A 130,669-nucleotide genomic window follows, 5' to 3' on the forward strand; every position below is an offset into this window, starting at 1 on the left:
TCACTTCCCTCCTGAAAGCGATGCTCAATAAACCTTGATGCACCCCTCTCCTGAGCAAAGTGACAAGAATGTCAGTGCTCATCATGAGATCCTACAGGATCTGACAGCATGGCTGCTCTGGGGTCTTAAAGGGATAATTCACTTTTCAAGGAAATATCAAATGAAATCAAAGATTCCCTTTTGGTATGTTGTATCTCCTGATGCACTACTGCTCTCAAAGCTGGGGGATAATATGGCACTTGTAAGAAGACCACTCACATTTGAGCATTCAGTACAATATAGCATTGTCGTCCCACTGTTCATCTATTTGCTCGAGCGGGCACCAGTAACGTCTCCATTGTGAGACTTGTTACTGTTTTTGGCATCTCAAATATGCCACGGGTAGCTTGCCAGGCTCTACCGTGCGGGCCGGATACTCTCAGTAGCTTGCTAGACTCTCCGAGAGGAATGGAAGAAGCGAAGCGAACCTGGATCAGCCTTGTGCAGTACAATATATAAATTAAACTTAAATTACTGTAATTATTAAAGAAATTTTCAAAAAACTAAACCTCAAAAAGGTTACATCGTTTTCTCAAAGCAACCCTTCTACATGTTTCTAAAATTCCTTACACCACTTCACTGCAAAGCAGTTTTATCAGTGGGGTTCACGATAATCATTGATATGTGTTAGTTTATAAAAATTGAGATCCTAGGCACATGACATCCTGGCGGTATGGAAAAAAGTAGGAAATATGAATCAAAACTCTTCTCTACTTCAAATGTCAATACCGGTTTGTGGTTTGCTTTGTTTTATTTTAGAGCCACGCCCAGCAGTGCTTAGGGATCAGCTGGAGGATTCAGAGAGCCAAAGAGGATGCTGGGGATAGATAGAACCCTGGTTGGCTGCATGCAAAGCAAGTGCCCTATCCACTGTACTATAACTCTGGACCCTTTTTTATTTATTTACTTTTTGCTTTTTGGATCACACCCAGCGATGCTCAGGGGTTAATCCTGACTCTGCACTCAGGAATTACTCCTGGCAGTGCCTGGGGTATCATACCATATGGGGTGCCGGGGATAGAACTCGGGTCAGTCGCGTGCAAGGCAAATACCCTGTCTGCTGTGCTATCGATCTGGCCCCTCTGGACCCTTTTTTATGTGGAAACAATCATGACAAATATAATGTCCCTCTCACTAGAGGTTTACCTAGAGACCTGTTCTTAGGTCTATTATGTCCTTGGCCCATATGGGAAAACCCACATCCCATACACTGACAAGAAAATCTGGTCAGTGTGTTGATAGGCGGCTACAGTGTCTAGACTTTGCTCCCCCTCCTTAGCATCTTGCAGTCCTAGTAATAGGCAGGGTATTCATATCTAAAATTTCTTATAATGCACTGAGTTCTTAAATATCTTTTAAAATACTTTTAGAATATCCCACCCACACGCCAGTACCCATGGTGTATTCGATATGCCAAAAACAGTAATAACAAGTCTCACAATGGAGATGTTACTGGTGCCCGCTCGAGCAAATCGGTGAACACTGGGAGGAAAGTGCTACAGTGCTGAATTCAGAAATTACTCCTGGTGGGGTGGGGGGTGGGGACCGGGTCGTCCTATGGGGGTCAAACCCAGATCGGCCACATACAAACTTGCTGTACTATTGCTCAGGCCCTCAAGAGTCCGTATCCTCTCATCCAGAGATTAATGTGGTACAACCTCAGAACAAACCAGTCATACTCAGGAATCTCACCAGTGCCACTGCCAGCAGCAGTTCGCACAAGGGCTTTTTCATCATCTTAGTCTTCAAAGTTTTCTATACTTTCTAAAGATCTAATTATCCATATGAAAAGATTAAGAAAGATGGAAAATTTTTGTGACTACATAAAAAGCTATTCAATTAGCTCCAGAGATTTATTCTTGTGCTTTGTATGTAACCAAATTAACCATATTAAAACAAAGCATAGGTACTGGTCAGAATGCAGAATCACAAAAACAGCAGTCGTGTTGGGTTCAATGTTTTTTTTTTTTTTCTGGCTGATTGATTCATTCAGCAATAACTGCCCAGCTAGCAATTGCTATATTGGTAGCTGCAGAATAATAATACTGGGGAATAACTATGGTTACTACCACTACATAGGCAGAGGTGCTCCAACCCTGGGCATCACAGTCCATAGAAGAACCAAGAATGCCATCCAGAAAATGGACAATCAGTGATAATACTGTGAGCAGATGGGAAAGCTTGGCAGAGAAAGTAGCCTTGGATCTTCTGGTCACAGGGATTGACTACTTTTCAGAGCATAAAATACAAAATAACAACGCATGTCCAGAAGCACGAAGGCCTAACCGAGCACCATCTAAAGGCGGTTTAAAGTGGTCAAATTAATGAATTCATAAAGAGGAAGAGCGAGATGAGCTGTTGCTTCCTTCCTTGTTTCTCTTTTACTCAGTTCCCTCTCCCTGAAGGCACCCTGATTTGCTCCCCACAGGTGACCCCACTATTAGAGCTCCTGAAGTCATTTAGTTTTGACCTCTTGCAAATAGGCAAGTACAGTTTTTATCGGGTCTCAGAAAAAATGCCAGATTTTCCAACAGTAACCAAACAACAGGCCACAATTTTGTTGTGTTCTGGGCTTACTGTTGTCTGTTTTTGTTTGGAGGCCACAAACAAAAAGAAGGCTTACTTCTGGCTCTGCAATCCAGGATGCTCAGGGGATCATTACATTCTTCTTGGGACAGGATCAAGGCTGCATCGTGCAAGGCAAGCACCCTACCCCCTATACTATCATTCTAGACTGGGAGACCACAACTCTGAAAAGGAGAAAACCAGAGGTCAGCAATGGGGAGGCAGCTGCAAATGTCTGATGTCCTTGAGGATAAATCAGACCAAGACAACAGAGATGTCAGATCACAGCCCTAAAGTGGGAACAATCCCTACTGTTTACAGAAGTGGGTCTAGACCAACCTTTTACCATAAGGCCACCCTGCAGAGAAACCCTGTGCCTGGAGCCTCGCAAGGAGCAGCACCCAGTCCACCTCACTGCCCAGACTCTATTCGCTCATCTTCCCAACTCCACTCCTGCACCCCAATTCTCTCTCCACAGAGCCACAAGAAGGTTTCCTTTAAAAGCTAAAGAGGGCCTGGAGCTAACCCATGAGGTGGCTTGCGAGTCTAGCATGCAAGAGGCCCCAGTTCTGTTTTGGCACCACTGGGTGTGGCACTCCAGGCCCCAGTGGCACTCAGGCACTGCACTGCTGGCCTGAACATGAGCCTGGGGCCATGAGCATGAACCATGGGCCATGGACCACAGGCCACAAGCATGAACCATGGGCCACGGGTCACAGACCACAAGCATGAACCACCGCCCACAACTCATAGGCCACAAGCATGAACCATGGGCACGGGACACGGAGCACAGGCCATGAGCATGAACCTTGGGCCACAGGCCAAGAACAAGAAGTACGGTGAGGGCCACAAGCCACAAGCATGAACTGGGGTCACGAGACAATCGAGGATCAGAGAGTGACCCCACAACCTCAGCACAATGCCTGGGAGCGCCCCCAAAGCCGGCCCGTCACTGCCCTTCCAGGTTTGCAGGCTTGGCCCTCAGGCCTGATGGAAACTCCTCAATCCTAAAATTCAGGACCCAAAGTCACTTGGCCGTGGTCTCAGGTTCTCACGGCTGCACGTGCCCCACGGGGCCAAGGTTTGCCCTTGGTGCTCGGCCTCCCCCGCGCCCCCTCTCCCGGGCAGGCTTCCTGCGCTGGCCCCACTCCCCAGGCCAATGACGCCCTAGTCGCCACCCTGTGACATGACTTCTCCGCCTCGCGCTTCTCGGCTACTGGGCGATTCTTGCGCCCGGCCCGGCCCAGGGAATTCGGCATCTGTGTTTCCCGCTGCTCCACGACGCGCCGGCCTCCCTGAGTGTCCCCTCAAAGGGCGCCTCCACAGCGCCCCTTCCCGACGCGGCACAACATGGCGACTCCAGGCCCGTCCGCAGTTCCCGCCACACTTACCTCCTCCCTGAGGCACCCAGCCCCGGCCCGCAGGCAGCGGTTTTCTCTGTGGGGTCGGCCTCGACCCACAAGTTCTCAAAGCACAGGGCTGGGAAGAGAAAAGCAACCCACGTTCCCTCAGTCGTCGAGGTCCTCCATGGCACGCCTCAGGTCTCACCCACGAAGGGAGCGGGAAGCGCAGGCCACGCCCACTCCGGGAGCCACGCCTCCTCGGGAGCCAAGCCCACCTCGCCCCCAGCCACGCCCACCTCCCTCCCTGGGAGCCGTGCCCTCTGGTGGAACCACGCCCTCTTTCCTGGAAGCAGGCCTTCCCTCGGAGCCACGCCTGCCCTACCTGGAGTCATACCCACCCAGCTTGAAGTGGGCCATCTGGACCCATAGCAGAAGGCTAAGGTAGAAGAGAGTAGCATCCTTTTTTTTTTCTTTTTTTTTTTTACAGACTTACAGGTTTTTAATGTTTATGTTTCAGTCATACAATGGTCGAGTACCCATCCCTGCACCAGTGCCCATTTTCTACCACCAATGGTCCCAGCATCCCTCCCACCACCCCCACCCTGTCCTCTTCACCCCACCCAGACTCTGTGACAGGGCATTTCCATTTGCTCGCTCTCTCTTTTTGGGTGTTGTAGTTTGCTACAGAGGTATTAAATAGGCATCATGTTCAGTCTAGAGTCTTTTTTCAGCCCACATCTCCCATCCCAAGAGGGCCCTCCTACCATGCTTTGCTTGGTGGTCCCTTCTCTACCTGAGCTGCTTCTTCACCTAGCATGTGAGGTCAGCTTCCAAGCTGTGGAGTACTCCTCTTGGTACTTATCTCTACTATTCTTGGGTGTTAGTCTCCCCTTCTGTTACTTTATATTCCACAATTGAGTGCAATCTTTCTATGTCTGTCCCTCTCTTTCTGACTCATTTCACTTAACATGATACTTTCCATGTTGATCCATCTATATGCAAATTTCATGACTTCATCTTTTCTAACAGCTGCATAGTATTCCATGGTGTAGATGTACCAAAGTTTCTTTAACCAGTCGTCTGTTCTCGCCACTGACCAGGCAAGTAGAAACAAAGATAAACAAATGGTACTATCTTAAACTGAGAAGCTTCTGCACCTCAAAAGATACAGCCACCAGAATACAAAGACAGTCTACAGAATGGGAAATTCTGTAGAATATTCACCCAATACCCATTGGATAAGGGGTTGATATCAAGGATTTACAAGGCACTGGTTGAACTCCACAAGAAGAAAACATCCAACTCCATCAGAAAATGGGGTGATGAAATGAACAGAAACTTTCTCAAGGAAGAAATCCGAATGGCCAAAAGACACATGAAAAAATGCTCCTCATCACTAATCATCAGGGAGATGCAGATCAAAACAACAATGAGATACCATCTCACACCACAGAGACTGGCCCACATCCAAAAGATCAAAAGCAACCAGTGTTGGCACAGATGAGGGGAGAAAGGGACTCTCCTTCCTTCACTGCTGGTGGGAATGCCAACTGGTTCAGCCCTTTTGGAAACAGTATGTACACTTCTCAAAAAATTAGAAATTGAGCTCCCATTTGACCCAGCAATATCACTTCTGGGAATATATCCCAGAGATGCAAAAAAGTATAGTAAAAGTGACATCTGCACCTATATGTTCATTGCAGCACTGTTCACAATAGCCAGGGTCTGGATGAAACCCGAGTGCCAGAGAGTAGCATCCTTGGGGCTGACGACGTGCAAAAGGAAGGAGCATATGCAGCTAATGATAGATGAGGAGAATCCATAAGGTGCAGGGAGGACCTGCAGTTCATAGCAGATGGGGTGTGGCAGGAAAGGTCGAATGCAAGCGGCCTTTTAAGAACTGCCAAGTGTTTGACAAATATATCTAAGCAAAAATTGTGATACATATAAGTAATTTAAAATGAAAATGTGGAGTATGTCTCCATTATACAGCTTTTGTGTCTTTTGGAAAAAAATTAAATTCTGTACAATCAAAAAAAAAAAAAAGAAATGCCAAGTGTTGGGGCTGGATCGTTACTACACAGGGTATGGCACTTGCCCTGCATGTGACTGACCTGGAGTTCAATCCTCAGAATCCCAAATAATTCCCTGAGACCTCTCTCTCTCTCTCTCTCTCTCTCTCTCTCTCTCTCTCTCTCTCTCTCTCTCTCTCTCTTTCTCTCTCCCCCCCTCTTCTCCCTCCTTTGTTCCCTCCCTCCTCTCTGTCTTTCTCTCTTTCTTTCTCTCTCTCAACCCAGAAGTAACTCTGGAGTACAGAATCAGGAACAAGCTCTGAGCATTGCAGAGTGTGATACACACCCCCCACAAAAAAGGAATTGTTCAATGTATTGAGGTATTTAGTATACAAAGCCAGAACTAAGAAACTGCGCAATTCCATTCAAAAAAAGGAGCAAACCTATAAAACCTATCTCCTCATTAAGATTCCTGGTGTTGCTCAACCTTGAGGAAACATTGGGTTTTAGTCTTAAGCAGATGACATTGGTGCATGCTGGTTTGTAAGAGTACATCATGCCATGCTCTGATCTTTAAATGTATTTCATTTCACTAAAAAAAAATTCATTCCAATCTACTGGATTTACCTTTATTTAAAAGTCCTGATTAGATATCCACTTGTGCAAAAGACAAAACTTCTACCCACAGCAAACTGAACCTCTTGAATTCTGTTTTTAAATCCAGCCCTTTGGGGGCTGATTTATGGCTGGCATTGATTCATCTTGTGTTCTACTTAGAATAGAAATGAGTATCATCCATAACCCTTTGTTTCCCCCCAAGGCTGTGGGCTTGAAGAAGATATTGATTTATAAGAATTACTCATACTGACCAACCCCAGTTTAGCAAAGGACATCTAGCTGACTCATACAGCCTTGAGAACATTCAGTGCTGAGATTGAAGGAAGCAATAAATAGAACTTCTCTCAGCCAAGCACTCCCTGGGTTTGTATTGGTGGTCCCCTGGCCATCAGCCACAGGCTCACCTGAGAACTTGGTGGAAATACAGATTCTTGAGCCTTACTCCTGACATGAATTTCTGCTTGGAGAACAGCATCCCATCCTGTGTTTTGTTTGCTAAATTATTTTGAGTTGTTACTGTTTTGTGTGTGTATGTATGTGTGTCTGTCTCAGAGTCACATCCTATGATGCTCAGGAGCCCCTAGGGCTACTTCCAGCATAGAGCTTTATCACTTGAGCCCCACCCTCCAGGCCTTTATTTTGGATTTTATTTGGGGGGGGGAGATAAAGTGCAGCATACTCTGCAGTGCTCAGAGGTAATTTTATGGACCTGGTTTTTGTTTGTTTGTTTTGGAGGTGGGGGCAGGCAATACCCAGCATTGCTCAGGGGTTACTCCTGGCTCTGCACTCAGGGATCATTCCTGGAGGTGCTCAGGGACACATATAGGGTGCTGAGGATTGAACCCAGGTCGGCCACATACAAGGCAAATTCCCTACCTGCTGTACTATCACTCCAGCCCCTATTCTTGGTTCTATACTCAGAAATAAGTGGCCCCCGGCAGCACTTGTGCAGTAACCAAGAATTCAAATCAGGCTGGCCACATGTAAGGCAAGCCCATACTTCCTATACCCTCTCACCAGCCCTGTTTGTGGGTATTTTATTGAAGCTACATTAGTTTGAAAGATTTTATAATTATTCAGTATATAGCATTTTGACTTAACATCCCAATATCTGATTTCACAAATCCCCCAGTGCTCATTACAGTGTGAACCACTATACTGAATCAGTTGAGAATTAAAGCAAAAGAATAGTTAATAACAGCCATAACATCCCATGTATTGCCAATAAATCCAGTACTAGAAAATATGGCTTTATACATCTGGCAGCTGGGCTTTTAATTCTGAACCCTCTTCTCATGAGGAAGTCTTGACACCAGAGCGTGGAGGTACAGACCATAGCATGTCCTTCCTGTGAACAGCCAGGCCCCTAAGGAGAAGAGGATAGAACTGTGAACAGAGACTCCTCTCCAAACTCACCAGTCAAGCAGCTCCCTGCCACCCCCACCCTGGGGTAAACAGGGGTCAAGTGCTGCAACCCCCGATACATTTCTCAAGCTCCGATGTGGATTCTTAGGGATTCTAAATTATTTACTTTTCTTTTTTTTATTTGTTTTTGTTTAGGGGCCACATCTGGCAGTTTTCAGGGTTTATTTCTAGCTCGGCATTCAGAAATCACTCCAATGATGCTCAGAGGACCATATGGATCCAAGGGCTCAAATCCAGATCAGCCATTCAGCCACGTGCAAAGTAAGTGCCCTGACCACTGTACTTTCAGCCCCACTTCCACTTTCTCCCTTTTGTTATGTTTCTGTCAACTTTGTTTCATGAGAGCTGAGTTTTAGGGGAACTGGGGAATTCTTCTTCATGGCCCTGCCTGACCTGGTGGGAATGAGCTCTTGTGGAAAATGGCTTCTTGTTCCTAAGAACAAGTTCTTCCTTAAGCCATCTGTCCTAGTGACAGTGTAGGCTATGTTTTCTGCCCTGCACAGAAGCCCAAGAAGAAACCCAGCCTACAGGATATAAAACTTGAGATCTGATGTATTATGTCCTCAGAAGGTCTTTGACTTATCTTTGTCCTAATGTCTTAGTAACTGAAAAGGGCACTTTATAACTCTTCTGCCATTTGGCCATCCATGACCCTGCTCTTTTGCATTAAAAATATGCTTCTTCTTTTCAGATAGATGAATCAGCGGTCCAAGGAATTAAAGTGACTCATCCTGGGTCTAACTGATAACTAGTAAGAAAGCCTGCTCAGGTTTGACCCACAGTCATCTACAGCTCTATTAACAAGCCTGTGAACTTCTGGCTATACGACATGATCTATATTTGGGGCAATCCCTTTTCAGTATAACTGGAGGCAACTGATAAGTTGTCACATCTTTTTACGTAATTTTCTCTGAGTCATAAATCCTGGCCAGACAAATCAATGTGTCGGGAAGGTTTGTCTGGTGGTTGGTAGTGTCACCTAGGAATGTGCTGCAGGAGGTGGCAGCCTACACAGAGACTTCCTAATTGCAGAGAGACCTTAAGTTGGGGCCTTCTCAATGGATCTATTAGAAGGGGAAAGTAAGAAGAGGCCTGACACAATCATTCAGATGGTTATCTGATCGGGGTACAAAGGGCTCCTCAGGACAACTTCTTTCATTACTTCCAGTAATGGTGTTTTTAGATATAAATATTATCTGTCAAGGGCTGACACCCATGTCGTGAACCCCTCCAACATCCAATTCTGCTGTTCTCCTTGGGATTGAAAGGTTTTAGAACCACTTTCAATTACAATCAAAGAGAAACAGCTCTTTGCTAGAAACCACAGCAGAGTGTGTGGTTGTCGTCTAAGATAGAACAGTACCTGGTAACCAAAGTTTTCAAACAAATTATCAGAATGGCTTAGAAACAAACACTCATGGTACTAGAATAAAGTCATTATCACTGTCAAATAAGATGTTCGCATATGTGTCCCCGTCAGCAAGAAACTGTTCCTAATCAGCTAGACTTAGTATTTACTTTTCCAGAGAAAAATATCAGGTTTGGTGGGAAACTCAATGTCATATTGGTATATCTGGGGTTGTTTTCTGGAAACTCTTTAAGAGACAGCATTGTGCCCAGTTAAGTATTCGCTACTGATTCCCAGCAGAGTAAGTTGTTAAAGGATATAAGAGTGACTATTAAAATGGCTGACTCATGTCACAAACTGTCACCCAATCTTCTACACTTCAGCCCTTGGACATTCAAGCCACTTCAGAGTGCCAGGAATAGTGTCACCTGATGAATTAATAATGCTGCTTCGCATCCCAGTTCTGCCACTGAACTCTTCAAATTCCTTTCTCTGCACAAAGGTCAACTCCAAACCAACTCTTTGGTTGTCTTAGGGGGGGTTGGACCATACCCAGTAGTGCTCAGGGGCTATTCCTAGCTCTGTTCTCAGGAGTGACCTCTAGCAGTGACCAGGGTACCACGTGTGGTGCCAGAGATTTGAACCAGGGTCATAACCACAGCCACATGTGAGACAAGTGCCTTACTCACAATACTATTTCTCTTGCCCCAAAATACTTTGATATCAGAGAGGGTGAGAACCTAAGATGTGGTAAGCCAGTGCCTCTGATGGAACAATACCTTGAGAATGTGATCTTCTCTGCCTATTTACCATCAGGATTCAAAACCAAGTGGAAAGGAAGGAAGCAACAGACTGGTGTTAGAATATATTTATTGCTACATATATACAAGTATACAAACAGCCCAGACAGGAAAAGGAATGTTGCATCAATTCCTCAAGATTCCACAGATATACACAAATTATCAGAGTCGTACATCACTGAGTATTCTCTTAGTTCAAAGCCCAAAAGAAGTTAAGTACTTTTTTTAAAAAGTGGAAATTCTTATAAATTCTCTCCGTATATCTCTCTATACAAGCTAGTCATGCAGAAAAAAAAGAAGTGGACTCTGAGAATCTGATGCCTTTAGCTTTGGGGGATGGTGCCATGAAGATGATATGCTGGCTTGGAACTGTAGGGTTCAATCAGTGCAGAAATCCTGGGTCCATGCCCATCTTTCCAAGGTCTGACCCTAGGAAAGGCAACAAAGAGGGCTGGAGAGAGACAAATAGCTAGAAAGGGGGAAAATGGTACACTGAGATATAGAGAGAACCATTGGCAAAAGCCCTGGTTGAGGGAACATTCATCCATCTGCTGAAATTCTAGACTTGGGGGAGATACACATTCAGAGCATCAGACATGTATTGGTAGGTCCTTATCTTGAAATTGGCCATAAATCAGGTGGCAGGAACCTGCATGAAACACAGAAAATGAATAGGAAAGTCAAGTCAGAAGAGGAAAACAAAATATAACTATCTCCAAATGCGTTGAAAAGGACATGACCCCAAAACACCTTTTCACACCAGTTATAGGAAGGCAGGATGAAACTTCTGATGAAGAACAATAGTAGTTACAAGGGCAGGAGAGATAGTACAATGGGTAGGGCACTTGCCTTAGCCAACCTGGGTTTTATTCCCAGCATCCAATATGGTACCCAAGCACTGCCAGTAATAATACCTTAGTGCAGAGCCGAAATAACCCCTGAACACTGCTGGGTGTCCTCCCACTCCCCAGCCTAACACACACACACACACAAAAAAAAAAAAAAAAAAAACCAGAATTGAAAAAAGAAGCTAATGACAGTAGTGGGAAAAGGACTGGAAAACCACCAGAAGTACCATGTTCTTTTTCTTGGATCAATAACGTTAGCAACTATAAACTTCAACAGGGGTTGGGGGAGGAGTATGACAGTTCTTTAGAGTCTACCATCAATGTGACATTTCAAGCTGAGTGACGTGTGGATTCCAATTCTCTTGATTTTTTAATAAATTCATCTCTGGATAATTCAAAATCTCTTTATCATTTGATCTTGACTTTTCTAGTGAGTCATGCAGAAATCTTCTTTGCCTACTTCTGATGACAATAACACAGAGTCAAACTAAAAAGATTTATTCTAAAAAGCAAGAAAATAATCAGATGAAAATCAATGAATAAAAAAAAGTGTAGAACATCCTGGGCATAGAGATAGTGCATCGGGTAAGGTGACTTGTCTTGTATGTGCCCAACCTGGGTTTGACCTCAGCATCCCATATGGTCCCCGGAACCTGGCAAAAGCGGATGTAATCCCTGAGCACAGACCCAGGATTAAGCCCTGAGTACCACCATGTGGTCCCAAAAGAAAAACAAACAAAATAAGCAAAACATTAGACAAATTTCAATTTGCAGGATTTTACAAATCAGCAAAGAAAACAGAAACACTGATATAAGTGCTAGCATTGAAGGAGAGGGATTAAATATGGATGGCTAAGCGTCTTGATTGCTATCTATGGAACATGTTTCAACCAAGGATTTTGGTTCAAATAGCAGGATAAGGGTAATTAATTGGGTTCCATGAATTCAGTCAGCTAAATTCTTTTCCAAACAAATGAATTAAAATGAATACATGTCACATACTTTTTAAGTGGATTTTGAAACTCTGACAATGTTTTGGTAGTATGACCTTAAATTCATTTCAGAATAAGCACCTTTCAAGGCCAAGGATGCAAATAATTGTTTTAAATCCCCACTTGAAATGTATGGATACTTACAATTTTCTCACTTTAGAAATTTTTTAAGTTTATGATGATCATATATTCTACACCATAAAGCCACAAAGTTTTATATTTTATAAGAAAAATATAAAATATATTTTATATAAAATATAAAATGTTATAAATTTACATAACACTAGAGTTAGGTTTATAAAACCACAGAAGTCTTAATCAGCAAGTTGAAGGAACTCAAAAATTCCATTCAAAATCTGTAAGGTCAAGTTCATGTCTATGGTTTTGTTTCAAAATGAGATGGCTCAGAAAAACCTATTTCAAGGCTTAGAGAAATAACTCAGCAAGAGCATTTGCCTTGCATGTATGAAGCCTGAGTTCACTCCCTGAGTACAGGGAAGGAAGGATAGAAGAAAGGGAGGGAAAGAGGGAAGATTTTTTGATCACACAAGCAATTGCTGATCATGCAGCAACTAAGTGTTAATGTGGGCACCATTAAAAGGGGTGACCTCTGGTGAGTTTCACAACTAAAATGACTTGTGAATGCCATAGCCAGAAAATTGACCCCCTAGTGAGCCCTCTATGAGCACCAGAACCATCAGTTGTGAACCTCAATTAAAAGGAAGCCCCAGGGGGCTGGAGTGATAGCACAGTGGGTAGGGCGTTTACCTTGCATGCAGCCGACCCGGGGTTTGATTCTCAGCATCCCATATGGTCCCCTGAGCACCGCCAGGAGTAGTTCCTGAGTGCATGAGCCAGGAATGACCCCTGTGCATCGCCGGGTGTGACTCAAAAAGCAAAAAAAAAAAAAAAAAAGGAAGCCCCAGAGGGTACGTGCACAAGCGCCGCAACTAAAGGAGTACAAAGCTCGGTGAGTCTGTGGTCAAGTGTGCAAGCATCACAGACAATAGGCACCTCCCATCAAGCCCCTTGACTGAACATGTGTGCAAATCCCAATCATTGTGACAGCAACAGCAAAAATGATGAAAGGAAGGGGAGGATGTTATGGAGCAAACTAAAAAAACTATCAGAAAAATTAAAGATTTTGAAACAATATGTTATTCTGGAAATCGTGTTGATCAGTGGTTTTTTAATCTTTGAAAATTGAGTTGAATGCATGATACTACTTTGGTAGAACTGAAATTCTACCCAATATGGCACTTGATTTTAAAGTAATTTGGGTTTATTCTCCAAGCCTGTGTTCTCCCTTGAACATGTGTTTCCCTTGCTTGTCTCTACGTATCTTTGCTTGCTTTTATCTTTGCTTGCTTCTCTACTTTGGAGAAACCCATGTTCTCTTCTGAACATGTACTTACTGTCTTTCTAAAAAGTATAATAAATTTTATTATTTATTGGAAAAAACTTGCTTAGAAAGTTATATTCAATAAAAACTATCTGGCATCACTAAAAATATTTTATAATAGGGAAAAATCTTTCAGCAACATTTTATGTGTCATGTGTGAGCTTAATTCTAGTATCCACTCCTCATCAAGAAGCTGCTTTCACAGAGGTAAGAAAACAAGCTAAGGGGCATGTTCTATCAGCACACAAAGAGATTCCAGCAAAAACCTTTATTTTATTAAATTTCAGATCTCAAAATCATTCAGATGGAGGAAGATGCCCTTGATCAGCAAAGAACCCAAGAGATTTAAACAAAGGACGGAGAACTTGAAGGGGTGAAATCTGAAGCTGTCATGGTAGACTCAGGTTCAGCTCCTTGGGAATTGATGAGAATGGAAGCACTACACTATGGGTGAACAGATTCAGAAATGATGGGTCCTGCCATCACCCTGGCCTCAGACAGGCATGGCAGATACCCTGACAAGGTGGGCCAGATCTGGTTGTACTTACCTCATGAGGGAAGGAGTCTTTTTCCTCCTACATTTGCTTTATACTGCTTTGGCAAGAACGCATCTGGAATAATGCATATAGTTTGGGTCCCCACCTTGCAAAAGAGACACCAAGATGTTAGAATACATGTGAAAAAAGGCATAAGGTAGCCCACTGGTATGAAATGGCAGGAACATCTTCATCATGCCAGGCTTTGTAAGGCCACCTAGGTCACCAAATTGCCAAAATGACTGCCTCCCTAATACTGAATGTCCAGCTTGTTTTCCTAATCCACTTTTGAATTTCCATTATTATAATGTGAAATTAAGAATAGCTTTAGGCCAAAAGTAGAGAGAGAATTAAGAAGGAAATTGTCTGCATAGAGGTAGGGGATGAGGTGGGGTGGGGGTGGAGGGAGGGAAACTGGGGACATTGGTGGTAGAAAATGTACACTGGTGGAGGGATGGTTGTTCGATCATTGTATGACTGAAACCCAATCATAAGAGCTTTGTAACTATATCTCATGGTGATCCATTAAAATTTTTTTTAAAGAACAGCTTTAGGTCTAGGGATATGGCTCAAGTGCTAGGCATGTGCAAGGCCCTATGTTCAATTTCTGGCACCCCATGGTTCCAGAGCACTGTTAGGTCCTGGTAACACCCAAGCATTGCTGGATGTGGCCCTTAAATCCCTGTATAAATACATGCTAGAATTCTAGCGGTTGTAGTACCTCAGTAACTCTACACAAACTAATTTCACAAAACAATGGATCTCAAAGTCATGCACATGAGGCTTTGTAACTATTATGCTAAAGATAAAATTTTATATTTTGTGTGGGTGGGGGGGGGTTCTCTTTTGATTAACCAAAGCACTATTAAAACGTCTTTCAGGCACCAATAGACTCACCAAATATTTTGTGGTGGTAACTTTGAAATCAACTGCTGCTATATTTGAAAATGCAAATTCTGAGGACTCAAATTCTGCAGACTCAAAGGTGGGGAATGGGGGTGTTAAAACAAACAAAACTACCTTCCCTGCAGTCATGTTGGCATTGCCATGGTGTAAGACTTAAAGACTTCACTCTCAGCGCCACTTTCTCTGGTCTGTCTGTATGAGCTGACTACCCTGCCATTCTCTTTTATAGTCCTTAGAGATACTTTCTGACCACCTCCCATCTCACCCTCAAATCACAGTTAACACAAAGTGCTGAGTCAGCCAAGTTTTTCCATATGTCAGTTCTCTGGGGATAGCATTTTCTGCATTTCTGGTGTAAGCAATTAGAAATTAAGTTACTTTTCTCTCATAGCAAAAGGGCATTGTTACCCATGGCAACCATGTAAGAGATGATAGTTCTGTTTCCAGGCAGTTTAACCCATAATGAAAAACCAAGTCTTTATAGTAAATTTTAAACCAAACACCCAACCCCAGATTTGTCAAAGCTAGAAACATAGAAACAGTGAAATTCCTATTATTTTAACACTTGAGCTTGGTATTAAGCGGGTGGAATTAATAAGAAGATGATTAAGGAAGCCTTGAAATTTAAGAACATTTGTAGGGAACTTTAAGTATTTTCAAGGACTCTGAAGGTTAGCAGAGCTGACACTTTATTGTGTCAAATGTCATTGTAAAATGTATTGCTGGATTTTTCCCCCTGAGTCATCAGTACTACTCTCACTCACCATGAGTAATCATAATTAAGTAGATCTGTACTCAAAAGAACAAAGAAACAACAAAAGAAGGAAAAGAGAGTGATCTGTATTAGAACAGTGAGACATTTTTGAAAAACAAGAGAAATAGTCTGGAGTCAAGTACATAAATAGAAGGTAGCAGAAAGAAGACAGAATTAAACAAGGGATTAAAAGGAAAAGGACAGTCTTTCATATCTCTAAAACTGAACAGTCGCCCTCGACCCACCCTCAGCGCCATCTTGCCACATTCAATAGAGAAGCGGCCAGGCATTCTGGTGAGCAACGCGGCCCGGAAAATGCTCCGGACCCAAATTGGGGCCAACAACACCGGGGAGCCGGAAGGAGGAGGTGCAGCCAGCACACCTTCTCCAGATGGAGCCCTGGCGACACTGAGCAGCTACTAACACGGCTCCAGGATTCAGGACTGGGACACATCTGAGCCGCGCAACCTTTTCTAAAACCTGAAAACATACAATCTTTTAATGGAAAACTAATTATCAAATGCTTCCTTATGTTTGGGGGTATAACTCCCACAACAATAGTGAGTTTTGTGTTGAAATATGGAACGTAATCAAGGTGAAGAGAAAATAAAGTGAAATTCATCAGTTATACAGTTGGGGTGGAGGGCGGGGGGTATACCGGGGATTTTGGTGGTGGAATATGGGCACTGGTGAAGGGATGGTGTTTGAATACGGTATAACTGAGACATAAACCTGAGAACTCTGTAACTTTCCACATGGTGATAAAATAAAAACAAAACAACAAAAAAAACTGAACAGTAAGTAAGAAATCCCCCCAGTTGCCACCAGGTGGTGCCATGGCACAAGAGTGCTTGAGCTCAAGACATCAATCCTTGAAGGGGAGTTAATAGGGAAATATGAGAGAGGCAGGATATTCACAACACTATGCTCAAGGTTAGTGGAGAATCAAGCCATAGGTGAGGACATGTATCCTTATTCTAGGAACACAAATTTGGTTTAACATTAGCAAATTTAACTACACCAATATGCCTGTAAGCACAAAAGCATAAACACAAATACTGCATCTGACACATTTTAAATCTTTTGAGATATTCTAAAAAACCAAAAAAAAAAAATAAAAACTTGGGGCTTGAGAGATAGTGCAGGGGTTAAAGTGATTGCCAACCTTGGTATTGATCACTAGAACTGCGTATGGTCTCCTAGGGGTACCTGAGCATAAAGCTAGGTATAAGTCCTAAGCACTGCCAGGTATGGCCCCAAAACGAAATAAGCCTATGCTGTTTTATTTTGCGATTACATCTGGAGATACTCAGGGTTTACTCCTAAATAAGATTGGGAGACCATATGTAGTGCTAGAGATTGAACCTGGGTCCACTGCATGCAAGGGAAGCATCTTACCCACTGTAAGCATCTCCCTGGCCCCAAGCATATATATTTTACTAAAAGAAGTCTTGTTAACCTGATAGGCAGGAAGTACCAAAATTTATAGCCACCCCCCCCCAAAAAAAGTAGTAGCAAGTGTTAAGGTGTTAGAAGTCCTCTAAATCAGAAATGAGTTGGCACTTAGAGTCAACACGGTGCCAGAAGTGTCAGTCAAGCCATGGACTGAGAAGGCAAACAAAGCACTGGGACTTTCTGTACAAGATGGTTTCAGAAGACCTAAGAGACTATACAAATTATGATAATATTAAGAATTAAGCAAGGTCCCTAAATGTAAGATTGAACAACAAAAGTCAACTTTATATCTATACACATGGATAGTTTAAAATGTAATTCTTAAAAAGATGAAAATATTAAGATGCTTACTAGTAAATCTAGCCAAAAAATTAAGGTTAATGGAAAAATTTAAACGGCTTTACTAAAGGCACTAAAGATGTAACAAAATTGAGATTGAACATACTCACAACTCAAAATACAGGTGGGATTTCTTTTTGTTGTTGTTTTTTTTTTTGGGGGGGGGGCCATACCCAGAAGTTCTCAGGGCTTACTCCTAATTCTGCACTCAGGAATTACTCCTGGCAGTGCCCAGGGAACCATATGGAATGCAGGGGATTGAACTCGGGTCAGCAGCGTTCAAGGCAAGCACGTAAAGCACCGAACTATCTCTCCAACCCCTACATATGGAATTATTTCCCAAATGAATCTGTTAATCCATTTTCAAGCAAAAGATTTTTTTCACATACGATTTAAACTAATTCTAAAATTTATATGAGAACAAAAAGTCAAAACTAGTCAGGGATTTATTATCAAAACAAGGGAATGAAACTAAGAAAACTCTGCCATGTAGTAAGAATCACTACAAGGCTAAAGTTACAAAAAAAAAATTAAGACAATGATAGACACAGGGGTTGGCTGGAGCGACAGCACAGTGGCAGGGCATTTGCCTTGCACACAGCTGACCCGGGTTCGATTCCTCCGCACCTCTTGGAGAGCCCGGGAAGCTACCAAGAGTATATCACCCACACGGCAGAGCCTGGCAAGCTACACGTGGCATATTCAATATGTCAAAAACAGTAACAAGTCTCAAAATGGAGACATTACTGGTGTCCACTCGAGCAAATCAATTAGCAACGGGATCCAGTTCTGAGGGACGGGACTGCAAGCTATATGCTGAAGGCCTGCTCACCACAATGGGATAACAGTGACAGTGACATAGACACAAGGGTGAACAAATTGACAATAGTTTGAAACAGAGGTTACAATGCACCCTGGACATAGGTTGCAAGTAGCAATATTACCAGGGTGGAAAAGGATGAACTTCCAATATAGTAAGATAACTCTATTTAACAGAAGGGAAGAATTATTAATTATGCTGTGTGCTCTCTTCAGATATTCAAGGACTGGTGAACTTTACTGAAATATCCTGTCATGTGCTCAAAATAACTGAGCAATCTCTTCACACAGATGTTTATTCTGGTTAAACTGACCTGAAATCCAGTCTCCCCCAAAACCTTGACAAGTCAGGGAGATGGCTCATATGTCTGGAACACACTGCATGCAGGAGCCCAGGGTTAAGTCCCAAGTACAGTGGCCCAAGCACTGTTTAGTGTGGTCCCCAAACAAAAATATGACTTCCTTTCACAGGCTCCCCCATGGTATTTCTCCAGATGCAAACTCTGTAGGCAGGAGTCTCCTTTCCTCTGGTCTTCAGACTCTTTAAGATTTTTTTTTCAGAGTTCAGTTCACATTATTGAAGCAGTGTTTATTGGGTTCCTGATAAATATTTTAGTCAATACCTACTAAGTAATCTAAATCCTTTTTTCACTTTCTTCCTGCTTCTTGAATTTCATTTTCCTCTAGATTTCTGAGATCCTTTGAGCACAGACCCATCTTAGAATTCCAAAGGTCTTTAACAGTCAACAAAAGGGAATGGATGCCTTCTCACCCCAAAGGAGTGAATCATTTGTGTTAACTGTTTAAGTTAGGTTCACCTTACCTTGAAAATGACTCTCTCTACAAGCTGGCCTCACTAGCCCATAACATAAAACAGCTGAACTTGGTAGGGTTTGTTCTCCAGGTAACTGCACTCTACATTCAACCTCAATTTATATTTAAGCCACAAGTATTTAAAGCAAGAATTCAAGCTCATTAAATATATCCATTCCTATTTATTTATGAATATATTATGAATACATATTAATATGAATATATTATGAATATATTTATTATATATTTTATTATGAATTTATTATGAATATATATTCCGGTTATGTCTCCAGTTGGAAACAGAGATAGCTTTCAGTTCAAAGAAAAGCAAAATTGTGGAGTTCATACCCAATTCAATCAGCCTAATCAATGGCTAAGCAAACAGCAGTACTCCTAATTTAAAAAATTAAAAAAGCAAAATCTAAACGCAGACTCGGCCTCGGCCTTGATGGCAGTCTATGGATCAGTTACTGGCCTGCAAGCAGGCACACACAGCGGTGGAGGAGGCCTGCGCCTTTGTGACATCTGAGCAGTAAACAAAGCTGTGTCCTGTCTCTGGGCTGCTGCAACCCGTGCTGTTCCAGCAGTCTTGCTAAATTTGTCCTTCTGTCTGTCCTACTGCTCCTCGGTTCGTCTAATTTCCATCTAATTTATCTTTTCCTAGAATAAGTATAATAGTAGTGTTTTCGTCCTCCAAGGCCAAGTTACTCAGGGGACCTTGGCCCTGCAATCTTCTTGCAGCCACAGAGGTAATGCCCCGTGGCCTGGCTCCTCTCCAGTTCTGTCTCCAGCAGCAGACGTACTTTCCGCCTCTTCTCTGTTCCTTAAGCAAAGCTCTTTCTGGCCTCCTCGATTTATTTATTTATTTTTCCAGAGTTCTGGGGATCAAACCATTGCGCCACATCACCAGTCCGCCTTACCTAGATGCTTGAGGCAAGATACGCTATTTCTTCTTAAAGCCAAGACTGTAAATTGGAGTCTAATGGGCCAATTCTGGCCAGCATTTGTCTTTCAAAGTATTTTCTAAATTTTTTTCTCCAAGTCTCTTTATTTATTTGCTTTTTTGGGTCACACCCAGTGATGTTCAGGGGCTACTCCTGGCTCTGCACCCAGGAATGCTCCTGGCGGTGCTCTGGGGACCATATGAAATGCCGGGGATTAAACCCAGGTTGGCTGCTTGCAAGGCAAAAGCTCTACCAGCTGTACTAGAGCTCCACCCCCGCCCCCCTAAATTTTTTTTAATAGATGTGAAATTTTTGAGATTTCAACTTACTGTTTTCTTAAAAAATGATTTTATGGGGATGTGGAGATAGCTCAGGGGTCAGATCTAAGTTTTGTCCCCAGTACTGCATGGTCCTCAGCACTGTCAGACCCTACAGTGAAGCATCTGGCTCAGTTAGTTGGCCAAATACTGCTAGGAGTGACCTCCTGAGCGCTGCTTGGGAGGTCTCTGGAAATCAGAAATTAAAGTAAAATGGGTTGTTGCTTTTAAAGGTCAGGAATGGTTGAATACTGACAGTTATGATTCACTCTATACTATAGTTCACGCCTTTTAATTATTGTTTTCTTACAGAAAGCAAGCCCCTTAATAAAAGGATCTAGTCTTTCTCAACAACTATCACATAGTATTTGGCAGGTACTAGGCAACCAAGTATGAGTGGAATAGAAGGAAGACCCTCTCCCAGCAAGATTCTCAGCTGCTCTGGATTATACACAAAATCTTTCCTCTGCAGAGGTCCATGGAATTAGCTGGATTTCTAAATAGACTTTTGCTAATTCACAGCCTGAGCTATCCTATCACTATTTATCTCTGTCTACTTAGCAATGGAGCTGGCTTTAATCTTAAACTTGCTGACTTCAGCTCACAGTTGATGATCCTAGTTCTAGCATTGGAAATTACCCTGTGGTGCAACTTCCCTTTGTCTTCTGTGCAAACCAGAGTTGAGGCACACAATAATCTCTCAATTTGGCCCCGAAGAGAAGCCAGGTGGTACTTGTTCCTGATAACTTCTATCCGTAACCTCTACATCCCAAGACATTACCAACAGGCTGGTTGATTGCTCCCCAGATCCTTCTCTCTCGTTCGTCTCAATGTCACACTTTTTATTTCTTACAGTGCCAATTATTTTTTAGCAGAGTCAAAGACTGAACTCAGGACTTCACACATGCAAGGCCAAGTGCTCCACTGTAGAAATATATCCCTTGGCTCAGTCACTTAGTACTTCTATTTCTTTTAGACCTTGAATGCTTAAACTACTTTAAATATTTTCAAAATTCATTTATGAATCCTCAGAGCACACTTTCAAACACCAATACATGTTTCATGAAGGAATGGAATTATTTAAGGAGATTAAGAATGATATGGGGTATTTCAAGGAGGTAAATACCAGGATTTCATTTTATTAGGTTTAATCTCAGGGACTTGCGTGAGGATCTGGGATCAGATTCACGCCAGAGTCAGCTTCAAACAGCATGAGAATTTTTTCTGTTCTGTGCACTCGTTTATGCGAACTTTCCAGGAGATACGATATAGTGCAGCTAGGTGGAACAATTCAAATTCTGAGGAATTTTCAATGATTTTCTTATTGTCAGAACCAGTGTTCATTTAAAACCCTGTAATAGGCTTCTCATCCCTACAGTCTGCAAGTTGTCCCAGTGACCCTTTCAAATGAACCCCACTTGCTTTGGCAGTACCTAGCATGGCAGTATTCACTAAGCTTTTGTGCTAAGTCCACTTTCTCTCCTGATGCTTCCCTTCAAAAAATTTCATGGCATTTTTTTGAAATGTCATGATTCCATCAGGATTCCAAACTTCAGTTGCCTAAAAAGAAAGACATTCAGATGTGCTTCTTCTCATTATCCTCGAGTGTTTCATTGCACCTTCTTCTGAAGCTGAAAATATCGTAGATTTTATAACACAAATGGGCAGCTCTAGCACAATTTAGAAGTCTTTGCTCCTTGATATATTTAGTTTCTTCTCTCTGTAAAACCTAAATTTTATGAACACATTGTTAAAGAATTGGCATAGGGATCCTCTCCTTCAGAGTCTAATGTATGGTGCCTTCTTCATCTCATTTACCAAGAAAACCAGTTGGCTTCAATTAAGTAACATGGAAATCAGATGAGATCTGAAATCAGCAAGGGATCAAGTAGGGCTAGACTGATGGGTACTGAGGATATAACCCCTGTGATGATAGGATTATGAATAGAAGGCAGGTCAAAGGCAGATGTCTGTAATGAGCTGTGGGTAGTCAAAGAACCAAGGAAATCAATCCGAAGGCCATAGCAACAATCAAAGTAACTCTGATTGTGGAATACGGTCATAGCAATGGACAGAGTATGAATTGGTCATATTTGAGACATACTCTACATTTTAAATACTGAACCAATGGGTTTGTGGTTAGGATGGATGGAAGTTATAAAGGAAGAAGAGATTTGTCATGTATTGACTGAAGTGCCATTTGTTGACTGAAGTGGAAAATCGAGGAAGAAGTTTGGAGAGAAAGACCTTGGGTTTGATTTGACACAGTAAGTTTGAGATGCTCATCAGATACAAAGTGGAAAGATAAGGTAGGTAGCTAGATATATACATCTGAAGTTCAGTGGGGGAGATTAGGCTAGAAGTTTTCAGCATACACAAGATATTTAGAGCAAATTAACACTGGGTAAGTGTAGACAGAGAACGCCGACTTGTCATGCTCCAGTATTAATAAATTGAAGAAGGAATATACAAACATGTTGAAATCATTTGTTTGTGGGAGATAAACCACATTTTGGTCTTTGGCACAGGGCTGGCATACTCTCAACAAACATGCTTCACCGAAAAAAAGAAATCTTCAAGTAAAAAAAAAATCTTAAAGGCAAACAAAAGATATTAAGAATAGAATCCAAAAGATTTGGGTACGAGTATTGACATTCATACATTGATAAGTGAACAAAAATATTGTGAAAAAGACAATTGGTATTTATTAACACCTCTAACAGGCCACAAAGTAGTTGTATATTATTACAAGATCTTGTATATGCTCATAAGATCTATTGTGTTACCCTTATGTAAAGATGAAAAAACAGGCTCCAATGACCACGATTCCCAGAGGTCACAAAATCACAGTTTCAGGGTCATCAAACCCAGATATTGACTCCAAAAGCATGCAAATATCTTTATATGATGCTGCTTCCAATCTGTCCAATATTCTCTTAATAACAACTGTATTGGCTATGTATCAATTGTTCTCGGTTGAAAACATCTGGACCTAAGAGTATTCTATTTTTTAAAAGCTGGGGCCAAAAAAATATATATATATAAAGCTTAAAAACTGGGGCCAGGAAAAGAGAGATGGGGGGAGGGGGAGAGAGAGAGAGAGAGAGAGAGAGAGAGAGAGAGAGAGAGAGAGAGAGAGAGAGAGAGAGAGAGAGAGAGAGAGAGAGAGAGAGGAGACAGAGAGAGCGCAGAGGCTAAGGCATTTGCCCTGCATGTGGCTGCAGCCACAAAATAGTTCAAATCCTGGCACACACCTGGCCCATGAGAACTGCTGGGTGTGTTTCCCCCTCCAAAATTTTTGAACTAACAAGACAATTAGAAAAGATCCTACACCCTTATGTTAAAGATACTATAGACTACAGTGTGTAATCTGAGTTTCTAAGCATACTATGACTGGAAACTATTCAGAAATGGAAAGCACTGGGCAGCTAAGAGAACACAAAGATGAGAACCATAGATTTCTGAATATCTCCAGTCCATCAGTAAACCATTATGACCCATACTTCTTCTGATTAACACAAAATATTATTAGCATTTTGGTAACAAATCTAGGCCATACCCACTAAATTTTTTGTGGTCCAAGAAAATCACTTAAAAATTAGAACAAACATATCAAAAAGACTGGAAATAACCAGTGTTTGCAGTGGTGTGTTGAAAAAGGAACTTTATTCTCTACTGGTGGGAATGTCATCTGACTTCACCTTTAAAGAAAATAGCATAGTAAATTTAAATTAGAGAGGCCAGAAAGTTAATAGTTAGATCTTTGAAAACTGTTAAGGTCCCCCAAACCCTTTCAGAATGACAATTCAGAGTAAAAAACAGCCTGTGAGTACTGATAGATAAGGTCCAAATAACACTACCTCCCCACCAAAATAAAAAGAGCTTCCATATGATTCAGATTCCGCTTCTTGGTTATCAGTCTCCCCAAAACAAAAAGTGACTGAAAAGGATATATGCACACCCATGATCTTTGCAGCACTTAGTACAATAGTCAGGATATAGAAACAACCCAGATGTCCAATTACAGATAAATAAAAAAGCTGGGCCTTACTTGCAGTTCACTGCAATGTGAGTGGAACTGAAGAGTATTATGTTAAGTGAAAGAGTCAAAGAAGTACTGCACTTATAGAGAAACAAAACAAGCAAATATAGTATCAGATAATCACAAACCCTCAGCCTTGGATTAGAGGTGAGATTAACAAGCAAGGAGGAAGAGATGAGTATGAAAAAGAATAAAAAGGAGGACTAATCATACCAAATGGAGAAGGGAACACCAAGTAAATTGTGAGTGGAGATTCCCACGTGGTAAGGGAAATGCGCGCTAAAAATGGACTAGAGTCCGAACATGATGGCCACTCAATACCCCTATTGCAGACCACAACACCCAAAAGGAGAGAGAGAGAACAAATTGGAATGTCCTGCCACAGAGGCGGGGTGGGGTGGGGGTGATGGGATTGGGGGGTGGGAGGGATACTGGGTTCACTGGGGGTGGAGAATGGACACTGGTGGAGGGATGGGCTCCCGAACACTGCATGAGGGAAAAACAAGCACGAAATGTTTGAATCTGTAACTGTACCCTCACTGTGACTCACTAATTAAAAAATAAATTAAAAAAAGGAGGAATAAAAATAATTTAAAGAAATTGATGAAGAGTCTGGGCATTGATGATAGTGAGCTGCTCATACATCAAAACCATTAATGTTAAAACTATTGTAAAGCTATAATAGAATTTTTTTAAACAGGAGCCAGAGAGATAGTACAGTGGCTAAGGCCACTTGCCTTACAGCTGGCACCCCATATGGTCCCTGGAGCTGAGCCAGAAGTGTTCCATGGGTATAGAATCAGAAGGGAGCCCTGAGCTCAAAAAACAAACAACACACAGAAAATAAACAGAAATACCATGGGATGCTATAATTCCATTTCTCCATCATTGAAAGCAGAAACTCATATTTCACATCAATATACATAGTAGTCCATGATGCTTAAAACAGGAAAAAAATCCGAATGTTATACTAACTGGTATATTAATAAACAAAATATAGAATATACATACTATGTAATCATTATTCAGTCTTTAAAATGAGTCGATTCTAGGGGCTGGAGCAATAGCACAGCAGGTAAGGCGTTTGCCTTGCACACGGCCGACCTGGGTTTGATTCCCAGCATCCCATATGGCCCCCTGAGCACTGCCAGGGGTAATTCCTGAGTGCAGAGCCAGGAATGACCCCTGAGTTTTGCCGGGTGTAACCCAAAAAGCAAAAAAAAAAAAGTCGCTTCTAATACATGCTATAACATGAGTGAATCTTGAAAATATGCTAAGTGAAATAAGTCGGATAAAAGAAAGATAAACATACTAATTCATTTGACCTATAACAGTCAGATTGGAAGAGAATAATGTAGAAGAGTGGTTACCAGGAACTGCAAAGAGGAAGAATGGAGATTTGATGTTTATTGGGCACAGATTCTTTTTGGGGATAAAAAATAAATGATGTGAAGACTAATAAAGCTGAACAACATAACTGTTACTAAACTTGACAGTAGAAAATGACTCAAATAATAAATTTTGTTGCATATATTTCAACACAATGAAAATTAAGATTTAACTAAAAATCCGAATTCCATCAAGTTTTTTAATAGTTAATTCAGCAATATGGACCAAATACATGAGTAGCTTTTCAGTTGGATATAGAATGAGTCCACCTAAAAAGTGAATCTTTTACATTAGATACTTTATTTCTTAGGATATCCTTAAATACTGACCAGTGTTTAAAATTTGTCCAGTGAAATGAAATTATATAGTTATTTATCAGAAAAGAAGCATACTTGAGAAATTATAGCAAGAATGTTTATTCTCTATACATTTCCTCACAAATCTTCCTATGATAGTTATCTACCACATAACTATCCTTTGTCCAAAATAGTCAAAAATTTTTAATTTTATAAGTGAGATGATTGTATGCAGAATACAAATGCTGGGCTTTAAATAATCTCTCATAAAAACACAAAGAAAATGAGAGGGGAGGTACTGTCTTATGAACCTAAAACATACATTACTCCTATGTCTAAAACATTGGATGAAATATCTTAATTTGGCTTGCTCTTTAAGCCTGTACTTTTGAGCATGTACTTCTTTCCTTCTCTCCACTCACATCTTCCTAAATAAGTTTCAATAGAAACTATCTTGCTTCACAGACACACACATACACATACACACACAATAAAATCTTAATTTTTGTTGCAAAAAAAAGGGATATCATGGCAAACATTATGAAGCACAGCATAAGAAGTTCGTATAACTCATGTTTATCACAAGCAATCTTTAAAGGATAATCACCATAAGCTCAAATTCTGATCTCATATCATTTTAAGAAGCGGTATTTGGCTATATAGATTTAGTAAAGATAAACTAAACTAATACCAGAATAATTATTTTTAGGAACAAACTAAATGGCATGCTTTAGCATCAAAATTAATTGGAATTCTTTTAAATGATTATTAAATGAAAGTAAATAAATGAAATAGTAATAAAAATAAACATGATGCAAGCAAGTGACAAGATATAAGCACGGAGGAATCTGGGCATACAAATAACATGAATCAACAAAATAGTGACAACTTCTTATTAAAAAATAAATCACTGCAACATTAGTGCAAATGATTTACAACGATGATGAATTACTTAAATCCCACATCTTAAGATAGTCATTCTAATGGCGCTTCCATCTACTAAAATATACCATTTACTTAATTAAAAAAAAAAAAAACATACCAAGTAAAGGTCATTAAATCAGAACCTGGAACTCTGAAGCCAAACATAAACCTGAATTTTAAAGATGGGCCCTGGGGGCTGGAGATAAAGGATGTAGGGCGCTACTTTTGCATGTGGGCAACCCAGGTTCAATCCCTTGCACCCTGCACGAACCCCTTCTGCTCCCCTGAGATGACCAGGTATGGCCAAAAACCAAAAACAAGGGATATGCCATGGAGTAATGATCCACTCATCATCTTTAACTTTAAAATTCTGTGCGAAAGGGCCAGAGAAATAGTATAGTGGATAAACCTTGCACATGACTGACTCAGGTTCAATCCCATTTATTTCCACAATTATTGTTGGTTGTGACCCAGAAACTAAAAAAAAAAAAAATTTCTGTGCAAATAGTAATAGCACTTCAATATTTTTACTATTTTTATTTTAGGGGTTTTTTTTGGCCACATTTGGTGCTGCTCAGGACTTACTCCGTGCTCTGTGCTCTGTGCTCAGGGACGGCTCTCAACTCCTAAAGCATCTGATTCAAGTCAACCCAAAAAACTTAAATTCACAGAGCAGAAAAGAGGTACAATATTGAAGTCACAAAACAAAAAAAATCAGGATCTTTCCGGGAGGAAATGGCATCTCATCTTGAAAGATAAACATAAGCAGGTCCAATTAAGAAAACAGAAATTAAAATAATTTCTAAGGGTGGAAAGGTGATAAGCTATATACATAAGCCACCTGAATTATCTTCTCTCTTTTTTTTTTCTTTTTTTTTTCTTTTCTTGTTAGATTATCTTCTACATAAAAAAGAATGACAAAGTACAGAATGAGAAAAGGCTACACTTTTATTCAGAATTTAAAAGCCGCAAATGTCCAAAAATAGAGGTTCATACTTAGATATTTTGCCATATCATCATTAAAGATATTATAAAATCCTTATTAAAATTTTGGTTCATTAGTTCTCTAAATAAATACTAAAGGGAATACTTCCTATACTTCATTCACTATATTTTTAAAGACTGTTTTCTCTTCAGTAATACATAGAAAGAACACTCTGGGATAAAAAAAGTTTTACCTTAACCTCTAAAAATACCACCAATACAACGTAATAAAAATTGGAAAAGTGGTATATTTTATTTAGACTTATAACACTAGTACTGAACTCTTGTTTAATATTCTAAGATAACTTTTTAAGTAATAATTCTAATTTCTTAAAAACACAAATCTTATTAAATTCCCCCTTTCATTATTGATAGGTTATAGTTAAAATATACCACCGGTCTTAGAGAATAAAAATGCTAAAAGTTCAGTTAAAATAGTACCAAAACCCCAAAAGATACCTGGCTTTGCATATTCTTGGAATAGACTAATCATTTAAGATAATTTTACATTAAAATTTAGCAAGAAGCTTTGAAAAAGATAATCTGCTTCTAGATTTATAATTGCTCTGTAATAGCACTTTTAAATAAGTACATATCAATAGCAAGATTAATCAATGACAATAAAACTATATATTGGAAAATATATTGGGGGAATATATTTGGGGGAAAATAAACTAAATTCTAAATGCAATGAAAACTTTTAAGTGTTTTGGGGGGCAGGGGATTATTTTGGGGCCACATCCAGCAGTGCTTAGGGCTTCCGCCTGGCTCTGCACTCAGAGATTATCCTGGTGGTGCTCAGGGGACCATAAAGTTTTAGGGATCGAACCCAGGTTAGCTACATGCAATATAAGCACCTTGCCCAGTATACTCTCTCTCCTGTCCTTCTAAATGATTTTTTTAATCAAGAAAACCTATCTTTGAAAATTTTCCCCATCTACCTTTCATTTCTAAAATGTGATGATTCATGGGTCCAAAAGAGATTAGGATTTTTGGAAATATACAAGAAATTTATGATTAAATAACAACAATGGACCTTGAAGGCATTAGCTTTCATCACTTTATTGTTAATCAATGTTATCCAAAATTAGATGTAATTGTAACTTAATTGTACAACACAAAATTATGCTAATGGTAAAAGCCTGATGGAATTTACCAAATACTCATTAATATATTTTTACATTGCTATATGAACATGTGCTCTCAACTTCTAATAATAAAAGTCATCATTAGTTAATCACTATGAAAACCCATATTGCAAATAGTTGTTTCTGTTTAGAAAAATTCACACAGCTTTAAAAATGGATAAAATCCATTTTAATCCTAATCTACATATAGATTATAAACAGCAAATATAACTGGTAGTTTTTCAACACTGATACCAAACTGATGTAGCAATGGTAGTGCACACAATTCAAAATGAAGACTATTAATAAAAGTCCAAGGAAAGTCCAAGCTTTCTCTATTATGGCATTGTTTGCATGTTTTTGGAAAGGTGAAGACAACTTTTAAAGCATGCATAGAAGAGTTATTCCTATTCCTCTAATATGCTGCACATAGAAAAATTCTTCCCCTATTATTTTGAAGTATATGCACAACCACTGAACAACAGTCACTTCAAGGTTAACCAGCTTATTTTTTGTCCTATTAAAATCAAAAAAATATATTAAATGCAACTTTTCCTTTTTATAATGTCTGCCCAGATTAATCCTTTTAAAGTCAGCAAAACCAAAAAAGCACAAGAGATATTTTCAGACACAACTTGAATCTATTATGCATGAAAAATGCTTAACAAAATGGCAATTTTAATAGATAAATGTAAATTTGACTGTGTAATACCAAAATGGAAAGTAGCTGAACCACACAGAGAAAACAAGGCTTTCCTATCTTCAAATCTAGATGTTTTACAATTAAGATGATGTTAGAACATAAGAATATTTAAGCATCTTCCAAACTGGAAAGATTTCTTTATGACATAATTGAAATTAGCATAACCTAGAACTATAACCCCCCAAATAGAGTTAACAAACCCAATTTAAGTATTCTTACACATTAAAAAAAAATGATTTAGAAACCAAATATACTAAAATGATCATGTAACAATTATATCGAGAAATGAAGGTACAGACAGTCCTCAGATGCTACAAGGGCAATCTCTCCTCTCTCACCCATTCACAACATTCATACACTCACTCATACACACTTCCTCAGACACAGAACACCAGAAGACAGCCAGAAGACAGCCCAGAAGACAGTATATATATCAAGGAGAGCTTACAAGTATAATGTAATTCAGAATCCCACAATTCAGCAACAAAAAGGCAGTTAAAAAATTAGCACTCAGATATTTTGAAGGAAAAGAAAATGTCAAAAATATCACTTCATGATTGAAAGTATCATGACGTCCTGTAGAACAGCTAAACACTTCATTGTGTTTGGGCAACCAGTCACGCCAGGTGCAGTAGTGAGGTAGTATCACTGTTCCCTCCTGGGGCTCAGGTTCTCATATACTGCCCTTCCAAAAAAGTTAATTAAAAAAAAAAAAAAAACGGTATATCGTCAATTACTAGGAAATGCATATTTCTTTTATTAAGTATCACTTCTATATTAATCTATAAAATAATAAATCTTTCAAGGTCTTTCAGAGAAAACTGTGATTTGCAGGTATTGTTTTATCCACAAATTCTTCTAGGAAAATACCATCTGCTGTCTATACATTTGTGAACTGGCAGGCAAAGAAAATGAAAGGATGACATGATATAAAATACTAATCAATTCAGCAGTCACTGTTGACTTTAATTAAGCAAATAACCAATATCCAATAATGTGGCTAAATTGAGGTTTTAAAAAATTAGCCACCAGCTGCACACTGTACTATTAAACATTCTCATCATTTTTATGATCATAGCTATCCTGTACACAATGATCAAAGACCATCACCTTGTCACCTACCCTCATTTTAAATGCTGCCAAAGCCCAGAAGCAGAACAGTGGCTATGGGCACAGGAAGATGGAAATTATGAATGAGGGAAAAATATAGAAATACATACGGAAGAATATGGAAGGGACAAGGGAACAGAGTGCTCTAACATGAAACTAAGTCACCATCATCCTTTAAAATGTACAAAGTACTTACGTCATACATACACACTTATCAGACATGATAATTAGTGTTAATCCTGAACAGAAAAAAATGCAAAATGAAAAATGTGAAAAGAGGCGATGAAACATGGTTCTCCATTCCCTGGCCCCAAAAAAGAAAAAAAGAAAACCAAGCATGATATCACATTGCCAAAATGCTGAAGAACTTTCCCTTAAACATGTCTTTTAGCCACCACAGTCAATCTGGTATAAGTGCTTTGGCAAGGTGGGATGCATTCCATCAATCTGCAAAGACCTGCTTTTCTCTGTTGGTGGTTCAGCTTATGAAGAACATGTATGCAAAATAACAGCTCTCACATTGCTTCAAACTCATCAATACGCTGCTTTGTATTGCCTTGTCGAATCTGCCGCAGAGTCTTGTACTTATCACGACCTGCTTTAACATTCTCAGCATGAAGAACATCGTTTTGTGTTTTCTTGGTTTCATCTCTGGCTTGGGCCAATTCTGAACTTAAAGCCTATGGTTTAAAAATATAGAGTATGAATAAATGTGTTTGTGTGTGTGTATATATATATGTATATATATAAATTTTTTACTATAAAAACAAAACATAATGGTAAAAAATACATATAAAATTGAGTTTTCAGTATGTTAAATTTCATTATTATTTTTTTTCTTTAAAGTGTGTACTTAGTTTTTAGTATTGGTGGCAATAGTGGTTAGGGAAGAACAATCATGGTCTTTCATCATCAGTGACGGATTTGTGTATTTTTCTATAGAACTTTTACATTTTTATCCAATACTGGAAAACAAAAGGTTTAATGTAACTCTTATAAAGACCTAAATGAATACCATCTGAAAAGCTTTATCCAAAAGTTCTAATTTTTTCCCTTATTAATAAAAGATTCTGCCAATTAAAAAGTTAGAGAACTGATATGGCGTGTGAGAAAGAGATCAGATATTAAAATGTCCTATAGTTAGCCTGGGGGAATAATAGCATAACGGTTTAGAGAGCCTGCCTTGCTGTCTTGTAAGAATATAGTTGTGAGTTCAACCCCTGATTCTCATATGTGCCAAGCACAATCCTGCTGATAGCTCTGTAACCTGTGATCCTCAATGCCACCAAAAAAAAAAAAAAAAAAAAAAGTTGCATATTGATCTGATTGAATACATTTAATAACCTGGCCTTCTGCAATTATAAAATCTGAACATGCAATTCAAGTTTTGTAATACCATAGAGGTAGTCAATTAAGTTATGTTGTTTGAAAAGCAAACTCACTTGTTACTTAAGCACAGCATTAAAATACAGATCAAATTTAATCGACTTATTTGTTAAGGGCTGATTATATAAGTCTATTATATGCAATGAGGTTATACAGCAGCAGAAAAGAAATAATACAACTCTAAGCCAAATAATCATGAATCAACCACTAGATCAACATGTGCTAAAGCCTACCAAAAATCAAATGTTCCTTTCTCATCAGTTAATGAATGAAAAAAACATAAACCGTACTTTACATGTGCAATTGATTACAAATTGTAAATACCTGGAGTTGTTTCTTAACACGCTCATTTTTCTGTGTTTCTGTTACACGTTCCTCCTCACTTCTATGGTTCATTACCCCGTCATTTGATAGTTCAGCACTAGCCTCTGCATTATTTTCATCATGTTCGTCATGTTCATTTTCTGTTGGAGGAATAACTGGTGGTGGAGGTGGTGCAGACATTACAGTTTTTAACTCTTCTTTGGTCTTTTCCAAGTCTTCCTGAGCAGCAAAAGCCTGATTATTAAAAATAAATCTATCAGCAGTTGATATTAAAAACTGATCATCAAAACAATTAAGGTAAGGGGTAGAGATATGGGAAGAGGCCCTGGTTTGATTTAATAATCAATCTCTCTCAATCTCTCTCTCTCTCTCTCTCTCTCTCACACACACACACACACACACACACACAGCACTCCATCTCTCTGTTACTAAGGGTAATAAAAACATACCCTATTGGTGACAGCTCTTTATTTACAGAAGAATGTCAGCACGTAGGAGTGATAGAATAAAAAAACATAACTTTGATCCCTAACAAAATTAATTCTTACATGGAAAAAAATTGCTGGTTTTAAGCAAATAGTTAACCAAAAATGGTATTAATATACTGTCAAAGGATGGCACACCTAGGAGATGACATTTTGGACACAAGAGGAAAAATACAAGCACACATTCAAAGGACTCAGATTGTCATTACTCCAATCCAATGATTAAAATCAACAGTGAGATAAGTATCTTTTTGAAACAACACGAAGTATACAAAACCAGTATTTGGGTGATGATACTCTATTGGTTTGCCTGGAAAAGCCTTGCTTTCCACTGCTGTGTTAGTGAAACACTTCCTCTTTCACTTTCAAAATGCTCTAGTATGAATGATAAACTACATGAACCTACACTTGAGGTGAAACAGCCCCAAACTGAAGTTGAATCCTTCAGCTCCTAGGATTATCTTCATTTATAGAATATATTGCTGATTACAGAACAAGCTGAATGATACCATTCAAAACAAACTAGATAGATACAGGAGCAGGGACAATCTGCAGTTATTCTTAAGAGGCAATTATTACAAGACTGTCCTACATTAAAAGAGACAGTGCAAACGCATGCAATGAAAGTCCTCCTCTGGAAAAGGTCTGAAAAACTGACTTTTTGGGAGCCTGGCACCATGGCTTAAAAGCACCTGTCTGTAAGCACATAGTCATATGTTCAATTTGCCAATTTCCATATGTGTGGAGAGCCAACCCAGGCAGTTTTATTGTTTGAACCCGGCAGCTCAGCTCTGCAATCCCAGAACAGTATGCAATTTCCAGCCAGACCAAAGCCAGGTGTTGATTACTTCAAGTAAAAAAGAAGCACTAGCACCACAGCCAGGAAGCGCCTCTAGAAAGCACTTGGTGAGCACCGTGACCCCCAGGGAGCGCCACTGTAACTTGTGCGCCTCAACTAAGAGTGGAAGCCTCGGTGAGCACATGTGCAAGCACCACAACTAAAGGAGTGCAAACCTCGGTGAGCACCACGGCAGAGTGTGCAAGTACCACAACCTGATGTGTGAACCTCATCGAGCGCCAGAACTAAAAAAAAAAAAAAAGTGCAAGCACCACAGGCAGGCATGTGTGCAAATCCGTCATCACAACATCAGCAGCAGCAAGAAAAGGACAGGGAACTATACAAAAAACTGCTTGGAAATGACTTTTCAGGCAATTTTTGATTGTAGAGTCTAATATTTAATAAGAGATAAAAAATGGTCTAAACTGGAACAGTCTAAAATGCCTACTAAGTATAACATGACCTTGCTCTGAACATATACACATGTATGCAAACATCCATGCAAATTAGGGAGAAATATGCAATTAAGTTTATTCAAACAGTGAGATGCATAGGGGTGCAATTTTTCTTTTGTGTGCCTTTTCTAATCTCTACGAAACACAGATTTTGCCTATAAGATGTCTATTTTGGGGGGTGGGGTGAGGAATGTCTCTGACCTAAAAGGGACTCTGTGCTAAGGGCTAACTCCTGGCTCTGTGCTTAGGGGACCATGTGTGATGCCAGGAAGGGCTGAACCAGGGTCAGCCGCTGGCAAGACAAGCACCTAACCCATATACTGTATCTCACTGGCCCTGTAATGCTATTTTAAAAAGAATATGTTGGGGCTGGAGCAATAACACAGTGGGTAGGGCATCTGCCTGGCATGCGGCCAACCCAGGTTCGATTCCCAGCATCCCATATGGTCCCCCGAGCACCGCCAGGAGTAATTCCTGAGTGCATGAGCCAGGAGTAAACCCTGTGCCCCTGTGCATCGCCAGGTGTGACTCAAAAAAAAAAAAAAAAACCAGAAGATATGTTACTGAAGGCATTTATAAAATCCAAATGAAGTTGTATAACTTATTTTTATTCTTTTTTGTAACATATATACATATTTCACGCTTATTAAAAATGACCTTCCAATTAAAATTTGGGGCCACAACTAGCAGTACTCTGGCCTTGCTCCTGGCTCTGAGCTCAGGGATCACTCCTGACAGGGCTCAGGGGACCATACAGGGTACTGAGGATAGAATATGGGTTAGCTACATGCAAGGCAAGCACCCCACCCGTTGGACTATCTCTCTGGACTGTGCAAATGAAATCTAAGCTGCGGGCTGGAGCAATAGCACAGCAGGTAGAACATTTCTCTTCCATGCGGTACTGCTGGAAGTAACACCAAATGCTGAGACAGGAATAACACCTTGAGCACTGCTGGGTGTGGCCCCCAAAACCAAAAAATAAAACCACAACAACGAATAAAGCATCCGTATTATCTATAAGCTTCTGAAGCATAAATTGATTCTGGCTCTGGTCTCTCTCATGAATTCCAAATCAGGTTTTCCATCTACTTACACTATCTCTCCACTCAAATCTCTAGTAAGCCTCTCAAAATAATCTGTACTGGGCTAGAGCAATAGCACAGCAGGTAGGATGTTTGTCTTGCACGCGGATGACCCGAGTTCAATTCCCAGCAGCCCATATGGTCCCCTGAATACCACCAGGGGTTAATTCCTGACTGTAGAGCCAGGAGTGATCCCTGTGCATCACCGGTGTGACCCAAAAAAGCAAAAAGCAAAAAAAAAAAGTAAAAAAAAGAGCAGAAAACCAAGTAACTATACACTTATATGTGTAGAAAATTATAATTGCAGATAAGAGATACTATTATTAGGAAATAATTTTCTCTCTAACATTCCATCTTTGAATTTATGCTATAAAATTTCTTATTTATTGGTTGTTCTTGAAACATTTAGATATCCATATTCCCTATTCTCATTTAGCTTCTTTGAAGGACTGTTTTAGTCTATTAAATATTAAATACTCTAAATCTACGCTACCATAGAACTAGATTTATTTTTTCACTCAAAATTTCAGCTTCCATTTCTTAACAGTTCCCCCAACACCTACCTCATTTCCACAGAAACCAATCACCTCCCCTGTGTTCCCAAAGAAGTTGGCTTACATCAGCAGAGTATGTTCATCATAATAAAATCACATTCACACATAGGTATCTTTTCCCCCCTTAAACCTGAGAGTATATTTTCTTCATCTCTATAAACCAGTTAAAAGCTAGGTACAAAGCAAATTTTCAATAAATGACGGTGAATCAACAAAAAGATGATTACTTTGTGCTGCCACTCAGTAGCTTCCTCCTCCTTTTTCTTCTTGGCTTCTTCTAGCAGTGCAATCTTGGCAGTAAATTCAGCAAGTTCTGCTGCCTAAAACAAACAAAATGACCAGTACAAAAAAAATTAACACTTTCAACCATTCATGTAATGTCAACGAAGTTTTGATATGTGCGTGAGCTGTTTTGTGCTTTCTTAGGCCACTTCCACTTTTAAAAAGGTGTTGTTTTTTAAAACATATATCTCATTTTTAATATATATCTTATAAGTATCTCATTTACAGTTAATCTAATGACATAATCATGAACTAAGCAGACAAAGTGAAAAATATTTTACTGTTCTGTAGATAAGTAGTTACTCCTATTATATTAGCAGAAACTTAAAATGATAGGTTTTTTTCTTTTTATCTCTATCAATAAAGCAATGCTAAATCCTGTAAAATAAACAATTTGTACTACATATACACATACATAAACAATAAAATGCTTCACATTATAATGAACTTTATTTTTTGGGGGGGCCACACCCGGCAGTGCTAAGAGATTATTCCTGGTTCTGCACTCAGGAACCACTTCTGACAGACTTGAGGGACCATCTGGGATGCCAGGGAGCCAACCAGGGTTGGTTGCTTGCAAGGCACTAGCATCACCCACTGTATTATTGTTCTGGCCTAAAGAACATTATTTCAAATAAATTCTTTTGATTCCCCAACAATCCTGTTAGGAGATATTATGCTTGTCATTTTTTTAAGACAATTTTCAAAAATGGATCTAAGACTCTGAGAGACAAAGATACATAATAACTGCCTGACTATTTAAATTACGAATATTTTAGTCGTGCCATTTAGTTAGTTATATACTTTAGTCATGCTATATAGTCAGTTGTACAAGTAAGACTATACTACCAATTTATCTAAAACAAAGTATGACACTGACTTATGAAAAGTCTAAGTAAATCAATCTTTTAATTGGCAATAGGTCATTTATATTATTCTGTTTTGCTTTTTGTTAAGCAGAAACAAAAGTTCATGACTTGTTTCCAAGTTATGTTTTTGCTTTACAGCAGTGAAATAAACTTAGTGTGATAGGATTCACTCAATCCTTATTTACACTTTCCATCTCAAACAGAAAATCAAAACAGGGTCCTTACTAGCTGCTCCTGATTCTTCATCTGGTCAGCAGCTTGTTTTGCTATAGCAGACTTGGCCTCTTCAGCAGCTCGGCGCTCTTTTTCAAGCCTTTCTGCTTCTTCTTTTGCTCGTTTTCGTTCCTGGTCCAGTTCTAGGGCTTTTCGGGTCTGTTCTTCTAGTTCTGCCAAGCATATTAGTATGGTATATTAGAAGAACTGCCAGTGATTTTCTCATCAAAGGAACCCAAATAGGATCAGGAAGTCTAATCTGCACAGATTCTTAAATTTAGCACATTTGTAAATGAAATTTAAAAAAAAATTCTTTTGAAATTGGCAAAGGCTAAATCAGTAATAAACAAACCCCCCTATCATACAATTAAAAAATGTGAATATGCAAAAACTTCTGAAACTTAAGTTATGCCATAAAGCTATAATTTTTTTGTTTTTTGGGTCACGCCTGGCGGTGCTCAGGGGTGGCTTCTGGCTCTGTACTCAGGAATGTACTTCTGGCTGTGCTCAGGGGACCATATGAAATGACAGAAACTGAATTTGGTTGCCCATGTGCATGGCAAGCACCCTATCCACTGTATGATTGCTCTGGACCTTTAGTTTAAAAAAAAATCTATCCTGTGTAACTAAGCAAAATGCTATTTTCAAGATCTATAATATCACATATTTCAGAGATCAGAGTGATTTGTAAACAGAGTAGGGTGTTTGTCTTGCACACAGCTGACTCAGACTGGATCCTCAGCACCTGACATGGTCCCCTGAGCTCTGCAAGAGGTGATCCATGAGCACGGAACCAGGAGTAAGCCCTAAACACTGATGGGTATGACCAATACCCTCCTCCCCACCCCCAAAGCAAACTTTGAAACAAATATTTTTACAGCTATTTTAGACTAGTGGGCTGGAGTGATAGTATCACATGCAGCTGACCTGGGTTCTATTCCTCTTGGAGAGCCCGGCAAGCTCCCCATGGCGTATTCAATATGCCAAAAACAGTAACAGCAAGTCTCACAATGGAGACATTACTAGTGCCCGCTCGAGCAAATTGATGAGCAACGGCATGACAGTGACAGTGACAGTGATTTTAAACTAGTAAATTAATACATTAAGATTGAAAAAAATACTAACAAAATATTTAGTGTGATGTAGATTACATGTATTACTGAAAACTTCTGAGTTATTGGTGAAATTCATTCCTTAAACACAAAGACTTTTTTTTGAGATTACGTGGATACCAATACTTATTAAAACAGTACAAAGCTGGGAGGGAAACTGGGAACATTGGTGGAGGGAAGTGGGCCTGGTGATGGAACTAATGCTTGGACATTGTACCCCTAAAGCTCAGAATAACTTTGCAATTCATGGTGATTCAATGTATTAATTTAAAAAAATTTTGCAACACAAAACAATGAGATACCACCTATTATAAGGATGTGATGTCACTCAAAAATTATTTTTTCCCCATGTATGTTAGAGAGGGGGCTGGAGCGATAGCACAGCGGTAGGGCATTCGCCTTTCACACGACCGACCCATGTTCGATTCCTCCGCCCCTCTCAGAGAGCCCGGCAAGCTACCGAGAGTATTGTGCCCACACAGCAAAGCCTGGCAAGCTACCTGTGGTGTACTGGATATGCCAAAAACAGTAACAATAAGTCTTACAATGAGAGATAGTTACTGGTGCCTGCTCGAACAAATCGATGAGCAACGGGATGACACTGACAGTATGTTAGAGAAAAGGAAAAACACAAACTACTTGTATCTTAATTTTGTTGGTCATGCTCAGAACCAACATAAGTAATTGCAATTAAGACTTGTTAGGTTTTTAGAGGGCTGAAATGAAAAAATGAATTTTGTTGGCTACATACATCTTAATCTATGTACTTTGACTCCAGCCCTAGAATTTAACTTTTGATAAAATAACATATAAATTTGATGTGGCTATTTTCTATAGTGATTAAAGATATGAAAGTTAAATGTATGACACTGGGTGGAGGGTTGTGCCACACCTGGCACACTCAGAGCTTACTCCTGGCTCTGTGCTCAGCGATAACTTTTTTTTTTTTGCTTTTTGGGTCACACCTGGCGATGCACAGGGGTTACTCCTGGCTCTGCACTGAGGAATTACTCCTGGCGGTGCTCAGGGGACCATATGGGATGCTGGGGATCGAACCCGGGTCGGCCGCGTGCAAGGCAAACGCCCTACCGGCTGTGCTATCGATCCAGTTCCTAGAGATAACTCTTGCAAATGAACATTAAAAAAAAAAAATTCTTTTGAAATTGGCAAAGGCTAAATCAATAATAACAAAACCCTCTATCATACAATTAAAAACTGTGAAAAAACAAAAATTTCTGAAACTTAAGTGAGATGCAAAAAATATATATATCTATATGTAGTGTATTCCTTATGTAAGGAAGTTGTGATAGCAAGAATGTCATTCCATGAATTATGTATTGGCTTTACCTTATTAATAAAATGGGTATTTGCTATTCTAACAAAGTGAAGCAGAGATGGCAGAGATCAGAGCTGTGTGCAAGTAAGAAGGGGTTTGTTTATTTCTTTATTCAGTACTGTATTCCCAATACCTAGCACAAAGACTCATGCATACTAAGAGGTTATATACAATTCTGGATGAAATCACTCTATCCCAAGCTGCCCCACAAAAAACAGTAGCCTTTTTTAAAACTAAGATGTCATCACACCTGATAGTATTAGGAAAAAATCACACAGTGCCAGAAATCAAACCTAGGACCTCATACATTCAAAGCAAGTGCTCTCCCAACTGAGCCACATCCCCAGCTCTATGACAACCTTTCTGAAGACAGGAATCCACTTTAAAATTTGTTGGAACAGAATGCAAGTATAGCTGTATTACATCTCAACCAATACATCTTCAAGATGTTAAAATGACAAATATAAATGACTTGATATATTATGGAAAGGTTAAATGGTATGGGAGTGCTCTTTAAAGATATCTGACTCACTTCAAATAACTGTAGTAAGAATTCTTTTGAAAGAAAATGCTAATTATAATGCATAGCAAAGATTCTTGAAATATAACTTAGGTATGATCAGAATTACTAATTGGAAAGAAAATATAGAATAAATTAAAAGATAATCATGCAGACTTTGGTACAATCTAGGAAAGTTTTATTACTTAAAAAAATAAAAGACAAATTGAACATTCTTTGCTTCAAGATGACTGATCTGAAATTGTCTTGACAGGTTGCTCTATACTTTCTTATATTCTATCTTCTTCATAGTCTTTAAGTATCTAAGGGCATTCTTTTCTTAAGACTCGTGCCCTTTTTCGGGGAGGGGAGGCAAAGGGGTCACACCCGGCAATGCACAGGGGTTGCTCCTGGCTCTGCACTCAGGAATTGCTCCTGGCAGTGCTCAGGGGACTATATGGGATGCTGGGAATCAAATCCGGGTTGGCTGCATGGAAGGCAAACGCCCTACCCGCTGTGCTATCTCTCCAGCTCCTCCTCAGATTCTTTAATGCTTCCTTATTTGAGTTGTTTTCTATATGTAAATTATTAGTATTATATTTTATATATTTTAATTATATACCCTAAGTAAATGAAATTGAAAGATTCAATAAGTATTCTCCAAGAAAAGGTATTATATAAATATCAGACCTGTAGCACTGTAGTCCTGTTGTTCATTTTGCTCGAGCGGGCACCAGCAATGCCTCCACTGTGAGACGTGTTGTTACTGTTTTTGGCATATGGAATACGCCATGGGTAGCTTGCCAGGCTCTGCCGTGCAGTGCAGGCGGGATACTCTCAGTAGCTTGCTGGGCTCTCCAAGAGGGAGGGAGGAATCGAACCCAGGTCGGCTGCGTGCAAGGCAAAAGCACTACCCTTTGTGCTATCACCCCAGTCCAATATTAGACAGTAACATAAATTTAAACTTTCCTTAAAAAAACTTTCCTGGCACATTGCAGCATTCCTTTAAAAGTATTATTTATATTATTCATATGGCACTCATTCTACACTATTCCTCACTTTATTAACATCACATGTACCCTATTTCTATCAAACTACAAAAATAACTCCTATATGCATATATTTGTGTGTGTGCATGCACACACACACACACATTCAAAATGTAGCAGAGTTTACAAATAATGGAGATTTTATGTTATTACCCAGATTCTACTGCTAAGGATCTATTCTGTGAAACATCCTATTTTTTTTCTCCCTCTGCTATTTGTTCCTTTAAAGTACTACATCCTCGAGTTAATATAAACTACATTCTAAACCCAATGCAATCTTCCATAGCATTTTAGCTAGGTAGACTTCCTTGGAAGCGGGTTTGTAGTTTTTTTCAAAAAACAAACTTTTTTTGGGGCCGGAGCGATAGCACAGCGGGTAGGGCGTTTGCCTTGCACGCGGCCGACCCGGGTTCGATCCCCGGCATCCCATATGGTCCCCCAAGCACCGCCAGGAGTAGTTCCTGAGTGCAAAGCCAGGAGTAACCCCTGAGCATCACTGGGTGTGACCCAAAAAGCAAAAAAAAAAAAAAAAAAAAAAACAAAAAACCTTTTTTTTCAAAGTTTTTATCAAAAAACAAACAAACCCCCCTTAACATATCTATGTATTGGCTATTTAATACACTGAAATAAAATTCTGAGCTAGTTCCAAAAGAGTAAGCTTTAGTAGCTATAATCAGAATAGCTTCAAATGGCCCAAATCACTTAGAAGGCTTAAAGCACATTAAGTCCTTGATGTTGCTGATAAGTTCTTGGAAGCTGGGACTTTTTAACTGAAACAATTTAAATGAAACTAGATCCTTAAATAATGTCATCTTGATCAACACTGGCCAAGATTTATTTTTTCTCATCAACATGTGACATAACAGAATTGAAAGAAACAGTTACTCAAAGAACTTCTACATATTAATGCAGCACCGCAAAAAAAAAAAAAAAATTGTTTAAAAACATCAGAACTACTGAAATGTGTTTTTATTTAGGAAACCTTCACAGTAATAGGAATTTGGGGCAAGAGATATTTGCTGCCTTGCAAGCAACTGACCCTAGGACCACACAGCTCCTGAACACAGGGAAGTGGCCCCCAAACGAAAAAATTTTAAATTAACGCATGCAATACTTTACAATATATAATAAAAACACACATGAATGTATTGAGATTTTAGATAAATAAGAGAGGAAAATACAGGCACTATATATAGTTGAATGTGCCATAGTTTAAAATGATAACAATGTGCTTCCACTATTATGCAACAATTTGCATCCAAAAAGTACAAAGCATTTTTTACCTTTCTGGGCTTTCATTGTCTGCTCTTCAATTTGCCTTAGACGTTCCATTAGCTCTTCCTTTTCCCGTTCTATTCTTTCCTTTTCTTTTTCCGCTATTTCTCTTTTCTTCTTTTCATTTTCTAATTGTGCCCTTAAAAGAAATTGTGATTGCTGTTACCAATTAGTAAATAGAAATATTCACATGAAACCTAAGTATAGACTATAGAAACCACAACATAAATATTTCTAGTCTTCATTATATTCAGCAATGTGCAAAACATATAAAGAAGAACTATGCTATTAAAAACATATGAGGGGCTGGAGCAATAGCACAGCGGGTAGGGCGTTTGCCTTGCACGCGGCCGACCCGGGTTCGAATCCCAGCATCCCATATGGTCCCCTGAGCACCGCCAGGGGTGATTCCTGAGTGCATGAGCCAGGAATAACCCCTGTGCATCGCCGGGTGTGACCCAAAAAGCAAAAAAAAAAAAAAATAAAAATAAAAAAAAAAATAAAAACATATGAAACAGGGGCTGGAGTGATAGCACAGCGGGTAGGGCGTTTGCCTTGCACGCGGCCGACCCAGGTTCGAATCCCAGCATCCCATATGGTCCCCTGAGCACCGCCAGGAGTAATTCCTGAGTGCAGAGCCAGGAGTAACCCCTGTGCATTGCCAGGTGTGACCCAAAAAGCAAAAAAAAAAAAAAAAAAAAACAAAAAAAAACATATGAACCAAATTATAATGCATTTTAAAAATTGGGCGGGTTATAATAGATACAGTCATTGATTGCTTTAAAAATACTAAAAGATTGAGATTTTATAGCTAAGCAGCAGAGCATTGTCCTGCATAAATGAGGTCCAGGGTCAAATTCATAGCAACAAATTTTTAAAAAGCAAAAAATTTTAAAAAAAAAAGAAAAGAAAAGAAAACAACAGGCAAATATTCTGGGCAGAAGTGATAACTCAAAGACTGCTTTACATGCAGAAACTCCAAGTTTGCACCAGCAGACACTGAGCCAGGAGTAGCACAACTGCATGTGGACCCAAAACTTAAAATATTATAAACAACTACTTTAGGAAGGTTATCAAAGGAAATAATTTATGAAACTATTTATAAAACATGAAACTATTCCTTGTGTACAAAGCGTGTTTTTTTTTCAAAGCATGTTAATACGGACTTGAATAAGATGAAAACATGAGAGTCACTTGCACACAAAAATAACTTTAACAGTATACACTTCATTGTTATACATCAGCACAACTGTTTATACATAAGCATAACAGGAGTTAATTGCATATTTGCCTCACATTATAAAATGTCTTCTTTAGATCAGCAGAAGCTCTCTGCTGGGAAATGACAAAAGCTTGACCATTATGAGCAGTTTTACTTTTAAATAACAAAATAATTTGGGCAGGCAATCATTTTCAATTACAATAAATTATATAAGCTGTACAGTTTAACTCATGATATACTAGAAAATTCCACTTTTCTAGGCTCCTTAGACCTTTCCATTAGCTCTAAGCAGACATCTAATGCTGTTTGCAAAGACCAGTTTAGAGCTCCTGATACAATGTATCAGCAACCTTCAGCCTTAACTGCCTCTGACATGGGCCTGACAAAACTTCTCTTTAATACAACCAAAGGGGAACATCAAGCAATCTCAGACTCCATGTCATAGGTCAGAAATATACACAGAATAAGCATTACAGACCCTAAATTATTAGATAACAATGTACATTTAATACTTGGTCTTTAAAAACTGGTCAATGACCAACTGGGGAAAACGTGAGTTTATTTCCTTTCGTGAATCCAGCAAATCTACAAAATTTGCTTTACACAGAAACTGACCTGAAGTGCAGAATAAAAGTTTCCACAAGGGACAAAAGGACAAAAAGACAACATCCGGACTGGAGAGATAACTCAACTGAAACTCAGTGTCACCTGAACCACCAGGGCAGAGCACTAAACTGTTAGCCCACACTGCTGGGTCAAGAATCACAGGAAGTTGCCCGTAAACTCCTCCAAGGATTGCTAGCGGTGGCCCCAATTAACACATACACACACATTCAGATATATATTTCTCCCTCTCCCTCTCCCTCCCCCTCCCCCTCCCTCCCTCCCTCCCTCCCTCCCTCCCTCCCTCTCTCTCTCTCTCTCTCTCTCTCTCTCTCTCTCTCTCTCTCTCTCTCTCTCTCTCTCTCTCTCTCTCTCTCTCCCTCCCTCCCTCCCTCCCTCCCTCTCTCTCTCTCTCTCTCTCTCATAAGTAGGAGGGAGACAGAAGCCTTTGCCAGGAAATGCTACTACCAGGAAAGAAGCTACAATCAGGAAGAGGTTCCTCAGGCATGGGACTGATTACTATTCAAAGTTATTATAGGAGCTGGAGCAATGTTAGAGTGTAGGGTGTTTGCCTTGCAAAAGGCTGACCCAGCTTTAATTCAGAAAACTCCATATAGTCCCCTGAGCTCACCAGGAGTAATCCCTGAGTGCAGAGCCAAGAGTAATCCTGAGCAAAATACACACACATACAATGGAAAAGACTGTAACAGCTATTATATTTTGCTGTCTATATATCCATATCTATCATTTCTTCACAAAAAAACACTGAGGGCACAGCTATAATTTTCACATGAAGAGCAAGAGAAAAAATGAAACAGAAGTTCCTTGTTTCAAGTGTCTGAAGAGAAGTCAAACCCATATTTATCTAGTTCCATAGCCTATACTTTTTTTTTCTAATTTCTAATTAGTGAATCACCGTAAGATACAGTTACAGACTTACAAACTTTCATGCTTGCATTTCAGTCATACAATGGTCGAGTACCCATCCCTCCACCAGTGCCCATTTTCCACCACCAATGGTCCCAGCATCCCTCCTACCACCCCAACCCAGTCCCCTCCAACCTGTCCCGCCTCTGTGACAGGGCATTCACTTTTGCTCTCTCTCTCTCCTTTTGGGTGTTGTGGTTTGCTATAGAGGTATTAAGTGGCCATCATGTTCAGTCTATAGTCTATTTTCAGCCCACATCTCCCATTTCTAATTTTTTGAGAAGTGTCCATACTGTTTTTCAAAAGGGCTGAACCAGTCGGCATTCCCACCAGCAGTGGAGGAGAGTCCCTTTCTCCCCACATCTGCGCCAACACCAGTTGCTTTTGTTCTTTTGGATGTAGGCCAGTCTCTGTGGTGTGAGATGGTATCTCATTGTGTTTTGATCTACAGCACCCTAATAATTAGTGATGAGGAGCATTTTTTCATGTGTCTTCGGCCATTCGGATTTCTTCTTTGAGAAAATTTCTGTTCATTACATCGCCCCATTTTCTGATGGGGTTTGATGTTTTCTTCTTGTGGAGTTCAACAAGTGCCTTGTAAATCCTTGATATCAACCCCTTATCAGATGGGTATTCAGTGAATATCCTTTCCCATTTGTAGACTGTCTTTGTATTCTTGTCACTGTATCTTTTGAGGCGCAGAAGTTTCTCACTTTAAGGTAGTCCCATTTGTTTATCTGTTTCTACTTCATAGCCTATACTTTTTGCCCCTGTATCACTTTTTGTTCCTAGTGATACAGGCAGACAACCACGACACAGAATATCCCACTTCTAACTTAATGGTATCTAACTCTAAACTCTGTGTTTAAATAAGCCAACAACTTAACCACACATTTAGGAATTACAAAATGAGTTGTCAATTCAGGTGAAAATAATTTAAAAGCATAGACCAGTGCCTAACAATGTAAGGTAAATAAAATTATTTTCACTGTAAAATAATGAAAACTAAAACAAAAGCCAAGCTATATAAGATTTCCACTTGGAAATCTCTTTTTAGTGCCTCAAATTATGCACAAGGATACTATTCCCACGTAGTGTAGCCTGGTTTGGGAAATATTCCTCTAGACATTCAAATGAATGAAACAGTCAAGGATCTCCTACTGAGAGTCAGTAAGTAACTGCTAATGAAAGGTTTTGAAAATACACCTAAGTGGGGCAGAGAGATAATACTAGGGTTAAAGTGCTTGTCTTGCATGTGGTCAAATCCAAATTCCACTCTGGTATAGCATATGGTCCCCTGAGCACTGCCAGGAGTGATCCCTGTGCAGAGCCAGGAATAACCCCTGAACACCACAAGGTGTGGCCCCAAAACCAAAATAAATATTTATCTGTATGAAACCATGGGATTATTAATGCTGCGTTTTTGCGAAAAGTGGGTCAAACCACAGGGTGGGGTGTGTGTGTGGGGGGGGACTAGGCTGCTGAGCAGCCTGAGGTACTTTTAGGGGGCACTTTAATACTCCTCCCCCTAAGAAGGGAGATTTCCAGGGAGGGTCTTGAAAGATTTTATTCCTATAAAGGGTATGAAGAGACTAAATAAATTTGGAAACTTTTATCTAAGCCTTAGAGTAACCACAATATAGCATCACCACCAAACTGCATTTACCAATTATACTACATACACTAGAAACCATACAATATTAGTCTCTTTTTCTAAGAGATAAAGATAAATAGACAAATTAAGTTTAAAATGTAAATAATTTTATCAAAAATAAAATAATTAAGGCATTCTGGGGTAAAGAACACAAGATACAATTTCTTAATTAACACTTCAGGGGAGATAACTGAGACAGGACAGGATGGAATGAAAAGGAGAAAGATGGGGCCAGAGTGATAATACAGTGGGGAGGGCGTTTGCCCTTGCATACAGCTGACCCAGGTTCCATCCCTGGCATCCCATTTGGTCCCCTGAGGAATTTCTGGGTGCAGAGACAGGAGCATCCATTGAACATCACTGGGTGTGACCCCAAAAGCCAAAAAAGAAAAAGGGTAAAAACTAGACAGGGAGAAGAAATAAAAGGGTGAAGGAGGAGGCAAGAGGGGAGGGTGGAAAGGGGTAAGGAAAAAAGACCTTGTTTGACAGAGGATGTTAGAAATACAAAGTAACACATGTAAAACTAGCTGTAACAAGTAATCCAGAGACAAGAAAATAGTGCAAACTGACCAAGTCCAGTCATAGTATCAACTCAATTTAGTACGTTTTCATAGGGTCAGAATTATTGGAAAGTGTCACACCTACTTTTTTAAGACAAGTCTGGGGGACTGGGATGATATAGGCATTAGGGCACATGCCAAGAATGCCTTGCCTGGGGTAGATGCACTGCATGGCGTAGCCCTTGGAGGCTCCAGCACCACCAGGGTGGCATGGGTGTTCCCAGCACTGCAGCACAGCATTCTCGGGCCCTTACACTAAACTTCTGCCTTAGCAGTGCCACTTTCCCTACTCATCAAATGTTTTGTGACATGATCAATTTCCCTAAGGCATATGATTTGAAGGAAGCAATCTAAATTAATAAAAACCACTGAATCACACAAAACTTTTCAGAAAAAAAAAAATCAAAATTCAAAGTATAGGTAAGCAAAATTATTTTATCTAGCAGAGTACCTTGAGTTCTTCATATTCAGATCTTGTTATTTCAGAATACTGTACTATTCTACAAAAAATGTTCTCAGGAACACTTTAGTATGGTCTCAAATTTATACAAAAATAAAGTCTAAACTAATCTAGACTCATATTTAGAAATCATATTGCTGTACCCAATAGTGGAGTTCTAGGATCAGAAGGAATTTTATTCAGTAACTTTCCATTTCAAAGTTTCTGTATTTTGCAGATTTTTTTTTTAAGTCTAACAGAATCATGATTTAGAGATTAGTGAGTAGTGGTATTATTCTACTTTGTACAGAGACTTAAGAAGTCACTGACTTTGTTTCAAAGCAAAATATGCAGCACATTTTTACGTCAACAAAATTAATGCCAGTTACAAGAAAAACAAACTTGAAAACTTCAAGCTACTACTTCCAACTCAATGTTAGTTTAAAAGCAAGCATGATAAAAGAAAAGCACATTTGTAAAGCTATAAAAGCTATTTTCTTAGAAAATATCCCAGATTTCCTACCTGATATACTCATTTTGAAAGGATAGTGTGAACACTATTGTCAACTTTTACACAAAAATATAAAATGTAAATTTTATATAGTATGTAAAAAGGAGCACTTTTAAGTTTTAGGTAACCTACTCCTAACAATAACAATGAAAGACTATATATTTCATACCTCTCCATCTGTTTCTGATGTTTCTCTTCTCTGGCCTGTGCTTTCATCTGTTGTACCTCAATAGTATCAGGTTTCCTTCTTCGCATATACAGTTCATGGTTTCCCATACATAAGGCCAAAATCCGTTTATTGATTCTCAGACGAGGTGCATAAAATACAAAATCCTAAACAAAGGAATATAAATCCAAAGTCTTCTGAAGGACAGGCACTCTCATGACAGAAAATTTTAATTATGTGCTTACGAATTCTCAAATTCATACTACTTACACATAAACAGTTCACTTTTCATGCCTCTCCAGTTCTGTGGATAGGCTCATATTGTTACTTAAGCATCATTAATTCTTAAGAACTCTGAGCATCTTTCCTTCACCTCTAAGGAGAGCATTGCTTTACATTTTGCCATTAACCTCAGAACTGGTCTTCTGTACACGGCAGTCAATGTTTTTCTTATCTCTTATCTTTTTAGTAACAGATCAGGAATACTAAGCATTAAATCTAGTATTCAAGGTACAACAATAAAGTTTCAGATGCAAAGTTTTAAACAAAATTTATTTAAAATAGCACTACTCTAGGACATTCTCACTACCAGAAAGACAAGATTCTAAAATGTTGTTTCTTGGGAATAGTGCTTAATTGAGGGCTGGGAATAGTAGTTACTTTCCACAAGTCATAATAGATATTATTAACAACCTTACAGTTCAATCTAAGTTAAAATAAAAATCTATTTATGTTATGAAAGATTAAACCTTATATATTTTAATAATTTTAGTAACATTCACAATTTCATCACAATTTCATAAGGCCAAAATTAAAATTAACAGTGGAAAGAGTAATTTCCAGCAGCAATCTGATATAAAAAACAATGTCAATCTTTATTTGTTGGGGGGGAGGGGGAGGATTTGGGTCACACCCGGCAATGCTCAGGGGTTACTCCTGGCTCTGCACTCAGGAATCACTCCTGGCGGTGCTCGGGGGACCATATGGAATGTCGGGGATCAAACCTGGGTCCGCCATGTACAAGGCAAATGCCCTACCCACTGTGCTATGGCTCTGGCCCCAACGATGTCAATCTTTTTTTTTCTTTTTTTTTTTTTTGTGTGTGTGGGGGGGTCACACCCAGCAATGCACAGGGGTTACTCCGGCTCATGCACTCAGGAATTACTCCTGGCAGTGCTCGGGGGACCATATGGGATGCTGGGAATAGAACCAGGGTCAGCTGCGTGCAAGGCAAACGCCCTACCCGCTGTGCTATGGCTCCAGCCCCAACAATGTCGATCTTTCAGTGATAAACTTCTGAAAAAAATTTTTTAAAGAGTTAATACATAATACTTATGAAAGAATTTTACTTACAGGTGCCTTCTTGTCGATTGGCTTTATAACAAATTTTTTGTCATTAAATGAAATATTTCTGATTTCACTCCAGGGAAAACCAATTTTTGGAGTTAACCTTAAATAATGAAAATATTCATTTAACTTAAAGCAAGAAAGAACAGACAAAATCCCTAGCTTTCAGGGCCCCAGTTTTGTTTCTTTCATTTTTTTTTTCTTTTCGTGTCACACCTGGCAATGCACAGGGGTTACTCCTGGCTCATGCACTCAGGAATTACTCCTGGCAGTGCTCAGGGGAACCATATGGGATGCTGGGAATTGAACCTGGGTCAGCCGTGTGCAAGGCAAACGCCCTACCCACTGTGCTATCACTCCAGCCCATCAGGGCCCCAGTTTAGCTGGAAAAAAAAAATAGGTTTTAAGAGTTCCAGATTTTCTAAGAGTTTTAATTTACTCATAATGTACTTTTTTTTTTTTTTTTTGCTTTTTTGGGTCACACCCAGCGATGCTCAGGGGTTACTCCTGGCTCTGCACTCAGGAATTACTCCTGGCGGTGCTTGGGGGACCATATGGGATGCCGAGGATCGAACCCGGGTCAGCCGCGTGCAAGGCAAACACCCTGCCCTACCCGCTGTGCTATCTGGCCCATCATAATATACTTTTAAGGAGACATCTGACCAATTAAAAAATCAACTAAAAAGATCGGAGAAATGGTACAGCTGTAGGATGTTTGCCTTGCATGCAGTCAATCAGGGTTTTATTTCAGTAACCCCCTATGTTCCACCCAGAATGATTCCTGAGTGCAGAGTCAGGAATAAACCCTCAGCTTTGCTGGGTGTGACCCCCAACCCAGAAGAAAGTCAATCAAAAATTAAAGATGTTGGTAATGTAGCTTAATAGTAAAGCTCAAGCTTCACACATAGGGGGAGCCTAAGTTTGAACCCCAGCCTTATCTGAAACTCTTAAAAATCACCACCAAAATAAATATCTAAATACTTCACAGATATGTTATGAATTTTGCAAACATTATGCCTACACTTCTCTAAAAGCACCTGAAATAGTAACTGGTTTGGCTTCTGGATTAGCATTATATGCCAGTAGCCCCTACAGATAGTTTTCATGTAAAAACCTAGCACTTTTGTTGACTGTTCAGTCTGAGTAACTACACTACAGTTTTTACACAAAATGGAATTACACATGGATGCATGTCCTAGAACATAATCATAGTGTAAAGCAATACATGATTATATATTTTAACAAAGTTAATTTAAACATTTCCACAACCAGATCCTACATAAATACTGGAATTCCAACTCACAGCTACCTTCACCATCCAACAGAGATTTAGGAAAGTAGAGTGGATAAGTCATTTTGTTTCTGCTTCTCATATATTTTTATTATTTTGGATCAAACAAGTCTAAGTGATCCAATAAAAAGAGTATGAAATAATTATGACACCTACAGAGTCCAAAGAATATTTTAGTTGATTTTAGAGTATCATTTCTACGTATTCCTTTACATTTCTTCTTTTAAAAACTGTAGTTAGAATAACATGGTTCAATAGTATTAATATTTATGCCTTTGATGCACAAAGTTGCTGTACCTTCATCATTGCAAAAATGTCCAAAACCCTCTTCTACAATTATCTTCATGTTGCTTAAGTAGACTTGGGACTGCATATAGTAAATAATTTTTCTACAGAATGTTTTACTCATTATGCATGCATTATACTGCCGTCTAATGGGCATTTTAAAGCTAAATTTTTCCATTGCAATTTAAGGCAAAGTTACTTATTGCTTTGAAAAAGACTGATAGACGGCCTCACATGCTGGGGAAAAAGGAAACTGAGATAGAGAAGAGACCACCAAGTAAATGATGCTTGGAGGGCTCGCTCAGGATGGGAGATGTGTACTGAAAGGAGACTATGGACCAAACATGATGGCCACTTAGTACCCGTATTTCGAACCATAATACCCAAAAGGAGAAAGAGTAAAAGGAAATGTGCCTGCCAAAGAGGCGGGAAAGATACTAAGAATACTGGTAGTGGAGAATGGGCACTAATGGAGGATGAGTACTCGATCACTGTATGACTGATAAGTAATCACAGAAGTTTGTAAATCTGTAACCGTATCTCACAGTGATTCGTTAAAAAAAAAAAATCAATGTATCACTGTCATCCAGTATTTCATCGATTTACTCGGGAGGGTACCAGTAACATCTCTATTACACTCAGCTCTGAGATTTTAGCAGCCTCTCCTTACTTGTCTTTCCCAACAATTAACTGGAGGCTCTTTCAGGGTCAGGGGAATGAGACCTATTGTTACTGTTTTTGGCATATCGCATACACCACGGGTAGCTTGCTAAAAAAATTTAAAAATTAAAAAGAAAATTAAAAAAGAAAAAGGCTATTAGAGTATTTCTAAGGTAGTACTGCACTTTATTTACATATTTGGAAAGTGCTAAGGCAATTTCTTAACACAGTCCTCAAAGTAATTCTATAAGGCAGCCTAGCAATTATACTCAATTTGCAGTAAATCACTTGACTAGGATCACAAAGATAAAAGAACCTAACTTGTTTTAAATTTTAGTTAAGAAGTTTTTCCAAATATATAAATATGTTGCAATTATAAAGAGATTGAGTCATTACAAGTAATACCAAACTGCTCTTGCTGACAATCCTTAATAACCATCTGTATTTCTATCCCCAAATATACATTGGTACTCTACTACAGATTAAATCATAAAACTTTAATAAGGGCCATACATACCCTGTGTAAAGCTTCTGAGTTTGAAACTACAGGAGTCATGTCCAGACCTACTGAGGGCCACCCAGATTGGCCAAGTGGGTTGGGTTAGATTCCAAATGGTGCTGGGGGTTGAACTTAGGGTCTTCAAGAGTCTTATCTGTGCTCAGAGTATCTCTCTGGCCCCAGTTAAATAAAAGATGTGGGTCATAAAAATTAGTCTTTAGGGGCTGGAGAGAGGGCTGGGTATACACTTTGCAGGCAGGAACCAAGAGTTCAATCCTTAGCACCACAAGGTACCCTGGGCACTGCCAAAAATGACCCCTAAACAATACTGTGTATGCTACAAAAGTTTAAAAAGTGTTCTTATTAGTCTTCAGGACATTTTGGGAGTGTATTTTTTATGGGGGAGGGACAGCCGGCAGTGCCCACGGGTTACTTCTAGCTCTGCACTCAGAAATTGCTCCTGGCAGTTCTCGGGGGGACCATATGGATGCTGGGGATCGAATCCAGGTCGGTCACATGCAAGGCAAACACCCTAACTGCTGTGCTATCAGTCTGGCCCCATCTTCAAAACACTTTTTTATCTCTCAGAAATTTTTTAATTTCCTTTTCTAAAAGACATAGTATTTTAACTTGCTTTAAAATATAAATGAAAAAACACAAGGATCAAAATTAACAAAATGCTCTCTTTTGAAATTATTATATATACTAAAATATGTATTTTATTGAGATTCATGTAATGATAAAGGAGAGACCCAGAAAAAAGACAAATGCCTAGGACAAGCCACTAGTTTCACACTTGGAAGTTTATGTGAAATTTTAAGTGAGAAGTATAAAGCAACTGCAGTTATTATTCCTGAAAAGAGCTCTAAGTGTCTCTTAAAATCACTTAGTTCACTATGAACAAGGACATTCTCACTTACTAATATGCAAAATATGCTCAAAACTGTTAAAACTATGTTATAATAAATCGTACATCTATTAATTCTTTGTCTCTTTGACCCTGCTTCCTAATTTATGATAATTTAACTTTCATCCTATATGCCAAGCATAACCTTTAAGTATTCTTCACTTATTAAGAAAACAAATTTAGGGATGGGGTGGGAGGGGACGGTACTGGAGGGTGGGAGGGATACTGGGTTCACTGGTGATGGAGAATGGACACTGGTGGAGGGATGGGTTCTCGAACATTGTATGAGGGAAACCCAAGAACGAAAATGGGTAAATTTGTAACTGTACCCTCACAGTGACTCACTAATTAAAAAATAAATAAGTTTAAAAAAAAAGAAAACAAATTTAATTATTATTAGATGAAACTCATAAAAGATCAGCCATAATACATAAAATTGTATCATTTGATAAATACACTGAGAATCACAACTTTGAAACTGTAAGGTGTTACAAAAATAGAAAGATTATACCTAAAAGCCTAAGTGGAATTAATCTTTGAATTTTGAACTTTTAAAAAAAGCAGTCAAATCAGAAAAGAACTATCTATATAGATAGAATGTAAGATTAAAGTCCAAGAGTTTACTGAATAATGACTTTTCACGACATAACCAATTTACTTACTTGTCATCATGCTCATAAATATTCAGACCCAAAGCATCAACGCCTAGCCACAATTCAGTTCCCTTTTTATTTTTTATTTCAAAATAGTTGACTCCATACATTTCTAGGTCTTGTGCAATCTTCAGGTATTCCATCATGGAATCTTCCCTGTTGAAATAAAGCGAACTGTAATATTTTTAGAGCGAAAGTATTTAAAGTAAACTGATTAAAAATTTAGTGTTTTAGCTTTTGTTCACATAGTCAAATAATCTTTTGGGAAGCAATCTCATAAAACAATAGTGATACATAAAGTATTTTAACTTGAGGGAAAACACTAAAATAGACATCCCAAACCTGAGCATTCCTCTATGCTCTTCATGCCAGTTTTGTATTCTTTCTTCCCACTGCTCTTTTGTCAATTTGTGCTGTTCCAAAACACTGTAAAGAAAATAAATAAAAGCTATAGAAGTGTCTCCTATGATTCAAAATCAATATGCTTTTAAAAGCTTAGAATCATTTAGCAGCAGATTGTGGTGACTACCATACAAATTGACACAGTAATAATAAAAGTTCAGAAAACTAATAAAATAGAGATATGCACAATTAACTACATGCAAAACTGAAAAAAATCTGAGTAAAGCTGATAGATTATATCAACAATACATGTTTTAAAAGCTTTACTAAAAATATAAAACTACGAAAAGCTATGAGGTTACCTAGGATCATACTACAATTTTTTATGATTATCTTTTACCGGTGTGAATCTACAATTATCTCAAAATAAAGAGTTTCAAAGGAACTTGATATTTTGAATTAGACATTTTTAAAAGTCAGGAGAAAGACAACAGTATGATGTACCCATGTGTGAAATATGAAAACAAAGCAAACAAAACAGATTAAGAACAAACTTAGAAACAGAAAACAAGACATTTGCCAGAGAGAAAGAGGCTGAGGGAGGGTGAGAAGAGAAAAGGTTATATAAAGGTGGATAGAAATTAAGATGTTTGGTGATATCATGATATAAAAACAGCAAATTACAGTACTGTGAAATAAGAAGATTACATAATGTTCACAAATTAAAATTATTTTAATAAAAATTATTTTAAAAGTTACTGTACAGATAATAGCTTATGGAAACCAGATGAATACTGAACAGGAAACAAAAGAAAATGGCTAGTTAGTAATTAAAACAAAGTCAGAACTCTTGAGTCTGAATTCTTTTATCCTAACACATTTTCTCTTTTTCAGAAGCCACACCCAGAAGTACTCAGGGGCTACTCCCAGCTCCATTTCCTTTATTTTTGTTACTAAAATTAGCTTTGCTGTTTGTTATTAGAAATACTTCCCAAAGCACATAAGTGAGGGGTCAAGAATGTGATTTATGTGGCTGAGAATATGCTTTACATGTATGTGGCCCTGGGCTGGATCTCTGGCAGCCCCTGAGCACAACCAGGAATGCCCTAGGACCCAAGCATTGCCATAAATGATTTCCCCAACAGACATACAAAAACAACACAAACTGAATACTGAATACAAACTGAATACAACTGAAAAGTTAAACTTTTTCACCACCCCACACCTTTTTATTTTTTCTTTTATATTCTTCAACTGTTCCTTATACAGATGAAAGCAAACACAAATATATTTTAAATCATAAATATTTTAACACCAATCAGCAAATTCAACATGCATAAAAATTTATCTGATAGTATATTATAGCTTATGTATTTCTCTTCATTTTGGGTCCTATGATAATTATCCATCTTTACAGTGAGCCCTCAAATTCTACTTAAGGTCTTTTAATAATAAAAATTTTTTAAATATTGCTTTAATCTGCAGAAGTTTTACATAACACAGGGATTCCTTGGCAATAAAGGAATCTTAGGATAAAATTTTCCCTGAAACCAGCTACAGACTGGAGTAGATGTTTTATGGAAATTTCAAAAAGACCATTTTGTTATAACACACACATTTTCTATGTATCCCATCCCCTTTGAAGCTCTTGCTTTAGATAGAGGTGTTTTATACTCCTCCTTAATAATTAAGTTTCCTTGTTTTTCTTGTTTTGTATTCTTAGTATCTGACCTCTGCCCTCAAGTATTCACTTTGAGGAAAAAATCAACATAGCACTTGCTGGTATCACAAGTTTAAACATGAGTGTGAGAGTTTAACTGATTGCCACTGTGACTTATGTTCTCCCTTCTTATATACATTTCAGAACTCACTTGGATTTTGTTTAATATACTCTACCATATGTTCAATTCCAACACAAAAGTGGTACTCGGAAATATGCAAAAATTTAAATTCTTTCCCATCTTTTCAAGAACACGTGGATTGTCACACTTGCCTAACTGCTAGTTTTTATCTTCTGCTACCAGACAAATTTCTTTCAAGGAGTGTCCACTGGGCCAGAGAGCTAGCATAGGAGTATGGCACTTGCCTTGCATAGGGCCAACCTAGGTTTGATCCTAGGCACTGCCTATGGTCCACTCCCTGAGCACTGCCAGTAGTAATCCCTAAGCATAGAGGCAGGAGTATGCTCTGAACACTGCCAGATGTGCCCTTTCCCCCAAAAAATAAGAGTCCATATCCACCGTCTTCCATATTCACTGCCTCAGTCAACCACAAAATAGATTTAATCCCAACATGTTACTGAAACAGCTCTTACAAAGGTTGCTACCAACTTCCTATTGTTAAACTCAACAGTAGCTTTAGATGTCATCCACGACCCTCTTTCTTATACTCTGATGATTCCTAGTCCCTTTTTCTACCTTGGCTTTTATGATATACCACTATTCTGGTAGCACCGTAGCACTGTCATCTCGTTGTTCATTGATTTGCTTGAGCGGGCACCAGTAATGTCTCCATTGTGAGACTTGTTATCGTTTCTGGCATATCGAATACGCCACAGATAATATGCCAGGCTCTGCCCTGGGAGCGGGATACTCTCAGTAGCTTGGTGGGCTCTCCAAGAGGGACAGAGGAATCGAACCCAGGTCGAGCACGTGCAAAGCAAACTCCCTACCTGCTGTGCTATCACTTCAGCCCCCAAATCCCATGACTATTAAATGTAATTCAATTATTTCATCTGCTGCTGCTGAAATAGCACATAGTGAAAAAACAATTTGAAGGGTACTTTTGACTAATACATGATACTTACCATATATACTGATCAAAACGACTCTGTGCATTTTTTACTAAGAATAAAATAAATTTTACCTCAATTAAAAACAAATTCTTTTTGTTTTTCAGGCCACCCCCGGCAGTGCTCAGGGCGTACTCCTGGGTTGAGCTCAGGGATCATTCCTGGAAGGGATGGGAGTTCGTGGGGAGGATCATCCTGATGCTGGTGATCCAACCCAACCCAGGTCAGTCATGTGAAAGGCAAGCACCCTACCTGCTGTCCTATCTCTCCAGGAGCAAAGTATATCTAATTATCAAATATTAAAGTACTTTTTATTTTGAGCCTGGCAAGCTACTCGTGGCATATTTAATACGCCAAAAACATTAACAACAAGTCTCACAATGGAGATGTTATACTGGCGACCGCTCGACCAAATTGAAGAACAACAGTGCTACTTTTTATTTTGGGAGGTGGACACATGGTAGTGCTCAGGGATCCACAATTGGTGCCAAGGATTTGAACTGGGGATGGCCAAATGTAAGTCAAGTGCCTTAACTCCTGTACTTTCTCACCAGCCAAAAGGAACTATTCAGCACCTATTAACAGAATACAAGTAGCTGAAAAGAAACACTGTCAACCTAATGAAACCGTAGTGGACATGAGGTAAGCTTATTTTCGTATCTAGAATTTACAAACACAAGACTATGCCTAAGAGCATGAATATATTGTGCAGAACTGAAACTCTAGGTTCTTAGTTCTGAATTATAATATAAATTTTAAAATTCAGGACTCTAGACTAAGAACAATAGCAACTTTCATGTCCTAAAAGAAAGCTCTCCATGTAAAATACTTCCACCAGAGACATGTGTGCTCCTATAATCTAAAATGAAGTTTTGTTTTCTTTAAGTTTATATACTCACCCCACAACCCTAGTTTCAAGATACATCATTTGGTTGTCTTATTCTGGTCCTGCACATTTCTTTTTGTTTTGGGCCACATCCAGCAACAATCATGGGTTACTCCTGGCTCTACACTCAGGAATCACTCCTGGTCACGCTCGGGGAACCATTTGAGATGCCAAGGATCTAACCTAACCCATTATACTAATGCTCTGGCCTCTGATTTACAAAATTTGACATTTGTACTTTTGGGGAACCACACCCAATGGTGCTTAGGGCTTAGTCCTGGCACAGTGCACTGTAGAGGATCAAACCTAGACCTCTTCAAGTAAAGCTTATGCTCCAGCTTTGAGCATCTTCCCGGCATTGGTTCAGTTTTAAGTATAAAGTTTGCAACAGTGTTAGTTGTAGCAGTGTTTGTGTTATCTAGGAAATTAAACATTAAGTATTACTTTTAAAATTTCTAGAGCCAGAGAGACAGTAAGGTGGCTAATATCCTCATGGCTGACCTGAGTTTAATCTCCAGTGCCACAATTTGTCCCCCAGCCCTACTAGGAGTGATCCCTGAACACAGAGCCTGAAGTAAGCTCTCAGTACTCCAGAGATGGCCGCAAATCCTCAGCTCACTCCTCAAAGTCCCAGTTCTAGGGACCAGAGAGATAGTATATAGTGAGCAAAACACTTGCCTTGCTTGTGATCCACCTGGATTTGATCCCCAACACCCACCCCATTTGGTCCCCTGAGATCCCGGCACCCCATATGGACCCCTGAGCACTACCAGAAGTAACCCCTAAGCGCAGAGCCAGGAGTGAGCACTGTCAGGTATGGCCTAAAACTCCAAAATAAACAAAACAGTTGCTAAGGAGGCAGTAGTATGATAAAGACAGATATGAACAAAGGAACAGACTGTGATTTTGACAGTCAACCTTAAAGAGACTTTTTCAGAGTCAGAAAGTTAATACTACGAAGGAAGTAAGTCCAACACTTATTTCTGAGACACATCTGTCTACGTGGACATTTTTCTCATGCAGTAATTAGTAGATAGGGTCCTGCTCGCCAGCTGCTCAACAACCTCCAGGCGCACTTCATCAACCTCAGGGAGATCAACCTGAGGCCACAGATGTCCCAGGTGCTGCCCAGAGATGGAGGCAGGTGCATGTTTGTCAGTGTGCAGATCGTTACAACATGCCAGTCGACCAAAAACATTCGGTAGACTGGGAACACCTAGAAAGGTGATTAGAGCCCGCCCCAAAAACCTATCCCTCTTGGAGAGCCCGGCAAGCTACCGAGAATATCGAGCCAGCACAGCAGAGCCTGGCAAGCTACCTGGCAAGCGTACCCAATATGCTGAAAACAGTAACAACAACGGTCTTCATTTCCCTGATCCTGAAAGAGCCCCCAATACGCCACCGGGCTATACTAGCATGCGACAGGGAAATGGAGACGTTACTGGCGCCCCTTGAGCAAATCGATGAACAATGGGATGACAGTGATATAGTGATACAGTGAATTAGTAAATTTTCACCCAAACTCAAATTATCATTGCCTTCCTTTATTGCTCAATTTATGGGAATAAAAAGAAGTGGCAGAAAGTTCAGGTAATTGCAGAATATATACAGAATATATGTCTACCATATCATGGTTTCTAAAATTGCACTCTTAGATCCAACTTAAAACCTAAACATCAAAATATTTACAAACCTGAAAAGTTGCATTTCAAATTTTTCAGTGATGGTAAAAGCATATTTCACTTACCGCTGGGGAAGCAGTCTATCATTAGCCAGATATCCTGGTTTATGAATCTCTTTATTATAATCTCCATACTTGGCCTGGACAGCATAGGAAGCCAAAAGAACTGCTGTTTCTGGTGGACAATATATATCATCATTTAAGATCGCTTCTTTAACTTGTAAGAAGAAAAGTCTCTGAGTTATTTCTTGAATTAATTCTTCAGAAACATCTTCAGGAAAAAATTTAGCTCTGAATTTGAACTGCAAAGGATTCTCTTTTTTAACATCTTGCTGTGTTACCTGGAAGAATAATTTCAAGTATAGTCAACAAAAAAATGTTAAGTTCAGAATATGAATCTAATTCCTTCTAAAATTATTTTTCATTTTCTTGATTTTTTTATGCCAGCAGTGCTTGAGAATCACTCCTGGCAATTCTCTGCTTGGAGGAAACATGTGGTGTCCAGGATCAAACCTGGGGCTCCAGCATGCCAAGCAGGTGAACTGGACACTTCAGCTATCTCTCTCAATTCTTTTTTGAAGAAATTAAGAATGTGTCACAAATGACTTTAAAGCTTTCAGGTACTAGACACGGAAAATAACAGGTGAGAAAAAGGACTTTCACAATGTGATCACAAATGTGAACCTATAACTCACAGACCTATTTAATGAGCAACAACCAAATTGATCTTGTGTGTGTCTTCCCCCTAGTAGGTAAAATCAATGGTCTCATAAACATAAAGATGCCCTCTGACATCAAGGAGCTTCCCCCTTGGTCCCTGAAACTTCTCAGGAAACTTTTCTGCATATATTTAAATCAAAGTAAAAAAAAATACTAAGTTGTACCCAGTAATGTTTCTTATGTGCTATATTTTCAAGTACGAAAGACAAACATCTCTTTTTTCTAATATGACAAATTGGATGATCTCTAGAGTTAAGAGGCTTAACACACTGCTAATGACTTACTGATATGAATGCAAAAGGACACTTGGTATCAGTCAGTTCATGGGATTTTCTGGCACAAAATAATAGTTATAACAAATTTTTTGGTATTTCTGAATAGCCTTTTATTTTTGCAGGTTGTTGGAATATGGTGGCTATGTTTCCATCAAATAGGATAACACTCGTTTGTCCTTTCTCCCTTGCTACAGGGAGCTTAGTTTTATGGGGTTATACTGATCACAGTGCTCCCAAGGCACTCCCATTTTTCTCTTTATTTTTGTTTTCACCACCTAAAAACAAAACTCCTCTGTGCTCCGCTTCCCCTATTTGTTAATTACTTATATCCCCAAATCAGACCCTGTGACTTACAAAGTCAAATACTTCTAAGAACTCTGGATTTTGTATTTGTAAGTGAAATATTGCTTTTCTCTTCCCTTATGTCCTTTGCATAGTTTACTTTACAGCAGTGTCCTTTTTTTTTTTTCCTTTTTGAGTCACACCCGGCGATGTACTGGCTTTGCATTCATGAATTACTCCTGGCAGTGCTCAGGGGACCATAAGGGATGCTGGAAATTGAACCTGGGTCAGTCACGTGCAAAGGCAAATACCCTACCTGCTGTACTATCTCTCCAGCCTCAAGCAATGCCCTTTTTGAATAGACACAGGAAGACAGTTAATGCTATGCATTTGTAACTTGGAGTTAACTGACTCTGAATAACATTTATTCCTAGGCATCTGTCATATTTACTGGACTTAGCCTCAGATGCACTTAGTTCCTAGCAACCCAAAAGCAGGGTCCCAACAAAAGGACTGGATGAACTCAGGGCAAGCTGTAAGCTACCCTGGCTTAGAAATGGGACAGGCCAAGTGTCACAACTTATAATAAAGAGCATGGTCATGGACAAATTCTGTCATGAACCAAAGAGAAGTGACTGAACAAGGTCCCTGCTAGGGTTAGGAAGGACTAATCTGGCCTGAGGACTGTAGTCTGGGATCCATAGTGAGATGTCCCCAGGAGAGCCACTCTATAAGCTTAATATATCTTTTACTGTGTCCATATAAAATGACTAGAAAGATTATTTGTTTTGTTTTGTTTTGTTTCTTTTGCTTTTTGGGTCACACCCAGCGATGCTCAGGGGTTACTCCTGGCTTTGCACTCAGGAACTGCTCCTGGCAGTGCTTGGGGGACCATATGGGATGCCGGGGATCGAACCCGGGTCGGCCGCGTGCAAGGCAAACGCCCTACCCGCTGTGCTATCGCTCCAGTCCCCATGACTAGAAAGATTATTAAGAAGTCAAGTTAAGATAAATGTTTATGGACTAAGGAAAGAAGAAGTATGTCCTTAGATGAAATCTGCCAGTGAGCAGATCTCCTAGCAAGATGAAATCTTTGTCTTAGAAGAGCTTCCCCTGGAAGAAAGGGCTTTCATATGTTGATTGTGCTACCTCAACTATGAGTAATTGCTACCCCCAACTCTTGGTGATTGTTCTCTATAACTGGACTGTGAGAGTGGCTGAAGAAGGAATATGGGCAGTGTGTGAGACCGAAAGGAGGCAGAGGAAGAACATACGGCAACTAATCACCAACCAGCCTGGCCCACCATTTTCTCCATCTTTTGTCCATGACCATTGGCCATCGGGGGTGGGAAAACAGCCTAACCACCAAATACACCTGGCAAGAGAGCGCTGCATTCATTTTGTGATCACACACACACACACACACACACACACATACACACACACACACATACACACACACCCTCCATGTACATATATATAAATTTAACTGCAAATTGCAAAAGATGCCAGAGAATGTGTATAGAACATGTAATTTTATCAGCTTTATCACCTCAGATGCCAGTGAAAGATGTTATCAAGAGAGACAGAAGACAAACAATGGGGAAAATACTCCTTGCCATGTCTACCATGGGTTTCGACAGTTATGCCTATGGTTATACTCTAAAATTACACCTATTGCCATAATTTCAAAGGAACAATTGTTAGTGAATGTATTATACATAGTTTACCTTTTTATTTAGCTTAAGCCATGTAGAATAACCTTTGCTGTCCACATACTGCAATCCAAAGAACCAGACCTCACGCAAACCAACGGTTTTCACCACCTAAAAACAAAGTAAATTTCAGTTCAGTTTGCATTATAACTAGATAGCACTATATTTCAGCAGACATAAAATGATACAGATACTACAGGTTATTAAAGAATTCTGAAAAGTCAAATTCAAACTTCTATTTAAAACTTTTTAGTGTCATTTCCATCTTACTTGATCCATTTTTCACTATCTTTTTCTTCCCATCTCACATCATGTGAAACTGATACAGACACAAAGCTGAAATGCAGATATGGAGCCGTCAGAATCCCTGTGTCTAATAAAATTTACTCCCACAACTTGCACTATTAAGTAGGCACAGCAACTGGTATTAATCTGTCCGAAACATTCTCTGGGACACCTCAGGCAATCCTGTCAACCTCAGATCATTCCCATTCCTACTAGACTCCACTAACCACCACATATTCTCTGCCCTCACTGAGCAAGAAGCCATTCTTTGAATATACCATCAAGTTGATCCTTAAACAACTCTGTGCTCTTCCCTGTACCAGAAATGTACCTTCTATTCTTTAACTAGCTGTTGAATAATTTGTCAACATGTAGTTCAACTCATATGGTTTCTATGAATGAAGTTCTCCTATCACCAAGATAAAATTAGCCTTCAATCCCCAATGTTCCTGTCATATTTCATCTATACTGCTACTGACATTGATGCATTTATAAAACTTATTTCTTAATAATTGCATGTCAAGTTACCCATCAATTTACCAAGGACATCAATACCTTATTCCTTCTAATACCCTAGTCATCTCAAAGAATTTTTAGCCAGGTTATTAGAATAAGGGGTAAACTAGGATACATACTACGATTGTACTAACATCTAAAAGCATATGCTTTATTTTTTAACATGTACTAAGATGATAGAAATAAGACAAGAAATAGGGGAGTCTATTAACATTTTAAGATTTAAAGAGTCAACATTAATTCTTAAATGATAAAACATTATAGGGTTGCTAAAACACAAAACTGTGACAGATTCTGGATTTCAAAGTATCAGATAGAAACATACATCAAAACAGCCTTCCTCAGACATCCTGAAAGTTTCATGTGATTTACCAAGAAATGGAGATTTTGTGTGACTCACAATCTACAAGAGGGATCCCCACAGTTCCTAAAGAGTAGCAACCTGATGAACTTTCCAACTATCATAAGAAATACCAGGAAGGAAAAGAAAGGAAAGGTAGAAATTCACTAAGGCCCTCTATCTTAAAAGGCTCTCCCTGCTTCCTCTACAAGTATTCTTGGAAACTTTTTATCAGCCCCCCAAGCATTTTCATTGTCAGTGACAGTGAAAATGCTTGGGGGACTGGAGTGATAGTACAGCAGGTAGGGCGTTTGCATTGCACACGGCCGACCCAGGTTCCATTCCCAGCATCCCATATGGTCCCCCACATACTGCCAGGAGTAATTCCTGAGTGCAAAGCCAGGAGTAACTCCTTTGCATTGCCGGGTATGACCGTAAAGCAAAATACAAATAGATAGATAGATAGATAGATAGATAGATAGATAGATAGATAGATAGATAGATAGATAGATAGATAGATAATAAAATGCTTGGGAAAGATAGGACGGTGGTTAGGGTACTTGCCTTGCACAAAGCTGACTTGGATTCAATCTCCAGCACCCATAAAATCCCCCGAGCCCACCAGGAGTAATCACTGAATACAGCCGTAATCCCTGAGCATCACTGGATGTTGCCCAAAAATAAAACAAAAAAGCCTGGTCTCCTACTTTGGGTATTTTACAGCATAATATCACATTAATACACTACAAAGGTCTTTTTATGGGGGTGGAAGCACACCCAGAGGTACTCAGGGCTTATTCTTGGCACTATGCTCAGAAATCACTCCAGAGGATTGATTGACTCCTCAGGAATCACTCCATGCTGGGGAGACCATATGCTGTACCAGGGCACTTAAACCAGGGTTGGCTGTCTGCAAGGCAAGCACTTTACTCCCTGTACCACTTCAAGCCTCGGAGCACATATTTAGACATAATTTTAAGAAGAAAAGACAAAACTATAAAGATCTAAACTTTTTTCTTGCATTCTAATAGATCACAGAGTCTTTTTTGCAACAGTTTAAAGGCGTGGCTATCAGAATAAGAGTCAGCAAAGCATAAACCAAAGGTTCTTAACACCCAACTAGAGCTCCCTGCACAGAAGGTGGCCTCAAATCAACATTTTCACAAGCAAAAATTTGTGTAGGAGTCCTGAGTCATAAACTCATCTGTGACACTCTAAACTCTAAGTCTGTTCCTGGACTGACCCTGAGTCTATCTACCTGACAGCCTATCCCATATGCTAACTACTCCCAGGGAAAAACAAAGCCTGCTTTTAGATTCTTGCATACAAACACAAGGAAGTTATCCAGAAACAGAATAGGGATTATAAGTGCTGAGAAAGACAAAACTGGGAGCAGCACTCTTTAATCAGACTTTTATTTATAATACCAAGTATGAGTGAAGCTGAGGAAAGGAGTAATGTTCATTCTTATTGTACAAATAGGAAAATTAGGCAAAGAAAATCATGTTTCCAGAGTCAACTGACTAACTGCAGCTCTACTGTAGGTAATAGGGCTGCTCTGCTGTTAGGTACCTCAGTAGCACTGTAGCATTGTTGACTCATTGTTCATTGATTTGTTCAAACCGACACCAGTAACATCTCCACTGTGAGACTTATTGTTACTGTTTTTAGCATATTGAATACGTCACGGGTAGCTTGCCAGGCTCTGCCATGCAGGCGGGATACTCTCGGTAGCTTGCCGGGCTCTCCGAGTGGGACGGAAAAATTGAACCCGGGTCGGCCAAGTGCAAGGCAAACGCCCTACCCGCTTTTTAAAACTTTTTTTCTTCTTTTCAACTTGGGAAAAAACTGCCCAGAGAGTGGTTTTCTTTCATGCAGGTGAAAGAGCAGTGCTCAGGGGATCCAGGGCCTGACCCCTCCATTTTTTTCTTGTCAGTATAGTGTATAATTAAATCCCCAAGCCTTTGCGCCTATCATTCCTTCTGCAATGAATCTCACCATTACACTCAAGGACTATGTAGAAGAGTATCTTTTCATACTCTACTATGTAGAGTATCTCTGAATTTCTTTCATCCTCATTACAATGATTTGCATAGCAGATTTTAAATAAATACTAGCTACTAATTATCTTTTTAAAGTCTTATGTTTCAAATCTAGGAATAAGAACAAAAACATCCCAACGGCTATTCAAGATAGCTAAAAACGAAGTTCAAAAAAAGTTCAGCACTGTGTTGTTGCATTACATAAACCAGGAAAGGCAAGGAAAAATGTAGGATGAGGTATGCAACAGCATCTGCAGAATGGTGTCAAAAGTTAAATACTTATGTGGTACTATGATACCTGATCAAAAAGTTGTTTGCCAGTTGTATTAGGCTGAATGGCAAATTCCAGTTCAGCATCCATTGTAGTTACTCTTACATTAATCTGCAATAAAAACAAAAAGGAAAAATCAGTAAGAAAGAGTATATATAAATAAAATCTAAAGTCTTAGGCATAGAAAATACTTCCATTTTATTTATAAAATCAAATTACATTATCAGTAGGCAGTAAAGAACAACTTCACAACTGTACCTCCTTTCTCTTTATTCATGTGATATAAAGATTTACTTTCATCACAAGAAACCTTAAATCTATTTGAAAAGCAAAGTGCTTATGAAGTCCTATTTTAAAATCAACTACTGAAACAAAAAAAAAAATCAAACAACCTGATTAAAAATGGGTAGAGGAATAGACACTTCTCCAAAGATATGTAACTGGCTCACATGTACACGAGAGGGTGTTCATCATCACTATTAGGAAAATGCAAATCAATACCACAATGAGCTATCACCTCACCTGTGTGGGAGTATCTATTACCAAAAGATAAAGAACAAGGGTTGGCTAGGATATAAAGAAAAATGGAACCCTCAAGCACTATAACCAGGAATGTAAAATGGCATAGTCAGTATAAAAAACAGAATGGAAATGCCTCAAAAATTTCAAATAGGAGATTCTTTATGATCCAGTTTTCCACTTATGTTTAACCAAAGAACATAAAATATTAATTTGACAAGATATAGAAACCTTACACTGTGTGTATATTATTTAGAGCCACACCTAGTGGTACTTGGGTTTGAACATATAGTGCAAGAAACTGAACCCAGAATCTATTTTATCACTAACATCACATACCTTGCAATATTATTTTCAAAAGTCAAAATTTGTAAACAAGGTAAATGCCACTGAGAGTTGAATGAAGGTGAGTATATAGAACCTTAAACAACTTGGGGGTTAGGAGTGCAAAATCGCAGTAAAAAAATCCAAATCTTATATCAGTCCTCCACATCCACAAGTTTGGCACCCACAGATTCAACTGACATCCATGGTTGGTTAAACTGGTGAATGAACGCAGTACCCGTGAATAAGTGTCTCCAGGTAGTTCAAACCCATGTTATTCAATTGTATATACAAAGGAAATACTATTCAGCTACCAAAAAAGATGAAATTGATACCTTCTGGTCCAGAGAGATAGCCCACTAGGCTGAGTTAATTGCTTTACATCTGGAGGCACTTTAGTTAATACCTATGATGCCAGAGTGACCCCAGAGCATAAAGCTGGGAATGCCTACACCAAAACGGGAGTGGGAAGTGGGATGGGGTCACATTTGACTTTATAGCTGTCCATACATCTTTTTTAATTAATCTTTTGTATTTGGGGGACAGATACCCAGAAGTGGAATAGCTGGGTCAAATGTGAACTTCATTCTTACTCTATTCCCACCCATAGTGTATGAGGATTCCATTTCTGTTGTTTTCATCTTTTTGGATCTATCCATTCTTAAGTATGTGAGATGATTTTCACTTTCTAATAATGAGCATTTTTACATGTTATTTTACATGTTTTTACATCCATAAATCAGAAAATTTAATTCATGTCTTCTCCCCATTTTTTTGTGATTTCAGCTAAACCAATAAATTTTAATTTTAATGACAATGTCACCTATACCTCTTCTTCACTGATCTTTGTAATTCTGCATCCTAGTCATGTGAGTCAAAAAAAAAAGCAGTAATATCTGTGCCCTTTTTTTTTTTTTTTCAAAAATTCTACCATGATATTTCCCCTTACTGCTAAAGAAACTTAATGCCACTGTTATTTTACTAAATAATATCTGAGGTCAAAAGATACACTTACTGGTTTCGGCATTTTTGCTCTCTTTTTGCTGACTTCTTTAAAAATTCTATGTTTACAAATTCTGTTATTACCTCTGTTAAAGAAAAACAAGAAAGAAACAGTTCATTTATTTACACTTAATATGTTTTTACTTAACTATAATTTTTTTAGAAAATTAAAACATTTCAAATGAGTCTTGAGTAACACGAATCAAGTAACATCTTATTTAATCTCATTTTCAATGTTTTCTAAGTTTATTCTCTAAAAATATTTACATCTATGACTTAAAATAGAACATACCTCAAAAAAAACACATAAAACAAACTGATAACCAAGTTTCAATTTGTTTATAGATAATACATAACAAGGAAACATACTTGCCAAGTGTCCTAATGCTTTCTTTATGTCAAGTTCACCCCATACCCAGATGGTAAAGAGAGGGATAGTGAAAAAGAGGAAAGATGGGTTCTGATTCTAAAGAGATGATTTCAGAAACACTTTGATCTTTTTTCCTGTACTGCCAAATACAAAAGAAAATTAAGTTATTGAAAAAAAAAAAACTAAAGAAAAAAATTGCATCTTTAAAGTTCAAAAATCCAAGTTTAGGATATGGCTCCAATTGGTAAAGTAAATGCCTGACATAGCTGAGGCCCCCAAAGTGTGACCCATGGCACTCAATGGCTCCTGCACAGCACAGGGTGTGTGTGACCCAAGCATCACTGTGCCAGCACACCCAGAACCAGACTGGAATACCAGCAGTCTGCCTAGGCCCGCTGAATATAACTGATGCAGTCCCGATTTAAAAAAAAAAAAAAAAAAAAAATCCAGGGCGAGACAGATAATACAAGGATTATGGTCCAAGTCTTACAGACAGACAAACCCAATTTGATCCTAAGGAGGCCTCTGAGCACTGCCTGATGTGGCCCTGGAGAACCTCAAGCACGGGGGTGTCCTGAGTACTGAGCAGCACAAGTCCTGAGCAGCACTGCATCCTTGGGACATTTGGCAAAAAGAAAACAAAACAAAAACCCTTCAGAGGGACCCTCTGGGCCTCCTAAGCATCAGTACTTTTTTCAAGCAGAGAAAAATACAGAGAAGTAGCTTCTTTACCTCAGGTGTCTGAAATAGCCATACTATCAATGTACCCGCTCACCAAGAAACCAGTGTCCCACAAGAAAATGTAGAATCACCCTATGAACAACATTAAATTTTATCTTCTTCTAACACAACATAAGTAAATCTTAATTCATGGAAACCAGCATGCTTATCTAGAATTAAATGTTCTTATAAACATTAACAAAGTTGGTTGTTGCCTGTACAAATACAGGACAAATCTAACATTCTGAATTAATATTAGCTGTCCAGGAAAAAAATTATCATCAAAAATTTTAAAACCTATAGAAAAAAGTATATTAAACTTTAAGTTTAAAATCAGCTTATAATGGTAATACCTTTGCCAGTAATTTTGTTACACTATTATCAAATCACTATGTAATTAATTTTAAAACTACATTATTATTGCTTTTTTAGTGTTCTAACACTGAAAATTGTCCAAACCAAAATTTTTTAAAAAGCCTCAAAGTAATATCATATCCCTAATTGTATGCAATCACATACTAAGGAACCTCAATACAACATTGGGAACTTCCAAGGTTTTTTTTCTGGCAGGGAGTTAGGGGATTTAGTTTGGGCCACACCTAGCAGTACTCAGGGTTTACTCTTATCAGTGCTCAGGAAACCTTATCTGGTGTTGGGGACTAAACTAGAGTCAACTGTTTGCAAAGCCAATACCTGAACCACTTTAATGTCTCTCTGGTTCCTTCTAATACACTTTTATTTTATACACAGAACTAAAAATTCCAACTGAAAATATTTAACTCCTTATTTCTTAACTCTCCTACTAACTTTCCAAATGTCTCCTATCTAACTCTCCTAACTAACCTAAAATAAACTTCAGTCTTAGCTTCTAATTCTCTAACTTTTCATCACAATTACTACTATCTTTGTTTAGATTCTTATAATTCAAAGTCTTGGGATAAACTGACTTATTTTTCACACTACTCATAACCTACTAACACCAAATCTTCTTGTGGACTTGCTTGGCTAGTTCATATCAAAAACTTATCTCATACTCTCATTTACCAAAACCCTTAAATACCTACCTAATAGTCTAGTCTACTTTTTTATGAATCTAGGTAACATTATTTTCAGAAAATCATGCTAGTGTTCTCATGATTTTGTTGGCATGTCTACTGCTTCTGAAATTATCACCTTATTTTCATCCCTTATACCATTAATTTTTGCCGTCTCTTTTGCTTGATATATCAGTTTCTTCTTCATAGGATAGTTTCATTATGTTGCAGTTTATCTGTTTCCCTTTTACCTATTTTGCTAATTTCTGTCCTTTTTCTTACTCAAATTTCTTCTCACCAGTTGTTTTGATTTTTCTGTGGCTCATTTTACATCCCTAAAGTTTACCTACATTATTTCCTTTGGTGGGGGGCCACACCCAGCAGTGCTCAGAGGTGACACCTGGCTCTGCACTCAGGAATCACTCAAGCAATGCCAGGAGGAGTGATCCCAACCATGTGGAATGCTGGGGATAAAAACCGGGTCAGTTGCATTCAAGTTAAGCTTCTTACCCGCCATACTATCTCTCAGGCTCCCATTTTCTATATTTTTACCTTCCATAAAGAAAATATAAATATGTCTCAGAATAAGAAAACTCTAAGTATAAAGTGATCCCACTCTTTCAGAAAAAACATTTTAATAATCTGAATATTAAAAAATCAAGTATGCATTTCTAACACTCATCAGTATAGTTAAAATAAAAAACACACAATCTATAGATACTGTTACAAATATTACAGAAAGCAGATCCTTGCATGTGACTGAGTCGGGTTCGAATCCCCAAGCACCACCAGGAGTGACTGCCAAGCACTGAGCCAGGCAGCCTCTGTGCACTGCTGGGTGTGGTCCAAAAACAAAAACAAAAACAAGGGACAAAGCTTTCTTGAATGGAAAATTCTGCTGCTGGAATAAACCCACAAGGAAATAAATGAAAGAAAACAATGTATATTAAGGTATTCTTAGTAGCACTCAGTTGTAACGGGCACTAATTAAAATGACAGAATTATTTGAAACTAAGTGGTAGCATAAATTTAGCTTTTTGTTGTTTTTTTAAATGTGACAAACTATCAAAATTTAACAGGAGGATAACTTAAAAGGCAGAATATTTAGTCACCCATTTTAACCATAGGTCACTGTCACTGTCATCCTGTTGTTCATCGATTTGTTCGAGCGGGCACCAGTAACATCTGTCATTGAGAGACTTACTGCTACTGTTTTTGGCATATCAAGTACAACGCCCAACAGCTGTGCTATAGCTCCAGCCCACAGGTAAAAACAAATATCTTTAAAGGACATCTGGGGGCTGGAGCGGGTAGGGTGTTTGTTTGGTACGCAGTCGAACCTGGTTCGATTCCCAGCATCCCATATGGTCCCCCAAGCACCGCCAGGAGTAATTCCTGAGTGCAGAGCCAGGAGTCAGCCCTGAGCATCACCAGATGTGACCCCAAAAGCCAAAAAGTTAAAAAAAAAAAGGACATTTGGTTATATAGAACTACTTAATACTAATCAGGGTCCCATTTTTTTTTTCACTGTCTAATTTTATTTTTATTGCTTTTTGGGTCACACCCAGAGATGCCCAGGGTTACTCCTAGCTCTGCGCTCAGGAATTACTCCTGGCGATGCTCAGGGGACCATATGGGATGCTGGGAATCGAACCCAGTCGGCTGCGTGCAAGGCAAACGCCCTACCCACTGTGCTATTGCTCCAGCCCTTCACTGTCTAATTTTAAAAGATAAGAATTTCAGCAGCATTTCACTGAACTGTTTTGATAACAGTTTTTATATATAAGAATTTGACCTTGAATTTTTTAACGAAGTTGCATATAAATATAATTAAAATTTACATTTAACCAATTTAGAAAATAATATATAGAACTATTGAACCTCAACAGTACCACAGTCCTTCTATGAGTATTCCACCCTCCTTATCACTGGCATCTGTAAGGCTGGGCATACAGCTCAGTGACAGAGCTGTCACCTAGCATGTATGAAGCTCTGGGCTCCCTCCCTGGCAAGGTGGAATGGGACAGGACAGGCAAACCTGGCATTCTAGTAGCAGAATGGACAATTTAAAATTCTCACTAAATGTAAGTCTAGAGGCTCCATCTCTCACTAATGTCTCTGGAAAACAGAGGGGCTGGGAAGCGAACAGCAGTCAGCATGCATCTGGTCCTGGGCTCAATCTGGTGCCTTAGGGCCTTCTGACCGTCTTGCGGTGTGGCCCTGAAGGTCCTAGTTATGAGATACCCTACCACCATTGACAAAAAAAATAAAAAGAAATAAAAATGCTTCTTACTTTCTTCACTTAAAAAATTGTAATAGACCCGGGGCTGGAGAGATAGCACAGCGGGTAGGGCGTTTGCCTTGCACGCGGCCGACCCGGGTTCAAATCCCAGCATCCCATATGGTCCCCTGAGCATGGCCAGGGGTAATTCCTGAGTGCAGAACCAGGAGTAACCCCTGTGCATTGCCAGGTGTGACCCAAAAAGCAAAAAAAAAAAAAAAAAATTGTAATAGACCTACGGGGCTGGAGCAATAGCACAGTGGGTAAGGCGTTTGCCTTGCACTCAGTCAACCCGGGTTCAATTCCCAGCATTCCATATGGTCCCCTGAGCACCACCAGGGGTGATTCCTGAGTGCAGAGCCAGGAGTAACCCCTGTGCATCGCCAGGTGTGACCCAAAAAGAAAAAAAAATTGTAATAGACCTATACAAGGCTTGAGCAATCAGTGAGTAGGGCACGTGCCTCAAACATAGCCGACCCAAAGCCCTGGTAGCCAGTACGGGCCCCCAGCAATGATAGGAGTGACCCCTGAGCACAGAGCCAAGAGTAAGCTCTGGGTGTACCCTCATCCCCCCAAAAAAAACAAAATATATAATTTCCAAATTAATGTTTCTCAACCTTTTCCCAACCATGTGTCCCTTCCAAACTTGTTTCCTTCCTGTAGCCCCCCTGCCCTAACACGATGGTCCCTAGTCTCATACCCTGCCCCCCTCTATTAACATGATTTTCACATGCCCCCCTCCTCAGATTATCTTGAGGACCCACAAGGGGCCCAATAGCTGCCTGCTGAGAAACACTGACCTGGATCATTAATGTACCAAAGACACATGATAAAAATCAACTATTTTCCCCTCTATCCTCAGAAAACATACTTGGAAAAAAACAAAAAACAAAAAAAATCACTCCCTCCTCTCTGATTTTCCTAAATAGCTAAAAGAGGGTTTACTCTACCTCTTCTCCATACTGACCCTTTCCTCAAGCAATGAAGTGCAATCATAAACGCAGCAGACAGAGCAGGTGATCAATCAGGAGATGCTGCCAATACACACAGCTCCCATTTTCAGAGCACTACGTGTATGAACAGGAACCCAAACACACTACTGCATTTATTCATGTAAAACATTTTCTTTGTCCTTTAACTGAGGGTGACCCCAAAACAGCCTCCTCTACTTTCTACAATGGAAAAACAACCTCGTGCTAACACCTTGAGCTCTATTAAGCCAGTGGCACAACAACAGACTCTTTCCACCTGACAGGTGGCAAAACAGGTGTTAAGTCTAGTCCATACTGGGCCTACACGAAAGCTTCAATAATTTATACCTGGCTGCCTAATTTTATTACTCTTAAGACATTCTCTTCTTAATTGGTTTAGCAGCATTTGTGTGTGTGTGTGTCTTTTGAGTCACTGGAACAGTCTGAGCATAACTGTGGACCAAAATTTACCAAAAAAAAAAATTTAGTCGACCAATTTTTTGAGGGACTGAGAAGTAATATGTAACAAGATAAAAATTGAATTCCTTAGGTATCCAGCTGTCAAACCAACGCATTGACATCCACAAATTTCCTTAATCATTGTCTTCCTATGTGGGCCCCTCTGAAGTCTATGAATCCCTTCCCAGAAAAGTCTTCAAGGGCGCAAAATAAGACAAATTAAATTACATTTTAAATCATATTGGAACACGATTATCGAAATATAAAAAGTACAAATCAATGATAGTGATGTTAGTGACTCTTTATTAATACCTAATAACATCTACCTGTGGACCTAATAAACTTCAAAGTAATAAGAAATAAGTCATTTTGAGATCACTCAATAACCACAGTGTATTATGAAATACCTGCAATTACTACTGGAAACAGTCTTGGCCACTGATACCAGTGCTGCTCATGTTCATCAAGGAAAATAATGTGTAGGAAAATGTAATTTCCTGTACTATCCAACTTCAAAGTTACACAGGTTGAAACTCTTCAAGTACACAAATAAGTATATTTATTACACTTTAGATAATTATCAAATCGAAAGCAGTATATATTTCACCTATATACTGCCATATAAATTCCCCAACCAAAACAGAGGAAAAGAATTTTTGTTTCATTTTGCAAATAAAAATCTAAGGCAAAAACCAAGGTGAAGGGCAAGAAACAAAGCCAGTGTATGCAGAGTGCTCACTCTTCACTCTACCCATGTTCTCTACTCTTCAGAGTAACTGCACTCACTTCTCTCCTTGCCCAAGACAAGTATCACAATTCCTCATTCTTCTAATAAGGAGATTAATAAGATTCAGGTAAGTGACTCACCTAACTAAAGCAACAGGATAGTTATACATCAGGTACTATGAAATCCCAAGACTACCTAGGTGTTTCTGGTTATCCTTGTCTACCTTTTTCCAATATTATTACACACAAGTTCATCCCTAATAAGTACTAGAGCTTTTCAAAATGTCAAACCCCTTCTCTCTGTTGTTTTTAAGTCAAAAGTATGTCTCTGAAGATGTTCTAAGTGATATTAATACTGGTAGAACCATCTCTGCAAATGTATTTCCTATCAAGGTGATATGCAGCTCTATTTGGTTATATAGAAACTGATTTTTTTCAAAGATACTTTTAAGAAAATAAAATAATCAACATTTTTGAGCAATGTAAACATGCTACCAAAGAAGCAAAGCAAATTTCTAGAAATGTAAAGAAGTGCAGTATTTAAAAAAAAAAAAAGAAAGAAAGAAAGATGAGGTCAGGAGATTAGGCCACACCTGGTTGTGCTCAGGGGCTTATTCTTCGCAGTGCTCAGAATACATGTGGTGCTGAAGCTAAAACCCAGGTCAGCCAGGTGCAAGGCAAGCGCCTTATCTAATGTACTATCTCTGGCTTTAACAATTTGTAAATGTCAAAGAAAACACCAGGGACTGAAGGGACTGAAGAGACAGTATAGGAGTTAATGTGTTTGCCTTGCAAGTGGCTGACACTAATTTTAACATGGACACTGCTTGGTCCCCTGAGCACAGAGCAGAAAGTGGCGCTAAAACTAAGAGATGGAAGAGGAAGAGAAGGGATAGGTTCCTGTTATATTCCCAAAGTGGGTAAAAACAAAGTTTAAACTCTGCAATGATTACTTTTAATGCTAATTCTAAGAAAGCTAAATTTAGTCCAACTTATTCATTCTATATTTAAGAAAACTTCAAATAATTATATAATAAACATATTTTTAAAAGGAAAATCAGGGGTCAAAGGGATAGTACACCGCATACTGTGCTTGCCTTGCACGCGGCCGGCCCAGGTTCGATACCTGGCACCCCATAAGGTCCCCCGAGCTCGCCAGAAGTGATCTCTGAGCACAGAGCCAGGAGTAAGCCCTGAACACAGCTGGGTGTGGCCCAAAAACTAAAAAGAAAAAAAAAAAGGAAAATCAAAGATAGGTTCATGTCACCAATATAACAGGAAACAGTCTCTAAACCGCAAGGATTCTCATGATTTTTACTTCCTGTTTTTTAACTACCAGACACTAAAAGATTATTTTCAAAATCAAATTGAGGGCGGGGAGAGCAGGATGACGATTGCTGGGATTCAAACCTGGGGTCCCACACACAAAGCAAGTGCTCCACTTTCTTATATACCCTTAAAATTAGACATAATTCTCTTATGCAATCAATAAGGCTCTATGAGAGTTCTAGTACTATAAGCATCATTAAGTACCCAGTTTTTCTAACTAAAATCCCCCTTTTAAAAAACTGGAACCATGCCAGGTTCATAGCAAAATCCTCAATGTTGATTTTGTTGGTGAATTTGGTTTATATGTAAAATTCATTTGAATTTTTCTACTGCTTATTTTCTGCCATAGGCAATATTTTCATCTCATTTTTTAAACTGTAAAATGGACAAATTAATTAATCAGCAAGAGATAGGAAAATAAACATATGAAGAAAGAAAAAAGAAAACCCCATACAAAACATTCCACCTCCTCACTTCAAGTCTTTTTCATCTGTATTCCTGACTCTGACAAGGGCTGGCATGTAAATCAAGCAGTAGGGTACATGCAGATCACAGGCCTTCCACATGCAAGGCCCTGGGTTCAGTGCCAGCACTGTACAACTCCAGAGCACTGCTGAGTGCGGCCTCCGCAACAATAAAAAAAATACTCGATAATCTGATTTGACAAGCTAAATTTTAAGGCCATATGATATGTTTAATGATTACTATAATTACCATGAAACTTGTTGACTAGTATGAAGTTAAGATATATCTGCCTAACGACCAAACTAAGTTTTCACAATATATGTAAGCCCAGAATCAATAAAAATTTTAAATACCTAGGATCCTAAAGATGGCTAACATAATTTAATCTATTTCCATAAGTTTAAAATGAACAAAAGGGTTCCATTAATGACAATTCAGAGTTTCTATTTACTTCTCCATTCTTTCTTTTATTTAGAATCTCTCTTGCTCTTGTATCCACGTCATTCCACTAACTAGCTAGGATTTTTAGTTACAGTTTCTAAATTAGTTATAAACAGTTATTAAACAAACAGTTCAATAAGTTACTCCTATTAACTTTACTGAAAGGTTAGAGAAACAACAGGAAGATGTTCTGTTTTTTTCTTAAGTAGGAAGTGGCCGGAACTCCAATCAGAAATGATGCTTAACACTTTACTGAACTAAGTATTAATTCCATTTTATATGTACACTTGCACTCACACATTGAATACACTTTATAGTATACAACAGGATACATTCATCTTCCTAGGGGAATATTATCTTCTCAACATCTCACTCATGAAACACAAGGCATACATGGCATATGGGTTTTTATTTATTTATTTATTTATTTATTGCTTTTTTGGTCACACCTGGCGATGCACAGGGGTTACTCCTGGCTCTGCACTCAGGAATTACCCCTGGCCGTGCTCAGGGGACCATATGGGATGCTGGGAACCGAACCCAGGTGGGCCGCATGCAAGGCAAACGCCCTACCCGCTGTGCTATCTCTCCAGCCCCCGGCATATGGTTTTTAAATGTTTGAATGGTACTATAAAGCTGAGGTTGGCAAACCTTTTCTGTAAAGGGACAGCTAAATCAACTTTCTGGATTTTGAAAGCCATACACTCTCTGATACAATGACTTTGCTGCAGTAGCACAGAAGCAGCCAGACATTATGAGAACAAGGGAGTTATAACATGCTCAAATAACACTTAATTTACTAACCCAGGCAGCAGGCTGCATGTGGCTCATGGGTGGTAATTGCTCAACTCCTGCCTTCTTCAAGTATTTTAGCATGAGTCATCACTGTTCATTCTTTATTTTTTCCCAGTTTTTTTTTTTTTTTGGGGGGGGGGTGTTGATGTGGAGAATAGGGGCAATCCAACTGTGCTCAGGGCTGATACTGCCTCTGCATTCGGGTATCACTCCTGGTAGGATCAAGAACCATATGGGGTCCTGGGGATGGAATTAATGTATGCCAAGTGCAAGGCAGGCACCCTACCCATTGTATTATGTCTCTGGCCCTGTCACTTTTCATTTCTTAATTTAAAAAAATTTGGAATCTGGGACGATATGAACTCACATATTCAAGCTAGACTGTGTCTAGACTAGTCATGACTAAGAAATTGTTAAGATTGATCAGACCAATCTTAGATGTGCTTTTGGGCAGGAGTAAGAAAGAACTCAAGACATTTGGTATATAAGTAAGGAAATAAACAACCTAACAGGAACAGAATTAGAAGAGGCAATTCCTTACCTTTGCTAGTGACTATTTAAGATATGGAATGTGGCCTGATTTTGGCCATGGCCCCTGACACTAAGAAGACCTACATGCGGAGGGTTCATTCCCCTCCAGATATGCATCCTCCTTTGGATATATCTGGATGTGATACTGAAGACATACTCTGACAAGGAGAAAGCAATTTTGCATATAGCTAAATAAGGGAGACCACAGGACAAAGAATTGGAAAGACAATAGGTGTCTGAAATTACCCTTAAGCTTCTGGAATCTATTATATATTAAATTCCTCATTAAGCCAGCTAATTTGATAATTTTTGTTATTGCAGCCAAAGCATCTTAAATAATTTAAGGGCAGAAATAGAAGACTGCTTGCTTTACAATTTCACCTGCAAGCCATCTTACTTCAAAATGAATTAATATCTAATGTGCTGAAAGTCCACCAAGATTACCTACAATTCAGAAAAAAATTACTGATACTAAGACTTTCATAATATAAATTCTATAATGGTGGAGAAAAAGGACAATGCAGGACCACCTTTATTTATTTAAAACATGGTTTCAACAGGATGTTGAATTTCTATAAATCAAGAGCTGGGGTGGAAAAAACTTTGTTAACAGTAGTTACAGTGCTGGGGGTGTGGGGGATGGGATGCCAAAGGGCCTCTCCCTGCTATTCTTCTGGCAGAGCAGGTCTGACCATTCACTGCTCAGGGGCTTACTCAGTTTAGTAAGTTTAGGCCTTACTCTGCTCAGGTTAGATGTGTGTGCGCTAGCAGTTGGGCAATCTCCTAGGCCCAGAAGTTTGCAAACTTTATTTATGAATGGTCAGATAGTAAATACTCTAGGTTTCAAAGAAACCACATACAGTATAACTGAATGGACAACTTTTATTCTATAAATAAAGCTTATTTACAATAACAAGTAAGCAACCAATTTGGTGACTTCTTGTCTAAACTGCTAAGAGCAGAGTATCTTTCAAAAACTAACCAACTTCACTAGAACCCAAAATAATTTATTTCAAAGTATACAAATTATGTAGAAAAGCAACCATTTATGTGCATTCAATTTATATGCAATAGATCACATGATGTTAAGTCTTATTTATATACATAAAACCGTGTTAGATTATTCATAAAAATTATTCATATGCAAATTTGTGTCAACTATTAAATAAACCAATAATTTTACATTAGTGAATTTGAAAGGAGTTCTATAAATACTGGTGACTCAAAGGGGTGGAGAGGGTGGGGGGAACTCTTCTTGCCTAAGAGAACCTCAGTTTTTCAGAAAGTTTAATCTAGAGTTCACTATTAAACAATAAATAATGAACTGTATTTCTCAAACAGTTCCCAGGTATAAAAAATTGCATTAATGGCTTTTTCAATACCCAAATCATAAACTCTTTTAAAACTCTTTTGAAGGAGGGTAATGCCTGACCTAGGTTCAATCCATGGCATCCCATATGTCCCCAAAGCACAGTCAGGTTTGATTCCTGAGTGCAGAACCAGTAGTAACCCCGAACATAGCCTAGTACGGCACCAAAACCAAATAAATAAGGGATTCCATTTCTGGGGCAGGGAGATGGCTCAAAGGACTTGATCATCACATGTTTTGCTTGTGGGATTCCCAGTTAATTCCTGGTATGGCATAATCCCTGCCCCACCCACCCACCTAACCTTTACCCCTTTCCTCTCTCCCTGCACCACCAGGAACAATCTGAAGCACCCAACTGGGAGTAACCTAAAAATCAAAAACAAATAAAAATACAGGATACGATTTCTCACTATCATTTATATACCATACCTAAGAAAACAAAGTCACCTCAAACATTAACCAAATAAAATCTGCACACGTGAGATTATAGGTCATTCCACTGTGTAATTTCATTTAAATGATAAAATGAGGAATATTACTCAACAAACATCCTTTCCATGTTTGCTACATCATAGCCTTATTTTCATAAACTTTACAAATCGCAAATAGGGCTGAAAAAGTACAGTAAGAAAGATGTTGCATTCCCGGCATTAATACCACATCTATGTGCAAAATAGCAATCACCTATGAAAACACAGGATGGAAAGGGGTAGAGAGTGAAGAAGTCTAGAGTTACTTCTTTCTGAAGTTTTGTTATCTTTGTTCAAAAAATGTTGTAACTCTCTATAAAAATATAATCTTGAAAGAAAAGTGAAGTCTGATTGATTTTTGGTGCACGATTTTTGAATGACATATTTAACAGTGAGTCTTCTGGATCTTTGTAGAGTATAACTCCGAACATTTTGTTCATTTCTGGAAGGTGTTAAAATCTCCCATTGCCATTAACAGGGTACTATCAGTTTCTCTTTACAATTCTGCCAACTTTTGTTCTTTTGCAGAATTTAAGACTATATTACTAGATGCATGGGATAGGATTATGTATCTTCCTCATGGTAACTGAGTTGGTGAATTGTTCCATTTTCTTTCTGTAAGAATAATCAAAGCAGGGCCTGAGAGATAACTCAGAAAAATTGAATGCATGCTTTGCATATGGTGTGCTTAGGGTTCAAAATTCGGCAATTGGTTCCACAAGCATTGCTGGGATCAGTCACTGAGCATTTAGCTGGGAGTGGTCTCTGAGCACTAATCAATATATGAATAATCATTTTTCTGTTTTGACTTTCAATTTTCCTTAAGAATGCTTTGTGCTTTAATGATCTTTTCATCTGATTAAATTAAATTTGCAATGCCAAAAAAAAAATGTTGTAACTTTTACAGACTTTAAAAATGGTTTAAAATGTTTAATGTAAGTTAATTCTGAGAACTCTAGCAGGAACTAAAATACAAAAGACAGAGTTCTCTAACAGAGGCTGGGAAATGAGTCACTCTCTAGGGTCAGACTTAGCCACTTGTACCACATAAGAGGTGAGAATATACTGGCTGCAGAAGTGAGGAAGCTTCCCCATAAAGGTCCACAGCCCTCTGTAACCCCAAAAAGCTTAAAATAACCATGTAAGGGTGGAGTCTACAGCAACCCCCATCCAGTACAGTACCCAAGGGTAAAAACAGGAAAGATCAGTGCCCACTAGCTTCTGGTCTGAGGGAGCCATGAAAGCAAGAGTCATTTCCTTTGCTTCCCAGATTCATAAGAGGAAGATGAATCTCATTAGGTATGCAGGATCACAGTGTGGCTCAACCTCAGTCTTAGAACAACACTTTTTTAAGTGTTGGTCTATTGGACCTATTGGCTAAGATTTGCTACTATTTTTAAGTGGCATAATTTAAAATGTAGTACATTAAAAATAGATGATAAAAAACTATAATGTCCACCATCATTCAACATTCTATTCAACTATAGATTGAAAGACTGAGAAAAAATTAAAAACATGTAAATACTTCATTTCAATCAAGACTTTTTGTTGTTTTTAGGTTACACCCACCGGTACTCAGGGCTTACTCCTTTATTTATGGAGAGCTGAGGATGCAACCCTGGTGATCCACATGCAAGGCAAGCAAGGGCCCTACCCACAGTACTATCTCTTGGTTCCAGGTAAAGGTTTTAAATGAACAATGAAATCCAATTCTGCTCTTGAGAATGGTAAATAAACATGAAATAAGCCCAGTACTCCTCCCTAGGAGAATTAGCAAAGGAGGGAAAGAACAGCAAAACCCGTCATTACCATGACAGGAAAAAGAATAACCTATTTACTTTCCAGTTAAGTAATAATTTCCAAAAGAAAGAGCAAGCTCAACATACTAACTCAACCACACAGAACTTACTTATCCTTCAAATATTTCTGAGCCTCTCCTACATGCTGTTTCAAGTATGGGAGGGGAGATGGGGGTAAAACACTAAGGGAACAAAAACAACGTATGGCCCCAAAAGGGCAAGGCATCTGAATGCCATAATCAAACTGTCTTATTTAAATAAAACTATAAAGAATTCCAAAGAACATCTGTTTGCTCCTTACTAATACATTAATCATTTATTACATCTCATTTTATGGGAAAAAACAAGATTAAGCAAAACGAGTCAGTGCCACCCTTTTAATAGCATACAAACTTTAAGAGGAGAGCTCTACATCTGTCATTTTTTGAGGCAATTTACCAGTAGGTTAGTTCCTCAGATCTAATAACCCAGTTCTGGCACAGGGGTCAGGCCATAATTTTATCCAGCGACATGAACAGGGCGATTGTTCATTCAGAACTCGTCAGACACATAAGAGTATCTAGTGTTCTCAAAAAAAAAAAATGTATACTCCATAAACAATAGACTGCAATGTCTATGCCCAAGGACTCGTTTATCAAATAAACCCTTATTAATCTCACGCTCTTTAACAATTTACCATCCGGCCAGTCTCGGTGCCTCGGCACTCGGGGAAACATCTTCCAAAAAAAAAACCACCTCAAGTCTTTTACAATGTATATCCTTCATGAAGCTGACTTTTACCACAGTTCCCAACTCATTAGCACACCACTCCTTTAAGTGGTGCCTCTACTTGCAAAGTTAGCCCCCGCGCCAAGCGCAGAAACGTGCGAGGAAGCGGCGGGGTGGGGGGGCGCGACGTGCCCGACGGGCCTCGAGGGGTCTGGGATACTCGGGCCCGCAGCCGGGACGGAGAAAGTTCCGAGGCTCCGGGTCGGCGGCGGCGGCGGCAGCAGGTAGAACGTGCTCCGCGGCCCGGGCTGGGCGACCTCGCCTAACGGGAGCGGGCGGCCCCGGGAGCGGCTCGCGCCCCAAACCCCGGCGTGCAACATCCCTTCGCCACAAGGGCGGAACGCACGCTCTCTAGTAATCCAACACCCTCACTTTCAAAGTGGGGGCCCGAGAAGTTCTCTCCGATTCCCTCCCAGCCGCGCAAAAACGCGATTCCGCCTCCGTTCAGGATCCGTATTTTCAAACTCCCCCGGAGAAACGTGCCAGGCCGCGCCCGGGGCCGCGCCCAAGCGGCGGGAAGCCGACGGTCCGTCACCCCCGCCCGGGACGGCTAGGGGGGCACCGGGAGCGGCCACAATGCGGGGGACCCCGCGCCAGGGGCCGCCGGAGGAGCGCGCGGCCGCGTGAGGGGGGGCCGCCGCGCCCCCGAACCCGGCCCGGGCCCCGCCACTCCAGCCGGGCCCCCCGCCAGCGGCCTGGCCGTCCGGGTGGCGGCGCCGCCGCGGGCCCGGGCGCGAGCCGAGACGCGCGAAGCCCGGGCAGCGCGCGGGGCCCCCGCGGGAACTTCTCGCCGCCACCTCAGCGTCTCGGGCGCAGCCTGCGGGCTGGAGCAGGGGGGCAGGGCGGGCCGCCCGCGGCTTACCCGGGGAGCGAGCGGCTCCTTCCCGGCGGCGGTGGGGCTGAGGCGCGGTGCCGGGCTGCGCGGCTGCGGCCGGGAGGGCGAGGCGGGGGTCGGAGCGCGGAGACGCCGGAGAGGACAGGCGCCGCCGCCGCCGCAGACAGCTCCGCAATATGGCCGCCCGGCGGCTCCTCGGGGGGAAAGGCGGGGCTGCCCCGCGCCCCCCGCCTCCCCCTGCCGGCCGACCGGCCTCGCGCCGCGGCCTGAGCGCCAACGCCGCCGCCGCCGCCGCCGCCAGGGCCGCCCGCGCCCCGCCCCGCCCCGCCCCGCCCCGCCCCGCCCCGCCCCTCGCGCGGGGGTCGCGGGCCCCGGGAGCCCCCAGCGGAGAGCCCCAGGATGGGAAGGGGGCGAGCGCGGGGGCAGGGGGCGCCCCTTCCGGGGGCGCCCCGGGCGGGAATCACGCCCGCCCTGAAGGGGAAACGGAGCCGCCCAGCCCAAAGCTCCGAGGGCGCCGCCGCCGCCGCCGCCGCCTTCCCCCCGGAGTGGAAACTTGAAACTCCCGCTGGTGCCTTGAAAACGCACCGAGGGCGTTTCTGTCGCCCCCGAGGAACGTTCTTCCCCGAGGTAATAGAGCGCCAAATGGAGCGTGTTACTCGGCGGTTTGGCTCGGCAAGTCCGAGCTGGAGGGAGAAAGGGCCTGCTCGGAGAGATGCAGGACTGCGGCGCTGGACGCGCACGCGGGCCGCCCAGGTCCCGGCCCACTTGGAAAGAACTTCCTTTTTCAGGGGCTATTTTTAAACCCCACCGACACCTCCCAGGGACGAGGCCCCCCCACCGAGAGTGTAGGGGTTTATCCAGGCCAGGATATATTTATTTTTCTTTTATTTTATTTTTATTAGCCTTGATATTCTCGCCCAATTGAGGCGATAGTACAGCAGCAGGTAGGGCACTGGCAGTTCATGTGAGCGACGGGGGATCGATCCCCGACACCTCCGAATCTATTGGAACCGCTGCCTCCCGCCAGTGCAAGCAGACCTAAACGACTTTAGATTCAGAAAAGAGTCAACTTCTTTTTCTCAAGTAAGATAAGTTTATTGGGGAAATGAGGGGGAGAGCAGTCAAGTTTTGATGGCAGTCTCATTAATGTGGCCTGAGCAGGGACTAGACAGACCTTGTGTCGTTGTTGTGTACTTGGTCATGCGCTGGGCTTTTTATAGGCTTCAAAGAGCAAATCTGGGACGGAGCTAGGGCACTTGCATCTTGCAGGGGGCCGACTGGGATTCGATCCTCGGCATCCCTGAGTATCACCTGAGCAATCGCTGATTGTGGCCCCGGAACTAAAAAACCCAACAGAGCAAAACTGGGACTGGAGCCATAGCAAGGCAGATGGGGCACTTATCTTGCAAGGAGCTGACCAGGATTAGATCTCTGGCACCACATATGGTCCCCCAAGCCCATCCAGAGTAATCCTTGAGTGCAGAGTCAGGAGTAAATCCTGAGCACAGCTCCTAGTGGCCCCAAACAAACAAACACAAACAAACAAAAAACAGCAAGTGAACAAAATCAGATTTGCTTAGCTTGTCCTGTTTGCAATGCTCAGTTTATCCTCTAGGAACAAATTTTACATTCTTATCAAAGCCTCAGGAGAGTACTTAACTTTTATAGAATAATTCTTATCCTGGTTTTCCTTTCGCTCTCTCTGCCACACTGTAGCTTTTCCAGGGACTCCCTCCAGATCACTTTCACTCAAACTGACTCTACAGTGAATTTCCACCGTTGTGCTCTGAGACCTCAATAAACAATAAAAGCCCCAAGAGTCCTACTCAAGGCCTCTAGGTTGCAAATTGCTCAAGGGTGAGAACCAAATGTGTGCTGTTTTTTTGTTTTGTTTTGTTTTTTAAGCTAAGACTACACCCTGACTCCTCCAAGGCACAAAAATTATCCAAGTAATTGTAAAGCCTTCTATATCATGATCCATGAGTCAACTGGACATCACACTAATTGAACAGAGGTATAAAGCATTCTTTTGCAATGTAAAAGGAGTTATTTCTCATATATGCCCAGCACTGCTATGAAAATAACATGACTATTTTTTTGCAGGGAGGTTAAACCCAGGAACTCCCTCCCTCATACATGGGAAGTATTGCACTGTGGTTAAGCTACAGGATCACTTCCATGACTTTTTTTTAATAGGGTCCACACCTAATGGTGCTGGAAGTTTAGGGTAGGGACTAGGACCACTCTGGGATGTATACCTAGCTGGTGTGGCTGGTCCAATGCTCCTGGGGGGAGGGAGGGTACATGTAGTATCAGGGCTGGAACTGTTGCCTTGGCACATGCTAGACACGTGCTGTAGCACTCGCCTATCTCCTCAGCCCCATGACTGTTTCTTTCAATTAGCACAGCAACCCTGTGTTTGAGGTAAATATTATTAACCTTAAAAAAAAAAGGGTAATGAATAAAGAGAGCAGTAAAGGAGTTAAGTAATTTCCTCTATGTAGCACAGCTAGGAAGTGCCAGAGCAATGACCAGATCTAGTTATATTTAACTCCAAGTTTTGATTTTATCCTCTACTCTCTACCAGCAAACACACCTACATGTGTAGCATTTCAGTTGCTTACACATTTATTAGTATTATATTAATAAATATTTAAGTCAAAGATAAATATTCAAGGCTGATGAGATAAAAGAATACCCCCAGACACTCTGAGTGGGAGTGTAAACTGGAACAATCTATTTAGAAAGCAATTTGGCACTGTGATTCAATCTATAAAAAATGCTCATTCTCTTGGAACCCGTAATCCCATGTCTGGGATTCTTTCTGAATGAAGTAATCTGAAGCAGAGAACACCCTTTATTCATAAACTCTGCATCAAAATATTATTTATAAGATGCAAAAGTAAAACCTAGGGAGTTAGCTCAAAGGACCAGAGCTCATGCTTTGTGTACAGGAGCTCCACATTTGATCTCTGGCATCAGAGTCCCTCCACACAGTCAGGAGCAGCTCTTGAGTACTTGCCAGGTAAGGCCCCAAATGGGAAAAATTATGTACAGGTTCAGCAAGTTGGACTCAAGGACTGGAAGGAATGCTTTGCATGCCTTAAGCCAGTATTTAATCCTTCCCACTTCAGGGTCCAGACTGGAGTAGTCCCTAAGCACTACAGGTGTGGACAGAACAAATAAACAAAAAAACAAGTCAGTGAGCCATTTGAAAGGCATCTAGATGGATTCTTGGGATTTAAAAAAAAAAAAACAGTTTGATTAAAAAGTGAGGTTTTCAGAGATAGAGAAGGGAACACCTAGTAGAGAATTTTGGGAGGACCCACTCAGGTTGAAAGCTGCATACCAAAAGTAGATTATAGACCGAACATGATGACCACTCAATACCTCTGTTGCAAACTACAACACCCAACAGGAGAAAGAACAAAAGGGAATGCCCTGCCACAGAGGCAGGGTGGGATGGTGTGGTTTGGGGTGGAGGTGGTGGTAGGGATACTGAAAACATTAGTGGGAGAATGGGCACTGGTGGAGGGATGGAAACCAAATGCAAACATGAAAGTTCATAAGTTTGTAACTGTACCTCACGGTGATTCACTAATAAAAAAAATAAAAGAGAAAAAAGATCCAAAACCAATAAATAAATAAATAAAATGGGGGGGGGGGAAAGTGAGGGGTTTTTTTGTGTTTTTTGGTTGTTTTGCTTTTTGGGTCACACCCGGCAATGCACAGGGGTTACTCCTGGCTCTACATTCAGGAATCACCCCTGGTGGTGCTCAGGGGACCATATCGGAATCAAACCCGAGTCGGCCACATGCAAAGCAAATGCCCTACCTGCTGTGCTATTGCTCCAGCCCCTAAAAAGTGAGTTTTAATAAAATTTCATAAGCTGAAAATAAAAACCCAAGCAAAAATATTGATACTAAATGTTTTAGTGATCTCTACTGTTGCATTTTAGATAACGGTTATTTATAAAACGTGAATTATAGCAAGTGGGTTTTTTTAAAAATAGTTTTAAGTGACAAAAGTTGTAAACTATGTATTAGAATCACATCTATCTTTTCTAAAAATTAAATTGGTGCCGGGGATCTGGCTCAAAACACTGTAACTTATGCTGGATGCTGGAGCCCCAGGTTTAATCCTTGGTACCCTCTGATCCCCAGCACTGCCAAGAGCAACCCCGGAGTACTAAGCTTAGAGTAGATCCTGAGCACATCTAGATATGACCCCAAAATATAAGATGTCCTAACATCCTAAGCCAGAGCTTTAGTACAACGGATAGGGCTTACGTGCGGTCTTACGTGCGGTCGAACCAGGTTTGATGCCTAGCATTCCATATGTTCTCCCACCAGGAATGATTCTTGAGTGTAGAGCCAGAAATAACCCCCAAGCATCACCAAGTATAGATCCAAGCAAACAAACAAAATTATAAGAAGTTAGGAAAAAAAAGATTGAAGCCCAGTTATCTCTGGTATTTCTGTACACATTTTCCTTTGTTTATTTTTCATTATTTTTTATATTATAGTTGTAGTGTAAAAAATTACATATATTATGCATATATATTAATTTCTGGTATTTAAAAATCAAAAAAGTATTTAAATGAAGTTTTGCTATAGTTTGGGTTGTCGGTTACAGTAAAGCAATAAAGCCACTATTTTACTATGAGGTTCTTTAGTGAAGAATAAAAATGAACTGAGCTGACTGAATTTTATGGTTTGGGGTCAGATTTGCTGTTTATTATAAGTGTAATCTACATACTCCATAACCTTATTTTCCCACATACACCATATATATGTACCTCTTATTATTAGAGATTTAACTGAAAATTTTCTTTCTTGATTTACTTTTACTCTGTCAGGGGCCAGAGCAATAGTACAGCAGGTAAGGTGCTTGCTTTCCAAGAAGCTGACTGGGTTTGATTCCTGAACCACCAGTGGTACCCTAAGCATTTTCCAGGAATGATCCCTGAGTACAGAGCCAAGAATAAGATCTTGGCACAGCCAGGTGTGGCTCCTGAAAAACAAAAACAAATAATACTAATTTCAATCTGTCAGACATAAAAGGGGAAATTGCATACATTTGCTGAAACTTTTATTTATTTTAACTTTGGGGCCACACCTGGCAATGCTAAGGCCTTACTCCTGAGCTCTGTACACAGGGATTACTCTCAGTGGGCTCAGGGGACTATATGGAGTGCCAGGGATAGAATCCGGGTTGGTCACATGCAAGACAAACACCCTACTCACTGTACTATTGCTCCAGCCCTGAAACTTTTATTTTTGAGAAAAAAAAATATGCTGGTATTATGCTGGTGAACAGGGTCAAAGCAGGGGCACTGCTGAAGATTAAGAAATGAGACAAAAATAAGAAGCCTGGGGTCAGGGGCCAACAGCCTCTTGGATTGAGAGTCATGAGTGTCCTTCATGTTTTTCACATTGAATATTTATTGCTTTGATTCCAGAATCATTAGTGGGAGGAGAACAACATTCTATGATAGCTAAGCCTTTTACATATAGAAGAGTCTTAGTGTATTGGGACAAATTTGTTGTGGGCTAGTTCAAAAGGGGAAAACAAACAGAGATAAGCAGTCACAAGACCTGTGCCTCAGTGGCTTTCCACTTCAGGGTCAACTTTTCAGATTTCAGGGTTCAGTTTTTCACCCTGTTCTGCTTTTTCTCTCATTCTATCCTAACCCTATCTCCCTAACATTATTATCAGTAGTTACATATGTTAACAATAGGTCTCATTCCCCTGACCCTGAAAGAACCTCCAATCATTGGGAAAGACAAGTAAGGAGAGGCTGCTAAAATCTCAGGGCTCAGTGTAATAGAGATGTTACTGGTGCCCGCTCAAATAAATCAACAAACAATAGGATGACAGTGATACAGTTACATATGTTATATATTTTTGGTGGGAGAGGGTTGAGCCACACTCTTTGGTGCGCAGGGACTATTTCTGGTTCTCTGATCAGGACTGATCCCCATCAATGCTTGGGGAAATGTGGTGCTGGGGATTCTACAGGTTGGCAGGATGGAAGGCAAGAGCTTTACCCCCTGAACTATCTCTCTGATCTCTGCCTCTTTTTTTAAAAACATAGTACATACTGTGAATTCTAGAAAAAAAACAATCAACTTATTACAGTCTATTGTTAAGGCCTCTATGCTTTAACCCCTACCCATACCACCACATTATATTAGCTAAATAATCCGTTCTGATTTCAGAAATTCCAGCCCTTAAAATTGCAAAGGATGGGGTCAGGGCAATAGGCCAGCAGGAAGAGCTTTTGCCTTGCACACAGCCGACCCAGGTTTGATCCTCAGTATTGCCTATGGTTCTTTGAGCACTACCAGGAGGAATTCCTGAGTGCAAGTCAAGAGTAACCCCTGAAGGGCTGGAGCGATAACACAGCGGGTAGGGCGTTTGCCTTGCACACGGCTGACCCAGGTTCTATTCCCAGCATCCCATATGGTCCCCTGAGCTCCGCCAGGAGTAATTCCTGAGTGCAAAGCCAGGAATAACCCATGTGCATCGCCAGGTGTGACCCAAAAAGCAAAAAAAAAAAAAAGAGTAACCCCTGAACATTGCAAAGTGCACTCCCCCAAAAAGATGCCACCCCATAAAAAATTGCGAAGGATGTAACTTAAAAACTCTTAAAAATTCAGTTTTGCAAGCATGGTTTTTAAATGAAAAGCTTTCAATTATAGAACAAAGATAGATTTCCTGAACCTTTGATAGTCTGAATAGGACATTCTCCTGCTCCCCCTGAATTCAATAGTGGGAAATGCCAACAAACAGTACTGTGCAGTGAAAGCTGGTGTAAAGATAGACACATAGCATTAAGGGAGACAGAAAAGAAGGCAACAAATTCTGCTTGGAGAAGAATTTGGAGAAGGCCGAAGAATAATAGTGAAGGAGCAAGGGGCAGTTCCCTAAGAGAAGTCAAGGAAAGTTTATTCACTCTGGAGGCTGAGTGGAAATCTGGGTTTTCTGTTTAGCCATATGGATGTTTATGACCAGAGGTTTCCAAAAAGTAAATTGAGACTCACTTAGAAAGTTCAGAATGTCACCTTTCTCCTTGTCTTGCAAAGGGGCAACCCAGGTTTGAATCTCCAATATCATATGTGGTTCATGAGCACCAGGAGTGATTTCAGAGCACAGAGGCAGGAATAAGCCCTGAACAGCATTGCTGAATGTGATCCAAGATCAAATAGAAGCAAAAGCGAACAATTAAAAAAATTATCATCATCATCCCATTGATCGTGGATTTTCTCGTGTGGTCTCAGTAACTTCTCCATTCGTCCTAGCCCTGAGATTTTGTTTTGTTTTGTTTTTGCTTTTTGGGTCACACCCGGTGATGCACAGGGCTTACTCCTGGCTCTGCACTCAGGAATTACTCCTGGCAGTGCTCAGGGGACCATATGGGATGCTGGGAATCAAACTTGGGTCGGCCGGAGTGCAAGGCAAATGCCCTACCCGCTGTACCATCACTCCAGCCCCCATCTTTGTTTTGTTTTGTTTTGTTTTTTGCTAAGCCCTGAGATTTTAGAAGCCTCTTCTTACTCATCCTTCCCAACGGTGCCTCATTAGAGGCTCTTTCAGGATCAGGGGAATGAGACCTGTCATTGTTACTGGTTTTGGCATAGCATATGAATACGCCATGGGGAGCTTGCCAGGCTCTCCTGTGCAGGCAGGAAACTCTTGGTAGCTTGCCAGGTTCTTCAAGAGGGAGAACTTGGCTATAAGATGTCCTGTGGCCACGAGTTTCTGGGAGCTTGGTTTCATAGTCTCTGGATCTTGGCCGTTGATGTGATTACACAGCACGGGGTGGTGGGGAGGGGGCAGTTTCTGGGTGTGACCACCTAGCTACTGGAAAATGGGGGATCTGGGTGGAGGAGGCCCAGTCCTGATCCAAGCAGGCTTAGAGATCTCATCCCAGGGTCCCACACATCTGGGTTTCTCTGCCGGTTCCTTCATGCGTGAGGCTTGTCCGAACATGTGGAGAGGGGCCTTGAGCATGGCTGTGACTGGGTTCCGAAGATCTTCGGCTGCCAGGGCAGGGAGGGAAACTCAACCTACCCTCTCTGAGGGGCCCCGGTGAAGACAGCCAGGTGTGGGGGCAAGAGACTCTGCCAAAAAATATTATATAAACATACATATGTGTGTGTGTTTTCTCCCTTTTTAAGAGAACTGGAATATGTAAGTAGTATTAAGAACAGGAATAACCTGGCTTGGTTTAGTGTTATTTAAGTGACTGGCAGCCATCTGCACTGCTTGGGTTTAATGATAGCAAAAGGGGCCACGAGATCACCAAGAGCTCACCTAAGTAAGAGAGTTTTGCTAACAAAGCCCAGGAAGATAAGAGGCTAAACATGGGAGGAAGTGAGGAGGAGATGAAGGAAACAGTCTTAAGGGAGTGGAGGATGGGGAAAGGCACTGTGAAAATAATTTCAGGTTTTCCCATAGGAACCCTAAAATAAATGGGGAGTATACAAGAAGTGGAACTGAGCGATTATAGTAATTGAGCAAGCTAATAAGATGCTGACTTTTAGGGGGCTGATACAGAGGGGAGGGCTCTTGCCTTACATGCTGCTGACCTGTGTTCCATTCCCCACATCCCATATGATTCCCTGTGCACCGCCAGGAGTAATTCCAGAGTGCAGAGCCGGAGTAACCCCTGAGCATTGTTGGGTGTGACCAAAAAGTCTCCCCCCCAAAAAAATTGCTGACTTTTAAGTCTGTGTATAATTTAGGACTAAATGTATAATCATAACTGGAAATATACGAACTCTAAGAACTATGGCAAAAGAGACACTGGATTTGTTCGTTTTGTTGGATAAACATAGACAAAAACTCCTTTGGTTTTTAAAATTTTACTTGGAAAACAGTTTTATTTGAGCCAGCGGTTTAACTAAAGAATTGTATACTAACTTCATAATATGCCAAAATGTTTTTCCATAAAAATATTTTAATCACTACTTTATCAAAGAATTTATCCCAAATTATTTTGGGGACGCAGAAACTCCCAAGCATTTCTCAGGAGCCCCAGGAGCCATTCTGAGCTTTATTTGGCCTAACTGCAGACCGAATTGTTCAGTGCTCAGGCCAGTGATACAGTGCTCCTTGGGCCCAGCAGTGCTGGGGGCCACTAGAGCCACATCCAGTGGTGCTTGGAGGACCATGCAGTACAAGGATTGGGACTCCAGGCCTCTGCATGCCAGGCATGCATGATAGCTCTTTGTGCTATCTCCCCAGTCCCCACAACTATTCCTAAAACCTACACGTAGAAAGAAAAACAAACATTATATCATTATAAACAATGACATTTCATACTATTCACACTATCTGGAATATTTCAGTACATAGTCACAATATTTAAGTACATAGACATAAGAGTGTCTAGTAAAAATAGACAAAGTAAACAGTCTTATCATCTGCTTTGTATGCTTAGTAAGCTATACAAATTAAGTTGCTGATATAAGCTATAAAATTTCAGTACAGTCAATAGAGGGTTGATGGCTAATGTACCTAGACTAAGAATCGAGAAACCGCAGGACTACTCCTACCTTTATTCTTTCCCTATCTAATATCAAATTACATAAGTACATAATTCATTATGTGTTCACAGATATGAGCATATTAGTCTTCAACAAAGACCAGGTAAAAGTTACTTCTTAATCCTCCCCGCTTATATAATAAAGCAAATTGAGTTCATAAATGGCAATAAAATTTCAGAGGTAAGTAATAAGGAAGGGAAAAGTGCCAAGAAGGGAATCTCTAACCTTGGCTAATTTCCCAATATCTACAAATTGCTGAGGGATCTTGAGCAATCCCATAGGTGGTCCTGGAATGGAATTTCCATATTAAAGAAAGGAGAGTACGCACCTGGTGTGCCTTGCCCCAAGATTCTTTGACAGCATCAGAGATCTTTCAGGACCAAGGAGGACCTCAGAGAGCATTCAATCTCTCTCCACTCTGATCATGAATTAGGGATCCCATCAGTATGGCTTCCTGCCACTAACTCCTTGTGAGCGCTAGGAAAAACTTTCTTCATTTTTAAGTCTTGCAGTTTTTCACCTAGGCTATCTGCAAGCTCAAAAATCTTTCAACTGATATATATGTAAAACATTATTCTTCAGGGTCTGGAGTGATAGCACAGTGGGTAGGCTATTTGCCTTGCATACAGCCGACCTGACCTGGGTTCGATTTCCAGCATCCCATATGATCCCCTGAGCACCGCCAGGAGTAATTCCTGAGTGCAGAGCCAGGAATAACCCCTGTGCATCGCCAGATGTGACCCCCCCCCCAAAAAAAAGAAAACACCATTATTCTTCAATGTAGGAATATGTAATTTTTAGAATTGCATGTTTTGTGACATACACAGGTTTATGTTCAGAGACTAGTCATCATATTTAATTTTTGACACATTAATTTCTAGTGAAGTAATCATTTTACATTATGAGGCTGTCCTTGCCTCGGTACAGAGATGTAAATGAATAACTATACACCTTGGATTTCAGCACTGATAATTCTAAGTTAGTGCTCCTCTTTTCACACCTGGGGGCTGAAAAGCAGTGGTTAAAGCAATTGCCTTGCATCTTGCTGACCTGATTCTAATCCCAAATACCACATATCATATGTTCCTCTGAGCACTACCCAGTATAGCCCAAACCTTCTCATCCTCTCAAAAAAAAAAAACATAATCCCGTTTACATCTGTGGACCAGTGTGGTTTTGTGCACCAGCAGTTGAAAACCATCATTTTAAATCTGCCTTTGGAACTGCAGACGTAGTACAAGGTTCAGCACTTGTCTTGCACATGGCTGACCTGGGTTCCATCTCCTGTATCCCATATGGTGCCCCTGAGCACCAGTTAGTGTATGTTCCTTATGAGACAAGTCAAAAGTCACAAGGCAACTTCACTTCTCCTACCCCACTTCAGGAACCCTTGCTTTGGGGGAAGTTTGTACCATGTCAAGAGAATACACTCAGCCAATGGCGAGGTCCAGGTGGCGGTGACATCGCAGAGGTGAGGCCTTGTGCTGACAGGCATGGGAGAGCGACTGTAGAAGCTGCCTCTACTAGCCCCAGTCCATCCTTCAGGTATCTTCAGCTCCAGCCAGAGGCTCAATGCCACCCTCAGGGAGACCCAGACCCACAACCAACCAACAGAGCTGTTGCTGAATTTGGCTCTGCAGAAATTGTGAGAGAATGAAAGTGGTTTAAAATCACAAAGGTTTGGGGTTATTTGGGGTACCTGAGGTCCCTCCCATTGATTCTCAGAAGATATGACCCAAGGATACCCTGACACTTGGACCCTGTAGAGGGGACTGGGTAAACTGAACTTAGTGGTACCAAGAGCCATCCCCTGACAGTGTTTAAAGGATTGGGGACCCAGAGTGCCCTGGATCAAACCAGGATCAGTCACATTCAAGCAGGCACTTAACAATCTCTGGGGTTTTCTGTGTTTGTTTGTTTTGGTTTTAATTTTTTAGTCCACACCCAGCAATTTTCAGGGCTTACTCCTGGCTCTGCACTTAGCCATTACTCCTGGAGGTGCTCAGGGGACCATATGGAGTGCCGGGGATCAAAGCTGGGTCAGGCATGTGCAAGGCAAATGCCATACCCTGTGCTATGTCTGTAACCCCAAAGGCAGGCGCCTTAACCTATGTACTATCTCCCAGGCCCTTGAAAGCAATTTTTAATGTAAGAGTATACATAGTTGATGTATTTGCCTATATGGAATTTCCACCCTAGTAGGCCACTCCTTATTTTAAAATGAATTATATAATGCAATCTGACCATTTTAATTTTTTTAAGTGTTTTTTTTTGGGGGGTGGGGTGGGGAGGATAGGCCACACCCAGTGATGTTCAGAGATTAATCCTGGCTCTACACTCAGGAATTGCTCCTGGCAGTGCTCAGGGGATCATGTTGGGTGCCAAAGGTCGAACCTGGGTCAACCGTATGCAAGCTAAGTGCCCTTCTTGCTAAACTATCACTCTGGCCTCACCATTTTTTTTTAAGCTGGGTGTCCTCTAGGAGCCCCACCAGTGATTCTCTGCCAGCCAGGTTCTCTCTTTAAAGAGCACAGGGGCCCAAGATGTGATGCTGCTTGGGCCCTGTAGTGCTGATGTTTTTGGGCCACCGTGGCACTTGTTGGGGCACCAAAGCTGTATCCAGCAATGCTTGGGCAACCATGTGGTGTCTGGAATCAAACCCAGCTTAGGCTGAAGCCCACGCGTGTCCTAACTGCTATACTGTCTTCCGACCTCAGTCAGAACCATTATAGAACTTAAATGAACAGTTTGACTCTTGATTTGTCGAAACAGAAATTAGGAACTTCAGAGTTTAATCTTACTCAAGTCTGGTGGCTCATGTTGTTCCCAGTCCCACTGGAAATTTGGTTTTGCCTCCTTTTATGTCTGCATTTTCATTTATTCCTTCCAAACTTCATCAGACCTCAGCTTTCTAACCTATCTTCACATGTCGATTTGCGTTCCACACAATTAGTACTCACTTGGTTCCATAGGCTGGGTCAAGCGATCTGCCTTCACCAATATGGGCTGGCAAACTAGCCTCGAATATAACAAAAAGGTTAAAAGGGTGAGGGAAAGGGAATTCTCTTTCTTTTTGAGCAGGAGCCCCTTTCTTCTGCTCCCAGACATCATTGCTCCTGGTTCTTAGGCCTTCCGACTCTGGGTGTTACACCACCAGCCTCTGGTTCTCAGGTGTTAGTTCTTAGAATTATCCCACTAATGTCCCTAGTTTTCCAGATTTGGGAGAGCAGATTGTAGAACTCTTAGCCTTTAAAATCAGGTAAACCAATTCCTGCAGTGATTTGCCTCATGTTTTATACTTGTATCCTATTGGTTCTATTTCTCTAGAGAACCCCAACTGATATAACACTTAATGCTTGAAACAATTCAAGATCATCTTGCTAGTTACATTGCTTTAGACAACATGAGACTTAAGTTATGAGCAAAATGAATGATTTGTGTGTTTTTTTCAGGGGAGGGATACACCAAATTGTGCTCAGGGCTTATTCCTGGCTCTGTGCTCAGGAATCACTCCAAGGCAGTGCTTAGGGGACTGTAAGTGATGCTGGAGACATCTGTGTCACTGTGTGCAAGGCAAGTGATTTGCCCACTGCACTACTTCTTCAGCCCTAAAATGAATTATTTAAGTCAAGAAGTCATGGGAGCCTGTGGTAGAGCTCCTGCCTTGCAAGGGTGAGGCCATGAGTTTGATACTTGGTGCCACCCACCTGCTCGGGGTAATTACAGCAGCACTGCCATTTGAGATTCCAAGTAACCAATAAAATGTCATCTCCAGCACACTGCAGCTGAGTGCATGGCCCTCTATATGCACCACAACTGAAGTGGGTAAGTACCCCAATTGAGCATAGATGACCGCTGCTCATCACGCATAGAAAGGGAAGGAAGGTTAAAAGTAAACATATGTGAAATGATTTTAGAAAAATATTAAGGAAAATGTCTGAGGTAGAATTGGTTGCTACAGACAGATATCTAGCTGTTTTTGGCAACTATGTGTGAACAATGGGAATGAACTCTAGACCCTTTGCAGATCCACTTGGGTCCTTAATTATTCCAGTAATTAGTCTCTGGAGTCCTCAAGTCACCAATTGTTGCCTGTGTTCCTCTCTTTAAGATTTCTCCTTTTGGGCTGGAGTGATAGTACAGCAGGTAGGACTCTTGTCTTGCATGCAGCTGATTGGGGTTTGATCCCCGGTATCCCATATGGTCCCCTGAGTATTAACTGGAGTGATCTCTGAGTATATAGTTAGAATAAGCCCTGAGCACTGCTAGGTATGGGCCTACCCCCCCCAAAAGACTCCTTTGTACACTAAAATTATCTCATTCCCAAAGAGAGTCACTAAGACTAAAATGATCTAATTCCAAAAGAGGGTGACTAAGGTTGCACTAAATCATTGAAAATGTAATAGTCTGATGCTCTTCTCTGCTCTCAAGGAGACACATCACTCTCTATCACTCTCTCCCTCTCCCTCTCTCTCTCTCTCTCTCTCTCTCTCTCTCTCTCTCTCTCTCTCTCTCTCTCTCTCTCTCTCTCTCTCTCTCTCTCTCATACGCACAATTTATATCCCACAACTACTCCCAGCTGTGTACCAAACCAAAGCTTCCAGCATAAGAAGCATGCACTTCGCACTTTGTCCATTGAGCTGCCTGTGGGAAATAGAACAGAATGGCATTCCCAAATGAAGGACCTTTGGATCCAAAGGTATGATATAAACCAGGGCTTCAGAAATGTTTTTCCACTTGGAACTCTTTTCAGCCTAAGAATCAACACTAATTAGCGCTGCCAGAAACACATTAGATTCCTTACACAATTTGATTGGAAATTTATTTTTGGCCACTGCGCATTCATAAACCGTTTCCTATGGCCAAATTTCTCACAGCCCCCCACATTCAGTGATATGACCCCAGAGGGTGTCATTACCCACAGTGTAAGAAGCTAGAGTATAAACTACTTTCGAATTTGAAAGGTGTTTTTGTCTTCTTTTCCTGGGGAAATGATTTTAAAGAGTCTACAGAGCTGAAACTGACCACAGAAGCTTATTATAGTTACATGTGTCTGGGTCAAACGTACTGTACAACAAAGGGTTCTAGACAGGAATGAATACTGGGGTTTCACTTTGGGATGACAAAATATGTAGACAAAAACTTGGGATGTATTTATTTATTTGGTCTTCTGATGCAGTGCCCAGAAAGCCTGTTTATTCTCAGCAGCTGGGCCAGTTGTTCAATCCCAGGCCCTAAAAAGATAATGCTGCCTAGTTCTACAGCGCTGGGCATTACCCAAGTGATCCCTTTGGTCTGAGATGCTCCAGAACTATACCTGGTGATGCTTAGGGACCTCCAGTGCTGTACAGACAGTGATGCTCTCAGGACCATGTGGTACCAGGAATCCAAACCTGGGTTGGGCACATCATAACCACTGTACTATCTCCTAGTCCATGAGTCATGTATTTTATGAGTCATAATCGCTGAATAGACTTATAATCCATTATGCCTTAGCTACATTATAAGTTTTGTTCTAGGTATGGGAACATAAGATTAGCAAAATTTCTTCTCACCCTGAGAAACTCAGTCCACTGGTAGGAACAATGACACAGGCAGAAAATTACAAAATCATCCTTTAGTTGAACCTACTTCTCTGAGCTCCAGGCTTGTATATTCATCTCTTTGACATCTGTACTTTGTGCCTTTAAATATCTTGAAAAATGTTTTTATTAGTTTATCAGAATCTAAACATATTTGTGGCAGATGAGAGTTCCATTAGCAAAATAAAGTCTTGAGATTCACAGGAATATATGAGTTACAGTGTAATGCAATGCTAATGAATGACACTATTAGTCTAATTAAATGAGACTGACTTTCACTTTTCTGCCGAGCTGACTCATATCTTTTAAATAGAGTATCATATCAGAATAATAATTTCCTTCAAGGAATTTCCTTGTTTCCTTAAACAGTGAGAGATGGGGGTGGGGGATGTTGCTAAAATTTAAGAGCTCTGTAGATTCAATAGACTATATTTTGCCCATTTTCTGTAAAGGTTTCCCTCTGATTAATATTAATTAACACTTTCTAGGGCCAGAGAGATAGTTCAAATTGTAGGGAGCTTGCCTTCCACATGACCAATTTAGGTTCCATCACTCCATAGGGTGCCCCAGAATCTCCAGCAGTGATCTTTAAGACTAAGCCAGAAGTAAGTCCCAAGCAGAGCCGGGTGCGGTCTCTCCCCACACCAAAACAGTAACAGCAATAACAACAAATTTTCTGTTGGCCAGGGAGGTAGGGGAGTGAGCTTGGAAGATAGCCCCCAAGCACCAGTCCCCAGCACCACTGGATATAGCACTGTGACTCCTGCCGTTAACCTGGCCCAGTATTGCTGGGAGTGGCAATAGGCCTCTGAGCGCTGCTTAAATACAGTCCTTTGTGTGATAAGCTTTGCAAAGATAACTCTCCCAGCTGTGGCTGGCTATTCCATTCGCATAGCATTGTCTTTTATTTTGATAAAGTCCAATTTACTGAATTCATTTTGTTTACTTTTTACTTCTTACCTTTTGTGTCATATTTAAGAATTGTGTTGGGTTTTGTTTTTGATCTACAGCCAGCCAGCAGCACTCAGGGCTTACCGTTGGTTCTGTGCTCAGGAGTAACTCAACCATGTGTGGTGCCAGGAATCAAACTGCATCATGGCAAGCACCTACTGTGTTAAACCCACTGAATTCTCTCTGCAGGCTGCCAGTCAGTTCAGAAGCTGCTCATGTGCTGCTAGTCAGGCCCAGCACTGCTGGGTTACACCTGGTGGTGGAAACAGTGTTAATTTGAGGTTGAACTCCGGGGCTTTTGTGCTCCAGCTCTTTGAGTTATTTCCTGAACTCCTCTACATTTTTTTTCTTTTTGGGTCATATCCAGCAATGCACGGGGGTTACTCCTGGCTCATGTACTCAGGAATTACCCCTGGCAGTGTTCAGGGGATCATATGGGATGCTGGGAATCAAACACGGGTTAGGCACATGCAAGGCAAACGCCCTACCCTCTGTGCTATTGCTCCATCCACGACCCCTCTATATTTTTTTGGTCTCTCAAGTTGTTTTGACAATTCCAGGTACTCTGCACTTTCATTTGAATTTAGAACCAGTTTCTGAATTTTTAAGATTTTGATTGGGATTTCACTGAATTTATAGGTTAGTTTGATAAAAATCAATTTCTAAACAATACTCAGTCTTCTGATTATTGAGCATGCTGTATTCTCCATCAACTTAATTCTCTTATTTCTCTCAGCAATGTTTTAGAGTTTTCAGTGTCTAGGTCTTAATATTTTTTCTTTTTATAAATTTATTTATTGAATTACTGTGAGAGCAGTTACAAAGCTTTTGGGTTTAAGTCTCAGTCATATAATGATGAAACACCCGTCCCTTCACCAATGCACATTTTCCACCACCAAAAACCCCAGTATACCCCCCCCATCCCACTTCCCCATCCCTCCCCCTACCTGTGTGGCAGATGATTTCCACATTACTTTCTCTCTACTTTGATTACATTTAATATTTAGACATCAGACCCACCATTGTTATTTGGGATTTTACTCCAACACTCAGATATGCCAAAAAGGCAACATTAGATAATTTGTTTTCTATTGTTGATTATGGATAGCATATGATGTCGACCGCACTATTTTTGATTTTTGAAATTTTTTTTTTTTTTTTTTTTTTTTTTTTGCTTTTTGGGTCACACCTGGCGATACACAGGGGTTACTCCTGGCTCTGCACTCAGGAATTACCCCTGGCGGTGCTCAGGAGACCATATGGGATGCTGGGATTTGAACTCGGGTCGGCCACATGTAAGGCAAACGCCCTACCCGCTGTGCTATCTCTCCAGCCCCTGATTTTTGAAATTTTAATAATTAAATCTGGAGGGATTTCTGCCAAAAGCCACTGGGTTCTGAAATTTTTTTCTGAGTGTCTGGGATCATGGCCGTTAAGCAGCTTGATCAGTAACCAGAGAGACTGTTCGGAGGTGGCGACTAGGGGTCTCATGGCGTGGGGCGGTGGGGGAAGGGGAGTGCCGGCTCCACCTCCATCCCGTGAGGCCCCAGGTGTCTCGTCACTGCGGGCCCATACCTGACTGTCCGTTGGCCTCTGGAAGATTGCAGCCACCGAGCTGCCAGGGGGAATAAGTGGGGGGAACAGCACCTTTTCCCACCTCAGGTGGCCTGGCACCAATAACTCCGTCTTAATCTTAGTGATTAGATTATCACTAAATATTATATATTTTTTGATGCTATTGGAGCGATAGCACAGTGGGTAGGGAGTTTGCCTTGCATGCAGCTGACCTGGGTTCAATTCCTCTGTCCCTCTTGGAGAGCCCGGCAAGCTACCGAGAGCATCTCACCCACACGGCAGAGCCTGGCAAGCTACCCATGGCATATTCAATATGCCAAAAACAGTAACAACAAGTCTCACTTTGGAGACATTACTGGTGCCTGCTTGAGCAAATCGATGAGCAATGGAATGACAGTGATACAGTGAAACAGTGATTACAAATGATAATGCTTTTTAAAATTTCTTGCTTTAATCATTCCTCCCTGCTAAGTACAGATATAATTGATTTTTATGTATTGATCTTGTAATTGTGATATTGCTAAACTTGACTTGTAGGGTTTTTCCCCCCTATTCCTTTATTGTTACAACTTGCTCCCATCCCACCCCACTCCCAGGCACACACTTAATTGTAATGCATTGGATGTTTGATTGTGGGCACCAGGGATATAGACAGCAGTACCCCCAGGTTCACACTGTGTATATGGGACAGTTCCAGGGATTGAAATTGCAACCCCACTGAAATCACTATGTGACTCTAACACTAAGCTGTCCCTTGGGCCCCTCAGTATGTAGAGTTCTAGCATCTTTTTCTTAATTGCATTTGATTTTCTATAGGTGGTCAATGGTGCCTGTGAATAAAGACAATTTCTCTTCTTCCTTTACAATCTGTATGATTTTAGGAAGAATAGAAGGACCATACCAGGTGATGCTCAGGGATTACTCTGAGCAAGCACCCTACCCACTATACTATCTCTTCAGCTTTATACAATTTGCTTTTTCCTTAATGGAAGGCTGACATTACAATTTGATTTTATGTGCGTGGTGAGGAGGTTGGGGGAGCACACCTGGAGGCTCTGTGCTCAGGAAATTCTCCTGGAAAACTCAGGGGATCATATAGGGTACCAGAGATCAAATCCAGGTGGGCTGTGTGCAGGGCAAGCACCCTACCCACTGTGCTATCGCTTTGGCCCCTCAGATTACAATTTTGAATAAAAGTAGTAAGAACAGATAACCTTGCTTCATTCCCAATGTCTTCAGTTTTTAGTTTCTACCATTAAGTATAACATTAATTGTAGGTATTTTGTAGCTGCCTTTTAAGATGAGGGGATTCCTTTCAGTTTATTTTGCTGATAATTCAATGGATATTGGGGTTTTAAGTGTATTGAGCATTCTTTGAAATTGAAGCAATCACTTTAATATAATTGGAAGATTTGCATTGAATACATCATTGTGGGCATCATATTTTTAATTTTTAATAAATTTTCCAATATACTAATAATTTCCAATTAATAAAATGGTTTTCCTTTTTAAAAAATAAAAATAGAACTGGGAATGCATACCTGACCGCGCTCAGGGCTAACTCCTGGCTCTGTCCCTAAGGATCCCCCTGGTGATGCTCAGGAAACCAAATGTAGTGCCAGGGATGGAATCTAGATTAGTCACATGCAAGGCAAGCACCTAAATTTCTGTACTGTCTTTCCACCCTTGCAAAACAGGGTTTAATTTTTTAATAATAAAGGTAAAAATTCATAGTTACTTATTGTAATTTCATTAACAAGTAGGATCATAGGGGCCAGACAGATAGTACTGTAGGAAGGGTGCTTGTCTTGCATGCATCCAACTGCGATGCAATCTCCAATATCCCATTTGGTCTCACTGAGCACCTCCAGAGTAATTTCTGATTGTGGATCCAGGAATAAGCCCGGAACATCACCAGGTGTGGCCCCAGAACAAAACAAATAAGTAGAATCATAAGTGACTTGAGGATGATTTTTCTCTTCATCACCAATGAACAAGCAACTTAAGTCTTAATTAATTTTGATATAGTATGTAAACCCAGGAAATTCAGGAAATTAACTCAGTAGCAGTTATTGCAGTGTGCTAATAAATTCACGTATTTGGTTTCACAAATATATTGCATGACCTTCACTTTGTTTGTTATAAGTGGAGCATAGAGCTGGGAGTAGCAGCACCTCCTCACACACAAACAAAAATAAATCTTTTTTTTCTTTTTGGATCATACCCGGCAATGCTCAGGGTTACTCCTGGCTCTGTACTCAGGAATTACGCCTGGCAATGCTCAGTGGACCATAGGAGGTACTGGGGATCGAACTCAGTTTGGCTATATGCAAGGCAAACACTCTATTCACTGTACTATCACTCCAACCCCATAGAAATAAATCTTCTAGGTGATATTTGAAAAGCAACACTCTCTGCTCTGCACTCCTTGTTGAATGAGTAAAGCCCTGACTGGCTTATAAACAAGGCTCTCCTTATTTATTGTAATGAGGCATTGGAAAGTCCATATTTTAAGGAATTTAGACTAAGGCAAAGTCTGTCTTGAGTGGACTAATGAAATTCAAAAAAAAAAAAAGAACTATTGAAAATGAAATTCCCCAAATACCCAGAATCAAAAGCAGATACCAAAGACCCATTGTTTCTTATCATAGGTGCATGATGTACCCTTTTATGAAAACATACAAAGATATTATCATAACCTCTAGACAGATTGTCAGGAAATCCTCTTTTAAAAAAAGAAAGAAAAGAGCCACACCTAACTCACTATTATTTGGAAAAATCCATTGGATTGTGTGATAAACTCTAAAATAGACTGATTATGTGTCTGGCTAGTTGCCAAGCCATTCTTCTGTGAACTCCAAGATAATGGCCCTTCATTGTTCAGTTTGTTATCATTACCAGTTCCTGTCAGACTGGTCCTCGGCAGTTACGTGGGCTTCTGCCATTTATCAACAGTCTGAGGCTAAAAAGCATATTCTGTTTGTCTAAAATGGCAATTCATTTATTTAATAAACATACATTTAGTAAAATTTGCACGGTTGGTAAATTTCTACCACTTGGTAGAAATTGATAAATTTTTACCACTTGTAAATAGAGAACCAGTGTAAGACCATATTGTTTCAGAAAAAAATGATAAAGCTGACTGCTGTCATCTCTATATTTAATGATGTTATCTTTGATTGGACTATGAATCATGGTAGATATCACTAAAATAAGAATTTTCTATTACTTAAAGGAAGTGCATACACTAACAAACTCCAGCACACAGTTAGTAGTAGTGTTAGGAAATTATGTAATCTTAAAGCAAAAAAGAATCAGATTTCACTCAGAAATCTAGTTCTAGTAAAATTTCCTTAGTAGCTTTGATCTTTTTGAGTTTAAAATTTCACTGCTCTCTTCGGTCAGTGTCTAGCACATCCAGATTATCAGGATCACAACATTCTTTGACTGAAATTCTTTCTCAGTTTCAATCACATAATCCTCCAGTTCTTGCCCTTTTGCCTTTCTTGGAAATAGAAACCGTTTCCCCCTTAGATTCTAAAGCTGTTAAATTACAGGTTTTTTTTTTTTTTGGGGGGGGGTGAGGCTGCACACCCAGCAATGCTCAGAGGTTACTGAATGCAAGGCAAGGGCCCTACCACGGTACTGTCTTTCCAGCCCAAACTATAGATTTTTATTGTTTTACAAATCTCTTCATGTGGGTTTCTAAAATAATAACAACATCAGCTCTACAATACTCCTGTGAAAACAGTATAAGTATGTTTTTTGTTTATTTGGATACATGAATATATTATAGTCTAGACTGCAAAAGAGAACAATGAAAATAGAAAGCCAACAATGGAAAGCTTGCATTCAGTTCCCAAAATTACTTTGGAAAGCAATTTTGAAAAGTCAGCATCAGAAACAGAAAGCAGAGAATGATAGGAAGTAGGGTTATAAAATACTTACAAATTAGGTCACAGAAAATAGTGGTACATTTTTGTTAATATTATACTTTATTTGCCTAGATTTCATGAAAGAGGCTCTAAGGGAACATGATGTATAAAATCCTAGCACAAAAGAGGAAAAAAACTTACTCTTTTTCTATTTTGCGGGGGGGAGGGGGAATGCCAAGAATCATACTCAGAGCCTCATCTATGCAGTACAATTACTCTGCCACTAAGATACATCTCAGGCCCCCACATGTGTGTGTTGTAAACTGGGAAATGGATTTTTTTTTTTAATCTTCTGCAATCTCTGGGTAGTTTCAGAAGTGTAAAAGCTGTATGCCCCAGGAAGATATCCGGGTTCTCTCTGTCAGCGAGAGGGTAAGCTGGGCGGCACACCGGGTTGCATGGCTTTTTTCCTGGCTTCCTCAAAGCCCTTGAACATAGGAAGAGTGCATGCAGTTTAGTCATAGAGTTTCGTTTCTTATCTCTGGGGTTGAGCCCTGATGCCCTCCTCATGGTTGTCACCTCCAGGATCCTGTTTCCTGGGGAGGGAGGAGCAGGAAAGGACAGGGCAGGAACCAGGATGGGATCAGGTAAGAGGGCTGGGTTTCATGGTCATTTTAATATCCTGCATGGTGGGCCTTGCTTTTGAACTTAGTCACGACCTGGATGCATGCCCACATTTTGTCGCCTAACTTCCTGTGCTTCTGTTTTTGCCTTATGTTTAAATGCACTTGCTGTTGTGGGAAAGCATTTTGCAATATATACAAATATCAGATCATTCTGTTGTAATCTGAGACTCACGCAACAAGTGTGTCAATCATATCTCAGTAGAACTGATAAAAAAAATAAATAAATAAATGCACCAAAGACTACTTTATTTCAGGAGACAGTTTTAAGGTAAAAGGACAGGATTTCCCTATGAGGAAATGAAACTGCTTTTCATGGGCTCAGGGAAAACTCAAAAGACTGAAGCAATAGGAGGCCCTGGGTTCAATTCCTGGTACCACATGCCCCTCCCTCCCTCCCTCCCTTCAGGAACTTCTGGGTATAACCCTGGTGACCCACTGGGTTCGAACAATATCACATTACCAGACCAAGGACCAAACAGTCCAGCCTACATGGCGGGGGTATCCCTGGGAGTAGCCCCTAGATCCCCTGAATACTGCTTAGGAGACCCTCCCGCAAGTCTTTCTTTAACATAATAAACCCCTCAGTTTCCTAGAGGCTATTTTGTGCTGGTTCCTCTTGCCCTGACCATGGGACATCACAGGCCACTTTAACCTCACCCCATCTTCAAGGGAAAGCATGGAGATGAAGTACAAATTCCTCAGAAAGAAAGTACTGGTTTGACCTCCTGTTCAGAATGCTTCCCCATCTGACTTCCTCATATTCTCTCCACCTCTTTCATTCCCAGCTCCTTAGATTATTTTCAGAGGCACTGATTTAGGTGTGGGAAATCAGTTTTCCCCTGGGTCCAGCTGGGATTTGGCTAGAATTTAAAAAAACAAACAAACAGATAAATAAATAACTGAATGAAAAGAAAGCAAATACGAAAGCAGGGAAATGTATCCTTTACAAAACCCAGTCTTTTTTGTCCTAATCTCTCTGAGGTCTTGCAAGAGCCTGGTTACCTTGGCCCTGTTTGCACAATTTACCCAGCTCCAGTTCTTTTTCCTGGCCTCCACGCTGTCTGGCCCGCTAGGGTGGAGGCCAGACCAAGCTCCTCAGATTTCTGGCTCAACATTACTTTGGAACAAACGTCTCTGGTGGAAGCTCAGGAAGGATTTTTGGTTTCTTCTGAGTTCGTGCTCAGGATCAGCCCTCTGCTTGCCAGTTTGGAGTTCAACCAATTTTCCTTAACACAGTCCCCTGCCTTTTTTGGCCCAGCTTGATCTCTTTGCCTTTCTAAGTAGAAAAGGCATTTTCCTCCCTGATCTGCAAGCATTTTGCTGCCCCCTAATATACAGGCACTCACATTTTGCACTGGCCCTCCACAGTCTCTGTAACTCTGTCCCTTAGAAATCTTTCTATTTGCTCTAATTCTATTCTTTCTGACCAGTTTGCTTTAGTGGATTTTTAGGGTGGGGAGTTTGGGCCCATACTGGCATACTCAGGGATGCTCCTGGCTCTGTGTCCAGGGGTCATTCCTGGACGTAATCAAGGGACCATAGGTGATCCTGGGAATTGAACCTCAGTCAGCCATATAGAAGGCAAATACCTTACCCCCATACTATCTCTCTGGCTCCTGGTTTATTTCTTAGGTAAGATAGTACAGATTCATCAATTTACTCTAAGTCAACATCTGGGCTTGTACACTGGAGCTTGACTTGCCACCTTCCTCTAGTGGTTGTGTCCCTCAAGTGATGACAGTCTGACCTTGCATGTGTTCGACCTGAGTCTGATCCCCAGCATATCCCATATGGTCCTCCGAGCACCGCCAGTAGTGATTCCTGAGGGCAGAGCCATGAGTAAGCCCTGAGCATCTGTTCACCTTCAAAAAGGTGAAATATTTTATTATAGTTCCTAGTTTTCCCAATTTCAAACTTCTTTTCTGGCAAGAATTTAAAACCCTTGCAGAATTTGGGAATTCTGGTTATAGTTTCTGCATCAAACAGAAGTTTCTAGGCTTTAAAATCTAGAGCATATACATATTATAATATTGTATATATGTATGCATATATATGTATATATAACTTATGTTTATATATACATATATATACAGCAGAGCCTGTCAAGCTACCCGTGACATATTCGATATGCCAGAAACAGTAGCAAATAATGGGCTTCATTTCCCTGACCCTGAATGCAACAGGGACGAATGGAGATGTTACTGATGCCCACTCAAGCAAATGATGAGCAACGGGATGAGAGTGATACAGTGATATACATATATACAATTATATATAAAATTTATATAATAGTTATTGGATTCCACAGAGTTCAGGCACATAAGAGCTGGAGCTGGGACATTAGTTATCCACTTTCTGTCTTGATTTCTCAAGTTAGAATATGAAGGGAAATTATTGTACAATTTCTATGACTAGTGTGGTTAAAATACTTGTAAAGCTCATACAACAGGATCTGATATATATATGTGTGTGATATGTACATATATATGTTTTCTGAAATCATTAGCTACCATTATTAGCACATTACATGTCTCTTGGATGGATAGACACTATTTTTTTTCTTTTGCATTTTTTGGGTCACACCCAGGGATGCTCAGGAGTTACTCCTGGAGGTGCCTGGGGGACCATATGGGGTGCCGGGGATCGAACCCGGGTCAGCTGCATGCAAGACAAATGCCCTACCTAGGTAAGGGTAATTACAATGCTTTCTGCAATAATAGTTGAGAGAAGACAATGAATGTGATGAACTAAAAGAGAGGATGCTTATTTGAAATGCTGAATAATTGTCTTTGTTATAAGGTACAAGAACCACCTAATACTTTTACCACATTTTGTGTTTGTGCTAGTATTTACATCTCCAATAAAGTACCTACCAGAGTTATTTCTGGTTATGACTAGTTCTCTCAAGTACATATGAATTCAGATTCCATCTAACATGGCATTGGACTAGCCTGCTGCTTAGAGTCAACAAAGAATGAAAATTGCTAGACTATTTTATCACTCAAGATCCTTAAAATGTTGATGTCAGACATTCCAAGAATACCTGTTATAAAACACTTACTAACTGTTCTCATGGGATAGGTTATAGTCTTAGTCTCTTCTAAAAGGACCATCCCATATGGTCCCCCAAGCACCATCAGGAGTGATTCCTGGGTGCAGAACGAGCAGTAAATTCTGAGCACCACCGGGTATGGCTATAAAACAACAACAACAACAACAGAAGGCTACCCTCTAAGTCATTGCCATTAAAAAAAAAGTCGTATGAGGTTTACTCAGTAAATTTTATTTTATTTTTAAGTTTTTAACTTTTTTTGGTACTCTAGGCTCTACACTCAGGAATCACTCCTGGCAGTGCTCAGGCTACCATATGGTATGGTAGGGATCAAATCCGGGCCAGCTGCCTGCAAGGCTAGCACCTTACCCGCTGTATTATTTCTTCAGCCTTACTCGGTAAAAGTTAAAGCAATAGCATTGATAGCAGTGCTGAGCTTGTGCTAATACTAATATACTACCTAAAATGTGGTAGGACACATCTGCACAGAATTGGTGTGATTTGATGTTATAACAACTACTGTAAATGCAAAAATAGTACTGTCTCATGGAAAAATAGTAAATATGCATATGAAAAAAATTTGAATCATTTGTCCATATCCTTACACTCCCCTTTCCTCTTACCTGCTGTGCTTTTTCCCAGAATGTAAGCCCAGAACTTTTTGTTAGAACTAGAATTCTTTACCTCCAACTGCCTTATCTTCAATGAAGTGCATATTTGTCTAAAATAACCTTTTGTTTGTTTGTTTGTTTGTTTGTTTGGGGGGCCACACCCAACAGTGCTCAGGGCTTAATCCCGGTTCTGCACTCAGGGATCACTCCAGGAGGTGCTGAGGGGACGGTATAGGGTGCTGGGGTGCTAGAAATGGAATGCAGGTCAGCCACATGCAAGGCGAAAGCCCCACCCACTGTGCTATCTCTCAGACCTCTAAAAGAACTTTCTTTTTCATGTTTTCCTTCCTTCCTTTTAGTAAACCTATTAAATGGAGTTTATGGCAATGATTTCAGACTTCTGCCATTAAGTATCATGTTAGCCTTAGGTATTTATAAATGTTGTTCATTGCATTTGAACACTAAGAATTTTCACTGTTCTGGAGTAAGCTCTATCCCAAAGTGGTGGTAATGCATACTCTTTTCTACCTATTGCTGGATTCTGTTTGCTATATTCTATTAAGGATTTTTGTTCCCTATGTTCATGAAGGATAATGGCCTGATGTTCTATTGTGATATGGCCTCATTTTTTTAAATTGCTTGTGTGGATTTTTTATTTGTTTCTTGACCACACCCAGTGGAATGCAGGGCTTGCTCCTGGCTCTGCACTCAGGAATTGCTCCTGGTGGACTTGGGAACCATACGAAGTACTGGCACTTGAACCCAGGTTTACTGTAAACAAGGCATGCATCTTATCCACTGTACTATTGATCTAGTTCCTGGTTGTTTTTTCTGTTTGGTTTTATTTGAGAGGGGAGGGGGGAGAGATATACCCAGCTGTGGTCAGGGACCATACCTTGTAGGGTGCTATTTGTGGTGCTGGGATTTGAACCATTGTTATATCTAAGACCACACGCAAGGCAAATGCATTAACCTCTGTATTGTTCTCTCACCTATGATGGGGACTTGGTATCAGGATAATTCTGGCTTTTTAGAATGGTTTGGTGAAATATTTCCACATATGATACTTTCTCAAAGTGTTCCTAGATGATTAACATTATATCTGAAATAATATGTGGTAGACTTTTAACAGTGAAATATCCTGGGTCTGAGATTTTCTTTATTGAAACATTTTAATTAAGAGCTGGAGAGAGGGGCTGGAGTGATAGCACAGCCAGTAGGGCATTTGCCTTGCACGAGGCCAACCAGGGTTCGAATCCCAGCGTCCCATATGGTCCCCTGAGCACCGCCAGGGGTAATTCCTGAGTGCAGAGCCAGGAGTAACCCCTGTGCATCACTGGGTGTGACCCAAAAAGAAAAAAAAAAGAGCTGGAGAGATAGTCCAAAAGACTGAAGTGCATGCTTTGCATGTAAGAGACCTGGATTTAATGTTTAAAAAAATTTTTTTTTAATTTTTGCTTTTTTTGGGTCACACCTGGCAAGGCACTCAGGAATTATTTCTAGCGGTGCTCAGGGGACCATATGGGATGCTGGGAATCAAACCACCACCCAAGTCTCCCCCAATAGCAGGCTCTAAATAATTTATTTTGTATTTCTTGTTATGATTAATTTGCTAAAAATGATCAAACAATATTTCCTAAAAGAAAATGTGTGAAGATTGTTGTATCTTACCCTGGAGCAGTTAAGCCCTTGTAGAAGAGATTACTAATATATTGTTACAGGTTAAGCCTTGCATGTTAATATTTTCTTAATCAAGATTGGTTACCTTCTACTTTACATCCCATTGAATGTAGTATGCTACTCCTGGTATACCAGTGGTGTAGATGATGAGATGTTGCTCTAGGAATTCTAAAATTTTGGTGGGGTGATACAACTGGAGTTAAATTTTTAACTAATCTTATATAGCACCAGAGGCAATTCATAGGCATCACTGCCAGACACCCTGAAGAATAGGAGGATGGGTGGAAGTCACTTATCCCAGACTCCGTGAAAACCTGGAGATTTCATCACATAACCCATATACCTGAGTTTTTCAACAGATTCATTCCTGGATGAGGCTCACCTTGAGCTGCCTATGGAGTCTGGCCATGAGCATGGCAGAGATTGGATTATGGAGGATTTGGGCTGCCAGGGTTCTGTTTGGATGGGTGGTGGGTTCACCTGCCTTCCTCAAGGGTTCCCCAGATATAAGACTCAGCCTGGTGCTGGGTCTGGAGACATCTCTTGGGTTTAACATTTAATCTCCAACATTATATGGTCCTCTGAGCACAGAGCAGGAATAGGCCATAGTACCATTGGTGGTAGCCAAATCAAAATAAAAGAAAGGATTGTTTTTTTTTAAAAAAATCAAATTACATTTATTGGGGTCAGAGCTAGTCAGGGATTAAGGCACTTGCTTTGCATGCAGCTGACCTGGGTTCAATCATTGATACCACATGTGGTTCCCTAAGTACCGCCAGGAGTGATCCCTAGCACAGGGAGTAAAGGAGCAACTTAAGTAAGTAAGCACAGGGAGCACCAGGAGTAAGCACTAAGCACAGCCAGGTTTGGCCCCCAAACCAAACCAAAACAAACAAGCAAAAGGGCCACAAAGATTAGATTTATTTACTGGATGTAGATTCTCCCCACCCCCCAAATTTCTATTCCTTTCTGCCCCAATTTTCTTGGTAAGAAATTGTTATAGTTTTCCCTTAAGCCTCCCTCAAGTATGTAGTGGTATCTACTTTCACTCACACCTCATTTTGGCAATTTGTGTATTTTTCTCTTGGTCAGTGTCAAGTAAGATGTTTTTACTATTTTTAAAGAACTTATTTCTCAATCTTTGTATTTGTTTCCCTATTTTTTTTGTTTGATTGTTTATTTGAGGACCACATCCAGCTTTGCTCAGAGCTTACTCCTTGCTCTGAGCTCGAGGATCCCTCCTGGCAGGGCTCAGGGGACCATATAGGGTACTGGAGATCAAGCCTGGGCCGACCACAGGCAAGACAAGTGCCCTAGTCACTATACTATGTCTCCAGTTACTTTTTAATGAATTTTTAAATAAAAACCTACTTGATAGAATTTAAATATTCCTTTCTAACATAAAGCTATAAATTTCCCCATAAGCCCTACCTTAGCCTCACCTCATATATTTTTGCATGGTGTTTTTATATTTACTTAGGTCAATATATTTTCTAAATTCTTTGACTCGTTATTTTAAAATATTTTCAATTTTAAAATTGTTTTCATTCTCAAATATTAGATATTTTCTGAATTTATTTTTGTTGTTTTATTTTGGGGTTTCATACTTGGTAGTGCTCAGGGCTTACTCCTGGCTCTGTCAGGAAAGTATAAAGTATATTACAAAGATATTTGCACCTAATCAAAGGGTAGGAGAAAATCTTATTCATTTTCTCCCCTCCTCTCATAAGTTTCTCTTTGTAGGTATTTTTTGGCTTTTCATTTTGTTTACCCTATGAATGGAGCAGTCTTAACTGGGAACTTTAGCAAAGGCCCAAACTAGCCCTGCCCATGAAAATGAATTATTTTAGGTTGGGAAAACAAATCAAGTTTGTATATTAAATGGGTGTGTGTCTGTATACATATGTATAGACATATATATATAGATATACGTATATATAGACATATGTGTATACACATTCTTTTACATTGTTTATAATACCCAGTGGAGATAGTTATGGAAACTCTCATCCAAGTAGCTAAGGGTCAATGTGGTCTGTGCCAAATATTTTTGACTGAAAAAAAAAATCAGGAGTGGTAGAAAATCTATCGGGAAAGAATGAAGCCACAGTAAACCTGAATTGGGCCTCGGCTAGTGACATGTAGGACCCTCAGAAATGAAAATGCTGGTGTCCAGGAACACCAGGAATGCAAAGAATTTTCTTCCCTTCTTTCCTCCTGTCTTCTTCCACCATTCCTCTCCCAGTCTACATCAACAAACTCAGCCTCAGAATTAAAATTCAGGGATTCAGATTGAGAGCCAAGAAACCTTAAATACCACACACCAATTTGGGAATAGAAAGAACCAAGTATTCATCTCCCAGCCTCACTGACACAGTGCTTAGCTTCTCTTACCATTGGACACATTCCCAAAGAGGACATGAATGAAATTGAACAAAAGTGTCACAATCACCAATCACCAAAAAAAAGCATTTTTTAATATTCATAAAACTGAGAACTAGTTTAATTTAGGATGAAATTTCTTTTACACTTGCATCTTGTAAATAAATGTTTAAACTACACATGAGAGATTTCCCCCTGCAACCCAACCCACCCCTGCCCCCAAAATGCCATGAACATTTCCAAACTGGGCAAAAGGGAACTCTGTGTGTGAGTATGTTTAGATCATCTGCATATTTCATATATAGGGTAATAAGGCAACATGTTGATAATGTCCTTCATTCTCATCTCTGCTCAGTAAGCTGATTCTCATGGAGTGAAACACCCTGATACCCTAATGTCACTCGTATGTTTGCATGTATCAAACATCGCTGTATAACAAAATGACACCTGTCCCCCCCACCCCCAATTTTGCAACTTATGGTCATAGTATTTTTCTTATCATCAATTTCTGAGGGCCAGGAATTCCGGATGATTTCTGACTTAAGGATGATTTCTGGCACATATTACTTCAAGATTCTGTGAGGTACTGCAGTCCCATAAAGCTTGATGAGGATGGGAGGATCTGTTCACAAGGTGACTCCCCAGATGGTTGGCAAGTTGATGCTGGTGGTTGGCTGGAAACTTCAGTTGGCTCATCTGTGGGACCTCTCCTCACTCCTGAAGGTGGAGAGTGAGCCAAAGAGCAAAGTGGGCATGAGCAGGCTTTCTGTAACTTTGCAGGGGCAAGGAATATATGATCATTCTGTTATATTCTGGTTTTAGGAAAGATCAACCCCAGCCCACACTGGAGGATAGGAGAGTTGGGCTTTCCATGTGAAAGATCAGATACTTTGAGAATGTATTTTGAAACCACGGTGATACTGGTTATTAAACACTGTACCATTCTATATTCAAGATATTTTTCCTCTTCAAGGTAAATACATCATCTGTCTAGATCCCAGTTTTCATGATATAATTCAGTCTTAAGAATAATAATAAGAAGATAAGAAATTAATTACTGGATGCTGGTGGACAGTCATTCTCGCTTAGAATGAAAATATTACAGTATTGTTTCCTCATTTGTTTATCTTTAAACAATAAGACAGCTCTTCTCCCATCCAATGATTGAACCAAATCTATGGACCAACTCTAGTTCATACTTTCTAACTTGTTTATTCCTCATGAGCCAAAGTGTATTTCTGTGGTTTGGTGGTCACCAGGCACTCTTTGAAGAGGGTTGATCTGCTAAGGTCCTTATTCTTTTATTGTTAACTCTTCTTCAGGCTACAGGCAATAGTGTGGAGAGCCGCCACGGGACCGTGCTTCGTGGACACCTGTTTCTTGTTAATTACACCGTGCTTCGGAGATAACACCTGATAAGGAATCAGGATGTCTTGTCACACCACGAGCTGTAACTAGTTTATCAGCTGCAGACGCTTGGGCGTAAGCAAGCAGCGAGGGGTATATAAGGAGGGAAGCTGCCTAGCTAGGTGGGGGTTTTCTTCTCGTTCGTCCCTCGTTCCTCTTCTTTCCCGAGAAGGTCTCTGAATAAATCGCTGCCAGAAGAATCTCCGGGTTGCGTGTTTTCTTACACAATAGTATCTCTTTTTCAACTGCTAGTAGAGATCCCCTTTTATCTCATTTAATAGTTAACTATCTTTTACTAGTTAATAGTTCTTCACTTTACATTTTCCTTGTTGAAATCATTGATGTGATTTCTGTCTCCTGATGGATCTCTGACTTCTGTAGAACCATACCTGGAGTGGTCCCAAGAGAAAAACACCAAGGAGTTAAGTTTTGAGGATTGGGTGAAACTTTTGAGATTCTTGCCAATGGGAAAAAAGATGTGCAAGTAATTAATTGAATACAGGAGCATTATAATTAAGTTACCAAGGTCAATTAATGCCAAGTAACTAGATTGGGAACCCATGAGGTACTACATTTAGCCATTGTAGACTCTTTTGAGACTCTTTACTGAAAGAAATGACAAGCTCATAGAACTCTTAGTTAAAGCCGTGGTCTTGTAACCATAGCACTATTGGTGATTGTTGCACAACATTTAAAAATAAAAACATGGGGCCGGAGCGATAGCACAGCGGGTAGGGCGTTTGCCTTGCACGCGGCCGACCCGGGTTCAATCCCCGGCATCCCATATGGTCCCCCAAGCACTGCCAGGAGTAATTCCTGAGTGCAAAGCCAGGAGTAACCCCTGAGCATTGCTGGGTGTGACACAAAAAGCAAAAATATATATATATAAAAATAAAAATAAAAACACAAAACTTAAAATTGTACAGATTTCAGAATTATATCATTTGAATTCACAGTCTCACTAGTCTCTCATGTAAAACTATTGTTGGTTGGCCCATAGTAGCACTCTGAAACTTGAGATGAGAACATTTAATTGGCTCAGATCAAACAGTATTTCAGATTACTAAGACACTCTTAACCTCCCTTACAAGGAGAAGTAGCTTTTCCTCTTCTGTCTGAGATGACTAACATTCCTGTGACAATCTACCTTCAGGTACAAGCTTTGTTCTTTCTTCTCGAGATCCACTAGAATCACCCTGTTTTCACTATGGTCAAATCTCAACATGCTTCAAAGGGCCAAAATAACTAGGGATTGATTACTCATCAAGTGAATTGCAGGATTTTTGTGAATATATGTCACCACAGAATCATGAACGGCAGAGCCTGGCAAGCTACACGTGGTGTATTCAATATGCCAAAAACAGTAATAATAATAGGCCTCATTCCCCTGACCCTGAACACGACAGGGACGAATGAGACATTACTGGTGCCTGCTTGAGCAAATCAATGAGCAACGGGATGACAGTGATACAGTGATCTATCTCCATAAACAGAAGAATATGTATGGAAATAGAGTCTAGACAAAGAAGAACAAATCACTAAAAACAGACCTGTTACACTTATAATAGCCATACTTTTTCCCCCTAATTTATTCTTTTATTGAATCACCATGTGGAAAGTTACAAAGCTTTCAGGTTTAAGTCTCAGTCATACAATGCTTGAACACCCATCCCTTCACCAGTGCACATATTCCACCACCAAGAATCACAGTATACCTCCCCCGCTCCCCCACCTCTCCAGCCCCCCACCCCGCCTGTGTAACTGATAAATTTCACTTTACTTTCACTTTACTTTGATTACATTCAATATTTCAACAAAAAACTCACTATTATTGTTTGGATTTTTCCATTGCTGAGAATGAAGAGATATGAGGTCGAGTGGCCGCACTAGTGGCCGCACGGTTTTGGATTTCTGTATTTTAGTATTTAAGTAACTAAGTCCAAAGAAATATCTTCCAGAAATTGCATCATTGCAAGCTTGTACGTCTCAGCTACTTTATATTCCACATATGAGTGCAATCTTTCTATGTCTGTCTCTTTCTTTCTGACTCATTTCACTCAGCATGATACTTTCCGTGTTGATCCACTTATATGCAAATTTCATGACTTCATGTTTTCTTACAGCTACATAGTATTCCACTGTGTAGATGTACCAGAGTTTCTTTAACCAGTCATCTGTTTTTGGGCACTCTGGTTTTTTCCATATTGTGGCTATTGTAAACAGTGCTGCAATAAACATAGAAATGCAGATGTCATCTCTACTATACCTTTTTGCCTCTCCGGGATATATTCCCAGGAGTGGCATTGCTGGGTCAAATGGAAGCTCAATTTCTAATTTTTTGAGAATTATCCATATTGTTTTCCAAAAGGGCTGGACCAGTCGGCATTCCCACCAGCAATGAAGGAGAGTCCCTTTCTCCCCACATCCACGCCAACAGTGGTTGCTTTTGTTTTTTGGGATGTGGGCCATTCTCTGTGGTGTGAGATGATATCTCATTGTTGTTTTGATCTGCATCTCTCTGATGATTAGTGATGTTGAACATTTTCTCATGTGCCTCTCAGCCATTTGGATTTCTTCTTTGGGAAAGTTTCTGTTCATTTCATTACCCCATTTTTTGATCGGGTTGGCAGTTTTCTTCTTGTGGAGTTCAACCAGTGCATTGTATATCCTTGATATCAACCCTTTATTGGATGGGTACTGCATAAATAACCTTTCCCATTCTGTAGATCGTCTTTGTATTTTGGTCACTGTTTCTTTTGAGGTGCAGAAACTTTTCAGTTTGAGATAGTCCCATTTATTTATCTCTGTTTTCACATGCTTGGCCAGTAATAGCCATATTTTTTATAGAATTCATGTTAGTGCATTAGTTTGTGCAGCTTTAGGAGCCTCTAATACTTATTTAATGGGTTTACTGCAAATTGGGCTGATGAATCCTGTGTTGATGAAACTGAGTTTCTAGAGCATCCCTGGACTAATGTGGAGGAAGAAACCTAAAAAGCTTAGCAACTGGAAAGGTTGAAATAAATTTATTTTGTGTTACCAACATACTTAACTATCTTCTACATTCCTTTCTAAGTTTTGACCAACTTTCATAGCTACCTGTATCCCAGTTTGAAGGATATTGGTGTAGAGGTTATTTCTAAGAGACTTGGCTCTAAAAGAAAGAAATATGATAGGAACATGAGAGAGATACAAGACAACATAGTGTTTGTTTTAAGACAAGCCTAACAAAACACAGGCTCACAAAGATTGGAAAACAATCTTAGAAGTGAACAATTTCTTTAAAAAGGCCAGGATGACCATATTTGTATTGGGGGAATATAGACTTCAAGTTTTAAAAGGCTACATGTGGACCAGGATGAACGTTTCTTAGTGATCAAGGGATTAATCATCAAGAAGAACTCACATTACTAATGACATATGCACCTAATTATGGACCATCAAAATATTTAAAATCATAAACATGAAGGAAGATATTGGCAGCAGCAAAATAGTAGCAGGAGTCTTTAACAGTCCTCTATCACCAATGACTATATCAACAAGGCAAAAACTCCACAAGACAATATTGTCCTTGAAGGAAGAAATGGAAGAAATAGGCCTAACAGACATATATAGGGACTTCATATGCCTAAACATTCTCCAGTGCACATGGGCCATTCTCCAAGATAGACCACATGATAGGTTGCAGGAACATATATCCATAAAATTAAGAAAATACAAATCGTGTCACTTATCATCTTAGACCACGATGCTTTGATGATGGAAATTACCACAAATCGAAAGGGGAAAGAAATTCAAACACCTGAAATAAAACAAATAAAATACAAGCCCAATAGACTTAAGTGTATTAAGGAAATCAATAGAGGAAGTCACAAGGAGGGAAGATGAAAATCCAGGCATAAAGTTATGTGTATGATGTGTCTGTGTGACACAGCATATCACTGTCACTGTTATCCTGTTGCTCATCGATTTGTTCGAGCGGGCACCAGTAACGTCTCCAGTGTGAGACTTGTTGTTATTGTTTTTGGCATATGGGATATGCCACAGGTAGCTTGCCAGACTCTGCCGTGCGAGCGAGATACTCTCGGTAGCTTGCCGGGCTGTCTGAGAGGGTCGGAGGAATCAAACCTGGGTCAGCCGCATGCAAGGGAAACGCCCTACCTGCTGTGCTATCACTCCAGCCCATGACTACAATAGGAAGATAGAAATAATGGTAAAATGTGATAGAGAGACCCATTCATAGTCCACATTTCAGCTCTGTTAATTCTAATTCTTTTTATTCTGTTAATGAAACTACTTTTCTACCCATAGTTCAAATCACAAGAAATCATACATATATATATAAGAAAATACATAGACTCAATAATCTTTTCTTGTCCTTTTCCTCTTACAATTAATGTATCATTCTGCAAATATTTATAGAACATCTGCTCATTCCTCCTAATCCTTCTTATGTTCTAGGCTGCAGACATTATGGTACTCATGATGAGAATTATAAGTGGTGTTTTGTTGGAAAAATATAAAAGAAATCTATCCACTATGGATAGATTAACAGAAACTTTGCTTCTCTCCCACCCCTACTCACTACCCCCATCTCAGGTCATGGAAGCAGAGATCAGTAATAAGTTGGGAGGATTGATTTCATTTCTAGTTCTATCACTATCGTGCTGGAAGTGTCACAAGACTTTTCTCTGTTTCATTGCCTTTTTACTAAGACAAAACTTGTATTATTTCTTTCCTTGTCCTCCTCCTTTCATCTCTTGTCCAGCTCTACCTAACAGATCTTTTACTCAGATAGTTGAAATATTGTTGGTCACATTTCTCTGGGAAAAAGCAAATCTAACTATATATGAAAATGTTTTTCTTCAAGAGATCTTTGATGCTGTCACTGTCAGCCCAGAAGGAGGGGGACTCAGTGACATTTGGATATGATAGTTTATTTCAATGGAGGATTGGAGGGGAGAGGTTGATGCCACACCCAGCGATGATCAGGGGCTACTCCCGACTCATTGTTTGGGAATCTCTCCCTGTGGTGCTTAGGGAACCATGAAGTGCTGGGGATTGAACTGGGGGCTTCCACCTGGCCCTTTGGTAGCTTCTTTCTTCCTGCAATTTTATTTATGCTGTTATATTCACTTATGCACACTGTCTATGATGAGTGAGTGCCTTCAGGCACTCATTGCTCCAGACATCAGGGATACTAGAGTGAGTGAAACAAAAAGCTCCTGTGCTTTTTGATTCCCAATAGAATAGACACCTAACACACACACACATACACACACACACACACACACACACACACACACACACACATACACAAAATGGTGAGGGTGGGTGAGTAATAAGTGTTAAGGCAATAAATAAGCCAAAAAGAGAGAAAAAGGTGGGAAACTTTGCTGTTTCAATAGTTTTGTAGTTTACTTTGATTGTCAGGGAGGCCCTGAGTAAGAACTTAGCATTTGAATAGAGACAAATGAAATGAAGATATATCCAATGGGTTTTTCTTATTAAGTTGAAGATGGAATTTAAAATAGAAAAGTTATGGACAATTCCATGATTTACGGTCTGAACTACTGAATAAATATAACAGTTCCATTTAATAAAAGTGAGCAGAGGCTGGATAAAGCATTGAAATTAAGGCACTTGCCTTGGACACAGCAGATACCAGTTCAATTCTTGGCACTATATGTGGCCCTGGGAGCACCACAAATAAGCCAGGAGTAGTCCCTGAGCAGTGTCTGATGTGGCCAAAATCCACCTCTATCCTCCAAACAGATAAAGCAAATATAAATAAGAATAGCACAAGTGGAGAAGAAAATTTGTTAGTGGAGAAGGAAGTTCAAAAATCAAGCTATGCTTAGTCTGAAATACTGTTAAATCTCTGAGAAAATATGAGTAGGCAGCTAGATATAAAAGTGTCAAATGTAGAGAAGTGGTGTGCATGGGAATCATGGATTTAGTAGTCATAAATGAATTCAAGAACAAATTTAGAAGTCATACCATAAAATTGGAAATGAATTGAAGAAATGTTTAGAAGAAGAAGATGGGATCAATTATTAAACATTTGTTGTTGTTGTTGTTGTTCATTTTGGGGCATAACTGGCAATGCTCAGGAGTTACTTCTGTTTTTTTTTTTCTTTTTGGGTCACACCTGGCAATGCACAGGGGTTACTCCTGGCTCTGCACTCAGGAATTTCTCCTGGCGGTGCTCAGGGGACCATATGGGATGCTGGGGATCAAACCCAGGTCGGCCATGTACAAGCCAAACGCCCTACCCCCTGTGCTATCGCTCCAGCCCCTCATGGGTTACTTCTGGCTCTGCACTCAGGAATTACTTCTGACAGTGCTGGGGTGGGGGTGGGAGGATCACATGAAGATAAAACAAGGTCAGCCATGTCCAAGGCAAGTACTCTATCTGCTGTACAATCTCTCCAGTCCCTTAAACACTAAAAACTAACCCTGGGTTTAGTCATAGAAAGTCAGTGGTGCCCTTGACTAGGATGAATTGCGTATTTTATTTTATCAGGTTTTGATTAGATAATGTTTCTATGACAGCCTGTTTCATCAGTTTCCCTAGATAGACTATCAATTTTATGGACAAAAGGAGGATGTCTCTTTCATTGATTTAACTTTCTTTTTTTTTTTTTTTTTTTTTGAGGCGGGGAGACTTCACACCCATGGTTCTCAGAGCCTACTCCTGGCTCTGCACTCAGGGATAACTCCTGCCTCCTGCAGCGCTTGAGGAACCTTATGGGTGCCAGTGATTGAACCTGGCCTGGCTGTGTTCAAGACAAGAGTCTTAGACACAGAACTATATCTTTGGCCCAGGAGGATGTCCTCTTTTAGTTTCCATTTTATCTTCATTGTTTCACCCTGTGCCTCTCTCACAAACTGTATAAATATTCCATAAAGATTTGTTGAACATTATGTTCTGTTCAGATTATTTCAAAGGAATGGATTGCCAGGAATTCCCTTGAAGCTGTAAAGTGTTTGGGAATTCAGTGGTGATTATACTTGAATTGAAAAGTTTAATTTATAAAGGCATTAAAGAACCACTCCTCTATTTTGATAAATATTGACATTCTCAGTTTAAAATGGAGAATAGGAGCCAGAGGATGGTACAGGGGTTAAGGGGCTTGCCTTGCACGTGTGACAGAACTCAGTTCAATCCCCATCACAGCATATGGGCTCCCAAGCATCATCTGAAATGACTCATGAACACAGAGCCAGGAGTAGGCTTTGAAAACCAACTGGTACGGCACCAATTCCTTCAAATAAATAAAATAAAATGGTGAATAGGACTACACTAAATCCCTATAGGACAGGCTTGATATTTGGTAATCTCAAATTTAAAGTTCATGCACATTTTAACCATTGCTATATAAAATAATTAATTTAAAAAGTAATCATAAGAGGGGAATAGAATATTCCCAGGGGTTATTTCCTCCCAGCAAAAAGTAAAGTATTTCAGTGTTCAGAGAGCTCATCCTGTACCTTGGAGCACATTTCCTATTTATGCTCACTCAATTAGGCAGTAGTATTGATTTTAGGTCATTTAAATCTAAGATTACTTTCATTTGTTCATATTATCAATGAAAAACAATGAAAAACTGAGCATTTCCCTCATATGTAAAGAAACAATCAGACAATTACCGCTTTTATGGATAAAATAGTTTGTACTATTTCCAAAGCTCTTAATAATGCTTCCCAGTGGATCTTAATTTGCCATTTGTGAATCTGGCTTCACTACATAGAACAAAAAGCTCGATGTGTGTAGCCCCATGCCTGGTGGAATCATAATTAAAATTAAGCAGGTCAACCACATTCAAAGATGATTGAAATGTACTCAGGAGGAAACAGTGGCCATTTGGAGAGGTCACAAGACTCCTGTCATGTTAAATCAACTTCTGACAATGATGGGATATGAAAAACAGACCTCTTGGTAAAAAAATGTCTTTGAGAAAAAGGAAGGGAAATGGAATATTCCTAGAAAAATTCAGCTGTTGATATACTTTGTGTTTATCAAGAAAAATTATCATACCTAGGGAAAATCTTAGGAAAAGAATTTGATCAGTGGATGTTTATTTAAAAAAATGCAAACTGCAACATACATAGCAGTTTGTATTATACTCTCCAAGTCTTAGTTATCACTGAAGCTACCAGTTCTTGACCAAGTGGGTGGGTGGTTCAGTACTAGGGTTCAAGAATATGGTGTTTCTTAGGCTCTGCCATATTAGGGACTGCCTGGACCATCACAGCATACTCAGGGATCTCCAGGGATATCCCCAGTGATACTTGGGATGCCTTATGGCTCTGGAGATAGCATCTGGGCTTTGTGTGCACCGTAACCCCTGTATTCTCACAGCCTTGACTTGTCTTTTGGACAGTCAGTCACATGACCAAAGCTAAAACTAGAAAAGGGTTACAGTTGTTACTATAGTCTTTTGAGATCCACAGACCTGGAAGCTGATCTTTCCCTCTTAAATATTGGGTCTGAAATAAAGTTATATTTTACTTGTTCTAGGAGACAGAATTAGTGCCTTTGGAGGTGAGCTTTAGTTATTTAGGATAGAGTAAATCTAGAGGAATATAGACTTGTTATTTGCTTAACATCCTTGATAGGCCTTAGAAACTGCAGTTGTTTTTTTGTTTTGTTTTATTTTGTTTTTTTGCTTTTTTGGGTCACACCCGGTGATGCACAGGGGTCACTCCTGGCTCTGCCCTCAGGAATCACCCCTGGCGGTGCTCAGGGGACCATATGGGATGCTGGGAATCCAACCCAGGTTGGCCATGTGCAAGGCAAACGCCCTATCCGCCGTGCTATCGCTCCAGCCCCCAGCAACTGCAGTTTTAAGCAAAATGACATACAGTGAAATCTGGTAACAGAGACAAATGTAAACCTATAATGCTAATACAGTATTATAGGAACTTCGATGAGTACCTTCCCCAAAAGTAAGTGATTATTCTGTTGTCAAAGACTCGTGAGGGCACCTCTGAGGCTGATGCTCAGATGATTGTAAGTGCACAGCCCTGGAAGTGAGGGGTAGAGATGAGGGAAGAACCAAAGGTGTGAGTGTTGTGGAGGCTGGAAACAGCCTGGTAATTTGAGGGACTACAAATAGCAAAGTCCAGTAGAGCAGAAACAGTGAAAGAAGCAGGAAGTGAAGGAGTTTGAAGAGAACTGACAATGAAAGATAGCAGAGAAGGCTGGGGAGATAGCTCAAAGGACTGGAGCTCATAGTTGGCACGTGGGAGCCCTGAATTTGATTCCCAACCGGACGTGGTCTCCCAGGCATTTTCCTCTCTAAAACTTCAGCAGATTGGTGCTTAAAATGGGGATGTTGACAAGCAACTGTTTCCTTGGATTCAAAGAGCCAAAATATATCCTCAAGACAACAAAAATGGAATTTTTTTTGCCTTCTATTTGAGCTTTAGTTAGTTGGAGTGACCCAAAATTTTATTTTCTAAGGAATCTGTTCCCTTTGAGTGGCCATGCCTATATGGTGTTGTTCACAGGTCTCCTACTGACTTAACCCTGGCTATGAAGTATGAGGTGGTCCATCTGGGGATCACCTCTTGGCCCCTATTATGCTTTTACAGTAAGACTCTTTCCGTTTGGTTAGAATTAATCAGCCAGCCAGCAGCACTTGAACTTCCTTTTTGTCTGTTTGTCACGCAATGGCAAGGTAAAATTTCATTTTTCAATCCAGTGGAATCTTTTGTTTCAGGCCCATATCTGGTAATGCTGGGGATGAGGACAGAGTTACTCCCAGATATGCGCCCTGACTAAAGATCTTCCCTCTTGGAATATAACCCCTAAGCCCACTGCTGCTTGTAGGCAGATAGTCTATGAGCTGTTCTGTTCAGAATTCAAATCTCAGGCTATATTTTAATGAATGAATGAATTATTTTAAATAGAATCATCGTGAGATACATATTTACAAAGCTGTTCATAATCTGGTTTCAGTCATACAATATTCCTATGATACCCATCCCTCCTCCATCCGTGTACATTTCTCACCACCATTGTCTCCAGTTTCCCTCCCTCCACCACCCACCAACCCCAGTCTGCCTCTATGCTCTATGGCAGGCACTCTCTCTCTTCTCTCGCTATCTATCTATCTATCTATCTATCTATCTATCTATCTATCTATCTATATTTCTGCTTTTGGGCACTATGGTTTGCAATACAGAAAGGTTATCCTGTTTGTTTCGTTACCTACTTTCAGCACGCAGTTCTTATCCAGAGTGATCATTTCCAAATTGCCCTTCAAGGCCATCGCTGGGAGGGTAGAGATTGTAGCAGTGGGTCTTAGTTGTGTTGCTGCTGTCTAAAAACCAGTCTTGAACATTTTTTTCCTTTTTTGTTATTATTGGCGGCGGGGGGGCACCCCAGGCAGTGCCCAGGGATCTTTTCTAGCAGTACTTGGAGGATCATATGTGACGCCAGGGATCAAACCCTGGTCAGCTACATACAAGGCATGCATCCCACCTAGTATTTCTCCAGTACCTCCTGTATTAAAAAAAGATTCTTTATTTTTGGTTGGTTTGTTGTGGGGGTGGGGGTTGGCAAGTGGTGGGCATACCCAGCAGTGCTCAGACACTACTTCAGGCTTGTTGTTTCATGCTCAGAGGACCACATGGTGCTTGGGATAGAACTATACTCCTTCACTTAAAAATGAAGAAAAGAGTCATTTAAAGGTTTTAATACTTTAAGATGCATCAGTGAATCCTGGAAGACAGCAGCTCACCAAGATTTCTCCAGACCCCATGCCGAACCATTTTCACTGGGGCATCTCAGATGGAGCAAGTGTACCCTCTCTGCCCCCTCCAGATGAAACCCCGTGGCTACAAACTTACAAAAGAAAAACCCAGGTACACAGAAGCAGGAACTGAAGACTCCAGGCCACATGGAGGCAGCGGCGGGGACAGACTGTCCCTTCCTTTCTCCCCGCCCCCTCAGGGTCCTGGCTGTCACGCCCAGTAACTACCTCCAGGCCATATTTAAACATCAAGACCTGTGATCAAGATCACAGGTCTTGATCCAGAGACTCACAAATTAATCTCAAAGTAGATTAGCTCCCTATAGAGATGTTTCCAGACCCCAATCATTTACAATTTTAGAATTCCAGGAGCCCACGGCTGCGAAATGATATTCATAATAAGCAATAGAAAATAAATTATCTAGCATCTGCCTGTGGCAGGCAGGCTTGAATGGTGGTGGAAAGGTGTAATGGTGGTGGGATTGGTGTTGAAATATTGAATGTAATCAATTAATGTGAACAACCTATGAAAATAAAACTTAAGAATTAATTTTAAAAATAAAAGGTTTTAGTACTTTAGGGGTTGGAGAGATAGTACAGTGGGTATGGCACTTCCCTTGCACTCAGCCAACCCAGGTTCAATTCCTGCAATCTCATGTGAACTCCTGAGCTTGCCAGAAGCAATCCCTGAGAACAGAGCCAGGAGTCATACCTGAGCACTGTCAGGTGTGGATAAATTTTTAAATTTTTAAAAGGTTTTATTACTTCATAACTTTAAAAAAATATTTTAAAAATATCTTTCTTCCATTTGGAAGTTCAAGGCAGGAATTTAATTTTATTCTTTTTCCAAATGACTAGCCAATTGTTTGATAGCACATTTCTTTCACCACCTTATTATATAATCAAATCTCATTTATATTTTAATCTATTTCTGTTCTCTCTTTCTCTTTATCATCAGTCTATTTCTGCAGCATTCTTCAGCAGTAAATACTACAGTTTAAGTAACCAGCAATGCCTGCCCTAACAGTATTAAGATCTTCTCAGCTATTCCTGCATACTCTGTACTTCCCAACATTGAAATTGCTTTGCCAATTTCCAAATGAGTTCTGTTAGAATTATTGTTGTGCTGTAATGCACTTAGAGATTGGCTTCTGAGAAAGCTATCATATCTGCGGTGTTTGCATCTTCTAAGCCAAGAATATGACATGGCTCTTTCTTTACATGAATGTTCTTTCTAACTTGACACTGATTCTTAGTGAAGAGAGTTTCTTTCTTCTCCAGAGACCAGTTTTGTTGCTGTCATCAATATTGCTGTGAGAAGCAAGTTCATCAAAATATAATCGTCTTATGTTGAATAGCCAAGTACTTACCATAGTTACCATAAACATAAGGCAATTTTGTTAAAAAATCATGTTGTGAGAATGACTATCCACTATTAGAACTTGAGGTTGTTTTAACTAAGTTTAGAGGAATGGTCCGTTGAAACTTTCAGGGCAATTTTAAAATATTCAGAAACCAGCAATGTGTGTGTGGTTTCTTTTCTTTTCTTTTTTTTGCCAGGGAAGGATGTCTTTTATCGGAAAATTGTGTCATTTTCCAGAGCAAGAATAGAAGCTGTAATATTGCCTTGGCCCAATAATTGTGGTACATTTGAGTATTGTTTATATAAATGCATTAGTAAGAAACACATCTGCTAGTTTAAATTCTATTATAATATTGACAAAGCAATAAAGAATAATGGCTCGGGGGCCGGAGCGATAGCACAGCAGGTAGGGCATTCACCTTGCACGCAGCCGACCCGGGTTCAATCCCCGGCATCCCATATGGTCCCCCAAGCACCGCCAGGAGTAATTCCTGAGTGCAAAGCCAGGAGTAACCCCTGAGCATCGCTGGGTGCGACCCAAAAAGCAAAAAAAAAAAAAAAAAAGAAGAAGAATGGCTCATGCTGAGTTATCAGCTTGCCAAGAAAGTCACCATACCTGCTGTTGTTTCCCACTGTGCTCTCAAAGCCAGAGATAATATCTAGTATATAGTTGTTAACAGAGTATTTAATGGAGGAATGGATAACGCTTCAACAAAGATATATTGGTTTGCTTTTATTTCTTTGTGGAGGGAGGTGGTGTTTGGACCACATCTAGCACTGCTCAGAGGCCTACTCCCAGCTATGCAGGGGGACCATGTGGTTCCAGGGACCAGAATATGGAGAAAACAATGAGGAACTAATATAACAAAACTCAACTTGTGAACTACAAGACTAATTTGTGATTACCAGAAAGGAAGAAGGGGAATAGGTAAATCAGGACAAAAGGAACAAGTGTAGAGTGGAGGATGGAATTAGACGACTGTGGTAGACAATGTAGTATACAAACATGCTAGTTCTCAGTAATGCACACCTGAAAATTAAATAATGTTATAAAGCCATGTGACTTTAGTAGATTGGAGTAGATTGGAGATTTAGTGGGTTGGAGTAGATGTGATAGTGACTGCCAAAGAGATAGGCACTGGCGGTGTTAGGAAGGTGTTCTAAATGAGAATTCTTAAGTCTAGGAGAGTCTCCGTGGAAACAGTGACCAGAAACAGACTCTTCTTCCTTCCAGCTTTTCCTCAGTGAATATTTATGAATTGCTAAGGATGTATCCACTCATGCTGGGATAAAATCAGACACATCCCGTAGCCTCTAGGGCAAAGGAGTCAAATTTGCATCCTTTCCCTGCCATCCTCAGAAATCAAATCTTCCTCGCCCACATGATGGAATTCTGTGATGAAAAATGATCCAAGTTTCTTTTTTTTTTTTCTGGGTCACACCCAGCAATGTTCAGGGGTTATTCCTGGCTCTGCACTCAGGAATTACTCCTGGTGATGCTCAGGAAACCATATGGGATGCTGGGAATCAAACCCGAGTCGGTTTCGTGCAAGGCAAACTCCCTACCTGCTGTGCTATTGCTCCAGCCCCCTCTAAGTTTCCTTCTCTTTGCCACTTCTATCTCAGCTCAAAGTTTAAGTCAAAAAAAAAAAAAAGAAAGAAAAGGAAGGAAGGAAGGAAGGAAGGAAGGAAGGAAGGAAGAGAGAGAAAGAGAGGAAGAAAGAAAGAAAGAGGAAGAAAGAAAAGGAAAGAGAGGAATAAAGGAAGAAAGAAAGAAAGAAAGAAAGAAAGAAAGGAAGGAAGGAAGGAAGGAAGAAAGAAAGAAAGAAAGAAAGAAAGAAAGAAAGAAAGAAAGAAAGAAAGAAAGAAAGAAAGAAAGAAAGAAAGAAAGAAAGACAGAAAGAAAAAGAAAGAAAGAAAACAAGTGATCCTCAGGAGCCCTCAAATACCCTACAGAAAAGAGGAAAGTCCTCCCCAACCCCCACAGATGGGGGAATGGCATGAGGGCATGTGCTTCCTCCTGGGACACAAGGTCAGGAGCAGGAAGGAGGGATAAGAGTCCTCTATCCGGGCGTAAGTCCACCCCTGCTCCAGCTCATGAGGACTGTGAACTTGAAGGACTCAAGTGACTCTCTTTGGCAAGCCCGAGAGCATGCCCCTCTTCAAGGCCTTATCACCTCAGATTGGCTACAAGAGCTGCCCTACTTAGGAGAGAGGAAAGTCTTTCTTAGTCATGGAAAAAGCCTTTAGCAAGACTGGGCAGTGGGTGGAGGTGAGGGGCGGGACAGGACTCTCAGGTGAGGGTCAGCTAACAAAATGCCAGAGATGGAGGTTGGGTGTGTGGAAGAACAGAGCTGGAAGACAGATTTTTTAATCTATTTTTTAAACTTTACTAATTAAAAATTTTTTGAGCTTAGGTAACATGGTTATTCTATAAGTACCATAGTATTAATGTACAAAAGGACATAGATTTCATATAGGTGTTTGTAACACCAATTGAGAAATCTTGAACAAATCATTGCCAGAGCTGTAGCTTCTCTATCTGTAGCTTCTCTATCTGTAATAAGTCAATCAGTGAGTTATCTCCATTCTTGAATGATGGGACTTACTTTTTATTTATTTAACTTAATTTATAGCTAAATTATGATTTACAGATTATATCTTGTGATACTCAGGGCTTACTCCTGGCTCTGCGCTTGCTCAGGAATTGCTCCTGGGGGTGCTTAGGGAACCAGATGGGATGCCAGGGACCGAACCAGGGTGGGTCGCATACAAGGCAAATGCTTCACTCGTTGTACTGTCTCTCTGGCCCCCAGAGTTATCTTTTAATATTCACAACAACTCTATGAAGTTGTTACTGCATACAAATGAGGAAACTGAGACTTAGGAAGGTTGAGTGCATCTTCAAAACATACGTATCTAGTAAATGGCAGAATTGGAATTAGAACTGTCTTGACTTTAAACCCTGTGTACCTTTTTTATTTACTTGGGGGGAGAGGGGGCTTGGAGACAGTCTTTAGTGCTTGGACCCTACTTCTAGCTCTATTTCTACATCACTCCTAGAAGTGCTTGGGGGACCATGCAGTAACAGGTGGTGGGGAGAGGGATATTGAACCTGGGCTCCTCATACAAAGCGTGTACACAGCTGGTTAAGCTGAAAATCCTCCAAAAACTATGTCCCAACAACACATAATCTTTTCTTCCAAGGTTGGTATGGAAGGAAGAACTAAGATCAAGATTTATTGATAAGATATATTGATAATTCGACTCTTATTTTTTTTTCTTTTGGGATCACACCCTGCAGTGCTTGCTTGTCAAATCCAGACATGTCTGAGGGACCATGTGGTGCTGGGGATTGAATTAAGGTTTCCTGCACGTGAAATATGCACTCCAGCTCATTGACCTATCTCTTCAGTCCTTAATTTGATTGTTAAATAATTCATTGTTCTTTTTTTAAAATAACATAGGAGTACTGCTATTTATTCAGCCATTGATTAAGCT

General features: G+C 40.1%; 1 protein-coding gene across 3 annotated transcripts; it reads right to left on the reverse strand.

Annotated features, from left to right (window-relative positions):
- Nucleotides 1-10,203: 10,203 nt before the first annotated feature.
- Nucleotides 10,204-83,977, reverse strand: RDX (radixin). Of its 3 annotated transcripts, none has more exons than XM_055131132.1 (16): nucleotides 83,715-83,977; nucleotides 68,338-68,410; nucleotides 66,507-66,590; nucleotides 63,041-63,136; nucleotides 60,100-60,374; nucleotides 54,676-54,759; nucleotides 54,343-54,489; nucleotides 50,045-50,141; nucleotides 48,695-48,858; nucleotides 42,618-42,748; nucleotides 37,351-37,511; nucleotides 36,202-36,294; nucleotides 32,561-32,794; nucleotides 31,370-31,530; nucleotides 13,941-14,034; nucleotides 10,204-10,799 (listed from the first exon to the last, which is right to left on the reverse strand). In XM_055131132.1, exons 2-15 carry the CDS (start codon nucleotides 68,347-68,349, stop codon nucleotides 13,968-13,970), a joined length of 1,806 nt encoding a protein of 601 aa, XP_054987107.1. In that variant the 5' UTR covers nucleotides 68,350-68,410; nucleotides 83,715-83,977; the 3' UTR covers nucleotides 10,204-10,799; nucleotides 13,941-13,967. The 3 variants fall into 3 exon arrangements, with proteins under 3 accessions (XP_054987107.1, XP_054987105.1, XP_054987106.1); XM_055131130.1 differs by lacking the exon at nucleotides 83,715-83,977 and adding an exon at nucleotides 75,983-76,003; XM_055131131.1 differs by lacking the exons at nucleotides 13,941-14,034; nucleotides 83,715-83,977 and adding an exon at nucleotides 75,983-76,003.
- Between the last annotated feature and the right edge of the window lie 46,692 nt (nucleotides 83,978-130,669).

This window comes from Sorex araneus, chromosome 3 (assembly GCF_027595985.1).
Source record: "Sorex araneus isolate mSorAra2 chromosome 3, mSorAra2.pri, whole genome shotgun sequence".
In the NCBI taxonomy this organism is placed as follows: domain Eukaryota; kingdom Metazoa; phylum Chordata; class Mammalia; order Eulipotyphla; family Soricidae; genus Sorex; species Sorex araneus.

Excerpts from the sequence above, each read along its gene's own strand:
- RDX (XM_055131132.1), bottom strand. Across the intron at positions 54,760-60,099 it reads GATAGACTGCTTCCCCAGCG|TGTTTTGGAACAGCACAAAT; the intron begins GTAAGTGAAATA and ends TTTTCTTTACAG. Across the intron at positions 36,295-37,350 it reads TGAAGAATCAGGAGCAGCTA|GCAGCAGAACTTGCTGAATT; the intron begins GTAAGGACCCTG and ends TGTTTGTTTTAG.